The sequence below is a fragment of the Zootoca vivipara genome, chromosome 6, assembly GCF_965207765.1.
Source record: "Zootoca vivipara chromosome 6, rZooViv2.hap1.1, whole genome shotgun sequence".
Classification (NCBI taxonomy): Eukaryota; Metazoa; Chordata; class Lepidosauria; order Squamata; family Lacertidae; genus Zootoca; species Zootoca vivipara.
The window spans coordinates 13487046-13630324 of NC_142589.1; the positions used below are offsets into that span (position 1 = coordinate 13487046).

Genomic DNA, 143279 nt, shown 5'->3' on the forward strand with positions numbered 1-143279 from the left:
TATGCACCTCTTTTCATGTTGCCTGTAACTCACTTTGCAAGTCACTATGACCTGCTGATTGTCAGGGTTTCGTGCACAGTGCTGTGTTGTTGTTGTTGTTGTTGTTGTTGTTGTTTAAAAAGGGTGGCATTGTGAAATCAGTTGAGTGATAGGGAATCTACCACCATTTCTTTCATTACTGGAACCAGGGTGCAGAATAGTAAAACTCTGCAGAATAACTAATGCATACCACCTCAGTTCAATTTTGCAAAAAAAGGAATACAGATTGCAGAATTTTGATTGTCTGGATGCAGAATTAATTTACTTGTTCTGAGGCATAACCTTCCCAACGGATGTCTGAGTTCATCTCCAACACCCACCTAGATCAATCCCAGCCTAAATGGCAAGCCAAATAACAACAGCACAACACCTCCTATTTTATAAATAGGGTATTGCTAGTGCCTCTGAGCATGTGCAAAGGACATTTCCCCATATTACCAACTCTCTTCTAATAGTTCCTGTATGGTGCGGGAGCAACAGGAATGAGAAATGATCCTTCAACAGCATCTCAGTATGTCTCTTTGGGAGAATAACCCAAGGTCTGTTATTTTACAAATGAAGACCTTGTGTCTCTGGTCATGTGCAAAAAACATTTCCCATATCACCAAGGTACCTGTGATCTGCTCTTGTGCATTGGGGGGACAAAAGTAAGAGATGACCTTTCAAGGGCATCCTAGTGTGTCTTACTTGGAGAGCAATTCAATCCCTCTCATTCTACAAAGGTGCCACTGGTACCTCTGAGCATGTGCAAAGAACATTTCATGTCTCGCCAAGCCTTCGTTCATTGGGGGGTGGGGATAAGAGACAAGGGTGATTTTTCAAGGGCATCTGGTATGTCTCATTTTACAAATCAGGTGCTCTTCACCTGCTGAGGGCCACCCCCACTCTAACAAGGATCCTGGCCAGATGGCCTTGCCTTAAGCGAACAAAGGACAGCTTCTTGGAGGGCCTTCCTTTCCTGTCTGCTCCAGCGACATTGACCATAGCCTTGCTCGCTAGGCAATTAAACAGGGGGAATCATTTGCCGGCAAGCTATAAATAGGCCACCAGGCCGGTGTTACTGAGTCTGTGTGTGTTACTCACAGCTGGTGTGTCAGCCAAAGTTCTCCAGTCAGGAAACGAAAGTCCCTCCCGGCTCTTGTCTCTTCCACGGCTCTCTTCCCCTTCCCACCTCCTTCCTCAGCAACCCTTTTCCTCTGTACCTTGAGTCCAGAAATGCAAACATCTGCCTGGTGATGGCCTAGGCCGGACCCCTTCTTCTCTTGCAGTGGGCTGGCAGGTTTCCATCGGAAGCACAGGAGACTAGCTGGTGCTTGTGACTGAAGGGACAACCCTGAGAAGAAGGGGAGACAGAACATCATGAAGAATCCTGCGGGATTAAGCCAAAGGTCTGTCTAATCAAGCATCCTGTTTCCCACAGTGGTCAGTCAGGTGTCCCACAGGCAGGGCATGAAGGCAACAGTCCTCCCTTACTGCTACATAGGAAACGGCATTGGTCCATCTAGCTCAATATTGTCTACACTGACTGGCAGCAGCTCCCTGGGTAATCAGACAGGGGCCACAGACAGCCCAACCTGGAGATGCCGGAAATGGAACCTGGGACCTTCTACATGTAAAGCAGGGGGAGGAGGGAGCGACATTGCTTAGTGATGCTCATTGTTGTGCCACACCAAAACCACTGGCTTGAATGAAATTTAGGGTGACATGCTAGCATATCGGTCAAAAAGCCAAAGTTCCATAATTCCACAGTGAAAGGAACAGAAGAGCTAGCATTTGTTAATCCAGTGATCCAATCAACATGATCAGCGCAAACTGTGGCAAATCCTGGCCAATTCATTGGATCACAGTCAAGGTTCAATTTTGCTGAGGTTCAATGAATGCTGGTTCACTGGCCAAGATTTGCCATGGTATGCACTGATGTTAATTGAACCAACAGCATTATAATCAGGAAAACTGATGCTATATTTCCTATATTTCCCTCAGTTGCCTCTGCCTGTCATTGGGCTCTCTGCCCTACCGTTCCCAACAAGCACCAACCACTACTACATGAGGGGAGTTGTAGTCCAAAACATCTGGAGGGCAACAGGTTATGGGACAGAGGCTGAGATAGATCTCTGGTAATCTGACCCAGGATCACGTGCTTGTAATGTCATCAGTCAGTCTAAAGGATGACATTGTCAGAGACAGATTGGCAGTTGTGTTGACCTTGGTAGCCAGCCATCTTCCTCATCACTTTGTGGGCAGGCGGCTTCCAGCCCCATCTGCCTGCACCATTCTGCTGAAACCACATGCACACACATGCAAAAAAGGCCAGGAGAAACACACACACACACAACCACCCCAAAGAAAACCAAGGGCAGATGTTCCTTCTTCCCTTTCAGAGCCTGCCACATAGCTGCTGCAGCTTGTGGTTGGGGTGGGTTAGTCAGTCTGTCTGTCTCGGAGTCAACGTGCGAGACGCTGAGGTTGCATTTACTGGAAATGATGGCCAATTTGTGGCTGTTTGACTCGGCTGATACTTAAGTGTTTTGCAGGAAGGATTCACAACTCAATGGCAGAGAATATCCTTTGTGTACACTGTACAGGAAGTGTCCTAGGTTTGATCCCCAGCATTTCCAGGGTCTGGGTTTTTTAAAGGATTTCGGGGTGCCTCCTGGTTGACATCCATCTGTCTCGGGAGACAATGGAGGAGTAGGCCTTGAGGGGGTGAAGTCAAACCGTTGGAGAGTTACAGCCCTGCTGTGGCTGTAGACACTGATACAGGGGAGAAACATTTTGTTGCAGGTAGGGGCGCAGATGATGGTGTCTGGTTGTGCTGATGCAGGTGTAGGCCTACTTTGTTGTTGTCGTTGTTTAGTCGTTTAGTCGTGTCCGACTCTTCGTGACCCCATGGACCAGAACACGCCAGGCACTCCTGTCTTCCACTGCCTCCCGCAGCTAGGTCAAACTCACGTTCGTAGCTTCGAGAACACTGTCCAACCATCTTGTCCTCTGTCATCTCCTTCTCTTTGTGCCCTCAATCTTTTCCAACATCAGGGTCTTTTCCAGGAAGTCTTCTCTTCTCCTGAGGTGGCCAAAGTATTGGAGCCTCAGCTTCACGATCTGTCCTTCCAGTGAGCACTCAGGGCTGATTTCCTTAAGAATTGATAGGTTTGATCTTCTTGCGGTCCATGGGACTCTCAAGAGTCTCCTCCAGCACCATAATTCAAAAGCATCAATTCTTCGGCGATCAGCCTTCTTTATTGTCCGGCTCTCACTTCCATACATCACTACTGGGAAAACCATAGCTTTAACTTTTGTTGGCAAGGTGATGTCTCTGCTTTTTAAGATGCTGTCTAGGTTTGTCATTGCTTTTCTCCCAAGAAGCAGGCGTCTTTTAATTTCATGACTGCTGTCACCATCTGCAGTGATCAAGGAGCCCAAGAAAGTAAAATCTCTCACTGCCTCCATTTCTTCCCCTTCTATTTGCCAGGAGGTGACGGGACCAGTGGCCATGATCTTAGTTTTTTTTTATGTTGAGCTTCAGACCATATTTTGCGCTCTTCTCTTTCACCCTCATTAAAAGGTTCTTTAATTTAAGGCCCACTATGGCGTTTATTATTTCTGTGATCCTTCCTCCTCTGATCACTGTTATGGTTACACGACCTGTCTGTCTGTCTCCAAGCACTGTGGTCATCAAGGGATTCCCACACAGCGGGGGTTAATGTTGTCAACTTTCATGTCACATTTGCAGAAAATCTTTGTATTGCAGAGTTGGTCTGCCAATGGGCCCGGTGCTTGAAGCCAGCTCCCCATAGAGCAGGGTGCATCCATACTGCAACTATTTTGTGGGAGGGTTTAAAGCACATACTGGAAATTAAAGTTGCCCTAGGGTGCTTAAGAGCATAAGAACATAACAATGACTCACCTAGTCCAGCATCCTGTTCTCACAGTGGACAATCAAATGCCTCAGTGGGAACTCCTCATGTAGAAACCAAACACAATAGCACTCTCCCCTCCCATGTTTTCTGCACCTGGTATTCAGAAGCATTACTGCCACCAGTTGTGGAGGCAGAACACACACACATGCCCTACAGTCATGACCACACACTATTTTCTTTTCTTGTTGCCACAATTGCTCCAGTACTATCTGCACTGACTGGCAGCAGCTCTTCAGAGATTCAGACAGTGGACACTCCCAGTAGTGCCTGGAGATGCTGGGCATTGAAGCTGAGACCTTCAGCAGGCAAAGAAGATGCCCTTGCAATGAGATACAGCCCTTCCCTTCAGATAGACAAATGTAGGGAACTGCCCTAGACCAAGCCAGGCTCTTGGCCCATCTAGTTCAGTATTGTCTACACTGACTGGCAGCAGCTCGTCAGACTTTCAGAGATAGCGAGTGTTTCCCAGCTCTGCCTGGAGATGCCACAGATTGATCCTGCAACCTTCCAACCAGAGACTGAACTGAAACACAGCCATCCTTAGAAATGTGTGCTTCTCTGAATTCTGTAGTGCAGTTCTGCAGCCAAGTAATGTGCACAAAAATGTACATACTATGGTATAAAAATGCACATTATCCATGAAAGCAATCTAATAAATCGAACAATTGCAAACTGATATGGAAATGTGGGGAACGGAACTTAAGCATGAAAAAGTGGACCAATTTGCTCGTCCCTACATTCCACCAAATATAATTTTTGTTATAGGACAGCTTAGATTAGAATCATTGGATAGATATATAGTACCCTGCCCAAGGTCTTACAGCAAGCCAGTGGCAGAGTTCAAAGGAAGGGGAAGGAAAGCACTCAGACACTTCAGACTCCAGAAAATTCCTTCTTTCTCTGAAGCGCTCTCTCCTTGTCCTACAAACCAGGCCGTGAGATCAGCCACCGGGGAAAGCGCCAGACCAGTAGGCTGCAATGAGTACAGTGTGATCGCTATCAGTGCCTGTAGCAATTAACAAGTCCCTTCGCCCTTGTCGGGAAGCAGCAAATCCAGAGACGCCTGAGGGAAGTGCCAGGAATGGACACCAGCCCCTCAGCACCAGCACCGAGCCTGCTCCCCACCCCGCTTCATGCCAGGATTGTACAAGCTCTTTGCAAAGGTGTCATAAATCTGGCAAACGACTCTGGCTGGCTAGGGCAGCTCCCATTCCCATGCACGGAGAGCCCTGCTTCAACAACACAGGTCAGGGCCTTGTCCTGTGCCAAGAAACCAGAGCACATGGGGGTTGCATAGCAACTCCTAGGCACATTGGGCCTAGCGGCTTCTACTGGTGGCAATTTTAGAGGGATGGAAGGAAGGGAGGCAAAGTGGAACATTATAGGAGATGGGGAATGTTTTTTTTCCTATTGAGAAATTGTGTGTGTGTGTGTGTTAGTGTGGGGCAGGCATGTCAAACCTGCGGCCCTCCAGATGTTTTGGCCTACAACTCCCATGATCCCTAGCTAGCAGGACCAGTGGTTGGGGAAGATGGGAATTGTAGTCCAAAACATCTGGAGGGCCGCAGGTTTGACATGCCTGGCTGTGGGGAAATAGAAGGGAAGTGAGGAAAAGCTTTCCCTCCTTAGGAACATATGCAGTTGTCTTATATCGAGTGAGTCAGTTTGTCCACCTAGGCCAGTATTGTCCACTCCAGGGACGGGGAATATCAAGTCCGAGGGCCAGATGTAGGCCTCTCTATGTGGCTTTCAATCAATACTCTCCTCAGGTCACAGCCTCTCCATTAGCCAAACCCCTCACTGCCATCCTTGGCAGCTGCCTTAAGCGTTTTTGCCAGACTCCTCCCGGATCATCATACTTCAGCCCGCTAGGACCTTCCCTTTGTCGGACTCCTCCAGCTCCCGTGTTTCTTCCAACTCCTCCTCCAAACACGCTCTCCACGATGTCTCCGCAGGACTCGTGACAGGAGCCGAGCCTGACAAAGCTTCCTCTGGTTTTCATCTACCTGCAGTGTGGTCCTGATTAACTGCGGCCAGCTTTGCCGCCTCCACAAAACCATCTGGTCAACACTGCCGGCAAAGCCACCGTCTGCCTGGGCTTGGTGAGGGTGGGCCACAAAGACATCTGTCCGTGCTTCTGACAGGAAGCCTGCATGCTCCGATGTGTCTGTGAAATGACGCCTCCGTGGTCTCTCTACGCTGGGAGGCTGTTGGAGGAGGAAGAGGCAAAGATCTGCAAAATGGAGGAAGTTGGGTAGGTTGGAGGAAGGAAAGAAGAGGCCAGGAAAGCAAAGAAGCAGAGAAGGTGGAGGCAGGAAGTAGGGGAGGCAGAAAACCTCTCTCTCTCTCTGCTAGGGACCATTGGCTGATAGGATTATATGATATGGCCACCAACTTAGATGGCTTGGACAAACTTGTGAAGGATAAGGCTATCAATTATGGCTCTGCTCTGCTTCCGTGCTTCTGAATACCAGTTGCTGGAAGCTACAGGACGAGAGAGTGCTCTTGTGCTTGGGTCCTGCTTGCAGGTCTGCCACAGGCATCTTTGAGGAAAAGGATGCTGGTCTACCGGTAGGTGGGCCATTGGCCTGATCCTGCAAGCTCTGCTTATTTTTCTTAAGTTCTTATATGGGGACCAGAAGGAGTACGGAAGCTCCTGCCCTCCAGATGTTACTGAAATACTTCTCCCATCATCAGTGACCATCCACCATGTTCGGCAGAGATTGTGGGGACTTGTAGATCACTGACATCTGGAGAGCCACATGTTTCCCACCCTTGCTTCAGAATGGCCCAGTGGAGAGTACAGACCCTCCAAGTGTCCCTAGTTTCCAGGGATTCAATTTTCCCGATTTCTGATTTGATCCTGGAATATTCCACTTTTCCCTAGGATGTCCCTATTTTCATTGGAGAAATTTTGGAGGGTATGGAGTTATCTGAAGGTGATCAGTCTGAAGGCGATCCTGTATAGGGAAGTTTTTAAAAAATGTTTAACGTTTTATTATGTTTTTATATATGTTGGAAGCTGCCCAGCAAAATGATCATTATGGAATGGGATGTCCCTATTTTCATCGGAGAAATGTTGGAGGGTATGAAAGCGGGCGGTAGGTTGGACTAGTGAGGGGCCCCTCCTGAGTCCTGGGGCCCTCGGGACTGGGCTTGCTATTAGCTGAACAACCGCTGGGAACCAGTTCTCTAAGAATAACTTTTTAATGTATATTTTCCAACCTGTGCAGCCTACTAAAACAGCACAAACTGTTTTCTTTTCATGTGGTTTCAGCTCCAATTTGTTGCCGTTAGAGGGATTTTCCATGCCTGCATTCCTTTGCTTTTAAGAAAGTGGGAATTCCCTCCACCTCTTCCTCTAACACTGCACACACAACCCTCCACTTTTTAGCTTGGATGGACTTTGGTGACCGCATGGGGGGCAGTACCAGAAACCAGGCTTCCAATGCAGAGGTCTGGCCTAACTCTTCTCTTGGTAGCTTAACCAAAAACCTCCTGGAATTCTCCTGGCTTCCCTAAACAGGTTTCATCTCAGTAAAAGAAATCACATACCTGGAGCGATTCTGGAGTCATTACGCCAGAACGAAAAAGCTGGGCCAGTTCAAACAATTTCAAGTTCTTCTAGGCACAGAAGTGGGTCTTGCTTTCTTCACAGCATCTTCTTGGTCCGTCTAGCTCAGTACTGTTGACCCTGACTTGCTACAGCTCTCCAGGATTTCAGATAGGATACATTCCTAGCCCTACTTGGAGATGCTGAGGATTGAACCTGGGACCTTCTGCATGCAAAGCAGATGCTCTATCACTGAGCTACAACCTTTCCCTTGAGATGTCTTTGGTAATATGCCCCTTGGTGATCTGTAGCACAAAATCAGCTGCTTGAGGCATTGTGCAAAATTAAAATGGAAGCTTGTCAGGTTCCAGCTGCCCAGCGCTGACATGGCCAGGGAGGCTGTGTTCTTTAATTTATTATGGCTTATTTTTATCACCAGAGAGAGGAGCATTTGTGGCTTTTTATGTTCTTTTTTTTTGCCTAAAATAATTCTGCTGGTTTTGGAAACTGCCATACCATTTATTGGGCAGTAACCTTTGCCTCTAGCAGCAAAATGTATTGGGCCAGTCCCATACTCGACGTAGCATCAGCCCGAGGCATTGTGGGAAATTAAAATGGCAGCCTGAGGTGCTCACTTGGAGTTGTCATATATGCCATATATGGATGGAGCCGGAAAGGCAAAAGTGGGTGAAAGAATGAATACAAATTTTAATCTTTGTAGACTAGTTTCGACAGATACTCAGCCACCCTTCTCAATCCTCCATCCAAGCATGTGAGAGGCATTACTGGCTTTCAATAACACGTTCCCAACCAGGCAAAAGCATTAAGGCTTAAACTGCACTATATATTTAAAGCAATATCATGCCACTTCAAAAAGTCATGGCTTTCCCCAAAGAATCATGGGAATGATGATTTGTTAGGAGACTGCAATTCCCCTCCCAGAGCTAAATAGTTCCCTGGGAGGAGAGATTGATTGTTAAATAACTCTGACAATTTTTGCTCTGTGAGGGGAATACGGATCTAACGATACTCAGCAACCTTGACAAATTGCAGTTTCCATAATATATTTTTTTTTGGGGGGGGAGGCATGAGATTCCTGCATTGCAGGGGTTTGGAGTAGATCAGTGTTTCTCAACCTTTTTTGGGCCACGGCACAGTTGTTCCGTGAAAAAAATCACGAGGCACACCACCATTAAAAAAGTTAAAAAAATTAACTCTGTGCCGCCCTATATTATAATTATGACTGTAAGAAACACTTGCCAAATATTGCTTTCCGGCGGGTCAGCGTGGCGTATTGGCGGCCACCAGGCTCGTTTGCACTGAGCTTTGGGAAAGGAGGAGGAGAAATATTGCTTTCTGGCAGGTTATTGTTGTTTATTGGCGGCCGCCAGGCACGTGACAACGCAAATCGCCCTTCTCGTCGCCGCACGTCGCGGCACACCAGCCAGCGTCTCGCGGCACACTAGTGTGCCGCGGAACAGCGGTTGAGAAACGCTGGAGTAGATGACCCCCTCCCCGGATCCCTTACAATTCTACAGTTCAATGATTCTATGGCTGTTTAAAGTTGTATGACATAGCTGCCAAGTTATCCCTTTTTTTCAGGGATTTTCCATTATGCTGAATAGGCTTCCTCGCGAGAAAAGGGAAAACTTGGCAGCTATGTTGTATGATACTGCAGAGGAGGTCTAAAAGATGGTGTAGAACAGGGACAATGAGATGTGTGGCCTGGGAGAGGGCCAGCTTGGAGGGTTGCCTCTGGCTCCCTGGACTTGAGGTCCTGCATCCCCACCCCAGAATGTCACGACATTAGAAAATTCAACTACTGTAAGAAATTAAAAATGGTGAGCTTCCTACACCCAGGAGTCAAACAGAGGTTTTGAAATGATAAAAGGTGGCGCTTGCTAAACTGAAGTAGTATCAACGTACTTTCACATGCCATTTTGGGGGTTGCACCACTGGCTATAGAACAATCTAGGGTCTGCTCAAGGGCTGGTAGGCCTCTGACAACATGGGACCTGGCCAAGCCCTGTGAGGAATAGGAATCTAATCTCTTTCACACTTGCTCGGTGGTACGTGCATGTTTTTTTAAAAAAAAGGGGGGGGAGAGGCTCCAGCGTGGTTGAAATAACTCTGCTTGCTGTCGGTAGTCCAAGAACAGCGAGGCCCGCTCATAAAACAGTCTCTCACATCAGTGTGGTTTTGGAGTCGCTAGGCAACGAGATATACAAAACACACCATCTCACAAGGGGCACTGTAAAACCTTATATCCCCCTCAGAGCTGGGTTTCATCTGAAGAAATTGTATCACCTAATTAGAATGGAGTTTGGTTCGCTAAAGCAAAAGTTTAGAAATATCTCTTCTCCCAAACTCTTCCACTAATGCTGGTTATAATTTTAAATCGCAGCAAGATTTGGTGCGGGGCTGGGAAAGGGGAAGAGATGTCCGAGGGTTTTCCTTAACATGAGGGTAGCGTCCCATTCAGACGCACCACAGGTGATTTCCACTCACCTCACACAAAAAAAACACAACAACCACGATTTGGAAGGCAAAGTCATTTCCTCACACTGCTCAAAGGATGCAGGTGTGGGTCCATTTTCCTTGGCTTCGTAACTGGCGAGAGTAGCCAGCCCCCAAGAGGGAATGTGAGGAGAAAAATCTGTTCAAAATGGTTTTGCCATTGATCTTGCTGACCCTGCCTGTTTTTCCTACAAAGGGGAAAATGGTTTTTGATTTTCACGAACCGCTTTTCATGGTTTTTTGATCCCTTTTGTCCTAACCAAGGCATATTTAAGGCAACCACTATCGCAGCTTGTCCCAGGATAGTCTAAGGTGACAGCTTGATTCCAACTCTATCATATTCTAGGGGTGGGAAACTCGATCTGGTCAGTGGGACAGATTGGAATCTCTTCTAACCCTTCAGCAGGTTGGCAGGACCTGTCAATCACTTAGCACCACAATTTTATCAGTTTGCCTGCACAATTTGAAAGCAAACCATGTGGCCAAAAGCAAAGCCCACAAACCACTAACGAGCAGCTGCCAGGTGACTGGCCGTCACTGCTTCTTGTGGAAGCGAGTTCCATAGTTTAACCATTTACTGCAGACCAAGATGAATGCAAGATGCATGCTCACTGTGGCATAACCTCACAAACAATTCAGAACTCAGTACTGACCAGATATAACCTGACCCCTGTGTACACTTTGTGCAAGCAAATCAGGATGATTTCTCAATAAATTGGTTGTTTGGTGAAGCGCTATGAAGCAGCCTGGTTGGCACAGAGGAGGCTTTGCTCCAGCAAAGGCTTCCGCATCTAAATAGGAATGGGAAGGGATTACTCACCGTTCATTCCAAACTCCGTCACCATTTGGTCTGGGTGATTATGATGGCTCGGCGCCACCTGGGCAGATTCTCTCTCTCTTTCTTCTACCATATGGGCTCCTTTCCCTGGCACACCTGCCTGCCAATGCACACTGGGCACTTGTCACTCCAGAATTCCCAGAACTTCAATGTGGCTACAGTGAAAAAAATCCTCCTTGAGGATTCACCTGGATCATCTGCCTCTAAATCTGGTCCAGAGACCACCTTCTCCATCGTTCCTTCAGATCAGGCCAACCAGATCCCTGTGAGAAATTCTTAAGGGGGAATCTGATCACAAGAGCATTCTCTCCTCCTAGTTTCCAGAAACTGGTTTCAGAAGCATTGCTGCGTCCAGCTGTGGAAGCAGAGCATAACCCTCATGTAGCCCTCAGCCTTCTCCTCCATAGAGTTGCCTAACCCTCTTTTAAATCCACCCAAACTAGTGGCCATCACTGCCTCCTGTGGGAATGAGTTTCATACAGAGCAGTACTTTATTTTAACTGTCCTGAATCTTCCAACTTTCAGGTTCATTGGCTGACCATGAGTTCTAGTGTAGTTAGAGGAAGAAAATGTGTTGTATCCAGCTAAGTTCTACTCAGAATAGACCCATTGAAAGGAGTGGGTTAGCAATGTCCATTAATTTCAGCAGGAAAGGTAAAGGACCCCTGACAGTTAAGTCCAGCCACAAACGACTCTGGGGTTGCAGCGCTCGTCTCGCTTTACTGGCCGAGGGAGCCGACGTTTGTCCGCACACAGTTTTCCTGGGTCATGTGGCCAGCATGACTGACTAAGCCGCTTCTGGCGAAACCAGAGCAGCGCATGGAAATGCTGTTTACCTTCCCACCGGAGCAGTACCTATTTATCTACTTGCACTTTTTGGCGTGCTTTCAAACTGCTAGTTTGGCAGGAGCTGGGATCAAACAATGGGAGCTCACCCCGTCGCGGGGATTCAAACTGCGAACCTTCTGATTGGCAAGCCCAAGGCTCAGTGGTTTACACCACAGCAACACCCGCATCCCCTTCAGTAGACCTAAGATTGGATAAATCCCTTAGGGGCAAATTCTTAGAATCTGAAACACACAATGAAGCAAAATTGAAAGGGGGGGGTGGAATCTTCTAAACAGGACTAGGAGACAGACAAGGAAGTCTCTTCCTGGATGACAGAACAAGGAAGGTTAAAGGTCAGACAGGGAGTATAACAGCACTATCCCAGACTATTGTTCGGAGCTGGACAGCAGTCCATTTCCTCCTGCCAGGTGTAACCTGGATAATTCATAAAATTCATTACAATAACACACACACAGCTCAGCCTCCTTTCCTCAGCTGACACATGCCAAAGCAATTCTCCTCCCTGTCTCCAGCAAGGGAGGGAAATTATTGCATTGGCTGGAGCTGAGCTGTCTTCCTGCCCAGACTTGACCTCAGCCGGGACAAGACAACTCAGAGAGACCCATCCAAGCCCTTAGAGTAGCCTCCACCGATCTAGGGTGCCCTCCAGATGTTTTGGACTACAACTCCCAGCAGCTTCAGCCAGCTGCCAGTGAAATCAATAGAGGTAGACTACGTATTTCGTGGCTACTAAGATCTATAATGGCTGCCAATCTCCTACTGGGCCAGGCTCAAGGGTACTAACATATAAAGACCCGTGCAACATGGGAGCAGGAGGCCCAGTAGATCACTGCATTCTGCCGGAAGCCTGTCTCACAGTAAATTGGAAGCAGGGCTTTCACTGTCTCTGCCCCTGCTCTGTGGAACAGCATCCCTACTGAGATATGACAGAAGCCCAATTATCTGTACTTTCCAGGAACATTTTTTTTTTGACAAACTGGCTAGTGTTTTCTTTAAAAGTTTTTGGTGTTTTTAAACCCATCTTTAGTTGTTTTTATTGTATGCTTGTAAATTGCCTTGAGACTTATATGAAAAGACTTATCTGATGAAGTGTGCATGCACACGAAAGCTCATACCAAAATTAAAACTTAGTTGTTCTTTAAGGTGCTACTGAATGAATTTTTTTATTTTATATGAAAAGCAGTTCATGTATTATTAACATTAATAATAGGTCGCCTCCAATTAAGTCCTACTGGCAGCAGGTCTCCAGGGTTTCAGACAGGGCCCTTGCCAAGCTCTAGCTAAAGGTGCTGGGGATTGAACCTGGGGCCTTCTGCTTATGATTGAGCTTCAGGTCTCCTTCTTCTGCCACCTACCCCTTTGCACTCCATCACAACCAAAGTGCATTTCAAATTTCAGGACTGTTTCAAAGGCTAATGCCTTTGGTCTGATCCAGCCGATTTGTCTTATGTTTTTAACCATAATGCCTATGTTCTTCCACTTTTGCTTCTGAACACTAGTTGCTAGAAACTGCAGTCGGGGAGAGTACTGCTTGCAGGCTTCCCATAGGCATCCAGTTGACCACTCGTGAGAACAGGATGCTAAACTAGGTGGGATTTTTGTCTGATCCAGCAGGGCTCTTATGAGCCCAGGCTTGCGCTCACACAATCCATTTAAAGTACTTGGCTTCCCTCAAAGAATAATGGGAACTGTAGTTTGTTAAGGGTGCTGGAAACTGTATTCCTATGAAGGGTAAACTACAGTTCCCAGGATACTTCTGAGGGGAGCCATGTGCTTTAAATGTATGTCTTGGCAGCCTTTGATTCTATATGAATGGGCTATAAGCTACTTTATATCCAGTTGTCAATCACACAGTTGAGCACTAACCATTTCTAGCAAACCACACTCTCTTGTGAGTAAGGACCCTTAACTTTGGAAATGCCTTGTGTTCTGTTTTTAAAAGTCAACCTTTGGAACATCTCCCAAATCAGCACACACACACACACAAAACTTTTACGATGTGCGTGTCTTCTTAGAAAGCCCTGGTCAGATTTCTCCCGGGGGAGATCACTAGAGTTCGGTGCGGCTACAAGACAGGGCCGCGGTCCTAGGATCAGGGCCAACTGACTTCCTTAAAAAAGAGGGAAAAAACACAACACCCTGTTCTCAGGACATCAGATGTCAGAGTTCAGCGCTAACAAGCAACCGGAGGCTCATTGGAAACAAAGGCGGAGAGGCTGGTGAGAACATAAAGGCAGACAAGGTTTCGTTATATAAATATCACATGGCAGTCCTCTCAGAAATGGCGTCCAATCCATTTTCTCGAGGTTTCAAAGAGAACTGCAGGTGGTTTTCACATTACAAAAGAAAAAAGTCATGGCCTTCTCCAATTTGGTTTCCCAAACTTCCAAGAGTTGAAGGACGCTTTCGCCCAAATTAGAAAATGCCTGTACATGAAGGCTTGTGTCCAACTAAGGCCAGATTCACACACATACATTTAATGCACAATGCTTCCCCTAAATAATTTTGGGAGCTGTAGTTTGCTCAGGGCAGGGCCGGACCAGAATATTTTGCCGTTTCCGGCGAAACATGGTCCCCTCCTTTTCCACAGCCCCCATCACCTCTCTCCTCTGCATCTGCCCGCTGCCACAGACACAGCCTCTGGACCTGCGTGCCACTGCTGGACACACATGGAGGTGGAGGTGGCAATGTCTGGCGGCCATGGAGGAGGCAGGAGGCAGCGGGTGGCCACTGAGGAAGCCGGATCTGCCACCTGAGGCGACTGCCTCTCCTTGCCTCATGGGTGGGCCAACTGCAATTCATGGTGCTAAGAGTGATTAGGAGGCCTCGGGTGTCACTGTGGGTTAAACCACAGAGCCTAGGGCTTGCCGATCAGAAGGTTGGCGGTTCGAATCCCCACGACGGGGTGAGCTCCCGTTGCTCGGTCCCAGCTCCTGCCAACCTAGGAGTTCGAAAGCACGTCAAAGTGCAAGTAGATAAATAGGTACTGCTACAGTGGGAGGGTAAACGGCGTTTCCGTGCGCTGCTCTGGTTTGCCAGAAGTGGCTTTGTCATGCTGTACGCCGGCTCCCTCGGCCAATAACGCCAGATGAGCACTGCAACCTCGGAGTCGGTCATGACTGGACCTAATGGTCAGGGGTCCCTTTACCCCCCCCCCAAGAGAGCTAGCATTCCCAGAGAGGTTTCAGTCCCTTTCCCCAGGGCACTCAGGGAATTGTAACTCTGTAAGGGGAATAGGAGCCTCCTAACAATTTTTAGCACCCTTAACAAACTACAGCTCCCATGACTGTTCAAAGTGGCACCCTGGAGCTTTGAATGTACGGTGCGAATGTGTCTTCCGGCTTGGTTTTTGTCATAATGACACACACCACGCTGCTATCGGACTACTTTGCAGAAGAGGACCCCCAACACAAGTCAGGGACATATTCCTCCAAACTATCCCTGAACTTGCTGATCTTTAGCAAGCTGTTCCGCTCAAAAGATTACAACGTGACTTGCGACATTACTGGGAAAGAGCAGGCGAGGGAAACAGGAACAGTCTGAGCCAAGGCACCAGGAATTCCAAAGCTTGAGGAGAGGGTTGTGTTTTTTTGTTTTTGTTTTTTTAAAAAAATGTGTGCATGGTTTTTTCTTTCCTTTTTACTAAACAGTAAGCAAGCTGTAAAACACACAAGTCAGACAAAACAGTTGGCTGCGGCTTCAAATAGTTCTCTGTCTGAAGGGCGTCCCAGGCAGCGAGAGGCTTGTAAATCAAAATGGGAGCATGGACAGGTCCAAAACTCAATCGCCGTAGATAGGGCAATTTCTTCTTCCCCATCTCCCTACACAGTGGAAGAAGGGCAGGATAAGAACATAATAAAATAGATAATAAGATAATTTTAGATAATAGATAATAAATCAATCTCCACTCTAAGTAGATCGTCAATCCTCTTTGCACTATTTCTGTGAATCAGCTCTTCCAAATACAGATCTACTCATCTCACTGTTCATCATAACAGCATTCAGCAAATACTCCACTAAAAAGTATTCCTAGACTGTCTTTCCTATTTCTACAATTCAGAAATTGCTTCTGTGTAATTTTGTCCTGCCCCTGAATAACCAGCTTTGTAGGGAGAAGACCAGCCTAGCACCCAACTTCCTGAGGTGCTAGGTTTCCAACGATTGGGGAGTTTCAAATACATGATCAGGGCCGTCTCTAGGCCCGGGTCCGGTGGCGCGGGGCACCAGGGCGCCAGGCCACCAGGGGCGCCGCTGCGCCCGCTGAGAGGCCCAGCGGAGGCCGCCCCAGGCGTGCCAGATGCAGCCCTAGGCGCGCCTCTCAGCTGTTCAGGCCGCTCTCCGGAGGTGCGTGGGCCTGGGGCCGCCTCTGCCGCGTGCACGGGCATCGCAACAGGGGGCGGCCAGGCTGGATGGTGCAGGGTGCTGGCCCTTCAGGCGGCAGCCGCGCTGTGCGCGGTGCCCGCTCATCGCGCCGGGAAGCGGGGCAGGGGGGCGCTGGAGGGATCTGCCGCGCCAGGGCGCCAGGCATGCTTAAGACGGCCCCGTACATGATGCTCTACTGGCACTTCAAAATGATACCATTCTGAAATATCTGTAGCACGTGGCAATTCTGAACATAGTGGTACCTTGGTTCTCAAACTTAATCTGTTCCTGAAGTCCGTTTGTCTCTCGAAACCATTCGAAAACCAAGGCACGGCTTCCGATTGGCTGCAGGAGCTTCCTGCCCTCAATCGGAAGCCACGGAAGCCGCATCGGACGTTTGACTTCTGAAAAAACATTCACAAATTGGAACACTCACTGCCAGTTTTGCAGCATTCGGGAGCCGATTTGTTCAGGAGCCAAGCTGTTTGAGTACCAAGGTACCACAGTATGTACTTTGACTTTAGAGGTAAATTACATAGGACCAGGGCTAAGGTTGATAAGGGCTTGAAGGATCATAAACCCTACTAGCTGGCTTTGTTTAAATGAGGGCTGTGTGTGTCATAGAAGGTGTTAGTGCAGGGATGGGAAACACTTGTGGCTGGAAGGCCAAATCTTTATCTCCCTCACCATACCCCTCAGGTCAACTTTGACAGGTGGTCGGTGTCAACCACCTGTCAACATAGCTGCCAAGTTTTCCCTTTTCTCGTGAGGAAGCCTATTTAGCATAAGGGAAAATCCCTTTAAAAAAGGGATAACTTGGCAGCTATGCCTGTCAATCATCTGACATAATGGCAATGTCAGGTGACTGGTAGGCAGGCGACCCAGAATAGATCCGATGATGATGTCAGCTAATTAATGGGTGTGGTTGAGAGAGAAAATGGTTTAATGGGCCATATTGGGCCTGCAGACCAGAGATCCCCCAACCCTGCTATATCTCACTGAATAAAATGTGAAAACCTCACAGAAGTGCGAGCTTGCGATGCAAAAAGAAAAGGGTAAAAGGCCACATTGAAGCCCCCTCTCCACCTGTTCCTTAACCTGACCTTCCCTCCCTATTTTATCATCTTTTTTTCATTCTGATGGTGTAATAATTTGTTTGCCCTTGATAAGCAGGCAATCTGCTGCAGGGCAACACATCCACACTTGGGGCCAATACAAACAAACAGTTATCGGAATGGGAAGATTGGCTAGGCTGAACTAATATTGGCTTTCTGATCTCCAGCACAACAATCGGCAATGAAGAAGCCTTAAAGAATTCTAATGCAGCTGATCGGATACCTCTTCATAACCAGAGAGTTACCCATAATCTTCCAAGTTACATAACTGAATGGTTAAGTCGCCTACGCAACTAGGGTTTCCGGTTTGGGCCCTGAAATCTCAGGGTTTGGGGATGCTCCTCACCTAGTAACCCTAGCGAAAGGATCGAAGAGGGATTTGCCCACCCATCCCTGCAGCCAGGCCCCTTGAACTTAAGTGCATCAACCGACAGAAAGGAAGGAGAAAGCTGCCAATGGTAAATTCCATGCACATGACTACGGGGAAAGTATTGAACATCACATAAATGGGGGGGGGGAGAGAGAGAGAGAGAGAGAGAGAGAGAGGAAAAGGCAGGGGGAGACTCGGCCCATCAGGAGACCCATAATTCATGCCTGCCTTGTCATGTTTCAGGCTCATGAGGCGTTGCAAGTATATTCGTGTACATATGCACACACACACACACACACACACACACACACACACACCCCTGCTGGCAGATCCATCCGGCCTAGCTAATACGCAACAGCCCTTTTGCAAGAGCATCAGGCCAGGCTACGCAGTCCCCATGACGGGTCTGCAGGGTTGCCGTGGCGACGTACATAAACACCAAACTGCAAGGCGGTCATTTATTTCAGCTGCTGGCTACAGCTGGCTGTTTGGGTGTCTGGAAGCCAGCATGGACAAAATATTCTCCTTTCTCTCTTCTACTTTCCCCCCACCCCAAAATAATAGTAATATATTTTATTTTATTTTTTTTAAAAACTTTTCTCCTGAGGCGGTTTATGGCCTAGCAAAACCCGCATTCCAGCAGCAGCCGTGAAGGAGAATGGAATGGATGCAGGAGCTGATTATTTTTTTGCCCACATATGGTCCGAGATGGTGGGTTTCTTTTTTGAAATAAATTATTTATCCCCTTCCAAGGTACCTGCTCCAACAGGAACCGAGTCTGATTGATACCACCTGCAAAGCTTAAATATTCAAGCTTTGCAACACTTTTTTTGTGGTTTCCTAGAGCTAAAAAAAGAAAAGGAAAAAATACCAATACAGACAAGCCACAAGGTAACACTGGAATATGTAGGGAATTTTTAATACAATCAATTGCCAAATCAGGGCACTTTGGGGTGGCTTTTAAAGAATAAAAACAAAGTCCCCACTGTTTGCTGGTACCATTTCGAGGCTCACCTTTTTGCTATAATTATTGCATGCATTTTATCATTCAACTAAGTTTTAGAGCAGACCTATTCAAATGAATCCTTTTTATTTTATTTATACACTACTTTTTCCTCCAAGAAGGTGGGACCCATGTTCCTCTCCTCCCTGTTTTATCCTCACAATCCTAAGAGGTAGTTTAGGCTGAGAGATAGTAGAGTGGCCCAAGGTCACCCAGTAAAGTTCATGGGTGAGGAGGGTTTTGAACCCTGGTCTCCCTACTCATTTCCCATCACCCTCTGTTACAACACACTGGCTCTCATGTTAATTTTACGAGTCTGCTCTGAGGAGGATTAGCATTGGATACAACCCTTTTTACACAGTTTCCAAACTTCCGAGTTCTCAGGCCGTTTCAGTGGTGGTTCCCTGGTTGTGGAATGCCCTCCCTAGGAAGGTATGCCTACACCTCCATCATTATCCTTACAGGAGGAATTCGGAAACATTCCTGTTTCCCCAGGCATTTGGTGGCTATAGAACTGATGTCGGCAACCTTGAGTTCATTGGATGGAAGAATGGCCTGTATCTGCTTTTTGGCTTTTCAAAATTTTAATGGTTTTTAGAACGTTCTTACTTGATTTTGAGTATTTTTTGCTTTGCTTTTGTTTAAATTGTGTATCTGTTGGCCACTCTAGGTTCTTTGGGGAGGAAAGGTGGAATGCAAAATTCATTCATTCAATCCATTCAATTCAGTCAGTCCGGAGGCCACAATACGCATTTTTCCTTCCCCACTGCAGGATCGCAGAACGCACAGAAAACTCCCCTTAATTGTGGGGCCCGTTTGAAATGACAACTGCTATTGTCTCAATATTTAATAAACTTTTATTTTTAAATTCGGTTATTGATTATCTACAGTCAATGGGGGACGGAGCGGGTGGGACTAGTGAGAGATTTAAAAACCGTACAAGCCAAATACACCAAGAGGTTTAAAGAGGAGATGGGAAGGGTGGTAGAAGACTATAGAGAAACAAAAACAGGAGAAAAGGGGGGGGGGACACCAAAGAGGTGATAAGGGTGTCAGTGGAAAAGACACAAGTAGGATTGGTTTAAAATTCATCGGCTCTGTACACATTAAAATCCTCTGTGCAATTTGAAAAAGTGTCCCACTTATAACAGTTGACTTTAAAAAGGGAGGCACGTCAAGGTCTCCTCCCAAATCCAAACTTGGCACCAGTTCTGTGCTTCTTAAAAACTACGCTATTTTCATTTTTAAAAAACCCTACAGCAGCATTTCTTTAAAAAACAAACAAACAAAAAACCCTCAAACAGTCCTTTTCTATACAAAGGGGGGGAGAACCCCCCCCAAAAAATATATATATTAACATTTTCTAACAAATAAGCTCATTTGTACCTATACAGAACACACCCGACACAAGTATGGTGAGGGTGGGAAAGTGAGAGGCAGATTTGTTTTCCTCCCCCATAATGGAAAAAAAAAGTGCAAATAAACCCCTCTGTGATGGCAGTTCAGAAGCTTTTGGGGGAAGGCCTTCAGGTTGCTCGGATAAAGGAGAACATTTGCTCTTCTAGATGAAAACCTTGTGTGCCTTGCATATGGAGGATGTACTCTGAGTCTTCAAGGACAGTGACACTTCCTGACCTGCACCAAATTGGGGCATGTTTTCTCCCAACAAGATTCAGCTCTCTTTCTGTGCTAAGGTCAATCCATAGCTGATATTCTAGGGCCACATTCAAAACACTCATTTGACCACTAGGACACGACTTTCAACAGTCATGGCTTCCCCTGTCCCCCACCAGAATTTTGGAAACTGTAGTTTATCGAGGGTGCCGCAAGTTGTTAGAAGACCCCTATTTCTCTCCCAGAATGAATTAACCATCATTCCTTCTTCACAAGGAACTCTGGGAATGAGGTGGGTGGGTCTTCTAACAACTCTCAGCCCCCTGAACAAACCACAGCTCCCAGAATTCTTTGATGGGAGAGCTATGACTATTAAACATGGTAGCATCGTGCTTTAAATGTGCGGTAAGAATGTAGCCTGACAAGATAGCTGTGTTCAGGGACAGGGTGAGGCAAAGATGGAGAATTCTCTTTTGATGAAAAAATAATCTGATAGGAGCAGACACTACAAAGAAAACTATAGTCATTGGCTTGGCCAAATCTTTCTCCATATCCCACCAACAGGACTGGAACGACAATGGTTGTGACCAACATAATGTGATGGCAAAGGAGGCTGGCTTAAGAAAGCAGGAGATAAACCCAGGCATCACCCAGATTTTAAATCAGGGGTGGCTAAACTGCGGTCCTTCAGATGCTGCTGGGTGACAACTCCATGCCTATTTCTAAACCCATGTCACAGGTCAACTAAACTAAAACCAAGACTTGGCTAAAGAGGGGGAGCTGATGGGAGTATTGCCAAGGAACTTAAGGCAAAGCCAGTCTAGGAGAGCAAATTCTTGAGGCTTCATCACTCACAACCACATCCTAGCCCAAGGTGGGCTCTCTAGCTGTTTCACAAGCAGGTATAGGGAACCAGTGGCCCTGCAGATGCTGGTCGACCCCCCAACGCCCATCAGCCTCAGCCACTGAGGCCAGTGATCAGGCATAATGGGAGATGTAGCATAACAACATCCAGATGACCCACAAGGTCTCCAACCCTGAGCTCCTGGAGCTTCATCCCATGGTAACCCCCCATATCTCCAACTCCCAAGCTACAGGTTCAAGTGAATTCCCAGAAAAAGAAAAGAAAGGCAAGCAATTTGAGTGGTCTGAAGGCAGAGGCCAACACAGAATCAAAATTAAAGAGGAGCAGGATTCGCATACAGGGCATAAGACATTTCTTTGACACCCACAACGGCTGCCTATTCCAGTATCGTTTAAAAACACACGTCCACACGGAGCAATATTTTTGGTGTCATCATCTTCTCCTTGAAGTGTTGCTGGGCAGGTTTTTTTATATATATATAAAAATTAAATCCTCAGGTCCGTGGCAAACCATCTTGTACCGCCATCTGAGCACCTGGTACCTTTAATTGCATCATGTCGGCTTCTTGCAACAGAGATCTATGGAGGGCAGAACATGGCTTTTTAAGTAGGTTGGGCTCTTCAAAAGGCATGTATTGTAGGTTTCTCTCCCCGACCCCCTACTTTGGCATAGGGAGAGGGAGTGGATCCAAGCTGGGATCGACTGAAGCAGATCAGGAGAGTGAAAGTTTGATGTATGTCTATATATATATATAATATCCAAGAATACTGTAGTCCAATCAATCCATCTCTCTCTTTTGCTTCTTGCGAGAGTGTCTGTCCATCCCGCCCCAAAATGAGAGGGTCATTGATAGAGAAGGTAGCTCTTCAGGGATTCTGGCAGTGGCAGTGCGTGGATCTCATTCAAGCGGTCCTTGCCCAGAGCGAGGCGGACGGAGCGCCGGCAAAGGTCCATCAGAGGCAGAGGTTCGGCTGCAGGAGAGGGAAAAATGAGGGCCAAAGAGCATTAACAGCAGTGCTAAGAATTAAGAATTAAGTACAAAGCACCCCTTTGCAGCATGCAGAAAGAGGATGTTTATCAGTATAGAATCCAGGGTTGCCTGCGCACCATCCATTTAAAGCAAATGCCTTCCTCAATAAGAATCCTGGGAACTGTAGTTTACCCTTCACAGAGGTACAGTTCCCAGCACTCTTCAACTACAATTATTGTCATAAGCAGCAGTACTGAGCTAGTTGGTCCAGCCGTCAGACTACAAACGCAGCTCCGTTAGAGCCTCGGTACAGGACTACATATCTTGTTTAACACAGACACACTGCGAGCGCCTGTCTCTTACAACATTCCACGACAATAATGTTCTCCAAATGTTAATAAAATGAAGAGGATTTCTTCAAGCTGTCTGAAATCTGGCACGGAGCACCCCACACACTGAATGCCAGAAGTTGTCCAAACTTCAGACAAATCCGTTTTGTTTTTGTTTTTTTAAAGAACCCAGCCAAGATACAGCAGTTTAAGAAAACCACGTCCACCCTTCTGCACCCAACACCGTACACAATGCGCTCCTGTGGATGTGGAGCGCATGCATAGCCCCCAGGTTTTGCCACATCTGCGTTCTGCTAGCCTGGCTCAATCTCTCTTGAATGAAAAGATACTTCCTGCCAGATCTTGTTCTAACTATCAGCCCTGGCCTTCATAAACACTGATACCCCAAGCTCAATCTTCAAAATCACTTGCACATTCAGTTCAGCATGAAGCAAAGCCTCTTGTGTCATTTGTCCAGTGTTGCAGAATCTTCTCACAGAGATGGAACAGGTGCCTACAGCAACTTTTACACCAGAGGTAGCCAATGTGGTACACTTCCAGGTGTGATTGGACTCCAACTCCCATCAGTCTCGGCCAGCATGGTCAATGGTCAGGGATAATGGGAGACCATCAATATCCAGAGGGACACCAGACAGCTAATGAAAAGACTTTTTAAAAAACACTTAGCTGGCTAATTAATTTTGGTTGTGTGTGTGTGTGTCTATACTGCTTTGATTTTTCTAAAGAAATTGCAGTACACAGTATAAGTATTTTTTATAAATAAGAAGATAAATAAAACTACTCAGGATCTCACAGGAGACTGCTTTCAACTGAGCCACTGGGTCCATCTAGCCAAGCTGTGTCTACACTGACTGGCAGAGGCTTTTCAGGGTTTTCAGACAGGGTTCTTTGCCAGTTCTACCTGGAGATAGTGGGGACTGAACCACCTGGATGCAATGCAGGTGCTCTACTACTGAGCTATGGCCATTTCCTTGCAACATAGGAAACTGCCTTATTCTGAATCAGATAGTTGATCCATCTAGCTCAGTACTGCCTACACTGACTGGCAGCGGCTCTCCAGGGTTTTCAGAGAAGAGGCATTCCCAGCCGGCACTACCTGGTAACTACCTGGACTTCTGCATGCAAGGCAAACACCACCACGGAGCTACTGCCCTTCTCAAGACAGGCCCTGGAAAAACATCCCACAACTTTGCAACACTTCTTCCCAGCTGGGAGCACCGGCTGATCTTAATCCAGGTAGCATCTTTCTCTCCTGGCAAGGATCTGAGGAAATTTGCATCTTGTTGACTTAAGATTTCCTGAAAAGGAGCCCCACCCTGCTCGCTGACCGACTCTGCAGGCAGGACACCTGCATAGACCCCCCTGCACAGAGCCGACGTCACAGATACGGGCAACAAAAACTCCCTTTTCATTTGGGCAGAGCCTCAGCGCAGTGACTTACTGCCAGCTGCAATTTCCTCCCCAGACACATTTTCCACTGAGGTAGTTGAAGACGTGCGCCTTGATCACAAGGAAGACCGCCGGCTGGCTTGGAAAACTGGGGGCGGGGGCAGCAGGCAGAGGAAGAGAGAAATATAACTTCAAACTTCTGGAACACGAAGTCATTGGTGAAGTCCAAGTGCATTCTGCATCCACCAGGGAAGTTGGAAAGCTCAGCTCGGTGTTCCTTGTCCAGACTAGTGAGATCAGTACTGTTTACACCAGGGTTTCCCAAACTCGGCCCTCCAGCTGTTTTTGGACTACAAGTCCCATCACCCCTGACTACTGCTAGCTAAGGACGATGGGAGTTGTAGTCCAATAACAGTTGGAGGGCCAAGTGGCTCCCTAGGACAGGCGTAGGCAAACTTGGCCCTCCAGGTATTTTTTGAGACTACAATTCCCATCATCCCTGTCCACTGGTCCTGTCGGCTAGGGATGATGGGAGTTGTAGTCCCAAAACATCTAGAGGGCCAAGTTTGCCTATGCCTGCCCTAGGATTTCAGACAGGGAGTCTCTCCCAGCCCTACCTGGAGATGCCATTGCAGACTGGACCTTCTGCATGCAAAACAGATGCTCTACCATCCAGCCAGTCAGAGGGCCCTCTGAATGGGTCCTGAGTGCCTCTTCCTTTTTAGGACAACCAGGTTGGCAAAGGTTGCTCTAGGTTTTAAAAAGAAACAGCCCCCAGCTCCACTAGAGCTTCCTAATTTCTGCTTGCAGATTGATGCAAGCGTAACTCAAAACACACTTGTGTACTGACTGCATGGCCATCTCTATTGCACAACTATTGGCATGCAACAAACCGCCCCACGGAGCCTCTCAGTTTGGCACAGAGCAAAAACAGGTAATGCCTTGGGCTCAGGTGTTGCATACAACCAAATGTTAAAAGGGCCTGTGGCAGCCATGACCTGCCAAACCGGTAGCTTGAATGTTATTTTGCCAAGAAGCCCCCATTCTAGGCTGCGGCAGGAGAATCCTTCAGTCTAAAGGCTATGGCGATGTAACCTGCAGGCAAATGAATAGATCCAGCTAGGTCCAGCCACACACGTTCTCCGCCCCCCCCCCAGCAGCTGCCTTTTCTAGATCGAGAAGGCCAGTGTTGCAATTCTAGTCAACTGCAGAACAGGCCATCCTGATAACCATAACTTCATGGAAGAAAACAACAACACAATTTACTAGCCCTGAAGGTTGCAGAGAGCTGCTGGCGCAATATTGAGAGCCAGGTGAACAAACTTAGTAAGTAGAATTTCCAGGGGCAGGAATTCAGCACCAAGTTTAGGTCTGGAGCGGCTCCTCATAGTCAGAAAGAGACTCTGCACAAACACTCAGACTTACGCAAACTGGGTTAAAAAGAGGTTTCAAAACCCAGGTTCTCTTAGTGCAGAATATGGACTACTTTCTCTTCCAATACTTACATTTTATTTCTTTTTAAAAACCCTGGCTGGCTAGGGAAAGAAAGGCCTAAGTGGCATTATCTTTTTTTTTATAAAGCCATCCAAGTTGGTGGCTGTTATTGCATCCTGTGGGAGTGAGTTCCACAGTTTAACTATGCACCACGTGAAAAAGGATCCAGTTTCGTTTCTTAAGAGAGGGCAATAAGATCTGGGCTTGAGAAGGCAGGGGAAGCTTTGGCGTGTGCTCCATCTGGCTGCTAAGTCTACACTTTGCATCTGAAAGCCAGCTGTGTCGGCAAACCCATTTCTGGGGTGGGGGGGATTTTGGAGAAGACACCAAAACCAGGAATGTGCAATGTGCAACATATGAGACACGGGCTCTTGAGCCTGAGAGTGCCTTGCTGGTTGCCAAAATTGAATGTAAGAAGAGTCTGCTAGGTCAGGCCAACAGCCTGTCTAGTCCAGCATCCTATTCTCACAGCGGCCAATCAGATGGAAAGCGGCAAGTGAGACTCCATCACAAGAGCAAGCCCCCTCCTGTAGTTTTCAGCGACTGGTAGCCCCAGCGATCATAGTTTCTTCCAACCTGCGGCCCTCCAGATGCTTTGGATTCTAGTTGTCAATGTTCTGAGTGCCACCTCCTGGACCAGGTACAAGGCATGCCCACTCATGCACAGATGCGACAGGCTGCCTCTTCTGGGGGAATGGGCAGCCTTGCCTGCTTCACTTCTGCGTCGGGGGTTACTGAATGAGTCAGGCACTGGTCAATCAGAGTGCCAAGCAGAAGCATCCACACTTGAACCCAGAAGTTGCTGATCCACACAAAGTGAGGCCAGAACAGGTAATCACGCAGGGAGGCAGTGGGCCACCTCGCCTGCTGCTGGGTACTTTGGGATCACAGAAACATCCCCCACTTGGAACATTATGGGTAGTTCCCTAGCCCATATGAACCTGTACTGTACTTCAGTTCTACCTGCCCTTCTTAACTGTCATTTTCACAAAGAGACACTAAAGCAATGAACTGTGTGGGTTTCACGTAGCAAAAGGAAGTGAGCTAGTCTTTTAACCACTTTTCAACGGGGCCTGCTTAGGTTTTCCTGGGATGCCTCTGCCTGTCATGTCTCCTCTGAACAACAGGTGCAAAGGAGGATGCTGGGATAGCCCAGTATAACTTCACTTAAAAGGGGATCCCCACTGGGATGGTGGGGCGGCTGGGTGGGGAGGAGGAAGCGAGGAACACCGCCCCTCCTGTGCTTCCTGCAATCTGTGCCCACTTCCGTTTTGAGAAGCAGGCTCCCCTGCCAAGTATACACACATTTGCAAATTGCATGGGGCTAATAAAACACAGGATGTGCCACTAAAGTGTTTGCAGCTGGGAGAAACCAGAGACAGACAACAGAAGGTGTCACACGCCACAGGGAGAAGACAGGCTAAAAAGGACTAGAGGCCAGATATTTTTCACTGAGTCATTTTCAAAAGCTGTGACTCAGCACAAAACCCCTCTTATCCTTAAGAGGAATTTACTGTATGTAGATAAGCAGACAAATGGCTGGCCTGTTGCATACATGCATTGAAGCATACATGCATTCACAGAAATATATGGAGGACCCAGGGAGGATAGCTCAGTGGAAAACCTCCAGACCTGGAGTCCCCTAAGTTCTTGATTTTAATTCTGAGTCAAAATGGGAGGTTTGTTTACCCTCAACAGATTAATTTCAAAAGTGCTGAAGAGAAGGAGGAAGGGAATTACCTGCCCTCTGAAAAGCCACACACAATCGCCTGGCTTAGAGGTAGACCAGCCCAGAGTAATGCGTCATTCTGAGATGCAACAGGCACCCTCCCGCTCCAAAGGCAGCATAAATGCCTACAACGGAGTAACTCGACAACAAAATTACTCAGCAGGTGGAAAGACCGAAAAGGGGCAACCCTAGAACAGTGACTCAGAGAGAGGAGCCAATTCAGACTCCCAAGTCCAGGTAGGAAAAAATGAAGAAGAGAGGATACGTACGGTCAAGCCCATTCAAGTAGCGCATCCTAATTTCACAGTGGCCCCACACGGCGCTCACGACCGGGTACAGTTTTTTCCCTTTGAGTCCCCGGAAAGCAACCCCCATGTACTGTCCGTCCACGATGAAACTCAAGGTCCCATCGTCCATGTCCAGCACCACCAAAAACGAGTCTGGCACGATGAAAGTCTCGTCGGCCTCCAAGAAGGCTGGGTATGTCTTGCTGGGCTGGTTCTTCCCGTCGTGGTACAGCCGGTTCCGCCCGAGGTCCCACCCCCACGACTCGTGGTTGTTCCCGATGAGCGTCGTGTACCCCACCGAGTGCAGGGGGGCATCCGCCGTGGCCACGCCAACCACCGCGTGCGTGCCGCGCTGCCTCATCGCCCAGGTGATCTGCCAGACGTGGAGACCCCGCGTGTAGCCCACCTTGCCCCGGATTGCATCTGTGCTCTGGGCCACCGGATGCCGGTGAAATATGAGCTTGTCGTCCTCCTTCACAAAGACGTTGAGCGATCGGTCGTCGTTGTTCCACGAGTGCAGCAGCTGAATCTCATAGGAGACGGCGGGCATGTCTAGGAGGAGGTCCAAGCGGGTCGGCTTGCAGTAATCCAGCCCCTGGAGCTCGTGTTTCAGGGGCCTGTAAGCCGGGTCCCTCATATCCACAGTCTTTATCCCGCCGGTGACTTTCTGCCCCATCTCTACCGTCTATTAATAGGCACCCAAAGCAGGCTCATCAATCGCGCTGGCTGTGCATGGGTGTCATTCAAGCACTCACAGGTTGCTACGAGAGATCCCGTCAGAATCGCCTAATGGATGGAAAGGAGAAAAACAAGAAGCGGGGAAGAAGAGTTAAACATTAAAACTTCACACATGGGAGGCCGTGTGGTGGGAGGCACAGAACCCATTTGCCTTGCCGGAGCAGATAAAGGATGAACAGTAGACGAAAAACAAGCACGGGACAGGCAGCCACTCAGCCATCCTATGAGAAGGCCTGGTAGGTTCTAGGCTGGCAACTTGAATCACGTTTCCTAAACACAGAAGGCTGGCGAGGTTCCACATTCTGAAAATAAGACTCCGATTGTCATACTGCCTTGTTGCCAAAGGGAAGCCTGGGAGTAGAGTTCCGTGTTGCCTAGCAACCTTAGGGTAGCTTGACCACCACTCTTCCCCCTGCCCCAGACTCCCAAGATTTATTATTTACTTATTTATTACATGGGCCAGGGTGGTGCAGCGGTTAGAGCTCATTTGATGTACCGCAATCCTGGGCTAGTCTCTTAGCCGAGCCTGCCCTCAGAGAGTTGCGAGGATAAAATGGAAGAGGACAAACTATGTGCACCACTTTGAGCTCCTTGGAGGAAAGGGTTGATATAAAGGAAATATTATTATTAATAACAACAGGGTCTGGAGCCATAAAAAGCTTTATTATTTCAAAACCAACGCTTTTAAAGTCCCTAATTACCCCCCCCCCCCAATTTCATCACCAAAACATGGAAAACAAACTCATCGGAGTGTTCATAGTTCCACATTCCATCCATGCTTGGCAAAAATAATCCCAAAATGTTAGTGGAAATCCAAGGGAGTGGAGGGGGGAGGAAGAGTTTGTGTGGGGGAAAAACAGGGTAAGATAATCAAAACACACACACACCCTGTTTTGCTTCTCCAGAATGATCCACGTTAGATCAAGACAGATCAGAAAGGAGCCGCTCTATAAGAGTCGGGAAACTCTTAAGTGAAGAAGTTCTGATCCCCTTAAGGAAAATGCAGTGGACAGGCACCAAGTTATGATGACCATCTTGTAGCAGTGGCTTTGGAGAGTCACCCTCACTCACACCCATCCTCAGAGAAGTACCACAAAATCTACATTCCAGTTTGCTTTATAACAAGGGATCTTCTGTAATATGGCAGAGACGCCAGGTCCACTGTGGGGTTCTTTTGGGGGGGGGGGGGAAAGAGGCAGAAGAGATGGCGAAAACATTTGAAAAAATAGTAATAATAAGGGTGGGAACTCGCTTTCTAAGAAAAAAAATGTTTTAAACATTTCCTGGAATGAGGCAATCTCCCAGAAAGGCTGCCAGGTGCAGTCATAACCGTTAGTCATGATCAGGATTTTTGCTTGGCATGGGGGGGGGGGGGGAAATGGTAGGGAGAGTGAATCAGACCTTGTGTCAAGCACAGACAGAGTATATATATAAATTTTGCACACAAACACTTTATAGGCACCCTGGCTTGAAAAAGGTATATACACCAACAGCAACATAAAGAAGAGGCAAAGCTGATCATTTGATTATTTTTGAGCCTGAGGGCCCCGTAACTTTTTTGGCAACCTTCCGAGGGCCACGTCCCATTGGTGGGCGGGGCCAGAGGCAAAAGTGGGTGGAGCAAGAATGTGGATTCTACCATTGCACAATAATCTAGTTTAAACACACACAGACACAGGGCAGTCTCGAGCAGGTCGCGCGCCCTGGCGCTGAGATCGCTCCGGCACCCCCGCCCTCGCAGGGCGCAGCATGGTTTCTGCCGTGGCGCCCTGCCTACCGGCCCGGTGCGCCAAGCCACCGGGGGTCTACCTAGAGCCGGCCCTGCACACACGCACCCAAAACCTTCTCCCTATACTGTACAGACAAGCAAGAGGCATGATCAGAGCTCAAGCAAAAACAAACTCAAGGGCAAGATTTAAATCAGTGCCAGAAAGGTGATGTGGCCCTGGGAGAGTCCCAAGGGCCAGAAACAACTCCAGCTGGAGGGCCGGATTTGGCCCCTGGGCCTGAAACAACTCACCCTGGCGCTGCAAATAAAACAGGAAAAAGACAGCATTACCTATTCCATTTTGCACAAGCCAAAAGCTGGCTTAACAGGCTTCCAGAAGGCGGCCTCAGTTCATCATCATCACCCTCTTTTGTCCTCTCCAGAGCTTCGGGAACCAGAAAGCAACATCTGAAGAATGAGATCACGCCAAGACAGGAAGGTGGCCTGCAGCTAATTGGACACCTCCGATGCCTCTCTCTCTCTTGGACAGAGGCGTAACCGCAGAGCAGCTGGGCTGGCAGCAGCTCAGACAGAGCTCTCTAATTAAAGGGGAAACTGAGCACACACCACCCCCTGCCAAAAGGAGCCAGGCCTGGGCACAGTTCAGCCAAAAGGGGAAGCAATGCAGACATGCGCTCCAAGGAGGCGCTCTTGCGCACTTGTGGGGATGACGAGTCTTACGCAGACAACCAGGTGTGTGTTTTAGCAACACACCAGGTCACAAATCGTTCCTCCTCTAGGGATCGTTCGATACTGCTTTTATTTCGGCTGTCAGCCGCTTGTCGTACAAGAAGGTGTCTAAGAGACTAGCAACATATTTTAAAAGGTGCGCATAATTTAGAAGGGTTGCAACTCAGTGGTAGGGCATCTGCCTTGTGCGCAGAGGTCCCAGGTTTGATCCCCAGCATCTCTAGGTAGTGCTGGGCGAGACCCCTGTCTGAAACACAGGAGAGCTGCTGCCAGCCAGCGTTGACAATACTGAGCTAGGTGGACCAGCGGTCTGATAAGGCAGCTTCCCATGACACAACACAACCACACCTGCCCACCCTGCATCACAGCATTATAAAGGTTGGGCAGCACACAATGTACCTGGCTGTGAAAAGATGTTCACCCAGGTTCACCCAGTTGAACCTTAATAGGAAGCGAGTTTCACACATGGGGGACACCACCAAGAAGACATCTCTCCTGCAAGTAGCCATTACTCATTCTTGATCCAGAAGAGTCTGGCAAGAGGAAGGGGAGACGCATGATCTCTCCCCTCCCCGCCACTGCCAACCCAGTAACGGAAGCAGCTCCACCGAGCTGGTTTTGGTGGTTAAGCCTGGCTGAGATGCTTCCTTTGAAAGCAAAACAAAACAAAAAACACACCCCCACAACAACAAAACCCTCCAACACACCCTGACTAAATCCCCGGTGACAGAGAAGCTCACACAGTCAGCCACAGAAATCAGCAAACTGATCGCTACAAGGTGTGCTGCAACTGAGGAACAATTTAAATCTTTCTTAAAAAAAACAAGAAGTACAATCAGACTGAGAAGGCTGCCCATTGCACCTCTGCACGAATTGCTGTTCCTGGAAATTGCACATATTTTCAATCAGCATTCGCTGATGGTGCAACAGCAAATTCCATCCCCATAACTCCGCACTGGATCAGTTGCAACCAATACCGTACATAAAGTTACCTGTGGAGAGGTGGCTGCCTGTTGCCCCTCAGTATGAGTCACTGCTCTTGCCTCTTACAGAGGCACGGTTTTACTTTTTGTCGCATGGGGCACCCACAATTTTGGTCAAAGCCCTTCAGCGACTATGAAGGGTAATGGTGCTGCAGTATATCCTGTTATACTCTTGGGGATCAGGAACACCCCACAAGAATGAAACAAGGATCCAGGGTAAAGGAGCCAGGCAATTTTTATTGGGTTCCCATCAGGGGTCGCCAGCCCATTGCCCGTGGAGGCTTCAAGGGGTGCCCCAGGAAAAGTGGGGCCTTAGTTTGACTTTTAGCCTTTCCCCCAGAGTTCCTTTGTTGAAATGAGAGCTTTCAGGGACAGTTCCGGGAATCTTATGAAGCGGATTAAGCAACGCTTGTCCAAACAGCAGACAAAAACTCAAAACTTCAAAAAGGAAAGTCCCCTGTTATGAGAGCCCCTTCCAAATACAAACATTAACAGCCAAGACATTTTTTTTGGAAGGGGGGGCAGGGAGAGGAGTGATTGTGAGATTTGTTTGGCAAGGGGCAGAAGTCCTCATGGATCACTTCAAAGATTTCCAAACCTCATCTCTCAGTTGGTTAGAGCTCGGTGCTGATAACACAAAAGTTACAAGTTTGATCCTCCTATGGGACAGTTGCATATCCCTGCATTGCAGGGGGTTGGACTAGATGATCCTCAGGGACCCGCGGCACCTGAAGAATTTCAAAAACTGCCCACCAGGCGATGCTGGCGGGGATTGACCCTGGGACCTCCTGCATGCAAAGCACATGCTCTACCACTAAGCTACAGCCCTTCTCTTATGATATAGAAGCATAGGAAGCTGCCTTAATACCAAGTCAGACCACCTAGCTCAGTATTGTCTGCACTGACTGGCAGGTGTACAATACCTTTAAAAAAAAAAAAGGTGCAACGACCAGAAGGGGACACAGCTACCCCGGGAGAGGCCTCACAACAGGTTCGCATAACAGTGTCATGATAGGAGCAGTGTTATTTTCAATCCTGAACATGGAATTTGCTATGAGGATTCTAGGAGAAGCCAAGAAGCAAGGCTCAAGCGGTGGCTCCATTAGGGGGAATGGGTCGCCAATTGCAATTAAAAGGGCACCCCTTCAGGAATAGCTGCTTGAAAAATCCCAAATCATCCAGCATTCTAGTCCCTGACAAGGACAAGCCTTGACAGCTGCTTAAATTTGATTTCAAATCATCCAGCATTCTAGTCCCTGGTGAGGGAACATCTCGTACCTTGCATCAAAATCAGCTTTGCAAAATCACAATTGTTTCTTTGCCGGCCCTCAGTGGGGGGCGGGCGGGAATGCACATAAGCACAACTTTGGGAATGTTTTACATCACACAAAATGACACCCCCATCCCCAAAGCTGGTAGGAAAAAAGTCATCTGCCCCCCCCCCCCACATTCTGCAAAGCAGACTTGGGTTGGGGAACCACTCACCATGGAAGTCAGAACAAACTGTGATGCCGCAGTAATCAGAAATAGTGCCTATACAGCTATGCTTCACAGATTAACTGCAAAACATGCCAAAATCTAGAGCTTTCAGCCCCTTTAGCAAAGCAGTAACAAATCCACAAGAACCACCATCTTCCTGTTTAAGGCAGCAAATGCCCGATTAAGTAAGAAGCTGGCGACTTCTGGCCCTCTGGAGCCGGGCAGCGAGAACGAAAGGGAAACAGCGAGCCGACCTTTTTGAAAACACTATAAAAGCTGTGTGGAAAAACCCTTCTACGCTCTAGCAACACAGGAAACAGAAGCAGGCAACACATCTTCCAAGCCCTGTAGACAAAGGCCAAGGTGAAAGATGGCTCTTTTGACATGGGTCCACGCGGAGAGAAAACAGAGCTGTTGTTCCCACCCACACCCATCCTCGGCAAGGCTGATGGCAGAGGTAGTAGTCCACTGACCTAGCCAGTAAACAGGGAAGGCAAGATTCTGGCTGTCTTCCTCTGCTAAGAACTTTTTTTTAAAAGGAGGTCGGGAAAGATCGCCCTGGGGATGTTACATAACTTGTGTTCTTTGACCAGCGTTTTCCCCTAAGCTTCTGGCAGTGGCGAAGCCCTGCTCTCTCCGAATTGGAAGTGGAGAGGCCAGCTCACACGATACCCAGGAAATGGTGTGCGCTGCAAAGAAAGTGTGAAGCACTCACAGCCAGGGTTTAAGGCACTATTGCGTGCTTTCTTCCCATTTGCTGCAGAACAGGGACTCACAAAGAGCTGCAATGGGCAGCCTCCTCCTTTATGAATTTACTATTTGCAGTCCATGGGTTGCATTCAGAGTAGGCACATTGAAATTGATGGACTACTCTAAGTAGGGTGAGCACTGGATTCAACCCTACAGACCAGAACTGCTGAACAGAAGTTTGCAGAGAGTGTGTGTGCAAGACGAAGGAAGTGTGAAGCACCAAGCCAGGATCTGGGCATTTATTCTAATTTGCAGCAAATTTGGCCCAAAGAACAGGGACTCACGCAGTGGTACAATGGGCGGCCTCCCCTTGTATTATTTGCCAAGGCTTCTGCTCTCTGAATAAGCTCAATTTACCCAGTAGCTGTAGCTACTGTGGCACATGCCAGGGTTATGCCAACACATTATGTAAAGTGGGCGAGCATAGGTGGGGCTGAACTCTGCCCGGTTTGTGGCCAATTTGCTACTGCCAGTGGCTAATTTAGGACTCCTTAATTACACACATCCATCACAGGCAATCCCTTAAAATTATGCATATCTGGGTAATCAGACGCACGTGTATATTAGGGAGTTTGTGGGTGGAGGACATGTTCTCCTGGGAGGCAGCATCAACAGGCAAATAAAGAGTCAGGAAGCAATGGGAGGAAGAGAACTGCACGCCTTGTTTGGACTATTTGCTTCTTTACAGATTAAGAACTGGGCAGAAAGAAAGCGTTTCTTGAGCATCTTTAGGCAAGACACGATCCAGGTGTGCTGATCCCTTAGGACCATACCAAAGTCACAATTTTATCCCCACCCTATAGTAGTTCTACTTTCTTGGGGTTTTTTTTTTAAGAAGTAAGTTACTAGTCCTCATGGAGGTAAGCTTGAAAGTGCTGCTGAAACTCAGCGCCCAGAACGGTTGCTAAAGAGAAGGCTGGCCAAGGTTCCTGTGCCTTGTGTAGCTCATTCTGAGAACATAAGGAGGGCCTTAAGAGATCAGGCCAAAGGCTCACCTAGCCATCAAAGTGTAGAAAGAGGCTTGATCTGGCTAATGGCCTATCCTGTTCTCACAGTGCCCAACCGGATGCCTCAAATGGGAGAACCCAGGTGAAACTGTGATTCCCATTGGCGGCCTTATCCTTCAACAGCCTATGACTACAAGCATATACCAGAATTGTGCAAATTCACCCTCCAGCCTCGAGAAAAAAATGTGTTATGCAACTGGAATGTGCAAGATTAATACATACAGTATATAGGCTGCAGTTTGTGTGTGTGTGTTAGTGGAGAATTTCAAGTTGTGTTCCCAGTCCCCATTACTGATCCTTTAACCCAGTGTTTCCCAAACTTGGGTCTCCAGCTGTTTTTGGACTACAACTCCCACCATTCCTAGCTAACAGGAAAGGGATGGTGGGAATTGTCCAAAAACAGCTGGATACTCAAGTTTGGGAAAGAAAGGAACTCCGGTTAAAGCAGTGATTTCCCAAACGTGGGTCTCCAGCTATTTTTGTGCCCCCAACTGTGGGTTGGGGCAGAAGTGGATTTAGAGCAGAGCGGGCGGAGCTGTGGGTTAAACCAATGAGCCTAGGACTTGCTGATCAGAAGGTCGGCGGTTCGAATCCCCGCAACGGGGTGAGCTCCATAGCTGCCAAGTTTTCCCTTTTCTCGCGAGGAAGCCTATTCAGCATAATGGAAAATCCCTGAAAAAAAGGGATAACTTGGCAGCTATGGTGAGCTCCCGTTGCTCGGTCCCAGCTCCTGCCAACCTAGCAGTTCGAAAGCACGTCAAAATGCAAGTAGATAAATAGGTACTGCTACAGCGGGAAGGAAAACGGCGTTTCCGTGCGCTGCTCTGCTTTACCAGAAGCGGATTTGTCATGCTGGCCACATGACCCAGAAGCTGTACGTCGGCTCCCTCGGCCAATAACGCGAGATGAGCGCCGCAACCCCAGAGTCATGACTGGACCTAATGGTCGGGGTCCCTTTACCTTTAATTGGTTCCCCCGCACTGGCGCCAAGCCGTGGGGGGCACTGCAGGGCATCGCCACTATGGTGTAGTGCATGTGCAGAATGGAAAGTGAGAAGCAGGGGGCACTGAATTTTGGCCTCGCACATGGCACTGCTGAAATATGAACGCCCAAAGCCCACCCCCGGTGGGTTAGGGCTGTAGCTGGGTGGTAGGACACCTGCCTTGCATGCAGAAGGTCCCAGGTTCCACCACCTCCTGCACCTCCAGGCAAGTCTAGGAATGCCCCCCCCTGTACAAAACTCCAGAGAGCTGCTGCCAGCCAGTGTGGACAGCGCTGAGCCAGACAGGCCAATGACCCGACTCTTCCTGAGATGGGTGAGATCCAACCTGCATCCTTTTGCATGGGAGGCAAGCCCTCGGCTATCGGCTCTCGTGGGGAGAAACCCTAAACCACCCACGGTCAGTACAGTATTGTTCTCACCCTGTCCTTTCCAGGAAGCTGATAAGACTGTCCACCGAAAGTGGCCACTGCAGGCCTTGGTTTCCCCATTGGCATCACTCCCCTTGCTTGTGTAAGAGGCAGCAGCAGCAGCAGGCAAGCAACAATCACCGGCATCGCCAAACAGGCTTGTGGGCAATGCATCACATTCACAGCCACGGGTTTAAGCACAGAGGGAACTTAATTGTACGCTATGAGATGCAGAGCTGGCCAAGTGCATTTGGGGAATGTCATTTGTATCTGCTTTCTCACACCAGACTGGAGACGCAGCCAAACAAACAACCAGTTTGCAGAACCAACTTGGCCACACAACTTTGGCACTTTGGTTGGAGTTTGCCCAGAAAATGTTTCGGCGCTAGAGTATCGCAGGCTGCTAGGACACTGTGGTTACATGCGTAGGAATGATAAACCAGGCTTTCTGGCTTCTTGTTAAAATCTCGTGACACCTTCAAACCAAATAATACATTCAGGGGAAAGGGAAGTGGGGTGGCTCTGGGGAACTGCATCAGCCCTGCATGCAGGAAATCCCAGGTTGCGATCCGGACAGCATCTCCAGGAAGGGCTGGAAGAGACCTCAGCCTGAAAGCCTGGACAGCTGCTGCCAGCCAGTCAGTTGCCAACACTGAGCTAGATGGACCAAGGGCCTGACTCAGTATAAGGCTGCTTCCAACGTTATTTATGGCGCGTGTTTTCATGGGCTTCATTGGATGCATTCACTTGCTTAACATGCAAAAGGTCTCGAGTTCAAATCCCGGCATCTTTCCTGTCTGAAACCTCAAGAGCTGCTGCTAGCTGGTGTAGACCAGGGGTGTCCAACAGGTTGACCGCGATAGACAGGTCGACTTGTTAGAAGTTGATTGCGGAATGATTTATTGGTGTGATGGTTTATTGTTTATCAATTTATGTCGACTTGCCTCCCTAAAAATAGCTCAACAACTTTGATCTGAAACATGCCCCCCCCATGGGTAGATCACAGACTCTTGGGAGTTTGACAGCCCTGGTGTACACAATACTGACCTAGAGGGTCCGTTTCAGACAGAAAAGGACAGGGTTGATTCAGGGGAGTTCTGAGCTAGGCAAAAAAAAGTTCAGACAGGCCTTAGACTTTCTTCCTTGAACAGGACAGTGACCAAGTTCAATTTCTGATTTTATCTTGCCAAACTCTTTTCATCATCATCATTATTATTACTATTATTATTATTTAAGCATAAGGGGGAGATAGCAAGGAGAAACTAATACAAGTTTTGGGTTGGTTTGGGGCCAGAATTTGTGCCCCAAAGTGTTGGCATGGAATTTCAGAACCTGGATGGAAGGCACACATATGAACAACCTAACCCCCCAAACTGCAAAGTTTTCTAGCTTAAAGCCAAAAACGTGACCTTTGTTAAAATTTTAAAAAAGGAGGGACAGACAGTGTGGTGCAGCGGTTAGAGTGCTGGACAAGACGCCTGGGAGACCGAGGTTTGAATTCCCACTCAGCTATGAAGCTCAGGGAGAGACTTTGGACCACTCACTGTCTCTCAGCCCAACCTACCTCACAAGGTTGTTGTGGGAATGAAATGAATGAAATTAGAAGTGGGGAAAACCAGGTACTCTACCTTAGGTTCCTTGGAGGAAAAGGTGGGATTATATAAATGCAAATAAATACATAAAGAATCAATATTTCAGGGTTCTGGGAAAAGGCTGGGAAACTCCCCACAGCTGCTGGGGGAAAAGCAAAACAAAACCAAGCCATCCTAAAAGTGCCATCTAAACCCACAAAGTCTTTTGTTGTTGTTTTTATACAATAAGGAAGTGGCATTGTTAAGTAAGGTTGCAGCCCTGCCCTGACCAGTCCGGTCACATTTTTTTAAAAAAATTTTGTGCAACACCTGGATGAGGAAAGGGGGGGAGGAGCAAATGTGAAACGGGCGGGGGGGGGGGGGGAGAGGGAATGCTTCTGTCACCTGCAGGGCACCAGTCTAGAAAGGCAGGAAGCTAGAGAATAAACAAACACCCATTTGTAAAGAGCTTTTGTTAACACATGATTTAAAACGCTAGCGGGATAATGCATTGTTTAAAAAAGGAGGGCTGTGCACACGCCCCGCACTTGCCCCAAAGGAATTCTGGGAACTGTAGTTTAAGAATGCTGGGAAGTGCATAAAACTACAGCTCCCAAGACTCTTCGGGAAGAAGCCATGTGATTCAAGTGCTTGAAGTGTACACAGCATAGGGGCCTGGATCCATGCCTCTGGATCTGGCTTGTGGGCACATGTACAAACCTCTGGTATTTGCCCAGTTGGAAGGTAACCTACCACAAAAACATTATCTGTTGCTCTGCCCACTTTTGCCTCTTGCTCCACCCACCTCCGACACGCAGACCCCAGGACGCTGCCCATGAAGCGATGTCCTTTCAGCCTCACCTTGAGAAAAAGGTGGGATAAAAATGCAGAAAGCAGACAAAACGAAGCTGCAGTTATCACAGTGCTTTAACAGTCAACCCTCCTCTGCAAGGAGCTATGTAGTGCTGTGATGGGACCACTTTCAGTACCCAATGATAATGAAGGAAGCCATGGATGCTTAAAGCAGCATGATCCTGTTTTTAAATGTACAGGACAGGTGGGGTCTCAAAACCTTCCAACCTGGAGACACCATCCTCTGCTGAGAGAAGCTTCTTTGTTTAAAAGTGGGGGGAGGGGGAGCTTTTCTTCTTTTTATCTTTTTTGCCAATCTAAGCAACGCCAGGTCATTAAGCGAGTGGGGGGCGGGGGATCCCTCCTTGAAGTTGTTCAGGAAACTGACAGGCAGATTAATCACAACCAGGATAAGAGTGAGAAGAGGACTCAGAAATGGAGAAGTCATCCAGGAACAACAGGCCAAAGGGGATTCTTCCTTATCATGAGCTGGGAATGTGCAGGGGGGGGGGAATTCCTCCCCACTTCCCACAACCTGGCTGGTGATGCAGCGTCCAGCAATGCGAGCACCCACTGATTTGGACAGACATGCCCAGGTTTTAGACACCCATCAGCAACGCTTCCTATTGTTAAAGAGTCTGGAATGCACATCCCTGGGGAACTTGAAGCGCCACAGAATGCACATCCCCACATGACAACTACGTATGTTCTGCTACAGACTGTCTTCTCGGGCATTTGCGCAAGCCACCTGTGAGCTGCTGGCCGCCGTGGGGAAAAAAATCTGGGTGGGGTTTTTTGTGTGTGGCACAATTCACAGAAAGGTCCCGCTGCAGCCTGGTGTTTCTGAAGGAGCCTCCGCAAGTTCGCATGCACCTGGAATTCACATTCCAGAAACCTCAGCTTTCGCCTAATTAAAAAAAAAAAGAGGAAAAGCCACCAAGTTCCTAGTTCCCTACAATTGCAAAATGAAAGTGAGGGGTCGGCGTGTGGCAACATGGCACCCAGTCTGAGCTGCTGATTAAGAACTTCTGGGGTTAAAGGGTGGGGCTTGAACCCGCTGACCTCCCCAGACGAGGAGGATGTAGAAAAGATGTTCTGCACGAGTGAATCATTAACGTGCTTGATAAAGACTGTGGAATTGTGCTTTTCTTAAAAACAAACAAACAAAAAACAGTATGGATAAACACATCATATATATTATATTATTGACACCATCCACTCTTGTTGTTGTTGTTTAGTCATTTAGTCGTGTCCGACTCTTTGCAAGGTGACAAAGGTCCGTATAGGTCTGCTTTTTAAGATGCTGTCTAGGTTTGTCATTGCTTTTCTCCCAAGAAGCAGGCGCCTTTTAATTTTGTGACTGCTGTCACCATCTGTAGTGATCATGGAGCCCAAGAAAGCAAAATCTCTCACTGCCTCCATTTCTTCCCCTTCCCCTTATTTGCCAGGAGGTGATAGGACCAGTGGCCATGACCTCTTAAGCGACACCAAAGAACCATCAATTGCAGGCTACTGCAGTCAACCACTTAGGAGGTCTTAGTTAAGCTTAGTCCTGACATCACACCAAACCATGGCTAAGAAAGGCTGCAGCTAAGTGGTCAAGCATCTGCTTTGCATGCGGAAATTCCCATGCTTGATCCCCGCCATCTCCATGTAAAGCTGGGGAAAGCATTTCTCTGAAACGCTGAAAAGTTGCTGCCATTCAATACAGACACTTCTGATTTAGATGGGCCAATGGTCTGGGCTCAGTATAAGGTTGCTTCCTGTTTTCCAGAGCTTTGGCGTGGCTTGGTGCAATATCCACATCAACAAACCATTGCTCACATTCCACATCAACAAACCATTGCTCACATTCCACATGGACAAACCATTCCTTTCAAACAGTAATAAAAAAACCCCAGGGAATCAAAGAAATTTGGAACCACAATTTGTGCACGTGTGATGCCAACAGGGCGCAATCAATCTCCTACAAATAATGCATGAAAGCCTCTAACCTAGTTGGGGGTGTGGCAAACAAGTTTGCCAATTTAAAATTAAGGCAAGGAGGCCATTAACACTCTACAAGGAGGGAAGGCCAAAGACAGAAGGCTACCAAAACAGCAGAGGAAGAAGCTGCCCCCAGAGGACTCAAGGCAGGAAGTCTGGGCAGAAGGTCACACTCCAAAAAGGTTGCTTCATCAGCTTTCAATGTTACGCAACTCAATTACAGAAAATTAAGATGCTAGGTAGGCAGAGATAACAAAATTAGCCGTGTTGGCTCATTACAGAGAGAAAGAGAAAAATCCAGACCCATTAAATAATACAGTGGTACCTCAACTTACAAAGGCGATCCGTTCCGCGGCACTCTTCGGAAGTAAAAAAGTCCATTTTGCGCATGCGCAGACTGCGCGCGCGGCAAAAATACTTCTGGGTTAGCGGACTTCGGAAGTCGAGGCATTTGTAAGTCGAGGTACCACTGTACCTCTATTAGGAGGAGCTAAAAAGAATCCTAAAAGAAAAAAGCTTCAGAGCTCATCTGGAGTCTTTGTCAAGCTGAAAGTTAAGCAAAATGTGGGGACCCAAGTATATAAATGCTGCTTCAGACATCAATGTTGCAATAGAAGATATTTGGGATAAGTAATTTGTTCTGACACATATATTCCTTTGTTCTATCGTCCATTTCCTACAAGTACCTGTCTGCTAGTTATTCTGTTTAGTTTACGTAGCTGATAGTTGAAATAATATAATCCTAGTAAGAAATGACTAACTGATTACAGTATCTTTGTTTGCCGAGTTCCAAGTTTATCTTACTATTGTCTATGTGGAGCCCATTCTTCTTACAGGAAACACAAATTAAATTTTGCTAGTAACACAAGATCACCGTTTAAGAGATCAGAAAGGGTTCCAGGATGCATTTTTGGATAAGGGTCAAGAAAGTTAACTGAAGGAGTATATGATATCAAATGAAACCAACTGCACTGATGCCACAATCTACAATGATAAACCACTGAAAAAGTTCAGATTGACAGACACTATTATGGAGCCACACCTCCATATCTTCAGAATTCGCACTGCATCATGGGCCTAAGGATAGAATAATGCCATGCCTCTGAGATAGAAATCAGTGTAGAAGACAAACCACATGGTCTTTGCCAGGGGGCAAGACCAAGGCTAAGGCATTCTGAGTGGGAGCCCCTGTCCCGAAACTAAGGGGCTTGGCGTAACCGCAGTCCCACACAACACAAACTTGCCTGATCTTGTTTTTAAGCCGTCGCTGTGAGTGACCTTTTGCATTCTAGAGGGATGGCCTGTAAGCGGACACTGTTTACACAGCAGTGTGCTGTCCCCAGCCAAAGGAATAAAGCGCTCTGCTCAACACCTGTGCCTGTAGAACCCAAGAATAGAAATTCTGATGGCTACAGCGATCAGGTTTATTTATTTTTTATGAGCATGGCGCACTGGAAAGGGGAAAAAAAATAAGGCGGATTCTCACATGCATTGGCAGCCCAGAGCAATCACAACTGCAAGAAAAGATTCTTGCACAACGGTGAGACAAATCTGTGCTGGCAAGGTGGCGAAATCCAGCTTATTTCAGAAAGCAACAACATCCTTATTCTTGCTGACTAAAGGAGGAATGACCGCTGGGAGGAGTGCAGAGACAAGAAACGTCATGGTGCATCTGCAGCAGCACGCTTTCATCTGTCCTGGCTGCAACAAAACATGTCTCTCCTGTCTCAATCTCTACATCCACAGCAGGCTGCAACCTTCCAACAGATTCACCCCCAAAGGAGCACTCCTCCGTTGTCTCCCGAGACAGACAGATGCTAATAACCTCAGGGCAAGGCATCAAAATCGTACCCAGCAGGAATTCAGTTTAGCATCCCTGCACACTTTCACATGCTTCCATAGGTCTTTGTTTTAATCACTAAAGGCTGGAATCTTGCATACTTCAAAAAGAAAAAAAGAAAGGAAGGAACTCAAAAGGTAATGTTCTCAGGAAGCTCACTCCATGTGCAACCACAGGAAAGCGCTCAGCTTTCAAGAGCTCTTAGCACCTCACATCCATCACCTTAGAAGTTCACTTTGCTAAGCAGTAAATGGGCTCCTTGCCCCAGCAGCAGAAAAGCACTTGCTTTGCATAGCAAAGGTTGAAGGTTCAGTCCTCTTATCTCTAGTTAATATAACAGGTGCCAGGAAAGACTGTTTACCCGAGACTTTGGAGAGTCACTGCCTGTCAGACCAGACAGCACTGGGTTAGATGGCCCAAGGGTCAGATTCATGCAAGTTAATGTTCTGCTTCAGGGATACCTTAAACTATAAACAAGCCTCTGTTCCACAAACAGTGGGATCATTTATTTTTAAGGGGGAGACTTAAAATGGAAGTATGGTGAGCCTGCCAACCAATCAAGTGGCCTGGTTTGGATGCCACACTAAACAATGGTTTGTTAGACTACAGCTTAGTGTCATGCATGAACCCTGCCCAATAGCTTAGCTGTGGCTTGCTTACTGCTAACAAACCACAATATCAAACCATGGCTTGTTGTCAGTTGAGTCTTGATTTGCCTAATGGTGGCTGAGTTGTTACATGTGAACCCAGTACCATCCCTTAACAATGGTTCCCCCATCCTGTCACAGACTTACGCCAAGCTACGAAGGTACGAGGAGCTGGAAAATGACCCAAACCTTGGAGAAACATGGTTTGTTAAAATAAACCACAGCTTGAACAAACCATGGTTTAGCATCAGGCATTAACCAGAAGAAAAGCTGCTTGATGTAATTTGTTGCAAACTCTAGCAGAAGGATCTGCAGAACGGTCCACGCAGCACACAAAAACTGGCATTCATAGAGCTGAGGCACAATTGGCAATGGCTTCTTGGTGGTGGTGCCAGAACTGTCCAACACTACTTGGGGCTGCTGATTCACCTAGCTTGCTCTCTTAGTCTTTCAACACCATATTTATTAAGAACATAAGAAGGTGCCTTATATGGATTCAGATTGTCGGTCCACCTAACTCAGTATCATCTACACTGACTGGCAGCAGCTCTCCAGGGTTTCACACAGATGTTCCAAGTTTTACCTGGAGATGCCAGGGATTGAACCTGGGACCTTCTGCCTGCAAAGCAGATGCTCTACCAGCTGAGCTATGGCCCCTCCTGAATTCACATTAGCTTCTGATTAATACCCCTGACGCATCTGCAGATGTTTGCAATAGAACTCCATCACAACCACCTGTTGATGTTCCTTTTAAAAATATCTTGCTGCTTATTGTTATAAAGGACATAACATTTCATTGTTTTGTCTACCGTGGACTATTTTCTATTCTGTGAATGCCTCCCACCAAAAATCTTTGTAGAAAAGCAAAACCAAGGGGAGAGGACACTCGGCTAAACAATTTTTTTGAAAATGACCTAGCCTACGTAGTTCCCAAACTTTTCTGCACCCACAAAGCATTTGAAAATTGCAGGTGGTCTCAAGTGGACGACTTAACGATTTTGCCGCCTGCTGTAACAATTGTAACACTCTGTGCTAGGAACTGTATGATTTTTTTATTGCTCCTTTTATTTCCCATATATTGCAATCTTATCACATTACAATATGCATCCCACAAATCAAATTGTGATGCAATATAATTCAGTGTTTAAGAAATTTAATACAAATATTTGATGCAGACATGCCACAAACCCCCTGAATGAAGCTTGTGGGCCATTGGTGGTCTCGGAACCAGAGTTTTGGTAACCCCCAGCTTAGTCCAATAGTTATCCCAAGCCTGTTACGTCTCTAAGTAGATTCAAAAGCAAGTAAGAGATGACATGATAGAAGAGGTGGCAGTGCAGAGAAAGTGGATAGGGAGCAAGATTTTCTCTATCATAACATAAGAAATTGTGGACATCCAGTGAAGTTGAATAACGGAGGAATCATGGGAGACAAAAAAAATGACATTGTTAAACTATGGAACTCCCTCCCACAGGAGGCAGTGATGGCCACTAACCAGGGTGGCTTAGAAGACAGAAATTTGTTTGGAACATGTCAGCCACAGCCTCCAAACACGCACCAAACATTCCCCCTGCTTTTGCTTTTCCATGGAAGTGCAACGCTTACTTTAAACCCCCTCCAGTTGCCCATCTGCACTCTATCCTTAAAGCAATGCCATGTGACTTTAAGCAGCAATGGCTTCCCCCAAAGGATTCTGAGAGCTGGTGTTTGTTTTGCTTTCCCCTCATAGATTTTATTAAAGTGCCGTGGTTGCATTATTGGACTGGGACCCAGGAGACCAGGATTCAAATCCCCCAACTGGCCATGAAACTCCCTGAGTGTGACCTTGGGCCAATCCCTGCCTCGCAGGGTTGTTGTGTGGGGATTAAATGAGGAGGGGGAGAACCACGTACGCCACCTTGAGCTCCTTGGAGAAATAGATGGGTTATAAATAAACATGTCAGGACAGACACGCTCACACTATCAAGGTTTAGTAAAGATCAACACAGAAAACGGAGAGACGTGCCTCTCCCTCTTAAGACTGTAACCCAATAGGATGATCCAATGAAGCTGAACTGTGGGAAATCCATGACAGGCTTTTGTTTAGCACAGCGCATAGTTACAGAATTCACTCCCTTGACATGTAGTGATGGCTTTAAAGGAGGATTACAGAGATCCGTGGAGAACTCTACAGACCACAACGGCTATGTTTGATCAACCTGTACTCTGTGCCTCTGAACCCCCTTGCTGGGAATCACAGGTGGGGAGAATTCTGATGTGCGCAGGTCCTGCTTCCCACTGGGGCATGTGGCTGGCGACTGTGAGGACAGGGTCCTTGGCTACATGGACCCCCTTTGGCCTGACGCCTATGCCCCCCCCCCAATCTGCTGATCTGAGCAGTTCATCTGACAGGTTTAAGAGCGATACTTGCACTGAGCATTGCACATGGTGCGCTGGAGGGGGGGGTGCAATGCATCCAGAGCCATGCATTGTATAGAGGAAGAGGGGGAACCAGGCACAGAAGCAGTTAGAGGCCCTGCAAGTCACACGAGGAAACTGGGATCATCTGGGTTCGGGACAGGAAGGGGAGAAAGAGAGAAAGAACGAACTGAGTATCACATCTTGCTTCCTAGTAATAAATTAGCACACTTGTCTTGTTCCTCGGATAAGACATGCTGTTCTCCAATTCTAAGACAAAGGCCTTTTCAGGTTTTATTTAAATGCATCTACTGCCAGACCTGAAGTTACAGGAAGACAAAGTTCTCCCTGGATTCCCTCGCCCCCAATGGAGCTAGCAAGATGGACCAAGAGTTGGAGTAAGTCAAGCTTTTCCTAGGTTTCTCCTGCAGATTTCTTAGATCTGTCACTGGGACCCCTCTGTGACTCAGCACACATACTAAATAAATACTGCTCTCCCTTCGAGGCGGGATTTTTGTTTCTGTTTTACTCTGAAAGCTGAAGCGACATCACCTGCATTCCGGAGCTGCACACCCTGACCTCTGGCTGGGAAGTGTTTCTCTGCAACATGCTAATTGCCCCGGCCTGCCGATAAAACGAAGCATGTTGTTGCTCAACCCTGAAGCTAATCGTTGGGGACAATTACAGGGTGCCCTCCGCTGCAAAATTCTCACGAGAAGAATGGCGTCTGGCACTTTCATCGGGACAGCCCTGGAAGATGGGCGAGACAACCGGCTGTACTCAGTGCTAGCCCTACTCACTAGCAGACCCCTCAAAATGAATGGCCAGGAACCACCTCTAGCCCCATTCATTTCAATGGGTCTACCTGGAGCAGGACTTAAAAGTTAGAGACAACCTAATAGCAGAACGGCAAATATATATATATATATATATATATATATATATATATATATATATATATATAATATTTAATTAGAAGCCAGATTTTCACAAGAAGTCTCATGTGCTTGACTCCTCTCTGTTAAGGCTACAAGGTCGTAAATTACCATACTTTTTCCATGTAGAAGACTGGGTATTTTTATTTTAAAACTATGTTCAAAATTGTGGGCCATCTTCTACACGGATACAATCTCCCCCCCCCATTTTCTCAATTTGGAGTCCCCCAAAACAGGGGGCATCTTATACATGGGGGCGTGTTATACACAGAAAAGTATGGTATTTATTTATTTATTATTAATAGAATTTATATACCGCCCTATACTTGGGAGTCTCAGGGCGGTTCGCAGAATAATGTTTGGAAGGCAGAGAGAAAGAGGTAGTGAGTGATTTGGGCATCTGGCTTTAAGGAACATAGGAAAGTGCCTTCTGTCAAGAGTTTGGGTGTAACCTTCGACGCCTCCCCTTCCATGGAGGCGCAGGTTGCAGCCACAGCTAAGGCGGCATTTTCCCATCTCCGCCGTATCAAGCAGTTGGTCCCTTACCTTTCTCGCCCTGATCTGGCCACAGTGATCCATGCGACGATCACCTCCAGGCTTGATTATTGTAACTTGCTCTACGCGGGGCTGCCCTTGAAGCTGACCCAGAAACTCCAGCGGGTGCAGAATGCTGCGGCGAGGCTCCTTACAGGGTCCCTGCCACGGGACCACATTCATCCAGTGCTTTACCAGCTGCACTGGCTCCCGGTGGAGTACAGGATCAGATTTAAGGTGCTGGTTTTGACCTTTAAAGCCCTATGCGGCTTAGGACCCTCATACCTACGGGACCGCCTCTCCTGGTATGCCCCACGGAGGACCTTAAGGTCCACATATAACATCATTTTGGAGATCCCGAGCCATAAGGTGGTTAGATTGGCCTCAACTAGGGCCAGGGCCTTTTCAGTACTGGCCCCGACTTGGTGGAACGCTCTCTCACAGGAGACCAGGGCCCTGCGGGATTTGACATCTTTCCACGGGGCCTGCAAGACGGAGCTGTTCCGCCTGGCCTTTGGGCTGGACTCAGTCTAACCCCTATGTTTTCCTCTCTATGGTTTTGATTTGGGCTATTTTAAAATGAGGCTGTATTTTTAAATTTTTAAACTTAAATTGTATCTTAACCTGCATTTTGATTTAATTGGTTTTTTTTCTTTTATGTCTTATTGTAATTTTACTGTGTCAGCCGCCCTGAGCCCGATTTTGATTGGGGAGGGCGGGGTATAAAAATCTATTTATTTATTTTATTTATTTATTATTATTATTACCACCAAGTCGGGCAATTTGTCCATCTAGCTCAATATTGTCTACACTGGCTGGCAGCAGCTCACTAGGGTTTCAGGCAGGCCTCTTTCCCAGCCCTACCTGGAAACACTGGAGTTTGATCCTGGGACCTTCTGCATGCAAAGCAGATGCTCTGTCACCTTATCCACCCCTAATGGGCTCTCCCTTCTGAAACATCTGGAGGGCACCAGGTTGGCAAAGCATTGGGTACTTTCATTGGGCACACACCTCAAGGGCAGAAGCTATGGTTTTCCATACTATGGTTTGTTTTTCTTTTTTACAAAACAAATGTATTTTCTATATCTATATGAGAAAGACAATATATCTTCTCTCTAAATATGTAATTTTTGGGGGGGGGGGAATAGGGCTGCGATGTCTTAAACCACTTCAGCTACTAGGTGAATAGAAAAAAAACACTTTCAAGAAGCTCCCCTAAAATCAGGCAGATCCCACCCCCCATACAAGTTATTCCAGGTATTTCAGGTTGCAAGCACCGTCCTAGGAAAGGCATCCCTGCCTTCACATCTATCAAGGAATGCCTTTCCTCAACAATATACAGTATTTAGGATATGTACTGTACATTCACCATCTAAATTAGGAGCGGGGAACTTTGGATCTCCTAATGTTGGACTCCAATTCCCATCAGACCCAGTCAGCATGCTCAATGGTCAGGAATGGTGTGAGGTTTAGTTCAGCAGCACCCAGAGGGTCCACAGGTTCTGGTCTAAAGGCTCCTTGGAGCTGGGAGCACCATCCAGAAAAAGGAGGCTCACTGTTGTGTCTCTGAACAAGTGCCTGCTCTGGCGTTTAATTTAATCAAACATGGCCAGGGAACCTGCTGCCTTCCAGATGGTGGTGGACTAACAACTCCCATCTGCCCCAGTCAGCGTGGCCAATAGTCCGGGGCAATGGGAGTTGTAGTCCAGCAGCACTTGTAAGTCACATTGGCTATCTGTGATCAAAACACTTTCTTTAAAAAAAATGCTTTTAGCTTCTATCTTTTTTGTAAAAACAACAACAAAAAAACAACCCGCAGATGCAGTCAAATTCAATCAACTAAAAGCTAACCTGATTAATAGAAATGGACATACAGGATATGGATCCCACCCCCGACACACTTCGGAGAAAGAAGCAAAGTCGGGGGCCGGTCATAAAGGGCCCAAGAGCAGGCAAATCACTCACTGCAACCTCTGTCTCACAGAACTGCTGGGAGAAGTCAGGACCTCTGACCATCTAACTTAGCACTGCCTGCACTGACTGGCAGCAGCTTTCCAGGATTTCCAACAGGGAGTCTCTCCCAGGCCTGCCTGGAGAGACCAGGGATTGAAAATGGGGTCTTCTGCATGAAAATCATGTGCTCTCCCACCAAGCCACACAGCTACCCTATGAGCTCAATTTGGGACACAGGTAAAGGATGCAGAAGAACAGGCCCCAGGCTGATGGGAGCTGTGGTCTAAACAAAAACATCTGGTGCTCCTGGGTAACAGCAAATGCTTTTGCCAAAGCAATCATGCAGGCTCCAACTTTTCAAATACTGGTTCTTCTCCTCCCTTCACTCCACTCCTGCCCCAAACAAGCAAACCCCATGGAGATATTTCTGAGCCCTTTTCTATAGGGATTCAGCAACATGGCAGCTGGATCCCCAGCTCAGCCCAGTGGCTTGGTGGGTGGCCTGTGGCAAGTCATTCTCCAGATGTACAGAGAATGGAAAAGCATCCGAAGTTTGGAAGCTTCCCAGGGTCTGGGAAACATGACGATGGCACCGAATGCTTTTTCAGAAGTGTTTTCTCAAGGCGGCCAGTTCCAGATAGGATGCAGAAACCAGACACCGGTGTGAACGGTGGCTCCCCAGAGGCCTACCTCGCAGGGTTGATGGGAAGATCGAGCCGGCAGAAAGGGGGAAAAGTGTACACATGTGCATCTGAGAGTCAAATTAAGTTTGCTTCTGTAAGAGCAACTGTTTACGAGACCTTGAGAATGTTTGAAATATCTGTGAAAGTGCTGCCACTTCCAGTTGTGCTAGAAGATCTAATAAAAACTACACACCCAGAGTGAGATCCAGCTGTCAGCTGTGACCTTTTCTATTATAATTTCAATGTAAATCAAAACTCCCATTGCAAAGAACTGTGGCTCAGCGGGATAACAATTGCTCTGCATGCCGAAGGTTCGATTCTCAGCCTCTCCAAGTGGGGCTGGGGAAAACAGAAGTCCCAGAGGAACAGCTGCCAGCCAGAGTAGACAATACTGAGCAAAGATCTGACTTAAAAGAAGGCAGCTGCTCCCAAGTTCCTAGAAGTGCTGGATTGTGGCTTTCAGGTATTGGTTATACAAGCAGGCATGAGTAGGAAGAAATATATGTTTTTCTTGGCTTTTAACACACACAAACACACACCAAATCGCCAATTTGCTCAACTTTTTGGAACATGCATAATAAGGCCATCCCAGGATTTGTTAGCTCCAAAATTGGTATCCCACAGCTACACTTATTTCTGCAAGACTAATCTATTCATACCACGATCCTGTACTTACTTAGTAAAAAAGACACACAGACAGAATGCCTACAGGACTTTTAAGAGTCAAGGAAGTGTCCTCAGGACGGCTGCCTCAACATTATGCCATTTCAAAAGCAAAGAAATAACCAAAAGGGCATTTATATTTCGCTAAACAGCTTTCAACCCTTTACAACGATATCAGGGCGAGTCAAACATTCAGCGAATCCATTGATCCGGAGAGGATGAAAACTCTTCTGCATTCACACGCAGCTAAAGGGTCAGCGGCTCCGAATCAAGAGACTCCCAAGTTTACTGTAACAGGGAGGGGTAGGGAAAAACACACAACTCCCTTGGATATATATCCCACCACTTTCCGGTCTTACCTCCCAACAAATCCGGGGCACACCATTCCGAGGTAGATTTTTTTAAAAGTCCTCTCGAAGCCTGCTGACGGATCAGAGGTTTTGTTGGCGGGGGTTGCAAAATAAGGCTTAGTGTCAAATCTGCTGTTGCAGGACAGTTGGGTTCTTTTTCCTCCTACTACCCTGAACAAAGCGGCCAAAGAGTCTTGCGAGCAATATTGCAAATCTCTCTCTCTCTGTGCGCGCATGCACACGAGCTCGGAGCCTGTACCTCGGGGTGGGTTGCAAACCCCGTGAACGACGAAGAAGGCAGCGAAGCCCCGGGTCTCTCGGATCGCCTTCACTCCCAGCGCTCCCCGCCTTGAATCCGACGCTAGGCCAGAGTCTCCGCTACTAAGAAGCCGAGCAGCGTCGCGTCACATGGGCTCCAAATAACCTCCCAGCTTCCCGGCCCAGCTCCTCCTCTTAAAGGAGACCAGAGGGCAGGGCGAAGGAGGGGAGGGGCCGGGCGATTGCAAAGGACTGGATCCCAGGGATGCAATGTACTGTACGCACGTTTCCTTCCGCGGGAGTAAAACCCCTATAGGAATCACACGGGTTCATCGCGTCAGTTGAGAATTGCAGCATATGTTGGAACAATCCAAGTTACGGCATATGAAAGGCAGTGCGGTGCACTGGTTAGAATCCCGGGTTCAAATCATAGCTGTCAAGTTTTCCCTTTTCTCGTGAGGAAGCCTATTCAGCATAAGGGAATTTCCCTTTAAAAAAGGGAGAACTTGACAGCTATGGTTCAAATCCGGCCCCCTCGGCCATGAAGCTCACTGGGTAAGACTTTAGGCCGGCTGCTGCCTCTCAGCCTGACCTACCTCACAGGGTTGTTGGGTGGGGATGAAAGGAAGTGGGGACCCATATAGGCCAATTTGAGCTCCTTGGGAGGAAAAGGCGGGATAGAAATGTGATAAATGAGTAAAATAACTAAAGGACACTGAAAGCACTGAAAGCACATGGCTTCCTTAAAAAAATCCCACTGGGAACGGTAGTTTGTTAAGGGTGCTGGGAATTGTAACTCCGAGGAAAACTACAGTTCCCAGGACTAGGAGCTGGGAGGCCTGGGTTCAAAATCCCCCACTCGGCCATGAAGCTCACTGGGTGTGACCTTGGACCAGCCACTGCCTCTCTGCAGGGTTGTTGTGGATATTAAATGGGGGAGAACCATGCCATCCTTCTTGAGCTCCTTGGGAGAAAAGGGTGGGATAAAAATAAACAGAATAAAGGACTCCAGGGGTATATTGGGACTACAACTCCCACCGTCCCTGACTGTCTATTGGGCATGCAAGCCGCTGGTGTACCGTTAGGCGTTCGGGGGCCCGAGCAATATCGGGTGGGCGCCACGCTGTCGATCCCTGGCGTAGGCGATTGTTGCTGTTGTTTTCATGCTATGCAAATAGTTCCAATTGTTTTTTCAGAGATGCAATTGTCGTCGAGGTGTTTTTGTGGCGGAAACAACTGGTCTGAGATGTTCCGTGGGAAACGATTCGCAGAGGAAATTGATAGTAATTAACTGTTTTCTGGGTGCTATTCTTGCGTGGCGAGCTAATTGCTTTGATGAGATGCTCCGTGGGAAACGATTTTTTAAATGAGATCGATAATAATAATCGCCGTAGTCACCGTCGAAGTCATCCGAAATGGCACACCCTTACGTGGGAATACTGTAAAGGTTTTAGGAATGCAGGCGCTCAAAGTAGGTTCACACGGCGCACAGAACTACCGGTAAGCCGGTTTACTCGGGAGTAAGGCCCGCCATCGTGTTTTCGTGGAACTTGCCTCCAAGTTACCAATGCAGATCGGGTTACAGCCTTAAGATCGGATCCAACTAACTTCTACTCAAGAGTAGCCCCGTTGAAATTCATGGCATCGGCTTATTTATTTACTGCATTTATAGCCCACCTTTTCCTCCAAGGAGCTCAAGGTGGTGTATATGGTGTGTGTCCCCCGTTTTATCCCCACAACAACCCTGTGAGGTAGGCTAGGTTGCGAGGCAGCAGCTGGTCCTAGTTCAACGCTCTAACCACTACACCACGCTGCCTCAGGACCATTAATTTCAATGAGTCTACTGAGTATACCAGCTACTTAGTACAATTGCAAATCATGCTTATCTGGGAGTAAACGCCACTGAATTCTATGATGGGCTGTTGAAGATCGAACCCATAAGCTGCAATGCAGTTCAGTGCATGCTTTTCTTGGGGGGAAATTCTTTATAATCAATACAACATTTACGTACAGGTCAGCTATATATAGACAAGGAGGCTGAGATCCAATGATGCACGCCTCCCTGGGAGTAAATCCTATGGAAGTCAATGGCCACTTGATGCTTAGCCATGTTTACTCGGAGGTAAAAGTCTCTCTCCATTCAAATGAGGCTTACTTCCAAGTAAACACCTTAGCTCAGCATTAGCTTTGAACGCAGAAAGTCCCAGGTTCAACATCTCTGTGGGCCAGGAGAAAAAACTGTGGTGGTTCAGGTGCATTCTGCATGTGCTCAGAGGTACGGTAGTCTTTTTGCATTTGCTGGTGCTGAGCTCTGGTACCGAAAAGCAGATCAGAAAGGGGGGTGAGGTAAGGGCACTCTTTTAGTTCTCCTTGGAGAAGACAGAGACAACATAAACCACCTCACAGGGTTGTTGTGAGGATAAAAAGTAGGAAAGGGGGAAGACACAAGTGTTTCACCTTGGGCTCCTTGGAAGAGGAGGAACATAAATGTAATAAATAACTGCACACCTCTGAAAGCTAAGCAAAGCCTCCATATATAGAAGCCGTATATCTCAGAGAACCAGATGCTAGAGCAGTGATGGCGAACCTATGACACACGTGTCAAATGTGACACACAGAGCCCTCACTGCTGGCACGCGCCCCATCAGTCCGTTTGCGCTGTTGTTCCCCCCCCCATTTGTTCTCCTGCTCCTCCTACAGCTTGTCTCCGCTGTAGCTTGTCTCCGCTGTTAAAATCCAGTTGTTGTTGCTGCTGCTGGTAGCCAGAGATTGGTTTTTTAACCCTTTCTGTGCTGTTTTTTTCTGGCGCTTTGGCAGACTATGATTGGGTGTAACAGCGTTCGTTTTTTAACCCGTTCTGTGCTGGGGTTTTTTTGCGCTTTGGCAGACTATGTCGGTGCTGCGTGTTAGTTCCAGTGAATATATTATTCATCATTTATTTCTGTTCTCTTCCCCCCCCCAAAAAGCGCAGTAGCTTTGGGACACCCCCCCCCAAAAGCAAAGCAAGTTTTGCACCGCCCCCCCAAAAACCTCAAACTTTGGCCAGCAGCTCCCCCCAAAAAGCTCAACAACTCTGCGCACTTTGTGATAAATAAGGGGTTTTTGGTTTGGTTTGGTTAAATAATTAGTTTTTGGTTTCTTAAATACAGTTATATATTACAATTATACATTTTTGTTATTTAAACTATAAATATTGCGAAATTATGGTGTTTTTTTTCTCTCGAAGTGACACACCATCCGAGTTATGCTCGGTTTTTTGGCGAATTTTGACACACCAAGCTCAAAAGGTTGCCCATCACTGTGCTAGAGGAACAGTAGGTTTAATACTAGATTTTCAAGTGAGTGCCCATAAGCTGTCAGACAGGGAGACTCAACTCCAGAACATAGAAAAGGAATCAGAGAGTGCCTCTAATTTCATGCAGAGTAAATTTCAGTCATGAATGAGAAACCAGAGGCAGGCCTCTTGCATCCTGAGATTTAGGCTACAATCCATATCACACTGAAAGAGGGTGTCAAGCTCAATAACATTTATTATTGAATAAGCACACCTAGGATTGATTGCTCTTTACAGGGCAGAGCTTCCTGATCACAGAAAGCATAATTTCCAGAGTTTGTCTTGATTTCCAGCACCTTCCTCTGGTAATCGAACCTCTGTTTTTCCATAGATAGTTACATGGTGGCAAACCATTCCCTTGCTACTAAGACTGGAGGTTAATAGTGTGTTGACTGATGTTTCCATCAATAGGAGCTAATGGGTAGGAGATTGTCTCCTGATAACTGGGGATCTCTCTGTTTTGGAATGAGATGCCCATCAGAGCTTGGGGAAAGTGGCAACCCTGTCAGAGAGGAGGGTGCAGGGATATGTGACAATCAGCAATTGAAGTTTGGGAGAGAGCCAAAGACTCTGTGTGCAGGCTTTGGTGACTTGCAAAGTTGTATGTAAAGCAAATTTCACTACAACAACAAAAGCTTTTAAAGTCTCAGCCAAAAGAAAGCAAACCTACATAGCACTGAATTACTTGACATGCAGGAAAGCAAGGAACAGGTGACAGTATTCAGCTCATACCATCCACCCAGCTGTCTGTGCATGTTGATTTGCACAGGCCTATGCAGGTATTGTAAGTGGGACCCAGGTGGTGCTGTGGTTAAACCACTGAGCCTAGGGCTTGCTGATCAGAAAGTCGGCGGTTCGAATCCCTGTGACGGGGTGAGCTCCTGTTGCTTGGTCCCAGCTCCTGACAACCTAGCAGTTCGAAAGCACGTCAAAATGCAAGTAGATAAATAGGAACCGCGGGAAGGTAAACGGCGTTTCCATGTGCTGCTCTGGTTTGCCAGAAGCGGCTTTGTCATGCTGGCCACATGACCTGGAAGCTATACGCCGGCTCCCTCGGCCAATAATGTGAGATGAGCGCGCAACCCCAGAGTCGGTCACGACTGGACCTAATGGTCAGGGGTCCCTTTATGCAGGTATTGAGTTAAAATGTCTTTTTTAGGACTCTAGTCCTCTGCAATCTTGTTTATTCTTAATTCTTTTAAAAGCATGTTTTTTTCTGCTCTTCTGCTAGGGAAGAAAAACGGCTCTCAGCGTGGTTTACAAATATCAGTAATGGCAGCCCGTGAAAAAGGCAAATTCCATGCTAGGGATCATTAGGAAAGGAATAGAAAATAAAAATGACATTTCACAAATCTGTGGTGCAACCGCATTTGGAATACTGTTCACAGTTCTGATCGCCTCAACTCAAAATGGATATTGTAGAGTTGGAAAAGGTTCAGAAATGGGCAAGCAGAATGATTGTGGGTGGGGGTGACCCTCAATGCAGACAACACTGATCCAGCAGGACCAATGGTCTCTCTTGAAGACCTTAGTTTTTTCAAGAGTGGCGCCACCTGGAGATCACAACAGGTAGCGCAGTGCCTCTTGCATCCTTCCCGCTGGGTCACGCCGGCCTGTTGACATCGCTTTACATCACAGTTGGGAGAACTCCCTTCTTCACATCAGCCTTGGACATTCTTTTCCCTTGGTTCCTGTGGTCAGAAGAGTGGATTGCAGGGAGAACATTTAGCTTTTATCTTTGGATGAAGCAGCTGGGGGGCTTCCCAGGCCGTTCTGTTCAAGGAGACAAGAGATTGCTCTGGTTGCACCATGGAAAGGGGATGCATTTGCTGTTCTGCAGTCCGCTAGGGGCATGACATCAGAGAGCATTGCTGTGTTACTGTGACCCTGTGGGTCCTTAGCACTCGGGCACAGATAAGAATAGCAGCTTGCGTGTGGAGGGGAGGAGGCCAGAGTCACTGGGCTGAGGGGGAAACAAAAGCTCATTCGGCCCAGCCCTTTCCTAGAATGCTATCTCAGAACAGCTGGGATCCCTCTGACCTCCCCAATTGCTAGAATAGAGCTCCATCTGCACTATACATTTAAACAGCCATTGGTTCCCCCCCCCGAATTCTGGGATGCTGTTAAAGGTGCTGAGAGTTGACCCCTTTCCCCACCCTCACAAATACAACTCTCAACGTGGTTTAACTATCAAGGAACTCTGGGAGGGGAATATAACTTTCCTAATAACTCCCAGAATCCTTAGCAAACCAGTTCCCACGATTCTTTGAGGGAAGCTGTGACTTTGTAAGGCCTGAAAACCAGCTGACAGGTCACATGACTTAAGCTTTAAGTAGTCATGGCCTCCCCCAAAGAATCCTGGGAAGGTTGGTTGGCCATCTGTCACCTGTGATCTCTGCACTGCAGGATTGGATGACCTTTGGGCATCGCCGCATGAGGAAAAACAGGAAGGTGCCACACACCCCTTCCCAAGCCTTGCTTACTGGGGTTGCATGGTGGCAGCTTCCGGTGAGATCTCTCAGAGCTGCCACAAGATCTTGGTGGAAGCTGCCGCCTAAAAATCTGTGAGTCTATGTGGGGGAATAGAGCTCTCTTAACAACCCTCAGTACCCTGCACCCCTTTTTAAATAGTTTTTATCAATGCACACATAAAATGCATATATTTGCACAATCAGAAAATAAAATAAAATATTCAGTAAAAACACGGGTGATGGAAAAAGCACCCTTAACAAAACACAACTCCCAGAAGCCGTGACTGGGGGAAAGCCAGCAAAGTGAATGCGTTGAGTGAGCTTTTTGTTAGTGGCTTGGGCTACTTAGGCTATTTCAACACCAGCATGGTTCCCTTAAGAGAGGGGCCTTTATCCAGGTTACTAATAGAATCATAGAATTTTAGAATTGGAAGATACCCCCAAGGGTCATCTGCTCCAACCCCCTGCAGCTCCTACTGTCAGAAAGTTCTTCCCAATGTTTAGCCAGAATCTCTATTTTTTTGTCATTTGAATCCATAGGTTTATGCTAAAAACATTTTTGTTTAGGCGAGCTTCTCCAGACACGTAGAATGTTGACGGGTGTTCTAATTGATTTTTATTATTTTCTGAATGTTTTAAATAGGCTAAAGTTTGCATTAAAATGCACATATTTAGTGAAAATAACCCCCAATGAAGCATTAATTTTGGGCAAATCACTTTGCAAAAAAATGTACAGTTGTACCTTGGAACGCCTTGGTACTCGGACATTTTGGCTCCCGAATGCCGCAAACCCAGAAGTGAGTGTTCTGAACGTTCTTTGGAACCCAAATGCCCAAAGGATCTTCTGATTGGCTGCAGGAGCTTCCTGCAGCCAATCAGAAGCTGTACTTTGGTTTCTGAATGTTTTGGAAGTCGAATGGACTTCTGGAATGGATGCCTTTCGACTTCCAAGGTATGACTGTATTTTAGGTGAAATTGCACACGAAAATGATATTTTGAGGAGAAATTCACACGAAAATGTTGACAGATTTTCTTGAGGACTTAAAAAAAAATGCAAATTGCTGTAGAAATGTGAACAGAATTGATTGGAAAAATTGTAAGTTGAGAGAACCAAAACAGACAGATACATCCCTGGATAAGATGTACCCCACCCTATGATCAGTGGAACTGATGAAAGGCAGGATATTAACCAAGGAAACAGGCAGACAAACAAGCAAAGGGATATATTAATGATTCTTTTCCTTTTGAGGCAAAAATATCAAAATATAATGACATTTAAAACATTTTCTCTACTTATTGCAAGGGTGAGACTTTATTTCTTATTTTTTTTATAAAATTAAAAAAGTTTTATTTCCAGTGTTCACTTACAAAAACAACTTTTTAAATGACATAGTAAAAATTAATCCATCTAAGCAATTGTGGAGGGCATTCCTACCCCGTAAGTGTTTAAAAACAGCAGTAGTAGTCAAAGCCGCAGCTGGCTTGCTGCAGGAAATCTGAAGAGCCTCTGTTCAAATCCCCACAGAGCTTGATAGTATTTATAGAAGACACATCTCTTATACTAAAGCAGTAATTCCCAAACTTTGACGTGGAAAAACTGAATTAATCAAAGAGTAATCCCAGGGCAGGTGGCTTCAGAGGAGGTTTCCTGCTGCATTTCTGTATGATATACTGCTGGGGGGGGGGGAGAAAAGGCCAGCCTCCTCTGTAGGTAGGTACACCTGCCACAAGGGGGGGCTGCCTGCCACATCTCTGTATGAGCAGCTGCTCTGAGTCTGCCTCTTTTTCAACCAGACTCCTGAAGAAAGGAACAGAACATGGGCTCCACTAAGAGTGGACAGTGGTTGCTTTTACATACTCTAAAAGCAGCCAATGATGGGAGATGTACTCCCAACAACAATGGGAGAGGGCACAGGTTCCTCCCCACCCCCTGCTCTAGGCAAGAAATTCAGGTCGCATCCACACCACAGTTCTGAAGCACAATTCCAAGTGGTGCAGCAATAAAACTGCAGCATATTTGCAAAGCTGGTATGGTTTCAGATTGGATGGGGGACCGCACATTGAGATTCCTGCCTTGCAAGGGATTGGACTACATGACTCTTGGAATCCCTTCCAACTCTATGATTCCATGGCTTCTCAAAAATCCTGGGTACTGCCATTTGTTAAAGGTGCTGGGAATTGTAGTTCTGATATGTAACCTAGCATTCCCAGGATTCTCTATTTAGAGGGACCATGTGCTGTGTAAATCACAGAGTTGCAGAGTTAGAGGGGACTCTGAGGGTCATCTAGTACAACCCCCTGCAATATACTGTGTTTTCCCAAAAATAAGACATACCCATAAAATAAGCCATAGCAGGATTTCTAAGCATTTATGCAATATAAGCCATACTCCAAAAATAAGACATGGATGCGGCACCTCCTAGCAACAGCTTGTTGCCCTCTGCCATGCCGCGCCGCGCCCAGAGCCCTTCCCGCTGGAATAAGATACCCCCCGAAAATAAGCCATAGTGTGTCTTCTTGAGGAAAATAAATATAAGACAGTGTCTTATTTTCATGGAAACACGGTAGGAATGTATGGTGTGGCTGCGCCACATTTTATGGGAAAATAAGTAGGAACACAAAACAGACTTTGAAAGCCCCTATTTTTTTAAGCCTAGTTTAAAAGAAACTCTTAACAAGAAAAAGTGGAAACTCATGTAACAGCACCACCTTGTGGCAGAATCTAGTCCGTCTTTCCTCTTTTTGCCATTCCCCTTCGATGCTAGGAACTGGCTTTGACATCCACCGCCCTGCAAAGATGAGAAAATCCCCTAGGCTAACACCTCAATGCAGTGTTGAGCTACGTAGGCTCGCCTAAGGACACTGAAATTACCAGGCGTAGGGAAGCTTTCCTCCTCCCTGGATCAGGCTGCAAGCCAGCTTTCACAGGAGGAAACAAGATTTTTATGCAGGAGAACTTGCTCAGCGCAAGGTGAGATCTCAGGTTGTGCAAAAGAAGTTCATGAATTTGCATATCAGCTCCCTTTGCATGAATTATTCAAAAGAGGAGTTGTGGGTATGTGTGTATACCAGCGCAGTGTGTGTGTATTCACACACGCGCGCATACACTATCTTTTATATATTTATAACTATATATGGAGAGAGGCACCGTGGAGCCATTTACCAGTAGCCAAAACCTACAAATTTCCTAAGGCCTATTTAAACAAAGACTTCAACTGTGGATGTTAGGGAATTTGTCAGAGGCAGATCATTTGTAAGAGGAGAGGGGAAAGTGAGGCACACAGCAGTGAAGAGACCTGAGCATGGCAGAAGAAAGAGCCAGGAGGACCTTTCGGCTCTTAAAGCCACCACTCATAAGCTCACAGGTCCAAATCATTAACCGACAGAACTCGCCGCAAGATGTGGGAACAGGCTCCAGCACAGACAGCTTAAAAAACCCCAGACAAAACAGGATTAGACAAATCCCACAGGGTAGAATAGGTCGATCAAGGGCTATGAGCCATGATGTCTAAATGGATCCTCTGCACATGGTGGCAGTGTAGCACATTAGGGACATACCTGAAGGGCCTGTCACATCCTGCTTTTAAGTTTGCGGGCCAATGGTGAAATAAGGCCAGCTGTTGTCAGAAGCAGCAGGTTATCAGACAGGCCTTGGTCTGCAGATCTTTCTTTAAAAAAATAAAAATACACTCTTCATTAACAGACAGTGGAACTCCCTGCCACCAGACAGAATAATTTTCCTGAAGACAGAAGCAGCTGCAACAGCTGCCCAATATCCTGAATGCCAAGACAGGCAAAGGGCGAGGGGGAGCAGGTGAAGGCAGCAGTACCAGGGCATCATCCAAGCAGTGCCTCATAGTCCACGTACCATGCTATCTGGCCAGAGCTGGGGCTGACTCCGGAGACGGGCCATTTCTTGGGTTCGTGCCCCACCCTGCTGACTACCGTCACAATGTCATGCTTGCCCTTCCCCATCACCAGCACCGACACCCGCTTGGCCTTGTTGATGAGCGGCAAGGTGAGGGTCATGCGCTGATGCGGCTTGACGGGGCTCTCGGTAAACACCACGCCCTGGCTCCCCTCCAGGCCCACGGGCGAATGCGGGAAGAGCGAGGCCGTGTGCCCGTCGGCACCCACCCCCAGCAGCACCAGGTCGAAGCTGGAGTTGGTCACCAGGGCGGCAATCTCATTGGCGTAGAGCTCGGGGCCCTTGTCCTCTTCCACGCAGAGCCTCCGGTTGAGGTGCACTGGCATGGGGTGGATGTTGAAGTAGGGGACTCGGACATGGCGGAGCAGCTGGTCATGCAGGGTGCCGAAATTGGACTCCAGGTCGGTGAGAGGGACACAGCGCTCATCCACCAGCCACAGGTGGGTCTGCCTCCATGGGAAGCCATAGTGACGCGTAGCCAACTGCCGGAACAAAGCCAGGGGGCTTGACCCTCCCGAGAGCGCCATGTGGAACTCCCCGGACCTCTGGACGGCACTTGCCGCCGCCGCTTCCATGTCCGACGCCAGCCGGTCGATCAGGTCCTCCGACCAAGCGGTGATCAGCTGGCTTTGCCGAAATCTGGACTGGATGGTCTTGTACTTGTCCGGGGTTTGTTCGTCCCTCGTGTCCATCAGTTCAATGGTCTCTTTCGCCACAAAGGACACTTCCCTGCCCACCATCTCAAAATCCAGGAGATGCTCATTCTCCCGCCCCCCTGGGTACAAACGCGGGGCTTGGCTAGACAACCCATCCAGCAGTGGCGTCCAAAATGCCCAGGATGCCAGCAAGTTCTCTACAGTGATGAAGGACTCTTTCTTGCCAGAGTAGATCCTGGAGATCAGGACTGAGTAGGCATCCCTCTCCACTACGGGGACGTAAACGTAGTAATCAGACAGGGGCTGACCGAAGATGCGCAGCTGGGGGCGGTCGCGGACTTCCTTCCAGCTGCTGTCCGGCATGGTGGGCTTGAAGAGGTTGCGGCTGACCAGGACGGCTGGTGAGTTCAACTCTCCTTGCCCGATGTGGAAGATGATCTGCCTGGGCTTGCACTGGCTGCTCTCGGGGTCCCACATGGTTTCGTTCTGGGCACAGTAGGCCCGGTTCTTGAAGAGGAGGCGTACATAGCTGATCCGTTCATCCAGGACTTTTCCGGAGGCGAGGATGAAAGGGACCCCTTCCCAGCGGAGGCTGTCCAGGTGAACCAGCACACCTGAAACAAAAGATGCAGAAGTGTTGTTATTATTGTTACGTCACAACTGTCTTGGCTGTGAGTCTAGAAGACCTGCTCCCTGACTCAGTGGGCTTTTTCCAACTGGCCTGACTGACTCCAGCTACAAAAACTGAGGCTGCTGAACAGACTCTGGGACTGGCATATAGTTTAGGGCAGGCATCCCCAAACTTCGGCCCTCCAGATGTTTTAGACTACAATTCCCATCTTCCCCGACCACTGGTCCTGTTAGCTAGGGATCATGGGAGTTGTAGTTCAAAACATCTGTAGGGCCGCAGTTTGGGGATGCCTGGTTTAGGGGTTTTTGTTAGGGGGTGGGGTTATTGCTGTTAATTGATATTAATTTTTGGTATCTTTTATTTTAGATACAGAAATTACTGGGGGAATGGAGAAGGGCTTGTGCACCTTTAACAGGGAATTCCACCAAGTGCCGCTTAACAGGCAAGCAGCTATTAAAAGTGCCAGAGCCCTGTCCTCTTTCGCACCCGGGGAAGGTGTTTTCCAACTTTTGCACTTGGCCACCCTTACCCCCACTGGACTTACCTGCGAAGGTTGGAGTCCTGCTGAAGTAGTCCTGCCCCTTCTGAAGCTCCTCCCTCACATGGCTGTTGTATGCCACGTACTGGCCAATGACGGCGCTGGTTATCTCTGGGCTCTGCAGCGACGTGAAAGCCTGCAGCTTGCTCTGGATGATGTCTTCGGAGCTGCTGATATTTGCTGGGAGCTCCATGGCGAGGAACATTAAGATCTCGGTGAGGTGGTTCTGGTGGATGTCGCGGATGACCCCATATTTTTCGTAGAAGCCAGTGCGATCTGAGCACCGGGGGTGGGAACAACAACAACAACAACACATAAATGATGCCCAATTGGCGAGAGAAGCTTGGCAACCCACTGGTTTATTTATGGGAAGGGCTGTAGCTCAGTGGCAGAACTTCTGCTTTGCATGCAGAAGGTTCCAGGTTCAATCCCTGGTATCTCCAGGTAGTTCAACCCCCTGCAATGCAGGAATCTCAACTCAATGGGCCCTCCTTGGATGCAATGATGCCTCAGATTATACTACTCTGCCTAGACCAGTGTTTCCCAACCTTGTGCCTCCAGATGTTTTGGGACTACAACTCCCATCATCCCTAGCTAGCAAGACCAGTGGTCAGGAATGATGGGAATTGTAGTCCGAAAACATCTGGAGGCACAAGGTTGGGAAACACTGGTCCAGACCAAGCTTCCTCAACCCCGGCCCTCCAGATGTTTTTAGCCTACAACTCCCATGATCCCTAGCTAGCAGGACCAGTGGTCAGGGATGATGGGAATTGTAGTTTCCAAACATCTGGAGGGTCGATGTTGAGGAAGCCTAGTGTAGACAATACTGAGCTAGATGGATCTATGACTTCAAATCTTTACCCCAGTGGGTATCTGTTTCGGATTTGTACTGATTTTATTACGTGTTGCTGTTTTAAACTGTTTCTGTATTTATAATTGCTTTGCTAATTGTTTTTAGAATTACAATTGTGGTTAACTCTTTTCATACAAGCGACTGATGTACACATGCTGTTATATTTTAAATTGCATTGAGATGCCACAGTGGAAGCGATTCATAAATGAGATTCATAATAATAACAGCAACAGTTTGTAGACCTACAATAATTAATGGACCCATTAATCATGCCCATTAATGTCAATGGGCCTACTCAGAGTAGGACTAACATTGGAGACAATCCAGTGAGTGATATTCAACTAAGTTTTGGTTAGAGGAGACTCACTCAAATCAACAAGCATGACTAAGTTAGGCCCACTAATTTTAGTGTGTCTTCTCTGAGTAAAACCTATTTAAATACCTTCCAATATTTCTATGCTGCCCAAGAAGAAAAGATTTTTGAGCAGCTAAGATTTTTTTAAAAAAAATGAATTAAATGTAAAAGCATGGCCATCACGACTATATTATTCTTATTCTTATTATTCTTACCCAGTGAGTTTCATGGTTGTGTGGGGATTCGAACCCTGGTCTTCCAGGTGTTAGTCCAACATTCAACCCACTGTTCACAAACCCCATGAATTTATCCAATCCCTTTTTAGAAAAACTAAGTAATAAATATGTTACTATAACAGTGGCTGTGGACATGCCATATATTCAAAGCACACACCCCTCAAAATAATCCTGGGAACTATATATTGTTAAGGGTGTTGGGAATTGTAGCTCACCGAGGGCTTAACTACAGTTCCCAGGATTCTCTTTGGAGGAGGGGGGGGGGCTTCTTGAAATATATGTTGTTTATGCAGCCAAAATTTCCCTACTCCAGCTGAGAACCTAAGCTTCTGCTGTGCATGTTTGCAAAACACAGGCAAGAGCCCTGTTCACACCTGGGCTGCTACTGAGCTCCTCGGGAGGAGGAGCCAAGCAGAAATGAAATGGAACAAGAATAAATTGAAATAAAATCAAAATGTCAGACTGGCTGGAAGGAGCGAGAGGTCCTGCTCAGCCTCATACTGCAGTGCCCTTGAGAGGTTACAGGAAAGGGTTAGCTGCCGGCCTTCCTTTCAGCAGCCCTGGCTGCCTCATATAGGCTGCACACACGCACCATCCCTTGTTTAAAGCATCCTCCTCCAAAGAATTCTGGAACTGTAGTTTACCAATTACAGAGCTACAATTCCCAGCATTTTTAAACTACGGCTCCCGGGACTCAGTGTGTGTTTGTGCTTCAAATGTAGGAAGTAGGAGCCATTCAACTTTATGCAGAGTAGACCCATTGATGTTAACAGACATACCGTAGCTGTTCATTTCAATGAGTCTACGCTGATTAAAACTGAGTGGGCAACCAAAGGGTGGGAGTGGGTTAATAGAATGTAAATGTAGATAGAGATGGATGATATGGAATGGCCTTATACTGGTATGTCATATGGACTTCGCTGTAAGCTTTTGGAAAATCTGGATTGGGGGAAGGGGGGGAGCAATGTTATAAGGGTTTTAAATAATAGCTGATTTAAGAGTTAATATTAGAAGGATGATTCGTTGTTAATAAAAATTATAGGCAGAAGGGAAAATGTTTATAGAATGAATAAAGGGAATTAGAAATATTTGATTTGAAATATTAGATAAAGGTGATTGCAATAGTATATGGAAGAAGGGTTGAAAATAAGAACAAAGGATTGAGAGAATAATATGTAAGATTAGCAAAATTACAATGAATACTGTTTAAACAATATCGTAACAGGGACCCAAGGTGGGGGAGGTTGAGGGAGTCCAAAGGGTGATGATCAAGATTTAAGTTAGAGATTTTGTCTTTGATATTTTTTGTTTTTTGCATTTTTGTTTTTGTATTTTGTATTTTTGTACTGTGTATTTTTGTGTTTTGTATTTCTGTATGTGTGTGTTGGAAAATCTTCAATAAATACATTTTTTTTAAAAAAAATAAAACTGAGTGGGCAACCAGCCATGGTGTGTACACAACAACACCTGGAGATCAATGACTGAGGGTGTGATGCATATGTTGGGGGGGGGAGAGAAGTGGGAGGAAAGAAAGGCAATTTATCTCTAGGAGAACCCCCTCCCTCATTTCCCCTTGGTGCTCAGATGCAGGCAATCTCTCTGCAGATGACAGTGCGACTCTCTACCCTCTTAAAAACTTTGGAACCGAGAACACCCCATCTCCTTCCAACCGGAGGCACATTCATTAACGTAATCAATGCCGCACGCACATTTTGGCACAGGACCTGGGCAATGCAGGCATCACTTCAGCATTTGGGGTGGGGACGGGGACTGGTGGCAGTGGGCTGTCAGCAAATGAAAGATCACCCGTTGGAAGTCTTGCAAGGGGGAGAGAAATAAGGAGACAGCCTGATGGCATTGGGTTAAAGCCAATGCTAGACCTACTCAAGAGTAGACCCACTAAATAACTGCCACGGCTTGCTCAGGTCTGTTCATTCTGACAGGTCTCCTCTGAGTAGGTCTCAGCTGGCGACTATCCCCTTTTTTTCTCAACCAGGATGGATGGAGCAAACGGGAGTTTGCCAAACCACAATAACTTTAAAAAAGAAAAAAAGAAAGAAAAATCACTCAAGTATTTTTTAATAAGGCAATGGCTAACTGGCACGGCACTGCCGCTGCAGGGAGTGAAGCGTGGCCAAGCGGCTGTCCCCAGGACGGAGGCAGGCGGCAGGTGCAACCGGCGCTGCGGAAGTAATGCAGCAGCCACTGCAGCGAAATCGAGCACAGCTGTGTCCTTGAGTTCATGGGGACGTGAGGCCTGGCTTGTCCTGACGGAGCTGAGAACTGGGGTCGCAAGGAACAGGACCACAGCCAGCTTCCAGGATGGGGGAAGCCTTGCAGCCTTCCCCACTCCTCAATAATACTAGAATGGAAGGTGGGGAGGGGGCTTCATTCAATGAGGATTGATTTGCAGCCCAGTGAAAACTGCATTATACTGACTCAGGCGACTTGTACATTGGGCATGAACACAATTATTATTATTTATTATCAGCACCACCAATGTATTAATTTCCCCCTAAACCCCCACCGTCTCAAGGCAATCCACATGTGAGAGACAATTTTCCATAGTGGTTAGAGCGCTGCACTAGGACCTGGACACGAGGGTTCAAATCCTGCAATGAAACTCACTGGGTAACCTTGGGCCCCTCACACTCTCTCAGACTAGCCTACCTCACAGGGTTGTTGTGGGGATGAAACCACTGTCTTGAGGTGATATGCATATCAGGCAATTCAAAACTGCAAATACATCAGATATGACCTTTCAATAGGAAGACAAGAAACTGCCTTGGGCCATTGGTCATCTAGCTCAGTACTGTCTGCACTGACTGGCAGCAGCTGTCCAAGGTTTCAGGTGGGGGTGTTCCCAGACCAACCTGGAGATCGCATTGGGGGTGGAACCAGGGGCCTTCTGCATGCAAAGCAGATGCCCTGTCACAGAGCTGTTGTCCTTCCCCTAAATTAGAAAGTTAAGATTCCAGACCTCATGGCTATTGAAGGGGCTGATTCAAAGAGGGGCAGAGGAAGTTGCCTTAATACCAAGTCAGTCCATGATTTGTGGATGGTCCAGTATAAATCACCACTAATGTGCTATTATCGTGTCCAAAAACGGTTCTGGAAGGGCCCTAATTTTACAGGCTCAACAAAGAGACTTGGTTTTCTGATATAATGCCAGCCAGCATGGCCAGTGGTTACAGATGATGGGAGTTGTAGTCCAGCATCATCTGGAAGACAACAAGATCGCCAGCCCTGCGTCAGAAGACACATTCCAGATCTGTGAAGGGTCCCCTTTCCCAGGGCCATATCTGCATCAGATATTTAAAGCGCCAAAGCATCCTGGCAACTGTAGGGTTTTGTTTTTTTAAGGGTGTTGGTAACTGTAGCTCTGTGAGGGGTCAACAACTAGAATCTTGAACAAATTGCAGTTCACAGGATTCTTTGGGAGAAGCCATTAAAACATAGCTGCCAAGTTATCCCTTTTTTAAAGGGATTTCCCCTTATGCTGAATAGGCTTCCTCGCGAGAAAAGGGAAAACTTGGCAGCTATGATTAAAAGTGGTATAAAAGTGCTTCCACACAACACATTTAAAGTACGTACATGGCTTCTGCCAAAGGATTCTGGGAACTTTAGTTTGTTGAAGGTGTTGGGAACTGTAGCTTTGTCATGGGCAAACTATAGTTCCCAGGATTCAGAGAGAGGGGCCTGTTTTATTCAAATGTGTGAAAGTAACCTCTGGCTCTCGAGCTACCCCTCCAGCGGACTTCAAATCAAGACTCACGTACTCTTCACATCCACTGTCTCCTTCAGGACAATTTCCACCCTTTCAATGTGATGCCGGTTCCAGATCGGATCCAAATGGTATCGGTTCTGGTCTCGGAACGGTAAGATGTGAGCCACAGCCTTTGGAGAGGAAATAATTGAGATGAAAAGGTGGGAAGGGCAGGGGAAGACAGAAGAGATTTTTTTAAAAAAAACAACATCAAAAGCAGAGGGATTAATGTTTAATTGCTTCTGGGGACTTGGCACAAAAGATAAATAAATTACTGTGACAACTACAGAGGCGACGGGAAATTCCACACCACGGGAAATTCCACACCGAGAGCCAGTGTCAGACTAGGACCTGGAAGACCAGGGTTCAAATCCTCACACTTGGCCACGAAGCTCACTGGGTTGTGACCTTGGGCCAGTCATTGCCTCTCAGCCTACCTCACAGGGTTGGTGTAAGGCCTAAATGAGGAGCAGGGGGAGAGCCACGTATGTCACCTTGAGCTCCTTGGAGGAAAAGGTGAGATATAAACGCAAAGAATAAAATGAACAGGTAATAATAGTTTAAATTTTGTGCTGCATGAAGAAAGTCCTTTCTTTTGTTTGTCTTGAATATCCCAAAATTCACCTTCACTGGGTGGCCCCGAATTCTAGGACAATGAGAGAGAGAGGAGGAGGAGGAGGAAAACCTCTTTCTCCATTTTCTCTGCACCGGGCATCGTTTTATGCATCTTACGTTCTTATAAACCACTACTGTGTCCTTAACAATTTTTCAAAGCAAAAAATACCCAAACATATTTCCTCATACATGTGTGTGTGTTGCCCCTTAATATCTGATTCAGCATTGTGCGGGTGGGGTCCTGATATTCAGTCAACCAACAACAAAAAAGCAAGTTAACATTTTTTTAAAATTTACTGTTGCCCTCCCATAGCCAAACATTGGTTGAACTGAAATATTTGGTTGGGGGGTGGGTGCGGTGGAGAGGTACTGACCCCCCCCCCCAAAGCACCCAAAATTAATTCAAAGTTGTATTTAGATTTTATTTTTATTTTGGTGGGAAAGAGGAATGCTGTTAGAGATTTTAAGTCACAGCCCTTCCAATAGTATATAACTTTACCTAACATATAATTCGGATTTTGAGGGGGAGAGGAAATCAAGGTGCTGGAATTTAGTAGAGGAGGGACGAGAGAAAATTGGCAAACGGACAAAATTCTGAAGGTTTCATCTGAAAAAGCCTTTACCTGCAATAAATAAATAAAAATGTACACACACCACACACTTTTGAATTCCCTGTGGGCTCAAAAGTGGCTGAATCAGACAGATGCTGCGAAGATCTAACCCCCTGCCTCCCCAGGGGGGTTGGAGTCGGCGCTGAGGTAAATATTCAAAGGCCAATATTCACATTACTAATGCAAGATGGCTCAGGTTGGAGGGTTTCTTTTTAAGCAGGGGGAGAGCTCTTTCCTGCAAACCAAAAGCACAGCACATGGCCTCAGGGGCTTTCAAAATGGACACCTCAAGGCCCTTCTCAGACATCCAGGGTGCATTTCTTCCTCGAGTGATGGAGACCTTGGCTCCATAGATGCTATTGGAAACAGTCCTGGCTTCCCTCAGGGAATCCTAGGAATTGTAGTATTTAAGGTGCTGAGAGGAGGACCCCCCCACACACACCATTCCCCTCACAGAACTAAAATTCCCAGTTTACTAGGAAGAGGGGCTGATTGTTAAACCATTCTGGGAAGTGTAGTTACGTGAGGTGGGGAAAGCCACAGTTCCCAGGATTCTTTGTGGGGAAGCCATGACAGTTTAAAGTGGCATAATAGTGCTTTAAATGTATGGTGTGGTCGAGGCCTCGAAAAAAGGCAGTCAACCCGTGTTGGGACTATACCCATAGCTGCCAAGTTATCCCTTTTTTAAAGGGATTTTCCATTATGCTGAATAGGCTTCCTCGCGAGAAAAGGGAAAACTTGGCAGCTATGACTATACCAGTTCAGACTGCAGCTGGAGGGCTACATGAAAAAAATGCTCCCATAGAGTGATGTAGGCAAGGGGGGGTGGAAGTCTCCCCCCATGTAGAAAGCTAGCATGTCAGGAGCTTGGCTCTCCTTGACGTGGTAGATATCTGTGTGGAAAGAATACTGTATTTCACCACGTGCTGGTCACCACCATGTAACAGCTGCACACCCCCATTTTGGGAAAGGAAAAATCAGCACAAAAAGATGTGGCCACTATGCAGCAATATGCTGTATGTTTGCCTGGAAAGTCCCCACCTGCAGTCTAGTCCAGACACAGATGGACTACTTCTGTGAGGATTATTCATTCAGACATACATTCAATTTATGGGAATGCTTGCGGCCTGAAACCCCTGGGAGCCGCTGCCAGGCGGGCCTATGGTTTGGCTGGCTGGCTAGGAGAACAAAACAAAAGGCCTGTGTGGTATTATCTGTTTGTGTGGAACATGTTCGACACCTTAAGGATCTTTGTATGAAACTTGGGCTGCATACACACGAGACATTTAAATTGCATTCCATCCCCTCAAAGAATTATGGGAACTGTAGTTTACCTCTCACAGAACTACAATTCCCAGAACCCTTAACAGACAGTTCCCAAGATTCTTTGTGAGTGGGGTGTGTGTGTGTGTGTGCTTTTTATATATATTGTATGAACGCAGACTCAGAATAAGGCAGCTCCCTATGTCCTTGCAGGAAAAAATATATACTGTAAATAAAATTTATAATTGGGAATGAAATTAGAAAAATGCTGATAAAGGTAAAGGTAAAGGTACCCCTGACTGTTAGGTCCAGTCTCGGACGACTCTGGGGTTGCGGTGCTCATCTCGCTCTATAGGCAGAGGGAGCCAGCATTTGTCTGCAGACAGCTTCCGGGTCATGTGGCCGTTTACCTTCCTGCCGGAGTGGTACCTATTTATCTACTTGCACTTTGATATGCTTTCGAACTGCTAGGTGGCAAGGAGCTGGGACCAAACAACGGGAGCTCACCCCGTCGCAGATTCAAACCGTGCTGACCTTCTAATCAGCAAGCCCTAGGCTCAGTGGTTTAGACCGCAGCGCCACCTGCGTTCCAGAAAAATGCTGATACCATGTCTCAAATTTTAGGGTTTAACTGCATTAATACTAGCCTGCGTGATGATAACAAATCCCTGATTACCACTATCCAGAATCTGCTTCCTGATCCAAGGAATAAAAAACCCTCATCCTTCACTGGTGCCACAATGACATATCCCCCCCCACCACCACCACCCATTTTGTTACTGCCTTGGAGCTAAAGACTTTGCCCCCTTGTAAAACAAACAAGCAAATGTAAAAGAGAATTGTGCGTGCTCCACATTCCTTATCAAATTAAAAGCCTCGTTTGGAAAATCTGGTGCTTGGCTGACTCTCTGTTAGCGAGAGTGTGGAGGGCGGTCGGCGAGGTTGATGACTCAGCGAAATTGAGGTTTTCGACCTTGGTTGGGAAATCAGGTGGATACAGCTTTGCTGGTGTGGCCAGTTTACAGCAGTGGTGGGAGCTAATAAAATAACGGGCCATTGTTACTTTTGGTGGGGAAATGCCTTCATCTACAGCAGGAAACTTTTTCAGGCGACCTCCCCCTTGGTGAGTTAAAATAAAAACTAATCTCCAGTGCCCTCTACCCTACTCTATAAAAAACAATATTCAGCATAGCAGTTTGCACAACCCTCTAAGGAAGATAACGGTGCAATAAAATTCAAAACAGCAACGATTAATTGCGCATTTGCTCAAAACCCAGGTAAAACTACTCCGTTTAATTAATTCAACAAAACGAATGGCACCAGCTTTTCAAAGTTTGAGAGTCATTTACACCTCCAGTGCCTCACTGCTTCCCATTTGCTTCTTAGCGCCCCCCCCCCCCACGTAATTCCACCACACATATTGGGAGCACTGCTCTACAGTTTTATTTCATCACTAACGCATAACAACATCCTGTTCTCACAGTGGCCAGCCAGGTGCCCCTAGGTGAAGCCCTCAAGCAGGACCTGAGCACCAGAGCACTTTCCCCACCTGTGATTCCCAGCAACCGGCGTTCAGAAGCATTGCCACCCCTGGCAGTGGAGGGAGAACATGGCTATGGATAGCCCTATCCTTCAGGAATTTGTTTCATCCAAGTTGGTGGCCACCACTACATCTTACAACATTGAGCCCTGTGGGATCAGACCAATGACCCATCCAGCTCAGCATCCTATTCCAACCAGATGCTCCCGCAAGCAGGAGTTGAGTGTGACAGCACTGGTCATTTCCAACAGCTGATATTCAGAGGCACAAGAAGTCCAGCATCCTGTTCTCTAGGTGAGCAAACAGTTGCCCTATCTAGAAGTAGACACACTCCCCATTTGTATTCCTAGCAACTGGCATTCAGGGGCACCCTGCATCCGACAGTGGATGTCAGGGTTAGTAGCCACAGGTGCATGGAACTGAAGCCCACCTTAGTCCAGGGGATGGGGAATTTGTGGCTCTCCAGGTGTTGGACTCCAACTCCCATCAGCCCTGACCAGTAAGGCCAAAGGTCAGGGACGATGGGAGTACAATGACATATGGAGGGCACCACACTGACTACCCCTGCTTTATTGTTTTATTTACAAATCCAATACTTTTGAGGAATTTCACCGCTTTGCGTTACTGCACATGTTGATTCAGTCTTGCCTTTTTCCAGGGGGGGTGTTGGCAGCCTCTGCTTACCTGCCCAAACCACCCTGGGCATGTTTTCCAGAAGACGAAGTTAAGAAAATCTGTTTTAGAACATCTAATTTGCAAGTAGAAGGTCTAAGATTCAATCCCTGGCATCTCCAGGTTAGGCTGAGAATCCTGGAAAGCTGCTCCCAGTCAGAGTGGCCAATACTGAGCTAGATGGTCTAATTTGGGTTAAGGCAGCTTCTTATGTTGCTATGCCTTACGGGAAGCGCTGTAGCTCAGTGGTAGGGCATCTGCCTTGCACACAGAAGGTCCCAGGTTCTATTCCAAGTGCTTCCAGGTAGGGCTGGAAGAGAACCCTGTCCAAAACTCTGCTGCCAGTCTGTGTAGGCAATACTGATCTAGATGGACCAATGGCTTGACTCAGGAAGCAGCTTCCCATGTTTACCAAGTTATATCCCCTCCGGCTTTCACAAGGAGACTCACCTGTTTGCCAAGGTAATGGTCCACCCTGTATATCTCCTCTTCCCGGAAGAAAGTCCTTAGCTCATCAGCCAACTCCTGGGCTGACCTGAGATCATGGCCAAAAGGCTTCTCCAGCACCACCCGTAGCCACCGCCCTGGTGGCGGCCTGCAACTGCTGTTGATGTGCCGGGCAATCTCCGCATAGGCAAACGGCGGCACGGAGAAGTAAAATATCCTGCCTGCTTCTTCCATGCCTTCCTGACTGAGCGTGGTCGTAATTTGCCGGTTTAGGGTGGCGTAGTCTTCTGCTGTTTTGAGCTGGTGATAATCTGTCAGCCTGATGAACTGGTCCTTCAACACAGCACACCTGTTTGGGGGTACGTCTGATGGACAGGCCAGCCTCTTCAGCCGTTCAAAGACCAGCCTCTGCCCTCGCTCAGGCTCTGTCTGAGCGGCCCCATGGAATGTGAAGGTATGCCCATGGCTCACCTCGTCCAGGTACAGCTGGAAGAGTCCTTGCCACAAGTACTTATTGGCAAGGTCTCCTGTGGCACCCAAGAGGACCACCGAGATGTGGCCACGGGACTCTCTTGTCTCAGAAGGGAGGACTCCCCAGAGGAAGATGAGGGTGAAGATGGCTCTGAAAAGCATCATGCGAAACACAGAGAGCTGGAAGGAAAGTTTTAAAAGCTATAATCATTTCCTTTCATTTACCTAACAGAAATTTGCATGCCACTTGTTCATATAAACCTCTAAGCGGTTTACATAAAATAAAAGTTATCCGTAAAAGTCAGAAGTTAAAACAAGTTTGCCTAATGTCACCCCTGAAATACATACATAAATACATACATACATACATACATACATACATACATACATACATACATACATACAGTCAGTTAAAAAATAACTGTCCTTGTCCATTCATAGAATCAGAAGGGACCCTGAGGATCTTCTAGTCCAACCCCCTGCAATGCAGGGATATGCAGCTGTACCTTTTGGGGATCAAACCTGCAATCTTGGCATTATCAGCATCACGCTCAAACCAACTGGGCTATCAATATAACATTAAACTTTAAGGATTGTAGTAGCCAACTCAGTCCTATTCAGAGTAGACTCACTGACATTAATGGACATATGTGATTATTTCCTTGCATTGATATTCCACGGGGGCATACATGGTTCTCCCCCTCCTCATTTAACCCCCCAAACAACCCTGCAAGGTATTTTAGGTTGAGAAGCAGTGATGGGCTCAAGGTCACCCAGCAAGCTCGATGGCCGATTGGGGGATTTGAACTCTGGTCTCCAAGGTTCTAGTTCCAATACTCTAACCACTACAGCACATGGCTCTGGTTTGAGGAATTTTTTCAATGCATTTACTCTGGGTAGAATTAGCTTTACAAACAACCCTAATAATGTATCATCCTCCTGATATGTTTTTTTAATGCACATTCTCCATTCAGCTCTCAATAATCCCTCAACATCTATTATGGCTTTGTAAGCCGCGATTTTAAGATTTTAAAAACAAATACATCTGAAAATAAAACTAGTTATTACAAAAACACCCTTACAACACCAATTCAACCTCATTACAAGCAATCAGACCCCCCTAATCAGGGCACACTGAAATATCCTACAACTTAGGGAAGTGGGGTGAGCTCCTATACCCTTTTTGGCAGCAGTATATAACAACCCAGGTAAGGTATGGGATGTGGATGGCACTGTGGTCTAAACCGCTAAGCTGATCGGAAGGTTGGTGGTTTGAATCCGTGCAATGAGTTGAGCTCCCATTGCTCTGTTCCAGCTTCTGCCAACCTAGCAGTTTGAAAGCACACCAGTAGATAAATAGGTACTCCTGTGACGGGAAGGTAAATGGCGTTTCTGTGTGCTCTGGTTTTCGTCACGGTGTTCTGCTGCGCCAGAAGCGGTTTAGTCATGCTGGCCACATGACCCGGAAAGCAGTCTGTGGACAAACACTGGCTCCCTTGGCCTGAAAGCAAGATGAGCGCTGTACCCCATAGTCACCTTTGACTGGACTTAACCATCCAGGGGTCCTTTACCTTTTACCTATAACAATCCAGGGCCTGCCCGATGTTATGCACTACGATTCCCACCAGCCCAATAGCAGGGGCTGATGGGAGTTGTAGTCCAAAACTTCTGGAGAGCACCAGTTTGGTGAATGCTGGTTTAGGACCAGAATGCAAATTTATTGCCCTTTGCTGATCCTGCCATGCAGACTTACCTAGGCTGTGGAATAAGTCACCTGCAGAGGAACCAGCTTCTTTCTAGTTCTGCTGCCTTTTTGTCTTCTAAACTTGTGAGAAAGAATCTGCAAAACCAGTCTGGCTGCTGTGTTCAGCTGTAGGGTAAACAAAAGACTACAGAGATAAGCAACTCCCAAGTTTTCCTGGTAAAACTAGAACTCTCCTATTCCCAGCAGGGGCGGGGGGAATAGTAATGCGTACCTTCCTCTTTCCTTACACCACCCTGTTTTATGTTCACCGTGGCTAACATCTGTCCCTCTCTGGGTGGATGGGACTGATTGGTTTTATTTGATTAATTAATTACACTGAAATTCATTTGAACAAAAACAATACCCCCACAGTTTAAAATACCATGTTCTTGTTTAGTTGTTTAGTCGTGTCCGACTCTTCGTGACCCCATGGACCAGAGCACACCAGGCACTCCTGTCTTCCACTGCCTCCCACAGTTTGGTCAGACTCATGTTTGTAGCTTCGAGAACACTGTCCAACCATCTCGTCCTCTGTCATCCCCTTCTCTTTGTGCCCTCAAACCCAGCCTTGTAAATAGCTCTGTACAAGGTTCTAGTCCACAGTACACCTAAGCTAGTCCCTTGAGGCTTGAAAGAGTCAACTCTCAAAAAGCTTCCTTGACTGGTTGCCCAAAGCCAATTATTACTTGCCAGAGAGGAGAGTAGTGATTTGAACCACACTTGATCTTGTGGTGTCAAATGTAATATCTACAAATGTGCAAAGTATGTCCTGATAAGTGTGTGTGTGTGTGTGCCTGCGCACACACAGGTGTGCGCAAGCATTTTTCTTTTGCTGACGAGACCACAAAAACAGAGATGGATCCATTCATCTCTTTGGAGCAGAATCAGCAGCCTGAAACGCTTCTAACACATTCCTCCTCCCACCAGAAAACTCCCCAGTTACACAACACCCATCCAATTGCACAAAATTCACCTAGCTGTTCCAACAATATTTATCTGTTCCCAGTTGTCATGCAAATAAACCCAGACTATTTGAGGGGAGGGGAAGCTGATAGTTTGCTTAACTGCTTCCACGTCAGATTGATCAAACAAGGAAGTGTGTGAGTAGCACTGGACTACTGATTTTCAACCATCATGTGAGCAAAAGCAACTGGAACAGCCTTGTGGGTGTATTACTTGGAATATTATTCCTTGGAATAAAATCCCAGGGATAGGGAATCTTAGGGCCTAATGTGGCTTCCCAAACTGATCTATATCACCTTTGAGGTTCTCCCCAGGCCATGCACCACCCCCCTAGTCCCAGGCCACACTAGATAGATAAACTTTATTTCGGCCATAGGCCCATAATGTACTGCAACCAAAAATAAAACAGTATAAAACCGACATACATAAAAACAATCAGACGAATTAAAAACATAAAAGAATCAGAACAATCAGGCAAAATTAGTCCCTCATACAAGGAACTTATGTACAACATTTTTAAAACGTTTCAAGTAGTTTTGTGGGGCTTTTAGCTATGGTTAAAACGTTAGTGCATCCCAGGCCACACTCTTAACTAGCCCTGCACATTCTAGCTTTTGCCTGTTCTTGAACTGTGACTCTTGCTGGCCTCACGGAGAGGGGTGTTTGTGTGTTTGCATGGCTGGGATGTACCATTCTGCACAAAGGTGGTGCCCATCGGAGGCCTTGAGCCCAGCAAGGCTTTCCCTGGCACTCAGGTAAGACCTCAACCCACTGAAACAACTATAGGATGTTTGGAGTCTCCTCCATGTTCACAGCAGTTTATCATAACTGCCCAAGAAGATTCTGATTGCTGGATAGGACAAAGGTTCATCTAGTCCACCATCCTGTTCTCTCAGTGATCAACCAGATGCCCCAAGTGCGAATCCTGAAAGCAGGACCTCAGTATCACAGCAACTCTCCCAACTTGTGATTCCCAGAATCTGGTACTTGGGAGGCATGACTGTGGAAGTAGGAGAAAGTCACCATAGTTAGTAGTCACTGATAGTCTTAACCCCCATGAATTGGTCTGATTGTTTTTTTAAGCCAGCCAAGAAAAATATGCTGACTAAGAGCATAAGAAGAGCCCTCCTGGATCAGACTAGAGGCTCGTCTTGTCCACCATCCTGCTCTCCCAGGCCCCAATGGGAAGCCTGCAAGCAGGACCTGAGCACAACAACACTCTCCCCACTTGCAATTCGCAGCAACTGTGGTTTAACAACCAACCCCTCTTCCTAGGGAACTCTGGGAACTGTAGCTCAGCAAGGGGAAGAGGAGTCTCTAACCCACCCTTTGCAAACTAGTTCTCAGGATTCTTTGGGAGAAGCCAGTGACTGTTTAAAATGGTATGATACTGCTTTGAATGTATGATGTGGCCTTTGATAGTAATCAGAATAGGACTAAGGAACATTTTCCAAACCAAGGGTCTCATTCTCTCATGGGGCAGCTTCTGACGGCCCCACCTGGGTTGTGGATGCAAACTTGGACAGAACGATGGAGGTGACTCTCAGTTTCTCCTTCTTGCAAACTATAGTTCATTTCTTCTCATTTCCTTATGAGTTTGCATTTTTTTATAAAAAAGATGAGAAATTGGCATTATTATTTTTTTGTTAATTTCCCTTAAGGAACACAAGTTTATATGCAATTTCCCCTAATTTTATGCATTTTTGTATGCTACTTTCACTAATATATTTGTTTATATGTACACTCTCCCCTAGTGGATACATTATGGACACATTCATTGGCTGCAGAGGACTGTTTCAGTTCACTGTAACTGCACATTAGGTAGGTTGCCATTGAAATGCATCCTGAGTCAAATTTCCCCCCATGTTCTTAATTGGCAGTTGTGCAAAAAGTGAGTGGCTTGTACACGCCACACAAAAGGAAAGGCCTCTCCAAACCCTACTTGCAGATGCTGGAGATTGAACATGGAACCTTCTGCATGCAAAGCAAATGTTCTACTATCCAGCATACCAACTTTCTATTCTTTTTAATCTAGGCCAGAGGTGAGAACCTGTGGCCCTCTGTATGCTGTTGGGACTCCATCTCCCATCAGCCCCAGCCAGCGTGGGCAACAGTCAAGGATTATGGGAGTTGTAGGACAGTTTTTTTTAAAAAAAGCAAGAGAGGTAAAGCCACATGTTCCTCAACCCTGATTCAGGTGACACCAACACCACAGGTTTAAATCAGCCATGTGCCACTTTTAACACTCATTACTCCCCTCCCCTCAAAGAACCCTGGGAACTGCAGTTTGTTAAAGGTGCTGACTTCCCAGAACTGCAATTGCCAGCACCCTTAAGGAACTACAGTTCCCAGGACTCTCCGTGACCCTGTAGAATGACCCGGGCAATTCCAGCTCTGTCTTGATTAAATGGCTAGGAGTTTTATTAGAAGCAAACACAAACACAGGCCGAAGCGAGAAAGCTTCCTGATTTGATCACGGTGCACCCCCCTTTTTTTTTGCCATGCTCCACTGCAAGATCAGCTGGTCTGGCGCCGCGGAAGGCCAGATCTGGAGGCGGCTGCCTTGCTTGCCTTTGCAAAGAAACAGTTAAAAATAAACTAAAATCTAGTCTCCTGGGTCTTCCTCCAGCAGGTACAGAACGAACCTTTTTCTCTGAATGGCGCAACGCAACACTTTCAATTTGCAATGGTGCAACCAGGAACCAGTTAGCGGGCGATGGGGGTGGAAGAGGAGTGGACAGATCTGGACCCCCCCCCCCCCACTTCCCATTTTGCTCTAGGTCCAATGCTGATCCAGGGCACTCACCTCCCTCCTACTGACGGCGTGGAGCACCCAAAAGCGAATTTTGGAGCAAACGTGAAGCGCGCTGTTGATCTGGTTTCCTTGGAAGGGCAAGAAGGCTCCTCCTCTTCCAAAAGACAAGCAGGGTGGGTTTTTTTTTATAAAAACGAAAATATTTATGGTTCGCGTTGCACAAGCGCAGGCAGTTGTGATGCGGGAGGGAGAGCTTTAGATGCCTACTCGGAAGTCAGTCCCATTAAGTTCAGTGGGGTTTACTCCCACGTAAATAGGCTCAGGCATGCAGCCAAAACTGTAGCTGGTAACCAAGTGGGGAGGAAGGCGCTTGGGGGGGGCGCGGAACTCTGCTGCCAAGTAACAGACTGCAACACTCCTCAATACTGTGCACGCATTTGCCCCTAAGAGAAAGTAACAACGGGCCTTACTTCTGAGTAGACATCTGTTGGACTGCGTTGGTAAGGCTTTTTCTAAAGCGCGGGGGGGGATTCTTTTTTTTTAGGATCATTTTTTGTTGCAAGGCAGTGTTGACCAATGGTTAGGTGCAATTTTTAATCTTGTTGTTTTTAGACTGCACTTGTGATGTTGTGACCTTCAACACTGCAATCCCATACACACGTGCAGTACTTTACTTGAGAGTAAGGACTATATCTAATGTTGGTGGGTCCATTGGAATGAATAGACACGGTCCATTCATTCCAATAGGCCCTGCTGTTTCGAAAACATTGAAGCTTCAGAATGCAGAAAACAATATTGCCGTTATTTTTTTAAAAAATATGGCTTGCTTCCTCCAAAGTGTCTTGAAGCGATTTCACAACACAATCTGCAAAAACAATGCAAAAGCACACCTGCAAAACAGGGCATTAATAATAATAATAATAATAATAATAATAATAATTCATTACCTTCAACTAGCAGATACCAGGACAGATTATGACAATTTAAAATTCAGAATTAATACAACAGACTACAGTCACAGCAATCAAGGTGGCCCTGAAAACACATGGCTCTGTGGTCAAACACCAGGATAAAAAGCTGTGTTTTATAACAACAATTAAAACAAGTACTGTATGGTATTTGTTTAAGGTATTTATATACTGCTTAACTATTAACATTTCAAAACGGTGGGTGCTGAAAATTACAGAAAGTAAAATCAGCCCTACAAAACAATTACATATACTGTAGAACTAGACCTACTCAGAATAGGCCCCATTGAAGTTAACAAACATGCCTAACTTAGGCTCATTCATTCTTTTATTTCATTTTCTTTTGGGGGGTGGTGTTGGTAGTAAAGGTTTTTCTTTTCTTTTTTAAAAAATCATACAAACAGAGAGAACAGTTTTAACAACAGAAGAAAATTAAAAGGCAAAAACCAAAACCAAAAAACAGGCATGCAGAATAAGCACAGTTGCATGTGGGTTAAAAGAACAAAATCCAAGTAAAGAACATTAATGTTCACTGATTATCAAAGGCTTATTATTATTATTATTATTATTATTCCATTTTTAAAATTTGTATACCACCCTTCATCCGAAGATCACAGGGCAGTTCGCAGCGCCATTCATTTCAATGGGTCTACTCTGAGTAAAATAATGGCTGGCTGCAACCCTGGCTGTGACGAAGTATCCACTCTCCATATTGATCTGTGCAGGGTTTAAATGCCTTGCAGCTTTCACAGCTTAATGAGATGGGCTCCTTTCCATCCCAACCTTCCTTCTCTCTCTCCCTTTGGAAAAGACAAGGACGTTGCACCTGCAATGTCTACCCTGGCTAGTGGAGTAGAGGAGCCAGCCGGCCTGGAACACTCTGCAGCCGGCCGCCAGTTGCTGCAGTGGAGCTGCAATGCTCACACGCACAGCATGTCCGGAGGACACATATCCAATGAGTTAGGAACTGCTGCAGTTACAGAAAGCTTGGGGAACTGCAGAGGTAGGTAGGAAGGAGGGGGTGTGGGCAGAGCTCCCCTGGCGCTCTCCGCTTCCTGATCCTAAGTGAGGGGGGTTTAAATGCTGCTATAATCTCCCCTGCCCCATCTGGTTTCATTCTGCCTACCCTCACCCCAGCAAGAAGGCCCTAGATATACAAATCATTGCTACCAGCGGGACTGCAAATGAAACTTAATGCATGCCGCCAAATAATTAAGCTGAAAGTCGTCACACTCCATGCACGGATCCGTTTTGGGTTGCGGCAGAGCTTGGAGAGGTTGGTTTGTAAGGTGAATTTTCTTCCACCTCCTAAATATTAATAAATAATAATAAAACTGCTTAGAATAATTATAATTAAATAATTGTTGTCGGACATGGCTAAACAACAACAACAAATTAAATAATGCATTGTAACTACAACCCTCCTCCCACAACCCCCTGCATTTGTGGCAGGCCTTAAAATTAGTCATAGGAATCAGAATCAAGCACGACTGGATCAGGCCAATGGCCCATCTAGTCCACCAGCATCCCGTTCCTACAGTGGCCAGCCAGATGCCTGTGGGAAACTCGCAAGCCGGGTTTGAGCACGAGAATACCCTCCTGTCCTGTGGCTTCCAGCAGCTGGTATGCAGAATCATTGCTTCCTTCAACCATCAAGGCAGGTCATAGCTATCATGTCTAGTAGTAGCCATAGGTGGGGAATGACCTGGCTTGCTCCCATCTTTTTAAAGGCCTGGTCCACAAACAGCAGGTGAAGAGTGTGGGTTTCGCTGACTCTCCCTTACCCCAAACTCTTTTTTAAAAAACAAAATAATTGGAAGTTTCTTAACCAATAGAAACTCATTTGAATGGGTAAAAGTGCTAGCTAGCCAAAGAGGAGGAAAGGAAAGAAATGTCCATGGGGCATAGGGAGCTGCTTAATACTGAGTGAGACCATTGGTCGAATTAGCTCAGCATTGTCCCGGCACAGACTGCCAGCAGCTCTCCTGGATTTCAGGTTGAGGGCAATTCCCAGCCACACCTGGAGGTGCTGTAGATTGGATTTGGGGCAGTGGGGCTTTCTGCATGCTAGGCAGCTGCTCTGCCCCATAGCTGTTGGGCACTCCTACCGTATCTCTGTTTTATGGCCCCGTTTCATCATTTGAATGTTGCATTTTTGTATAATACCATTTTGAGATTTTTCAAATATTAAGTGGCTTAGAAATGCTTTTAAGTACTGTAGATCAATGTGTGTATGAACTACTGCTGACACTTAGTTTTATTCTCCTCTGTTGACTTTTGGGGCAGTGCTTTTAAATACACACTATGCATTTGGGATGTTGCCGTGGGCAAAGCCCTGTGAAGGCAGGAAAGATGGGTCATAAATGTTCCAAATTATTATTTGCTTCTCTGCACGCACAAAAGATGTCTTTCAGGTGTAAAGGGTGGCTGGGTACTAATCCTAACTTGCAGTCAAACTGTGATTAATTTGGAGGTGTAGGTAATGTTGATCCTACTCCAAGGAGACGGCACTAAAATTGGTAGGCTGAAGTTACCCATGTCCATTAATTTCCATGGACCCATTCTGAGCAGGACTAACTTAGTAGAACCGCTGCATTAACTGACATGGGCAACTCAGCTCTATGAGTTCCAGTGGGCCTGCTCTGAGTAGGACTTAGTTGGAGACAATTGTTTGTGTTTTAGATGGGGGCCACCAATGTACAGGACTGGGGTTGGTCTAGATGACCACTGAGGTCCCTTCCAACTCTAAAATGACAGGATTCTATGTTTTGCAGAGTAACACAAGCAGACACGAGTGTGTGTGAACACACATAACGTTCCCATGCCCCAAGAACCTTTCTGTGACAACTATCCATCAAAAAGAAGATGTTCAGAATAGCTTTGATGCATTCGTTGACTAGCAACACTCTCTGGCTTCCACGTTTGCAGAAAACTGATGGAGGCAGAATGCTGCCTCTGACGTGGGAGTGGTTTTTGCTTTTCCATAGGAAGATGCAATCCTGCAAAGTAAGTGATTTGATATATTTAATGTCCTCCCCATTGTCCCCCCCCCACTTTCTTGTCTCCTGTCCCTGCTTAAACAGCTTCTCTGAGCTTCCCTGGATGCTATCCGTGCAAGGACTCCTTCCCAGGTCCTGCCTCCTGAGCAGAAGCTTGTAACTTTTTTAACAAGCATCATTCCAGCTAGAGGAAGGCAGAGCTGCAGATCACAGGTCCAGGAGAAGGCAGGTAATGTGTGTGTGTGTGTGTGTGTGTGTGTGTGTGTGTGTGTGTGTGTGAAGTAAGAGTGTTTGATAGCATGACTCTGATGCATCTCAATTTATTTGAATTTACTTTTATTTAAAAATTATATTTCTGTAATATGCCCATGGTCTCCAGCTCAGGGATCAAAACAGTTCCGTTCATTTGCAGAAATCACTCAGTTTCGGGGACCATGGAGATTCCCAGCTGTTCCTTCAACTTTTGATTTGGAGCCGGTTGGAATTATCCTAGGGGATCCATAGAAAGAACAGCTGAATTATATTCCCGTTTCCCTAAAACCACCCTCCAGGTTTCAATATTATTTCTGATTTAAGTTGCTGTGGGTGTGGAGTGGGGATTGCATGTGTCTGCGTGAGGTTTGGGGGGGGGGTTAGATGCTTTGAATTTTTTTAATTTTTTTTTTTTAAATTGCATGTGAAAGAAACCCAAGTCTTCCCTGGGAAGTTGCTTGCGGCCATATCCATTGCATTTTCCCTCCCCCTCCCCCTTCTTTATTCTGATGCAGTCTCGCTGCAGTGGGAACTCTGGGGGGAGGAAGGAAAAACTGCAGAGCTTTTCTCTCTGCCCCTTCCCTTCCCTGCTGCAGAAAGAGTATGCATCAGAGGGCATCCTCTTGCAGCAGAAAGCATTTAGCGTGAGCAGCAGCAGGAGGAGGAGGGATGGACTTCCAAGAATAATCCCTGCCTTGAATTTCATTGCTTCGCCCTTCCTCCTACATTAGCGTTTCTCTGCTGAAATGCTTGGGAGCAGCCTATAACATTGCAGGTTGTGGCTTAGTGCAAAAAGGCCCCAACACTCTCCTTCAAATTATCTGCAGTTGGGTGGTTGAGGGCATCTCTCTCTCTCTCTCTCTCTCTCTCTCTCTCTCTCTCTCTCTCACACACACACACACACACACACACACACACACACACACACACGCCTGCTGTTCAACTCTCTAAACTTGGGAATGGATCCATTATAGAATGGGGCACAGCTCTGCTCAGCTGTCTGGTCTCAGATTTTAACCAGGGTTATCTTTCAGGGTTAGCTTAGCAGGAAAAGCCACAGTGTTTTGGACTTTATTATGAGCCAGGTAGGAGAACCAAGGGGAAAGTAATTGTGGTTTATAAAATTATGGATAGTGTGGCATAACTTGGGAATGTATTTATTATTATTATTATTATTATTAGTAGTAGTAGTAGTAGTAGTAGTAGTAGTAATTGCAATTTTATCTCACCTTTTCCTCCAAGGAGCTTAAAGTGGCGTCCATTGTTTTCGCCTCCTCATTTAATTCCCACAACAACCCTGCGAGGTAGGCAAGGCTGAGAGGCAGTGACTGGCCCAAGGTCACCCAGTGAGCTTCATGTCCGTGGGGATTCGAACAGGTGTCTCCCAGGTACTTGTCTAACACTCTAATCACTACACCATGCTGGCTCTCATTGTAATGACTCTCATTACAGATTCCTGAGTTTAATTCTGCTAAGCTTTTTCCATCACATAAATTAGCCAGGATTATCCCCCAGGGTTATTTTAACTGGAAAGGCTGCTGTGTTTTTGTTTTTGTTTAGTTGGGGGGCAGATAACTTGGGGGGGGTAGATTAAGGTTTATAAAACCCTGTGTTTGGATTTCCTGGGACCATCTGATTGGCGACAGTCAGGAGTCTCATAAAATCCTAGAATTGTGGAGTTGGAAGGGACCATGAGGGTCATCTAGTCCAACCCCCTGCAATGTAGGAAACTTTTGCCCAACATGGGGCTTGAACCCATGACCCTGACGTTAAGAGTCTCATGCTCTGTCAAGTAGGGAGCAGCAGGCTGGATGAGATGGACCCATGGCTTGATGCAGCTGGACACTTTCTTATGTTTAGCCACAACAGGTTCTGGGTGGCAGGTCCTTGCTGAGAAATTCAAAGTTTTGTGCCTGCTCTAACACCTCTTCCTCTTTCCTTGTGCCCCTTCTGCATAGATTAATACATGTTTTGGAAGCTAATTTATTTTAGTTTTTGTTAATTCAGTTATATTTGAGGGAGGGGAGACAGTCTCCAGTGACCCTTGAAGGTCCAGCCACTTTCCATTTTCCAATTTCCACTTTCCACTGACCCAATTGCAGCGATGGATTTGGGGTGGTGCGGGTGCTTCCCCTCCACAGGGTGCTGAGCTGAGGGGGTAAATAATAATAATAACAATACCTATATTTATATTGATGCCTTGCTCTGGATGCCATATTACCAAAGCCCACCCCCGCCTGATTGCTTTCAGAACAAGGAACCTGTAATTAAGAAGGCAGCAGATTCAGGCACCAGAGGAAATTGTTGTCAAAGTGGACCTGGAGTGATTTCTCCCGAAACACAGAGAGTACTAAAGAAGGATTGTGTGTTGGTAGCAGAGCAGAAGGTCCTAGATTCAACCCCCAGCATCTCCAGGTAGGGCTGGGATAAATACCTCTGCCTAAAACTCCAGAGAACAGCTGCCGGTCAGTTTAGACAATAATGGCATAGACGGAGAAATGGTCTGAGTTGGTATAAGACAGGTTTCCTGTATCTTGTGGCACTGGCATAGGCGATGTAAACTTTCCCTTCCAAATTCTTGCAGGTGTGTTTTTACCCCTTGATCAAAGCAGAGGCTGCAGCCCTGCTTGCTGCGCTCACCAACCTCCACCATGCCATTCTCCCTACATTCACCCACTCCCTTGCCGTGTTGTAGGACCTGCCCTCTCTTTTGCTCCCTGGTCCCACCCAGTCCAGGATTGTGATCCTGCACTACAAATCCTCCAGTGGGGCCTGTTTTCTGACTTCATGCAGATCCTTCCGTTGGGGGCTGTGCGATGAAAGCCTTACGTTTTTAATGGACATAGGAGCACGGTAGGTGGGTGTGTATTTTGGCCATTTTGCATTAGGAAAGTAGGGAGCTGCTTTACACTAGGTCAGACTGCTCAACCATCGAGCCCAGTCATGTCTGCTCTGACTGGCAGCAGTTCTCTAGAGTCCCAGGGTATGTTTGCATTTGCGGTTTAAACACAGCAAGGTCATTTTGTACAGTGTTCTTCACATCACAGAGGGGATGGGGATGTCTTAACCCGACGGGCATGAACTTTTTGGTTCCCCACCCCAGGCCACCTTTCTCTGGGAACTCCTACACCTGAAGCTATGATATGAGCAGGCGTACTTATTTGGGCATGCGCAACAGCTGTTGGGATATATTCACATTACCACTTACTCCACATCCAGCTTTCTAGTCAAATTGTAATTTTTTAAAAACTGCATTTATATCCCACCTTTTTCTCCAGATGAGCTCAAGATGAAGTACATGGCTCTCCCTTTCCTCATTTAATTCCCACAACAACCCTGTGAGGCAGGTTAGGCTGAGTGACTGGCCCAAGGTCACCCAGTGAGATTCATGGCTGAGTGGGGATTCGGACCCTGGTCTCCCGGGTTCTAATCCAACACTCTAACCATTACACCACACTAGCTCTGGTTTTTTTAAAAAAAATTAAAAAATGCATCAGTATTTTGTAAAGAAACGGCAGATCGCCTTACCACATATGCACTACCTCAACTGTTTCTATTGGCAGAATTGACACTGTTGCAGGTGCCACGAAATACCCATTCCACATTTGTAAGAAATCAATATTTCAGCATGGCAGCCCCTGCACTTTGGAACTCCTTGCCTAGTGATATCAGGCAGGCAGCTTTATTGTACTCTTTTTCGGCACCTGCTTAAAACGTTTTTGTTTAGACAACTCAGGGGTGGACTTTGACCTTTCAGATTTCAGCAGTGCCCTGTGCAGGGACAAAATGTAGTGCCCCTGTGTCTCCCAGCTTCTGTTCTGCTGAATTCACTCCGTCATAGTTGCAATGTCCTGCAGTGCTCCTATGCTCAGCGTCTAGTGCGGCGGAACCAGTCGTGCTGCCCTAAATCTGCCTCTGGACAAGCCTACCCAGGTGCTTGGAAAGTTGATGTGAATTTTAATCTCTTTTTTTAGTTGTTATTTTAACATTTCTAAAGTCTTAAATTATTGTTGTTGATTTTTCTTAGTGATGATTTTATTGTTTTAACTTTTCCTGAAAACCGAGGCTTTTTTTTTTACAGTCTAGCGGTGTATAATTTTTATTAAATAAACAAGCAAACAAAGAAATAAACAAGCAAACAAAGAAACAAACAAACAGGATTGATATGGATCAATACAAATTGAGTCAATGGGTCCTTTGGATGGTGCTGGACGCTCCTTCACTGGAGGTTTTTAAGCAGAGGTTGGATGGCCATCTGTCATGGATGCTTGAGTTGAGATTCTTGCATTGTGGGGGGTTGGATTGGATGACCCTCAGGGTCCCTTGTGGTCTATGATTCTGTGATATGGATTGCCTTGATTACATGCAGCTTCCAAAAGTAGCAGCAGTGGGAGCGCACTGGATGCAGAGCAAGCAGAAATATGAACATCCACTCAAAGAATCTTCCCCATTACCTGTGCTGTAACCTTTTTAATTAGAGATGCTGAAGGATTGATCCTGGGGCCTTCTGTATGCAGAGCAGGTGTTTGCCCACTGAGCTACAGCCCGTTCCCTGTTCCTTTGGCTTTCTAGGAATACAAATGCATGGAGGATGGATGTACAGGGATGTTCCTCAGCAACTGTGACTTTCAGTCCAGTGCAATAGAAACCACTGAGCTATAGCCATTTGCTTAAGATATAGGAACAGAGGAAGCTGCCTTATGCAGAGTCAGAATTTCAGGTGGGGAGTTTTCCCCATGAGGTTCCCGTCTCCCTACATCCCCCTCCCAGAGCTGGTTTAGCAGTCAGTCCCTCCTTCCCAGAAAACTCTGGGAATTGCAGCTCTGTCAAGGGAATAGGGTTTCCCCTAACAACTCTCAGCACCCTTAATGAACTACAGCTCCCAGGATTCCTTGGGGGAAGCCATGACTGCTTAAAGCAGTACCCCAGTGCTTTCAATGGACATGGCCTCAGACCCGTTCAGAGCAGCCCCCTTGAAATGGATGGACCTCTGCCGGCCATGCCGACCTCCTGAGCAATCCACTGCTCCCTTAATCCTGGAGAGAGCAGAACTCCCTTCATTTTTTTGCTGCAGTTCCGCTGCATCCCCTGCAATAAACTTCTCGGTTTGCGAATCAGTCCCCCCCCCCCCTTAGAGAGGGATTGCCTGTCACGCTGCCATTGCCTTGCTTGGCCACTTCATTTATTTCTGAGTTTATCGATTCTCTCCCCTTCATAACTCAACGTGTGGCACTTTCCCCTGGCTCCGCTACCCAGCACTGCAGCAAACGTGCATTTTTGTAAATCATTCACTCTCCCCCTCCCAGCCCATCTCTGCAAGGCGTGGGCACCTGGTCGGCAAAGGAGGGCAGTAGGCGCAACAAAGAGGGAGCCTTCTTGACTAATTGTGTGCTGTTTGGCTCGAGAAGGACCACAGCTCAGCGTTAGAGCATCTTCCTTGCATGTAGAAGCCCCAGGTTCAATCCACAGTGTCTCCAGGCAAGGTTAGGAAAGACTGTATCCGTGGAGAGCTGCTGCCAGTAGGGCTGGGTGATATAGTGTCCAAAACCAGTTTGATGTTCACATTGTGATAGTTGTTTCATAATATTTGAGCTGGCAATATATCGCGAATCACGGTGTGTGTAATGGCTAGGCGATATCTGGTTTTCAGCATCGCGATAACTCACCAGCTAAACACTGCAATGTTATCGCCAGCTAAATCTCACAATATCACCAGCTAAACATTGCAATCTACCACAATGTCTGAAATAAGGATGGAACTATACAGAGGCGAACAGGACAATGTCCTGGCAACTGCTACTATTTAGGGATCTAAAACGGATAAATGATAATATTATTGTTGTTGTTGTTGTTGTTGTTGTTGTTGTTGTTGTTTAATTGTTTAGTCGTGTCCGACTCTTTGTGACCCCATGGACCAGAACACACCAGGCACTCCTGTCTTCCACTGCCTCCCGCAGTTTGGTCAGACTCATGTTCATAGCTTCGAGAACACACTGTCCAACCATCTCATCCCCTGTCGTCCCCTTCTCCTTGTGCCCTCAATCTTTCCCAACATCAGGGTCTTTTCCAGGGAGTCTTCTCTTCTCATGAGGTGGCCAAAGTATTGGAGCCTCAGCTTCAGGATCTGTCCTTCCAGTGAGCACTCATGGAAGAAACTCCATGGACAAATGACAATATTATCAATCATCAAACACTCAGTTTCATCACCAGGCAAGGCAAAATGCATCCCAACAGGACTTTTGGTTTTGGGCTTGGCTACCAAATGGTGGTATTCAGGACAATCCAAAGTACGTCGATGAGTCATACTGAATACAAATCTGAGACTGCCAGCAGACCTGCTAGGAGGTAGAAGCAGCAGTGGCAGAAACAGCTTGCCATGACTGCCGTATTGGCAGTAGTGGCAACAACCTACAAGACCTTGTGGTGGCCTGCGAGTCCTTGTGACGGTGATGGGAGGGGGCAGCAGTAGCAGCAGCAGCAGCCTGCAAGGCCTTGCAGCAGTGGAACAAACAGTGGCAGGCTGCAAGGCCTTGCGGTGGTGATAGAGTGATGGGAGTAGCAGTAGCAGCAGCGGCCTGCAAGGACTCATGGCAGTGATGGGAGGCAGCGGCAGTAACTGTGGCAGCCTGTGAGTACTTGCAGCAGTGACGGAGATGGTGGCAGTAGTGATGGCGACAGAAAGTGGTGACAGGCAGTGGTGGCGGCCTGCAAGGCATTGTGGCGGTGGCAGCCTGTGAGGCCTCCCAGAGGTGACACAGAGTGACAGCAGCAATGGCACTCTGCAAGCCTTTGCGGTGGCGACGGGATGTGGTGGCATAATGGCAGACTATGAAGCCTCGTGGTGGTGATAGAGAGTGACAGCAGTAGTGGCAGTGGCTTGCGAGGGACTTGCGGCAGCAGGGCTGGCCCTACAGCAAGGCTGGGTGGTGCAGGGCGCCAGGGCGCCGGGCCACCAGGGGGGCGCCGCGCTGCGCCCGCCAGACAGCCGCGCCGGGATGGGAAACGGGGCAGGGGGGGGCGCCGCCAGAGGGATCTTTGCACCACAGTGCCAGATATGCTTAAGACGGCCCTGTGCGGCAGTGCTGGGAGATGGTGGCATTAGCGACAGCAGCCTGCGAGGCCTTTTGGTGACAACAGGAAATGGCAGCAATAGCAGTGGTAGCCTGCAAGGCCTCATGGCAACACAAGCAATGGGGTTTGCGAGGCCTCGCTATGGTGGCAAGAAGTGGCAGCAGCCAGCAGGTCCTCCTGGCGGTAGTGGGAAGTGGTGACAGAAGCTGTGGCAGCCTGCCTCAGCAAAGCCTTCAGGCCACCTCTGCTTCTGCCACCGTCTCCTGCTGCCACTGCAAGACCTTGCAGGCCACTAGTACTGCTGCCACCACGATAAGGCCTCGCAGTCTGCTGCTGCTTTTGCCGCCTAGCAGGCCTGCTGACAGTCTGGCAGTCCAGATTATTTGTATTCACTATGACTCATCGCTGTACTTTGGATTGGCTTGAATACCACCATTTGGTAGCCAAGCTCCAAACCAAAAATCTCATTTGGATGCATTTTGCCTTGCCTGCTGCTGAAAGTGACCATGAGGTGATTGATAATATCATTTATCAGTTTTAGACCCTTAAGTAGTAGCAGTTGCCAGGACATTGTCCTGTTCGCCTCTGTGTAGTTCCTTCCTTATTTCAGACACGTGATATATCAATGTATTGTGATGTTTAGCTGGTGATATATTTTGATATTGGAAACCAGTTATCACCCAGCCCTAATGTAGAGCTGGAAGCGAACTGGACGGTGATCTAGTCCAACCCCCTGTAATGTTGTTGTGGTTATTGTTGTTGTTGTTGTTCAGAGGTTGGCAACCTCTAGCCTGTGGGCTTAACCAGGCACCTGTCGAACCTGGGCTGCAGGTAGAAGGGGGTATACTAGGGCTCTGGATCCAGTTTCCCACCTCTGTTGTGCAACTTCATTATTATTATTTTAAAAAATAAGTTGCCCCAAGCATTGCTCTTGCAATTGGAGGAAGTGTTTTCAAACTATATCAGAAAAGAAAGGGACAAAAAGTGGAGTACTGAGCAATCTCAAAGCAGTTTACAAAAAGAAAAGAAAAATAACATTGTCAGTAATAAAAGTGTTAAAAGAACTGTTTAAAACATTTTAAAAATAAGATTCAGATGGCACAAAAAGGAATACAGTACAGTGAAGGTGACTGTCTACCTGGTGTCAATAGGCAGGGAGTGCTGTGGGTGCTGCCACACTAAAAGACCAATTTCTTAAAAATGCAGAATGGGTATTATGGTAAGGTGATCTTGCAGGTAAACTGGTCCATGCCAAGTCTGTTGCAGCAAACAACTACTGTAATTTAAAGAAATTCAGAGGCATAAGCATTTTCATGAGTAAGCTGTCTTTTTACGAAACAGAATACGTCGGGCTGAGGTGGAGAGAAAATCAAATTATTTAAGTGCTGGTGTTGCAGTCCAGGTGTTTAAACACCTGGAAATCAAAGCCCCCCCCCCGCTGCTGTCAACACCCCAGATAACAGCAACCCGAAACCTCTTGCTGTTGGAGGTTGCTGATTACCACTGCTCCAAAGCTTTGTCCCGTTTGTGCTGCAGCCATTGGTGCGGTGCTTTAAAGTGCTTTTAAATCCTGTTTCTTTTCCCCAGTTTCTTCCAGCTGACTGCATCTCCGCAGAATCCAGAGTAACTATACGAGTGGGGTGTTTGGGAGATGATGTATACCGGGGGGAGATGCTGACTATTTAAGATTTGAGGAGTGGGGGCCACCATGTGAATTTTTTTGGAGGTAGGGATATCCCACAGTCTGTGCATAGATGGTGTTGATTTTCACAGCGATTTCATTTTCTTTTACCAAAATATTTTGGTAAAAAAAATTTTATTTCATTTTAAAATGCAGAGAGAATGGTTACAATGAAAGATAAAAAATAAAAGATGAGAAGCAAAACTGAAATAGGCACGTAGAATAAGTACAGTTGCACGTGGGTTAAAATTGCAAATTCCAAGTATAGAATATTAGCATCGTCTGATTATCAAGTATAGTTGCAGACTTTGGTTGTTTCATTTCTAGAAGGACGTCTGTGCTAATTGTTTGGAAGGGGGGAAACCCTGGCAAAGAGTCTTGTGGCACCTTAAAAAGATGAACAATTAAAAAACAAAAAAGAGTAGCTAAACAAAGGCTGACTATTTAGCTGGCCCTGTTTGCGGCGTCTCACCAGCCAGCCCACCTCTGGGAAGAGCTTAATTGTCTTTAGCTCTATTCCCAGGTGCCCTGGCAAATTCTGCCTCCACCCACCCGCTTTGCAAAACTGCATGAGGCTGAGTGATGGAGCAATAGCATTCCAGTGGCCTTCTGCAGCCAACGGCTGCACAGTTGTGAGAGCTGATGATTTGGCATGTTGTATGGAGTGGGGAAAGCAAGCAGGATGTGCTGCAATAACTGCATAGGATTTCCATGTGCCCTTGTCCCCTCTCTTGTCATGCAAGACAATCGGCTTGATTCAGTCGGTAGCAGGTTCAGGTGGCACTTCCTCGCACTTATGGAACTCCCTGCTACAAGATTGCGGCAGCTTGTTTGAGCAACTTGAAGGTGTAAAGAGGCTGGAATAAATTTATGAAGGACTAACAACTTGTACCCAGTGTTGTTTGGGAATTCTAAGAAACAACCCCCCCCCCCCCATGTTTCAGTGGTTAAAATCAAGGCAATTTCGAAAGGTTCAGGGTTCCATCCAATGATAGTCCTGCTCAGAACAGGCATCTTGAAATTAATAGAAATAAATAATCAAGGTCCATTCTTCTCTGAGTAGAACTTGATTGGATACAACCCCCAGCATCTTGATTCAAAATAGCATCCAATTGTATCTAAACAGACAAAAACCTGTTCCTTGCTCCCGCAGAAACACAGGGACAGAAGCAGAGCCTGCTGGGTGAGGCCAGTGACCCATCTAGTCCAGCATCCTGTTCTCACAGTGGCCATCCCTATGCCCCAAATGGGAAGCCCACGAGCAGGACCCAAAGACAAAATCACTCTCCCCTCCTATGGTTTTCAGGAATTGGTATTCAGAAGCATTGCTGCCTCTGATTATGGAGTCAGAGCATAGCTATTGTGGCTAGTAGCCATTATCCTCCATGAATCTGTGTAATCTTCTAAAACAATCCAAGTTGGTAGCCATCATTGCCTCCTGTGGCAGTGAGTTCCATAGTTCAATTCTCCTCTGTGTGAAGAAGTCCTTTATCTGTCCTGAATCTTCCAGAGTTCAACTTCCCTGGATGTCTTAAAGGTCTAGTGTTCTGAGAGAGAGGTAGAAAAACTTTTGTCTATCCACTTTCTCCATGCCATGCTTAATTTTATAAACTTCCATCATGTCACCTTTTCTCTAAACTGAAAAGTCCCAAATGCTGCAGCCTTTTCTTCTTAGGGTAGTTACTCCATCCCTTCGATTGTTTGTTGTCTCAGGATCCGTCATGCAAACTGTGGTGTCCAAATGCAAAGCGAGCAAACAGCTTTCCCAAAAATGTAGTAGCTGTGATTTACAAAAGCTAAGTAGACCCTCCAGTTACAGAGGCAGTGTATCTCAGAATTCCAGGGCTCTTGGCTTCCTGCCCTGCTCTTATAGGTAAATTGGAAGGTGGAGTAGATGGGGCTTTAGTGTTATCTAGTAAGGCAGGAGTGTGGAGACTTTTTCAACCCAAGGGTTGCGTGCTAGTGGTGGGTGGCGTCAGAGGCAAACATTGGCCAATCAACGGGTGTAAACTTTATTACTTTTGTACCATAGGGACGCGGGTGGCGCTGTGAGTTAAACCACTGAGCCTAGGACTTGCCGATCAAAAGGTTGGCGGTTCGAATCCCCACGATGGGGTGAGCTCCTGTTGCTCAGTCCCAACTCCTGCCAACCTAGCAGTTCAAAAGCACATCAAAGTGCAAGTAGCGGGAAGGTAAACAGCGTTTCCGTGTGCTGCTCTGGTTCGCTTGAACTTTTGAGGAATTCCTGATCTCCTAACCATAATTAGGAGAGTGGGCTGCATTAGAGTCAGGTTTGCAAACCCTAGTTCAAACTAACCATGTTGAGGGGAGGGTGAGTAAATAAATATCTGGCCTGTCAGGCCAAAAAGGTTTCCCCGCCTTGGTTGTACACAGCAAAGTGATTGTTATCCCTCACCATTGGCTTTGATGGCTAGGACTGGTGTATCCTCACAACAACCCTGTGAGGTACGTTAGGTTGAGAGGCCTTGACTGGCCTGAGCTTTGTAGCCAAGTGGGGATTTGAACCCTGGTCTGGTTCTGGCACTCTACCTACTGCACCAGTAATGTGGAGGAGAGAAGGTTCTGGAATGCCCTTAATGGGGAGACAACCTCTTTCTCCTTCTCCCTGCCTCACCCAGTGATGATCCCCGACTTACCAGCCTCTGATGTGGGCTTTGGACATGAGAGTCTCCTGTTGGCGTCTAAACGCAGGTTGGGTTTGCCAAGGAGGGTGCTCAAGCGGCCTCCCCTGAGACTGTTCTGATGTGCCAAGTCTGCGCCGTAACATTTGGGAGTACAGCCTGCTGGAAGAAAAGGTGTGTGTTGATAAACTGATGGGTGTTGGAGGATAGAAAACACGGTGAGATCATTCAAGGCTTGAAAGCAGCAGTGGGTTGGTAGGGTGCAAGGCAGGGAGGCTAACAGTAGGTAGCACCAGAGGCAATGTCAGGCTGAGCCAATTGATTCTAGTTTTGCCTCCATGATGAGTTCAGGGGCAACACTGACACTTAGGAGGAGGAGGAAGTGGACAGCCAGAGCCTGGGCCACCCCCTAGACTGCTTGTAAATAAGAAGGCAGACATAGATTAGTAGGGGCAGTGTCTCCATTCACCCAGGTGGACCAGCCTCTGCAGCCCGAATGACTATACGCTAAAATTGGTCCAGAGCAGTGAGAGGAGGCTTCTTCTTGGATATTCTACCAGCACTGACTATGTGTGTGTGTGGACATTGTGATTCAAAGTGTGAGCTGGAACTCTGTCTCCTGAGCCAAAACCTCAGCTCCATCACAAGGAGGCCACTGGGCAGCTCTAGGCAAGTCCACAAGCCTCAGCTTTCTCTGTTTCACAAGGGGCAAGCAAAAGAAAGTGCATCGTTAAACTGTGGAACTCCCTTGTGCAGGAGGCAGCAATGGCCACCAACTTGCACCATCTCTCATGGTCCTTTACTACAGACAATGTACACATCATACAATTAAAGCACATGAGCTTCCTCCAATGAATTCTGGGGGTTGTAGTTAACCCCCGCCCACAGTTCAACAATGCCCAACACACTTAAACTACAGTTCCCATAATTCCTTGGGTGGTTGTGTGCATACTGTGTAAATGCATGTTGTGGGTGCACAGCCAATGTCATCCCCCAGCCTCAGTTGCCCTGCTTTGTAAAATGGGCATAAAGAGAGAGCTGCTTCACAGGCTATTTGTAAAGGGGAGAAAATACTGCAGTTGCCAATCCCTGTTATGTTGACAGCACCTTTCATCAGCATTCCTGAAACATAACTATTTTGAGTGGGTGCTTTTTATTATTATTTTTTAAAGGAGCAAAATCCAATATGTGTCAACTGCAACTGTTTTTCATGCCTAGGGGCCTGCTTCAACTCCATGAGAAAGGTAAAGGGGTAGCTGTATTAAAGGTCGGCTGATGGCGTATGACTATCCGAAAGACTCCCGTGGTGTTTGTACAGTTTTACAATTACTGGCAAGCTAATCTCCCCTTGCTTCTCCCTTTTTTCTATTTCGAGGGCTTGGCTGGGAGCCCAGTGTGATCAGAGTTTTTGCGGAAATCAAGGGCCGGAATAAAATGATGCAACCGTGGAGGTTTCCATGGGCAGCGAGCTGGCTTTGGTTTGCAAAACACACATCCTCGTGCAGCACAGGATGTGGGAGACCAGAAAGTTCACCGAGCAAATAATTTGTTCTTAACCCCACTGGTTTACGGACTTGAGTTCCGGGGGACTCCTGTGGTTCCTCCGAATAGGGCTGGCGGCAGGGGTCAGAATGATTGGGCATCCGCCAGTGCCCACAGCCTTTGAAGGGGCGGCCTTGGCTGAACCTCAGAACATCCTGGCTCTGCCAATGCTTAACCTTGCTATCACTGCCTGTTTTACCTGGCCTTTTGTTGGAGTCACCGTTGTAGCACAATGGTTAAAACACTGATCTATGAACTGGGAAGTTCCAGGTTTGAGTGTTGCCTGCCTCTGCCTAGCCAAGCCATTCTCTGCACCACCATTGGCTCTCACTACTTGCCCCCCAACCCAATCTGTAGTATGGAGAAGAACAATATTGAATTTCCTGATGGGCTAATTTCTCTTTATTGTTGACCCGCCAAATACTTTGCGTACGCAAAGGCAAATTTTTGCAAAGTCAGGAACCGCTGTCCTGAGAGGCAGAGGTTTGCATACTGGCCCCTGAGAAGGACACACAAGGACTTTGTAAGTTCCCAGTAAGATCTTGCAACTTTCCCAGAGCTGGGTGCACAAGTAAGGAAAAAATAAATAAATGGAGAGCAGGGAACGATGGACTTCCCCCGCTCTCCATTTACTTACTTACTTATTCATTCCTCCCTCCCACATGCCATCGTGTACATAAACTGAGTGTAAGTTCTGGGCCCACTGTATTTGCAAAAAAATTCTCTACCGCCCAGCTAATTAAAAAATGATTGCAGCAGAGTATAGCATGAAATCATGAATTATTATAATTATATCCCGCCTTTTCCCTACACTGGGACTCAAGGCAGCTTATACAAATTAAAACAACTGAAGTAAACTACAAAAAGCTAAAAACAGATAAAAGACAATAAGTTAAAAAGTAATTGAACTCAAACAATTAAATCAATATAAAAAACAATTCTATTAAAATACAGATAGTAAAAACAGAACAACACTATTTATTTTTTAAAAAAGTCAGTTCCCAAAAGCCTGCAGGAATATAACCTGCCAGTGGAAGGACAGCAAGGAAGAGGTCAATTTATCTTCTCTAGGAAGGGAGTTCCAAAGTTGTCTGGGAGCAGCCACTGAGAAGGCCCTATCTTCACTAAGCATGGTCGAGAGTGATATCAGAGCCTGGGCAGGTTCTTCTTGGAGAATATGGTCCTTCAGATAGCTTGGGCTTAAGCTTTGCAGAGTCTGAAATTTGCCTCTGCCTAGTCAAGCCATTCTCCCTCTCTCTACTCCCTTCTCCCCCAATCTGCAATATGGATAATAACAATCTTGCACTCATTGATGGGCTCATTTATTTAGTGCATTTATTTATTAATGCGTTGGGGGGGGGGGACTGTATACTGCCAAAGTTAAGAAAAAGGACATCATGGCAGTGAACAGTGTGAAATAAAGAATAGAAGAATAAAATTGCTTTCATAAAACAAGTAAGAAAATCCATCAGCAGATCAGTTTTATACATCTGCATAGCTGGATTGCTCCTCAGGGGGGAAAGCCTGGGTGGTTAGGTGAGCTCTAAGCTGATGCATAAATGCCAGTGTTGTAGGTACGTCTCTGATGCTTTCCCTCCACTGTTGGAGGCAGTATGCCTTTGAATACCAGTTGCTGGGAATCACAGGTAAGAAGAATTTCTGTTGCAATCATATCCAGCTTTCAAACTTTAAGGATGCTGGGCTTAGATAGGTGACTGGCCTGATCCAGCAGGGCTCTTGATAAAGGTAATGGGACCCCTAACCATTAGGTCCAGTCGTGACCGACTCTGGGGTTGCGGCACTCATTTTGCGTTATTGGCCGAGGGAGCCAGCGTACAGCTTCCAGGTCATGTGGCCAGCATGACAAAGCTGCTTCTGGCGAACCAGAGCAGCACACGGAAACGCCATTTCCCTTCCCGCTGTAGTGGTACCTATTTATCTACTTGCACTTTGACGTGCTTTCGATCTGCTAGGTTGGCAGGAGCTGGGACCGAGCAACGGGAGCTCACCCCGTCGTGGGGATTCGAACCGCCGACCTTCTGATCAGCAAGCCCTAAGCTCTGTGGTTTAACCCACAGCGCCACCTGCATCCCAGGGCGCTTGATACCAGATATTTAAACTATGGAATTCATGGCCGCAAGATGTGATGACCACCAATTTAGATGGCTTCAAAAGAAAATAGGCAACTTCATGGAGGGCAATGCCTGCTAGCTGCAACGCTTGCATTCTACCTCCATTTGCCATAGGGAGCAATGCTTCTGAATACCAGTTGCTGGAAGCTGCAGGAGGGGAGAGGGCTCTTGTGCTCGGGTCCTGCTAGTGGGCTCCCTATTGAGGCATCTGGGTGGCCACTATGAGAACAGGATTCTGGGTTACGTGGGGCTTTGGCCTGATAAAATGGGGGAGAAGCTTGTAAGGATGGCATCATGGTGGAGACTTCCATTCCGCTCACATTTGAATGCATACCTTTCCTGAGCCAATTTCTGAAACTGAGGTTGCAATGAAGTTCTCTGGCCAAAATAAAATAAGTGTGGATCCAGAGGAAAACGTACACAAAGTGTGTAGGGGGGAAGTAGCATACAATACGCATTGCATTAGGGGTACTTGCTTGCAAAAGAACATGTATATTTGTGTGCAGATTGTGTGCAGAAATTGCGTGCAGGCTTAAAATTTTTTTTCAAAGGGTTGCAGAAATGAAGCAAACTGGATTTTAGATTGGAAAAGGGGGGGACTGAGAGAAAATGACAGATTTGTTCATCTTTAGTAAGTCAGAAGAGCCCTGAAGCAGGATCAGTCCAGTGGCCCATCTATATAATCCTGTGCTCTCAGTGGCCACCCAGATGCCCCAAAGAGAAGCCTGCAAGCAATGGTATCAGGTTTTCGGATGCGTGCCTAGACCTGCAATTCTACTCATTGAAGGTGTCTTGGCAAGGACTCTGTAATGCAAGGTTTACACTGCTTTCAGACTTCACAGTGGCTTGGGGTCCATGCTTCACCAGGTATGGTGTGTGACTTTAAGCCACTCCCTTAACAGATGGGATGTGTATGGTTATCTCAACCAAACTCTGTGCTTTTTCAAGGGTGTGCTTAGGACATTGTCCAGGAGGGGGAGCTGTCTGCTCACCAGGTATGGAAAGCACCTTAGGCCCCCTTGAAATTCATGGTCACAACAAATTTAGATCCATTTATTTCAAGGGGGTACAACTTAGTTGGATAAAACTCTGGTTTTTATGTGTACCGAAACACTAAGCAAACCAAAACACAGTTATGCACTTCTCACTGCAATTCTCCGACTGTGCAAAAATGCATATATTAGAGGAAAGTGTGCCTTAAAATGCATATAATCATGCAGATTAATACAGAAATATGCATTATGGTAGGGGAATTCTGGACTTCTTCATGCAATGCATATGGAACTCACTGCCACAGGAGACAGTGATGGACACCAACTTGGATGACTTTAAAAGGGGACTGGACAAATTCATAGAGGCGGTGGCTAGCAATGGCTACTAACTACGATGACTGTGCTCTGCCTTCAACATGACTGTCGTAGACAGTCATGCTTCTGAATACCAGTTACTGGAAACCACAGTGGGTGGGAGTGCTTGGGTTTTGCTTGCTCACAGGCTTCCCATTGGGGTATCAGGTTGGCCCTGTGAGAACCGGATGCTGGACTAGATGGGCCATTGGTCTGATCCAGCCAGCTCTTTTTATGTTCTTATCCTCAGATGTATTCTGTCCTCTCTATTTAATGCAGATTTACCCTTTCTGGAGAATATTCTGTAAGTTTCTTGTTTGTTTTTTGGTTTGTTTTTTTTAAAACTGCTACCGAAGACCAGTTTACAATATCAAGCCCCCACCTCAGCTAGAAGTTAGACCTGGCCTCCTTTAGTTACTTCCGGGCTGGATATCTGCACTGACCTCTATGTGGGGTTGCTGCAGCCTTTGAAAACAGCCTGCAAAAAAAGCACCAACTCATTCAAAACCAGGCAGCCAGACTTTTATCAGGTGCTGAAGAACTGGAGCACATAATTGCTCCAGCCTCGTTCCAGCTGCATTGGTTATCCATCGGTTATCCAATTGTAGGTTCAATTTAAAGTGCTGGCCATTGATTGATTGATTGATTGTTCGTACCTTCTTTCCCCACCCTCCGCCACCCAAGGAGCTGAAGGTGCTTCTCCCCTTCCTCATTTGATGCCCACAAGTACATCCATTGGCTTGCATTTAATGTAGTTCTAATTAACTTGTTTTAAAAGGCAATTAGACAAATTCATGGAGGAGAAGGCTGTCAACTCAAGTGGGAGAGCTCAATTGGTGGAGCATGAGACTCTTAATCTCAGGGTTGTGTTTGAGAGCCCCACTTTGGGCAAAAGATTCCTGCATTCCTCCTGGTCCCTTCCAACTCTAGAATTCTGTGATTCTGTGATGTGCTACCAGTCACAATGGCTATGTTGCACTTCTGCTGTTAGAGGCATTATCCTTCTGACTAGAGCCAGTGTGGTGTAGTGGTTAGAGTGTTGGACTAGGGCCTGGAAGACCAGGGTTCAAATCCCCATTCAGCCATGAAGCTCACTGGGTGCGAACATGGGCCAATCACTGCCTCTCAGCCTAACCGACCTCACAGAGTTGTTGTGGAGATTAAATGAGGACGAGGGAGAGCCATGTACACCACCTGGGGGAGGGAAAGGTGGAAGAAAAATGCAAAAAATAACCAGTAAATTAATAAATGCCAGTAGCTGGGAATTTCAAGTGGGCAGAGTGCAGAGTGGGAAGTTCAAGTGGGCAGAATGTTATTGGGCTCCTTTCCAGCTTACAGGCTTCCTACAGGCATCTGGGTGGCCACTCTGAGAATAGGATGCTGGTTGGAGTGTGGAGCTGATAATGCCAAGGTTGCAGGTTCGATCCTCGTATATGCCAGCTGCAGGGCCGGCTCTAGGGGAAGGCTGGGTGGTGCGGGGCGCCAGGGCGCTGGGTCGTCAGGGGGGTGCCGCACTGCAGAGCTGCACAGCGCTCACCCACGGGGGAAACGGGGCGGGGCGGGGGCGCCAGAGCGATCTCTGCACCACGGCGCCCGGGCGCCCGACATGCTTAAGATGGCCCTGGCCAGCTGCATAGTTCTGCATTGCAGGGGGTTGGACTAGATAATCCTCAGATTCCCTTCCAACTCTACAATTCTGTGACAAGGTGAGCAGTTGGCCTGATCCAGTAGGGCTCTTCTACTGTTTGTACAAGGATTTACACTTAAGCAACGGAACACGCCCCCTCTTCCCATACCACACAACCAGTATGTGTGTTCTGGGGGGTTCTCCCATCTCTCTAGAGCAGATTTGGGGAGGATTGCGGGGTGGATTGGCGGGCAGGTAGAGTTCTGTTGCACAGGACAGACAAAAGAAATGACTTCTTCATTCAGTGCATACCGGTAGTTAAGCTATGGAACTCACTTCCACAGGAGGCAGTGATGGCCACCAACCTAAATGACTTTAAAAGAGGACTAAACAAATGAATGGAGGAGATGGCTGTCAAGGGCTACTAGTCAAAATGGCTATGCTCTGCCTACATCGTTGGAGGAGGCACTGCTTCTGAATACCGGTTGCTTGAAACCACAGGAGGGGAGAATGAGCCAAGGCTCAAATCCTGCTTGCGTACTTCCCTTTGGGGCATCTGGTCAGCCACTGTGAGAACAGGATGTTGGACTAGATGGGCCATTGGCCGGATCCAGCAGGACTCTTCTTACGCTCTTAAGCAGGTCATGACCATTAACCTCAGTGGGTCTGCCCTGAGTAGGACTAGCAGTGGATACAACCGAGTAACAACAATCAGGTTCTCCCAGAGGAAATCTGGACCTGAGTGCATATTGTTTTGGTTTGCAAGGGGTTAGGTGGGGTGGGCTTAGCAGCCGAGTGAAAAATAAGGCTCAGTCATGGACAGCTCATCTCGTCGCGGCTTCCCCTTCCTAACCACAACCACCTTCCTTCCTCGCTCTCCCGTGGCCTGAGTAGCCTCTGAGTAACCAGTGAGCACACTCTTGAACGTTGATCAAGGCCGTATGGTTGAGGTGACTCACAGAAGGATGGGAAACGGGGCTTCGGAAACCCTTTGTTACACGGACCTCTTCCGCCCGAAGTGGGGCTGTCAACATCCATCTACAGATGGCAAGTCCCAGATGCCTCTCTTCACCCCCCCTCCCCTTCCCCTTCTTTCGGCGGCGTTGCCACAACGCTGCTCAAAATGGCAGCATGTCAGAGCGTGATGTGGCTCTTAATTACTTGATAGAAATGACAAAGAATATGAAAGGGTGTCATTGCATATCCACACCTTCTTTGCAAGCAAAACATCCCCCTTTCAACCCCTGGCATCTCCAGGTAGGGCTGGAAGACACATTCCCTCCCCCCAAAATCCTCCCTGACTGAACCCACACAGAGCTGCAGCCAGTCAGTGTAGAGAGCACCCAGCTTGACAGAGCAGCTGTTTGACTCAGTATAAAGTACAGTGGTAACTCGGTTTACGAACCATCGAAACCCGGAAGTAAGTAACCCGAGGTTTCCGAGGCCCATGAAGGCCTCCACGGAGGCATCGGAGCGTCCGCGACTGGGACGCAGCCACGGAAGCGCTCCGATGGCTTCACGGATGTCTCTTTTGTAAGGATTCCTGCTATGTGACTAGCATATGCATCCCATAAAATTAAGGCCCTGGACCACCTAATAATAATAATAATAATAATAATAATAAATTTATTATTTATACCCCGCCCATCTGGCTGGGTTTCCCCAGCCACTCTGGGCAGCTTCCAACAGAAAAATGAAATAAAATAATCTATTAAACATTAAAAAATATTAGTCATGTCTAAGTCCCATCAAAAGAATAAGTGCGTAGCTTGAGTTGCTTTAGTGGCACATGAATCCCACCTAACATTAGTTGGATTGCAGCTTTAACAATCTACTTCATATTTATTGTTTTGATTCATATGCAGATTTTACTCAGTTTACTGAGCAAATCTATGCACGTGTCGGTTCATATGCAAGACCCACTGAGTTCAATAGGAGAAGGGATGACGGGCAATTGAATTAGGTTTGAACCCCACCTAATTTAGCCTTTCCACCGCAATACACGAACTGAAACCCAGCCGCCCTTTGAAATTTGCCCTTCTCCAAACTTCGCAATGCATTGTAGCCAAGCAATGTGTACAAAATTGCAGATACTGGAGTATAAGTGTGCATAAGGGATATAGTATGCATATGTGAAAAATAGCATGCAGAAATTAAGGAAATCTGCTGGGGGGGGAGAGTATATTAGGCAAAATTGCATATAGGAGATGTATTAGGAGGAAATTTATGGCAGAATGCTGATGAATTTTCATGTGGACTTTTTTAAAAAAATGTATGTGGAAATATGGCAAATAATTTAAGAGTGGAAAAATAAGAAACTGAAATGGACAGATTTCATAGAGTCATAGAGTTGTAGAGTTGTAAAGGGACCCCGAGGGTCATCTAGTCCAACCCCCTATATGTAAGCACATATAGGATTGCAACTGCAATGAGCCAATTGAAACCCATGCAATGAACCAAATGCTGTTTGTTCAATGGTATGATTGGCCTTGTTCCCACCCCATTGCAATGCAATCTTTCCCGGGAGAATTCTGCAGTCAGGAACACTTTTTCTAACGGTTATTATTATTATTATTACTACTACTACTACTTTAAAAGTTGCCCTATGGAGACTCTGTCCTTAATGTCTAGCCTAAGCTATTCCTTCCCTTTTGCCTCTGAGGCTCTTGGCTGTTTATCGTCCTGCCTCCTTCTGAGGCTGTGGATAAATCCCTTCCTTCATTTAGCCTTTTACCTCTGTGTTATTTATAGAACTTCTGATCATCTCTGTCTGCTTTCTCGCTCGCTCCCACAGCCTTTGCGTTGCCATAATGCATCTCAGTGTCCCTGTCTGTGTTTCCCAGGTCTTATGACTGCAGTTACCTGGAGCTTGTCTCTATGTGTGTCTGTCTTAAAAGTCTTTCTAGGCCTTTTCAGCTTCTTGTTCTGTGCATTTGGCCATTGATCTGTGTCGGCTGTATGCAGAACCTCAGGCACGCAGGCTGAATGTGGCCCTCAGGACCTCTCCACCAGGCCCCTGGCACTTCTAGTCATGGCACACTGCTCACTGGCTCACCTTAGAACTACTTTGTGACTTGCGCTAAATCAACAGGACTTCACTTAGTCATGACTGGTTTTCATTTCAACGAAAGATAAGCACAACTACTGTAGCTTAGTTAGACTCATAGAATACAGTGGAACCTTGGGTTGCGAACGTGATCCGTGCGGGAGGCACGTTCACAACCCGCAGTGCTGCATCTGTGCACGCACGTGATGTGATTTGGCGCTTCTGCACATGCGCAGAGTGTGATTTAGTGCTTCTGCGCATGCACGAGTGCCGAAACCTGGAAGTAACCCATTCCAGTACTTCCGGGTTCGGTGCGTCCGTAACCTGAAAACGCGCAACCCGCAGCGATCGCAACCCGAGGTATGACTGTAATAGAATTATAGAGTTGAAAGGGACCCTGAGGATCCTCTAGTCCAACCCCCTGCAAAGCAGGACTATGCAGCTGTCACATACAGGTATCAAACCTGCAGCCTCAGCATTATCAGCACCATGCTCTAACCAACTGAGCTATCCAGGTTAAGAATATGCCATGAGTATTGACTGACAATTGCACGATCTATTTAGGGCTGCAGTGCTCGAGGATAAGGCTATCAGTGGCTACTAGTTATGATGGCTGTACTAGCTAGGGATGATGGCAATTGTAGTCCAAAAGAAGCTGGAGACCCAGGTTTGGGAAAATCCTAGGTTTAATTAACCCATTAAATAACTTTTTTTTTAAAAAAAATGATGCCCTTGATTAAACATATAGCAGGTTGGTTGTTGCTCTGCAAACTTGTGGATAGTGGAGACCATCTTAGAAGTGGCATTTCCATTGTCCCCCCAACAAAGACAGAATGCCTTTTTCAACACATCTTAGAAGAGGCTTTTCCCTACTCTCTTACACCCAGATGGTAATGCCTTGTCAAAGCTGATGCCTATTGCAATGTGGGTAACCACCCCTGAGTAGAAAGACATGGTGTCTTTGTGCTCTTCAGAATGATTGTTTTGTTCATCAGCTGAGATATGCAGTTGCGTTCAATTAATTAACCAAGTTAAAGCCCACCCACTTAAGATTTCTTCAATTGGGTTGCAGCCCCGATTCCAATATTGCGTTGGTTTTGGGAACACCTTCTGTTTTAATTAATTTAAAATGTGGTTCTTACATGTAAATCATGATCTGCCTCTTTAGAATGCAGATGACATCAGTGTTGTTTTAAATTGCTTCAGTGTGTTTTCAGAAAATGCACTTTTAGTTCCAGGCTCACTCCTCAAATCATTATAAAATCCTGTATAAACTTCAAGTTTCTAGTCCTTAGTGTTTATTCAAAGCTCTTCCCTTCTCTGCACTTAATGCTTCCTGACCCCTCTTTCTGAGGGTGTGCCCTCTAAGAGTAATAGTCCTGTTTCTGGGTAAGCTTTCTGTTTATATGGGAAGAGATGCATGCAGTATTGCAATGTAGCGCAGATGCATTTTGCTTGTGACACCCTCGCCCCCATCAGAGATTACTCAGATTGCTTATCGGAGCCATTTGTGTGGGTTTCATTAATCCCTCTGTTATCTTATTTTTGTGGAATCTGTCTGTCTACGGAGACAAAGGAGGAGTTCGCCTTCAGGGGTGAAGTCAAAGTGCTGGAAGTTTGCAGCGCTTGCTATGGCTGTGTTGTTGTTTAGTCGTTTAGTCGTGTCCGACTCTTCGTGACCCCATGGACCATAGCACGCCAGGCACTCCTGTCTTGCACTGCCTCTCGCAGTTTGGTCAAAACTCATGTTTGTAGCTTTTTTATATGCCTGTTGTCTTTGTCCATGGAGTTTTCTTGGCAGTATACTGGAGTGGCTTGCCAGTTCCTTCTCCAGGTGGATCACGTTTAGTCAAAACTCTCCACTATGACCTGTCCATCTTGGGTGGCCCTGCATGGCATAGCTCATAGCTTCTCTGAGTTATTCAAGCCCCTTCGCCACGACAAGGCATTGATCCATGAAGGGGATCAGCTATGGCTGTAGTAGAGACTAATAATAATAATAATAATAATTTATTTATACCCCGCCCATCTGTCTGGGTTTCCCCAGCCACTCTGGGCGGCTTCCAACAGAAATATTAAAATACATTAAAATATATTAAAAGACTGATAGTGGAGAGACTTTCTGTTTCAGCTGGGGCAGCTGAAGGTGTCCGGTTGAATGCAGCAGGTGTAGGAACATAGGAAGCTGGCTTATACCGACTCAATCTAGCTCAATATAGTTAACACTGACCGGCAGAGGCTCCCCAGGGTTTCAGGCAGTGTTTTCTCCCAGCCTTACTTGGAGGTGCCATGGGGGGGGGGTCGAAGCTGGGACCACGCGCATGCAAAGCAGTTTGCTATGGCCAGTCACTTCTGCTCTTACTGATTTCAGTAACCAGAATGAAATGGGTTTAGTCTTAAAGTCTATTATTATTATTTTGATTTGTTGGCCACCCTTCATCATAAGGCCCCAGGGCAGGTAACAGCAACTTAAAGTTCAATATTAAAACAGTTTAAAACAAGTTACAGTTCTAGGCATAGGGTGTGTACTGAAAATGCTATCTCAGGTGTCAAGGGCCTGAGATGGTGTCTTTAGCATGTGATGGAAATGATCCAATGAAGGTGCTGGATGCACTCCTGTGGGGAGGGAATTTCACAGCTTCTGGTTTGCCAATGACAGTGCCCACTCACCACCCCCACCCCAACTTCTGGGGTGGTATAACTACCACGAGAGCCCCTTCTGCCAATAGTAAAACCTAAGAGGGTCTGTAAGGAATGAGGCGGTCTTTCAGATATTGGGGACCCAAGTCGTTTAGGGCTTTAAACACTAACATGAGAACCTTCAATCAAGCTGGCATCATAGAATCATAGAGTTTGAAGAGACCACAAGGGCCATCCAGTCCAACCCCCTGCCAAACAGGAAACACCATCAAAGCTTTCCTGACATATGGCCGTCAAGCCTCCAATTAAAGACCTCCAAAGAAGGAGACTCCACCACACTTCTTGGCAGCAAATCCCACTGCCAAACAGCTCTTACTGTCAGGAAGTTCTTCCTAATGTTTAGGTGGAATCTTCTTTCTTGTAGTTTGAATCCATTGCTCCGTGTCCGTTTCTCTGGAGCAGCAGAAAACAACCTTTCTCCCTCCTCTATATGACATCCTTTTATATATTTGAACATGGCTATCATATCACCCCTTAACCTTCTCTTCTCCAGGCTAAACATACCCAGCTCCCTAAGCTGTTCCTCATAAGGCATCGTTTCCAGGCCTTTGACCATTTTGGTTGCCCTCCTCTGGACACTTTCCAGCTTTTCAGTATCCTTCTTGAACTATGGTGCCCAGAACTGGACACAGTACTCCAAGTGAGGTCTGACCAGAGCAGAATACAGTGGTACTATTACTTCCCTTGATCTAGATGCTATACTCCTATTGATGCAGCCAAGAATTGCATTGGCTTTTTTGGCTGCTGCATCACACTGTTGACTCATGTCAAGTTTGTGGTCTACCAAGACTCCTAGATCCTTTTCACATGTACTGCTCTCATGTGAAAAGGATCTAGGAGTCCTGATAGACCACAAACTTGACATCCACTGCATCTGTTTTAAAACTGGGGTTCTATTAGTTTTAAACTGAACCCCGGGCAGTAATCTGTTTGCTGCTTTTGGGGATTAGGATTGCTTAGCTCTGGAAATAGGTGATCTGGAAAGAAATGTTCCAGGCAAACCACTCTACTGCTAAACAGCACGGGTTGTCTCCAACGTTAGAGTCGACCCGTTGAAATGAATGCACAGGGCGAAACTTAGGTCTTTGAATTTCAGTGGGTCTATTATGAGCAAAATCTATGCAACTAGGAATGGAAGAAGAATTAGATTTTGTTGGCATTTGAAGGGGAAATCCCCCAGTTTGCACGTCTCGAACCGAAACAGCTATCTGTTGAAATTCGTCCTTCTCTGAATTTTGTGATGATCCCATTCTCCAACCTAGCAGTATGTACAAAAATGCATCTGTGGGTGGTTGTTGGGCATATAAATGCCTACATTACTGAAAATGACACAGACTTCCTTTGAAGTTCACACTTCTCTGAATTTTGCAATGTGGTTCTTGAGGCAAATAATGTGTACAAAAATGCATTATATTAGGGTAAGTGGCTTGCATAAATGTGTATATTATCAAAACCGCATACAAAGAAATGCATCAGCCCTAAAATGCTGATGAATTTTTATGCAGATTTTTTTATTTTAAAAACCCCCAGTAATTCACAGTTTGCTGTGGAAATGTGGGGACCTGAATTTAAGATTGGAAGAATGAGATGCTTAGAGGACCAAAATAGATTCTATTCCCTAGATCTAGCCCCAACACCTCTTTTTCCTCCTCCTCCTTGAAGAAACAGATAAGAGGCTGGGAAGAATTTCAGTCCATTGGCCCAAACTTAGTTGTATTAAGCATGGGCATTATTGTCATGAGGTGGCTGAGACCCTGGGGTCACTGGCTCTTTCCTTCCTTTTCAAAACTTAATTTTATATATTAAGGGGTGGAAAACACCTCTGCATATAGTTTATTATATGCACAGTGCAAACTGCAGTAGTGGCGAAACCCTGATCACCCACATGTTAACCCCCCACCAGGCATCTACACAAAGAAATTAGCATATGAAATGTCTTGGGCCCTGAGTCTTAGCAAAACTTCCACCGTTTGTTTGTGTGTGTGTGTTTAAAGTCCTAAAGGCTCTTTTGGAAGAAAGGGTAAGATTTTAATGATAATAAATAATAATGGTGACAATAATGGTGATGATGAAATTGTCTGGCTGGTTTAGCATCATTTTTTGCAATCACTTTTGCTGTTGATTCAATGCATTAAAACATTCCTAAATAGTAGTGTGTAACTTATTGACAAATACGCGATCTCAAACAGACGGTTTTGCATTCACACACCATTAAGACGAATGACTTTGCACCTCTAATTGTTTCAAAAGGAATTTGTTCAATTGATAGTTATTTGCACACACCTGCCTGTTACTAAATACATCCCTCAATAAAGAGGATGGGTCTCATAAATCCTGTGTTCTACTTATTCCAGTGGGTGGCGGATCTCAGGGCCAGGGTCCAGGTGTGTCTCTCTGGGCTCCTCTGTCTGGCCCTCCAAAGCCCCCCCCCCAGGCAACAGTCCTAACCAACCTTGCCTTGCATCTTCCTTGAGTGCTTTTGCCTCACTGGAAATGTGTCCTTGAATTCTGCCGTTTGCTTCCTTGGGTGGAGGAAAGAGAGGAGTGTGTGAGTGTGCGCAGAAAGTAGCCTGTGGTACAAAGGTAAAATTTATTTCCATTGCTCCACCCACTTTTGGCTCCACCCCCACTGGCATGTGGCCCCTGGGAGGTTGCCCAGAAAGGAACGTGCCCCCCCCCCCCCGGCTGAAAAAGGTTTCCCCATCTCCGACTTATTCCAAGGTAGAAAAAACAAGCTCTGCTTTTCAAGGAACCTGCTGCCTTTCGCACTGACTTCTCCCTCAGACCTGAGGCCAGGCGGATACTGGCTCTGAACGGGGTGATTCTCGGTGGCCAAACTGATGCCCCAAAAGGGAAGCCCACAAGCAAGACCTGAGTGTGAGAGTAACTCTCCCCACTTGTGATTTTCAGCAACTGACAGCTTAATGCAATGCATTCTCAAACATGGTTTGGCTACTCTTCAGAAGAATTTACAGAACATTTCTGAATATAAGAGAACACCTTCTTTTACTGAATATAAGAGAACATATTCTTCTGCTCCGGAGAGTCAATTGGCAAACGACCTGAATCAGTTTTATAGCAAAGTCAAGCATTATCAACTAGAGCAAGTCACTCGGCGCCAGAGGCACCAACAACCACCTCAACCTGTTCTGAAGTCACTACAGGGACAGAAGGCAAAAGCTCCAGGTGCAGTCGGAGTGGCTCCTCTTTGCTTGAAATAGTATTTAACAGATATTTTGTATAAAGTACGTTTGCATTGTAAAATTAGCCAAAGCAAATTCCAAGTATGTAAGTACTTGGTGAATAAATTACTATTCTATAAGCTTGCCCTCCCATATGTTCTCTCTTCACAACAACCCTTGGAGGTATACCACAGCTGGCCCAAGGTCACTGGATGCTCTTCGTGGCCGAGTGAGGATTTGAACCCAGGCCTTCCCTGTCTCAGTCTGACACTTTAACCATTACATCACAACTCACTTACATTCAGGCTGCTCTCCGTGGTGGTCTTTTTTTCACAAGGACCAAAGTCTAACAGAATCAGTGCTGGTGGCCCAGTCCTCTTTTTGTAAGACTGGGTGAAAATACCTTTGCATTTTTAGGCCCCAATTTTCCTTTGCTTGCTCTCTCTGAATTGGGACCCTTAAAAAACACCAGGACACACATTTAACTAGTGAGTGCAGTCTGCAGGTAGCCAGGTATTCTGGAATCCAAGTTCCCACCTCTCAACGGGACTCTGTTGTAGAAGCTTCCCTTTTTTAACCTTGGTGATACTTCTCAGGCTGTGGACACACCATTCATTTAAAGCACATTTTCCCTGACTTCCCAAAGAATCCCAGGAATAGACATTTACCCCTCACAGATCTACAGTTCCCAGCACCCTTAACAAATGACAGTTCCCAGGGTTCTTTGAGAGGAGGAAGAGATGTGCTTTAAATGTATTTTAAATGTATGGTGTGTCTGCAGCCTAAGTCTCTGTCAAAATCTGTTAAAAGGGGGGGGGCTAACTTTGCAGGGCCGTTGTGCAAAGGGACTAACAGAAGCCTTAAGCAACCACAGTAGTTCTTTACAGGACAGAGTTGCACAAAGCAGGTTTCATGCGCAGCTTGATGCCGCTAAAAGGTGTGCAGTCAGCTGGGAATGTCTCCTCTGCATGCCCTGCTTGGGGTATGCTGTGTGTGTGTGTGTGTGTGTGCGTGTGTGTCTGTTTGCACTGGAGCACTGCAGTGTTCTTTCCTTTGCACGTCCTCCTCCGTCCCGGCGCGAGGCCATGCCATGCGCAGGTGATGCGCGTGCAACCGAGACAGCCGTTCAAACTGTGGTCCCAGGGAGCATCCCCGCACACTTAACAAATACCTCTCCTCTGCTAGAATGAGAGAGGGAAGAAGAAGAACAGGGAAAGGAGGGGGGGTTGTCCAGATGACCTTGCTGATGCTCTCATGCGCCCTTGAGCCTGCGACCGCCAATCGCACTCCTTTTAATTAATTAATTTCCCCCACCTCACCTCCCCCACCGCCTTTATTCCCATGCCTGCCTTTGGGGCTTCTCGGAGAGGGTGCCTTCCCCTTTAAGAGTCTCCTGAACATGCTGATATGCAGAACTCCTGCAGCTCTGTGTTGCGGCACTGTGGGGGGAAGTCTGCTGAGCTGAGCAGTTTGCTCTGCCAGAGATCCCGAACAATGTCATTGTGTGCGAGAGGGAGAAGAAGACACTGCAGTCAACTTTCAAGCCAGCTAAGCTGGCTAGCCGACTTCTCTCCATCCATCCATCTATCCACCCAAGGCTTGCCTCTCCTTTGGACGCTTGGACAGCAAGGTAAGTGACCTTTCTCTCCCTTTTAAATTCTACCTTTCTCCAGGTGTTAAGAAATAAAAATGAGGTAGCAAAGGTGATCTGTATGACCCTCTCTTTCTCTAAAAGAGGAGGAAATGCAAATCCTTGTGTCTGGTTTGACTTCGGGTTCCATCCTCAGTCTCTGAAAGCTGGGGAAATCTCATCTTGCGCCTCTGCATGGAACTATTTCGGACCCACTTTGAAAAGCCGAAATCCTTTGGGATTTCAAAGTCAGTCCTTACAGCTCAGCGCCTGGATTTCTGCAAGTGCTTTGGCTTAAGTGGCTTGTGGATTGAACTAATTATATTTTACTTCTCTTCCCCATCCCCACAATATTTCTATCCTGCCCCATTTGAGTTTTGAATTTAAATTTCATTAGGCAGACTAATGAATATATATTTACAGATTCAGAGAGAGAGAGAGAGAGTGTGTGTGTGTGTGTGTTTAGTGAGCTTGGGATGGACTGGAATTAGCTGAAGGCTGCAAAGCTCTATTGCATGCTTACCTGGGAGTAACTTGCATTAAAGTGTGTGGGACTTATTCCTGGGTAAAATTTATGATCTAGAAGAGAGTTGATATTGTCATCCTCACTACTTCTGGAAAATGTTCACTGGAATGTATCCGACTAAGTCCTACTCAGAGTAGCCCAATTGAAACTTAATATCATAAGTTCATCATGCATCCAGTCATTTCACTGAGCTTGCTCTTGAGTAGAATTAATGTGGTAGATGACCCACTAGGTGTAAATGGAATTTCCATTTTCTAAATTATTTTTGAATTATGGTTTAGAAGGGGATCTCTTGTTGTTTCAAAGTGCTACCTAGGTTCTGCATTTAAATTTTGTAGATGTTACACACACACACACACACACACACACACACACACACACACACTCCCCTCTGGCAAGCGATGTCGGCTCATCTTCTGGAGTGTTTGATTACTGCAGGGAAAAATTAGTGTCAGGATAAGTTACGATGACACTCAGGACTCCATTAGCTTTTGAGATTTATGGCTGGTTAAAAGCTCATTGGGTGACACTGCTTTTCGTTTTGTTTTCAAGACTTCCAGGAAAATAATTTTCGGTCCTCTCTCCACAGAGCCAGTTGGGAGGCTCGTTCTTGCAGCTCTCAAAAAATACCTCAGACAGGACCAGTCTCTTTATTGCTGCACTCCATGTTTTAGTCTTGAACTCTCTGTTGCCGTGCACATAGCCACGAGGGTACAAATTCATGGTTGCCCACAATAGAGGCCTTTTTAGGACACAGTCTACAGCTGGAGGTCCCTATGACCAAGAGGGCTAGAAACTTGAATAGGCTTTCATTTCTCTTTCTTTCTTTCTTTCTTTCTTTCTTTCTTTCTTTCTTTCTTTCTTTCTTTCTTTCTTTCTTTCTTTCTTTCTCTCTTGGGAGCCTCATGGCTTTCCATGCAGAGGAAAAAATTATGAGAGAGTTGAGAGAATTGGCAGGCGCTCAGGTTTTGAGAGTTTGGCTCCGCGGGAGAGATCTGCTATGGTACCACACTACCATACTCTCCGTGGGAGAGATCTGCTACCATACTACCAGGAAGCAAACCCCACTGAACTCAATGGCCCCTTATTTCTGGATTCAATACTTCAATACTTTTCCGTGCAGAAACCTAGTTAATATTGATGGCTTATCAGCCCACGTAATGTACATGCACCAACTGCACTTTTGCCGCAGTTCTAAAAAGTATTGAGTTGTCTCCAGCGTTGGCCCTACTCAGAGTAGACCCATTGAAATGACTCCACACTAGTAACTTGGGTCCATTAATTTTAAGACTTAGACCCGCCAGATGGGTGGGGTATAAATAATAAATTATTATTATTATTATAGGACTTAGTTGGATACCATCATCAGATAGGGACGGCGGGGGATCCCAATTACTTAAGCAGACCTTGGTCAGTGACTGTGTGTGTGTGTGTGTGTGTGTGTGTGTGTGTGTGTGTGTGAAATCTGGAATAATGGGCTTTCATTAACAATGCTTCTGAATCTGAGCATCACCCAGAGACTGAAACTGGAGGAAATAGGTAGCAGAAAGAAGGCAGCAGGTATATCTTGAATCTTTTATTCGTGTGCATTGCAGTGGGTTCCCCCCCCCTTCTTCTTTAGGTTTAGCAAGAATGATGGGCACCAGCTTGAAAGTGTGATTTTTGTATTGCCGTTTGGAGCAAGTTTTAGGGCGAGGAGAAGAGGCAGGAAGGTTGTGTGCTGGGGAGATGGTAGTGTTTGTGGTAAAGTTGGGGGGGATATCAGTAACAGAAGCAGATGGACTAGCTAGCTTACATGGGTTGAACGTGGCTGCCTAGGCTCGTGGTTTGTGATGTCATCGCTGCAGTATTCTGTCCTCGCCTGCCAATTTGGCTTTTCCGAATCACTCAAGTGTCTATGCCATGGGTGACTGCAAAAAAACTCACCTTCCGTGGCTGTGAGGAAGGCCTCTTCTACTCATCGTCAAACACTCTTCAAGCCATGTATGGTGGGGCAGACAGAATGGACGATGAGCATGGCTGGATCAGGCCAAAGTTTTTCCAACTGTGGAGCAGTCTCTAAGAAGTAGGCTATGAAGAGAACGTATTTCTTCTTCAGAGGTACACTGTCATGGAAGATGGAGGTTCTATCTAAAAGCCATGGAGCTGTTCCCCACAAAAGCATCGTGCAGCAGAGAATTCCACAGACTGTGTACAAAAAAATATTGTCTTCTGTGAATTGTCAACCAATCAGCTTAACTGGATGAGCCCCCAGTAGTATTACGGTATTACGCCCACCCAGCCCCAAAAAAGTATATTGTTTAGGTGCAATCTCAGCGCACCTCTCTATTCATGCGCTTCAGCCCCAGTCAAAAGTGTGCATTTGCCCAGGATAAGTGCAATCATCCCATTTTCTGAACCTTGTGCCTCCCACAGATGAGTGCAACACTATTCGAGGGCCTGTGTAACTCCAAACTTGCATAGTTAGGTGGCTAACAACTACCGGTATTTGACTGTATTCATTCTCGAGAAGCTGCACTGCACGAACGTATTTTTTTAAGAATGATCAAATGCTTCCAAAGAAAGTGCTTCTCCTTTGGGAATCGACAGTGCTTGAAATGCATGTCTTATTCCAAGTTAACTGTCAATATGCGTTAGGATTTTTGCTTTTTATATACTACCCTTAAAACTGCGACTAGTCTTTGAAAGTCATCGTCAATGTCTTGCATCCATTTCAGTTATATACTCTCTAAGCTCACTGAAATCAATGCACTTACTCATCAAAGCCATATCCATTAATGGCAATGAGTCTACTTTTGAGTAGGGCCAGCACTGGATGCAACACGTTATGGTTAGACTATATTGTGCTTTCAAAGCATCTTCCACACGTTCGGCCCAATCCAGCAACAGGCATCCATGCACACAGTTGGTCTACTATGTGTGCCGCCAATGCAGACGTCAATGTGCATTGAAAGCTCATTCCCACATGCACCAAAATACTTGGCCAAGGCCTGATGAACCAATTGAAGAGTTTTCTGATGGGCATTGCCATGTACGGTACTTATTCCTCCCTGCCTCCAGAGCCACCGGTAGCCGGGTGCTACTAATTTGCCCAGGGCTAGATCTGCCCTCAGACCATTTTATCAGCAATCCTTACAGCAACCCTGCAAGGTAGTATTTTTCGCGAATCTTCCACCTTCAAAAGGTGTGTGTATTTCAGAAGCTCACTGAGAATGAGAGAAGGTTGCAGTCTTGAAAAGTTTCTAGATTCAGGTAGGTAGCCGTGTTGGTCTGACGTAGTCAAAATAAATAAAAATAATAATAAATTGTCCAGTGGCACCTTAAAGACCAACTAAGTTTGTTCTGGGTATAAGCTTTCATGTGCATGCACACTTCTTCAGATACACTGAAACAGAAGTCACCAGACCCTTATATATAGTGGGAGGGTGGGGGTTTTCTCAGGATGGTAGTAGGAGACGGGTGATTGACTTAATGGGTATGGCAAACCTGTTGATGACTGCAATTAGTCCTACAGGAAAAAGCAAGGGGTAGTATGCAGATGACCAAAAATAGTTTTAGCATATGTAATGAGATAAGAATCCAATATCTATTCAGACCAGGTCTCTCCATAGTTTTCAGTGTAGTAGCAAGTTGTAATTCAGCAACTTCTCTGAAAAGTTTCTGCATGAGTTTATGACCGGGTTGGGCTTTAAGCGTTTATTATATATTTTTATTCATTGCATTTGGTCTTCCCTGTCCTCATCTAATCCCCACAACAACCCTGTGAGGTAGGCTGGGCTGAGAGGCAGTGATTGGCCCAAGTGAGCTTCATGGCAAATAGGGAGATTTGAGCCCCGGTCTCCCAGGTCCTCGTCTAACACTCTAACCCAGGCATCCCCAAACTGTGGCCCTCCAGATGTTTTGGCCTACAGCTCCCATGATCCCTAGCTAACAGGACCAGTGGTTGGGGAAGATGGGAATTGTAGTCCAAAACATCTGGAGGGCCAAAATCTGGGGGTGCCTGCTCTAACCCATAGCTGTCAAGTTCTCCCTTTTTTAAAAGGGAAATTCCCTTATGCTGAATAGGCTTCCTCGTGAGAAAAGGGAAAACTTGACAGCTATGCTCTAACCTGGCGATAAAGACTTGTATCTTCTGCCTCCTTTCCCCTCTGATGAAGAATGCTGTGTGAACTCAAAGCTTGCATGCTCCCACACTGCTAGTAGAAAGATAAGCTGAGTGAAAGATTCACTGCTATGACGGCTGCTTGCTTCCTGGCGAACTGAATGGGGAGGGAAGTCTTAGCAAATGATTCTGCCTGGGCTTGCCTGGACTTGTTCAGCCGCTTCACACTTCAAGACATCCAGTTGCAGATCCCAACCTCAGAAGCTCCATCCTGGTGCACCAACGTTTTGAAAACTCTCCAGAGTTTCCCTTTCATTCCAAGTATGCTAACTTTCCAAGTCTGTGCAGGTAGGATATATATATTTTGCAAAATTCATGATCTGCAATGCACGTGTGTGTGTGTGTGTGTGTGTGTGTGTGTGTGTGTGTGTGTACTAACTCAGTACAGGAATACAGTGCAATAAGTACAATGCATTCATCAAATATTGTTTGGCTTCTGGAATGGGGAGTGGGGTAGGGAGCAGTTAGAGAAAAGGCTAGGAAGCTCTCTGCACATATACATAGGATATTATGAATTACCTGGTGCAAGAGGTCACCCAGGCTGCAAAAATACCAGGGCGCAGCGGAGCTGACTACACTACAGGAGCGGCTGTCGTGGGGGGGGGGGAAGCAGTGCCGTGAAGCCCTCCTCCCAACAGTGTGGCACTATTTAACATGTGACACCCTTGTTGAAACATCTGCAGTGGCTGCCCATCTGCTACCAAGCCAGTTTCAAGGTCTCTGCATTGATTGACAAAGCAGCTTAGGTCCAGGGTACTGCAAGGGTCTCTTGAGAGCCCTTATATCCCAGCTCCATCATTGAGATCATCTGCAGGGGGGTTGTTGGTGAAGTTCATTTAGCGGTGGCAGAGAACTGAGCCTTTGATGTCATCTTCCCAGCCCTGTGGAATGCTCTGCCTTCTGTCCCAGCTCTGAAAACTTTTCTGTTCCTTCAGGCTTATGCAGGGAAGGAAGAATGCATCTTTCCACAACAGTTAGCTTATTTCAACTTTTAAAATATGGGTGTTTTTTTTATTGCTATAAACCGTATTTTGTTTTTGTTTATGAATGGCAGAATATATTCTTGCCATTTGCTCTAATTTTATTTTGTTTACAAATATCATTCAATGTTACTGTTTTAAATGGAGAATCCTGGGAACTGTAGTTTGTTCAGGGTGCTGGGAACTGTAGCTCTCATGAGGTCAGCACTCTTTACACAACGGCGGTTCCCAGCATTCTCCATGACTGTTAAAGTGGTATAATAGGCCACATCCACACCGTACATTTAGTGAGCTAAGTTTTTCTCAAAGTTAACGAGTTGAAATTAAGGGACAGAAGTTAGTTATGTCCATCAACTTCAGTGGGACTACTCTGAACAGGACTGGTATTGGCTACAACCCTACATGTGCTGCCTCTGAGCTGCAGTCCCCACCTCCCCCCAATTTAGCTGGCCCTGAGGATTTCTTGGAATGCATAAAAAAGCCAAAACACTGGTTTTCACACAGTATCATTAAAGGAAGGAGGGGCAGAAGTCTTGAAATAATCTTTGGCAAGTGGGTAATTATGTGCCCTTTACTGATGGTCTTATATTTATAGATGGGTTTTGTATAGATTGGGATGGCCGAGCCTGTCAATATCAGTTTCTCATTTTTCCAAATGTAAGTTAAAGGATGCATTTTGCATCAGCTATTCCACCCCCTTAAATCCTCATGAAAATTTGCCACTGTTCCCTTTAGATACATATTCTGTGTGTGCAATTTTGCCTAAAAGATGCATTCCTCTGAATGATTCCCCCAATACATGCATTTGTTGTTGTTGGAGAACCACACTACAAAAGTCAACATTATGTGAATGGGGAAGGGTGGCTTCATTGCAATTCACACATTGTTTTGGGAACAAATTAGGTCATTTTGCATTAAAATTGTGAACTGCACTGAATTGTTCCTGTGTCCCTATATATAGAAGGGAGATTTGATAAATAAAACCTGACTATTATTATATATTAAGCCACACAGAATGAGATCAACGTTTGTCCTGAATTCAAAGGAGCCACGTAAAGTGAAACGTGTGTGTGTGTGTGTGTGTCTGGACAATGTATTCCTAAAGTCGCATTGAGCTCAGTAAGACTTGCTCCTAGGTAACTGTCTATGGGATTGCAACCCAAAGCCCCATCTGCACTATGCATTTAAAGCAGTATTATACCACTTTTTAAACCCCCAAAGAATCCTGGGAGTTGTGGTTTGTTATGAGTGCTGAGAATTGTTAGGAGGACCCAATTCCTCTAACAGACCTACAATTCCCAGAGCTTTGATTGGCTGAAAAAAACACCCCCTGATTAATTAGGTGGCAGACACATTTTTTAAAAAATGCATATGTGATATTTAATACAGGTACGTACAAACACTGCAGATGACAAGCATCATTTTAGAAGAGGTGTTCCCTTCTGTGTGGAAGAGAATTGGCGACAGGAAGATGAGAATGCCTCTTTTGACATGGTCCTGGCGACAACACTTTGCTGCAGCGTTCTGAAATAACCTTGGAAGTGGTCAAGTCATCCGAATTCTGCTGCTGCTGAGATGTGGCAAAATCACCTGCTTTCTCTGGGTGACTAGAAGGAGAGCCAGAGCAGGCACTCGCACGGAGAGGCAACAGGAAGCCCCTCTAGTTGGGTGGCCTCACACAGAAGCCTGAAATGTTGTTAGTTCATGTCTCACAACATACTCATGCCGACTTGCCCTAGCACAAGGTTTAAGAATGACTAAGCTAGTTAGGTAGCCTTTTCCTTTTTGAGAGAGTTGCATAATTATTGTGGCTTTTATAGGCCCTTGTCAAACTGGGTCGTTCAGCCTGCTGTTTGTTCCCGGGGCCTGTGACTCAGAACTGAAGCTGTGTGTGTTTTAAGGGTGTGTGAGTTGCCCTTTGCTTGATCCCATCTCTTAGCCTCTGTCCTCCTTCCCCACACCCTGCCCTTCGCTGTGAATACAAGTCAACCCACCTGGTTAAGCCAGTGCAAGGATTACAGCTCCTAAAAAAACAGGGGCAGGGCCTGAGTGACAGATGGGTGGCTATTACAGCCAAGAAGTTTTGATCTCTTTCAAATACCTTTCTTTCCTTCCCCCTTGTCTTTTGTTGAGGGAGTGTATATTTGCCCACTGGTTAGTTTTGGGTTAATATTTTTGCTTTGTTTCAACAAAAGGCTCACAAAAAGTGAGCAGAGGTAGGATGGCCATCTGTCATGGATGCTTTAGTTGAGATTCCTGCATTGCAGGGGGTTGGACTAGAGGACCCGTGGGGTCCCTTCCAACTCTTCCATTCTGTGATTCTGTCATTCTAAGGTGATTTACAGAATTAAAGGGTTGTGTCTGAATAGGTTCTGCTCAGGGTAGACCCAATTTTCCCCAAATTTGCACCAAAGCCAGAATGGGGACTCGCGCAGAGATGCAGTGGGCAGCCTCCCCTAGAGTGATTTATTATTTGCCATCTGTGGGTTGTTTCCAACTGAGCCCCATTCAGAGTAGACCCATTGAAATTAATGGACCTAAGTTGGTCATGGTCATTAACCTCACATTGTGTACTCCAGGCATAGGGAAACTCGGCCTTCCAGATGTTTTGGGACTACAACTCCCATCATCCCTAGCTAACAGGACCAGTGGTCAGGGATGGTGGGAGTTGTAGTCCCCAAACATCTGGAGGGCTGAGTTTGCTTATGCCTGGTCTCCTCTGAGTAGATCTAGCACTGGAGACAACCCAATGATCATGAATAAATTGGGCCTGTCATTTGTCAGTGGGTCTTCTCTGAGAAAAATTTAGTTGGATACAACCCCCTAAGATAGGCACGTTCAATAACTTCAGTAGGTCTACTCTGAATTGGACCAGCTTTGGATACAACCAACTAATGAACTCAAGTTAGTAATGTACATTGACTTCAGTGGCCCTACACAGAGTTGGACTGGCATTAGTCACACACCTTTATTTGTAAAAACATAACACAGCAGGTGCTGTAACCTTCCAACAGTTTGATTTCACCCCCAAAGGTTCACTCCTCCATTGTCTCCTGCGACAGACGGGTGCCAACCAATAAGGATAATCTTAAAATAATAATTTTAGGGAACCAGTGTAGTGTAATGGTCACAGTATAGGTCTATGAGCTGGGAGACCAGCAGGTTCTGGTTACCATTCAACCACGAAGCTCAGTGGGTGATGTTGGACCAGCCACTGCCTCTCAGCCTAACCTACCTCACAGAGCTGTTGTGAGGATAAAATGGAGTGGGGTAGAACTCTATACACCACCTTGAGCTCCTTGGGGGAAAGGTAGGATGTAAACATTTAAAATCAAACCAGAAACTAAAATGACATAAGGTCATAAGGACTAGCAACTTGGGTTTGTTTTTGTTTTTCAAAATTGAGATTCCCCAGGAAGTGAAACTCAACACTTGGTTGCACTTATCCTGCTCTTGCTCTTAGCCCTGGACTGGGTGTCTCAGTTCTTTGAATGTCCCAAGATAGGCAGGTCCAAAAGAGAGAGAGAGAAATTGTAAGAATGGACTGGAAGGGCAACCACGGAGGGCAAAGGGGTGAAGCGTCACTCTGTTTTGCTTCAAAACTTTCTGCATTCAGCTTTATGGATGACTCATGCAGGAACTCTTTCTCTTTCTCTCTGTTTCCTTTTTTCCCTCTGGTTTTGCTTTTCAGAAAGCCGAAGTCTGGCCAAGACGTCTCACGTTTCCTCCTTGGACTCTCCCTCGTCCATCCAGCTGCAGGGATGGCAGTGGGCAGGTGAGGTCAGTGGGTCAATGAAACTTTGGAGTTCCCTGTCCTCCCACAAGGAAGTGTGGCTTTTTGGAACAATGTGAGTTTGTCTCTGTGTATTTCAACACTAGGTTAAAGTACTGACTGCAGGGGTGGGGGTGGGGGCGGGGCGGGGGCTCCACCCTTGGACAGGGAGGAGACTGGCTCCTTCTGCTGCCCAGCTGATATCCTCAGCAGTCGTCCTGTTGACAACCGAACAGGATGCTAGTCCTGAAGGTTTTCGTGGAACAGGTAAATTGACTACTTTTCTGTTTCTTTCAACCTTCTTTCAACCTCCTAATGCCACGTCAGCTTTAATTCTATGGTGGGGGAAAAACTGTGTCCCAATCCAAGTCTATTCCAACACTGGAAGCTGCCTTCTAACTTGGCTTTACCTACACTGACCGGCAGCAGCTCTCCAGGAGCCTCTTCCATCCCTACATGGAATGCCAGGGATTGAACCCAAGACTTTCTGCTGCTCTGCCTTCACTTAAGACGCAGGAGCATAGGAAGCTGTCTTATACTGAGCCAGACGCATTGGTCCATCAAGCTCAGTATTGCCTACACTGACTGGAAGCAGTTCTCCAGGGCTTCAGGCAGGAGTCTCTCCCAGCCCTACCGGGAGAAACCAGGAATTGAACCTGGGACTTCCTGCATGCAAAGCAGATGCTCAGCCACTGAGCTATGGCATTTCCTGTAAACGTAAAATAAGATTCTGGTCCTCATGATTCGAAATTAAAGACTGATTTAAATAAGAACAAAGGAAGCTGCCTTGTGCCAAGTCAAGACCATTGGTCCAGATATTGTCTGCACTGACTGGCAACAGCTTCCCTGAGGTTTCAGGCAGGGCCTATATTCTCAGCCTTAGTGGGAGATGCTGGGGGTTGAACCTGGGAACTTCTGCATGCAAGGCAGATGCTCTGTAAAAATATTCTAGTCCTCCTGTTTCTATATAGAGAGCTGAGTTTCCATTATGGGATGGCATGATGGTTTTGCCCTAGGGTGAGGTGGGATCAGATGTTGGCAGGGGCATTTTTTCCCTTCCCTGTGCGCAGCAGCCTGGCCCCCAAACCCTGCCCCCTTGCGCATTCCTTTTCAAAGCTCCAGATTGGCGTTCTCCTGCCAGCCTTCTGCACCAGCCGAGTTCCCCCTTTTCCTGCTGGCGTGGCTGCTCGCCTGCGTCAAGACGAATCCTGTGAGTCTCCGATGATTCATGGGTGCACCCTCTGTAACCCCACAGTGCTTTCTTCCAGAGTGTTCTGTTTGGGGAGAAACAGGGTGGAGCTGGGAAATGCAACCCTACGGCAGTCTGAATGATTGAGGGCAGGAGCATGAACGTGGCTCGGTGGCATCATGGAATCATAGAACTGCAGAGTTAGGAGGGACCCCAAATGGTAATCTAGTCCAACCTCCTGCAATAGAGGGCACTTCCTAGAGCAGCCTTTGCCAGCCTCGTGACCTCCAGACATTTTGGACTACAGCTCCCATGAGCCTCTGCTAGCACAGCCGACGGGAGCTGGAGGGCACCAGGTTGGCGAAGGGCTGCTCTGCAATCATGCCTAAGTGCAGAGGTCTCCCATTGTCTTGTAGATCTGTGCTTTCCCATGCAAAATGCAAGCTTCTAGGCCTTAATATCACAATGGCTGTCCTTTACAGCGGCAGAGCATCCGCATTTTGTGCAAAAGGCCCCAGGTAAGGTTGGCAGCAGGCCCAGGTAGGAGTGGAAATGACCCCTGCCTGAAAATCCTGGAGGGCTGCTGCCAGTCAGAGTAGGCAATGCTTACTAGGTGAACCAATTGTCTGACTCGGAAGAAGGCAGCTTCCTGTGCTCCTTTGTGCCCTCCAGATGTTTTGGACCACAACTCCCAGCTGAAGAGCACCAGATTGGTAAAGTCTTACATCTTTCTTTGCTTTGCTTTGAAGGTCAAAATATTGGCTAGGGGCAGAGGGAGAAATCTAGGTACAGTAAGCATTTTAACATGAGCCCTACCTAATTTGCACATCTTGAAAACATTTTTAAACTGAAATGCAGCTGTCCTTCGAAACTCATGCCTTCCCAAATTTTGGGATGCGGTTTTCTGAACAAACCGTACTAAAATGCATATATTGGTGCATGGAAACATGCAGAGTAGTGAAAATAATATACAAAAATGCATGATAATAGAGGAAATTGCTTGCAGAAATTTGGAGAAACGTGCTTTAAAATGGGGGTGGATTTTTAGCCGTTTCTATTTATTTAATACTGTATTTTATTTTGTTTAGACTCAATGAAGTAAACAAACTTTTTCATATACTTACACTATTACAGCAGGTTGAAAGCAGCATAAAGTTCAACAATATCATTAAACTTATTCCAAAAATCCCACCCATTTTTCCAAAAACCTACTAGGTTGATTTATGTGTGTTCTTTTCTAATAGGTTAACTTGACTTAATCATTGTTGCTATAGATCTGACTTTTCCAAACCATTTGCATACAGGGGGAGATATACTTTAGTCTTACATTTTGTTAACCGATGTGGAAGTGTGACAAACTGAATGCAAGATTGGAAAAATGAGAAACTGAGATGAATGGAAATTGACAGACTGGTCCACACCTAAGCTTGACCCAGAATCCTTTTTGGTGGTGCAAGGGATTCTGGGATGTACATAGCTCAGGTGGGGCCAGCCATGACCCACTGAAGATCAATGGACTCATGGGTCAGCTTTGAGAATGACTAATGTGGAATACCATCCAAACTAAAGAACTGACAACCGACTTCCCTTTTAATAGGATTCTATTGATTGGTTTCTGTAAAATATTTATAACTTGCCCTTCATCAATGCAGATGCAGAACACAGAATAGCCAGCCAAATAATAAAAATCGCAATAATCTGTATTATAAAACAGACCACGAAACTGAAAGCAAAACAGGAGAGAAAAAAAATATCACAACAGTTTATTGAGAGAGCGTACCTGAGCTTAACTTTTTATTTATTTATTTAGGTGACTTAGAGCCCGCCCTTCAGTCAAATCAATCTAAGATTGGAAAGCAACATAAGAATATTTACAATACATAATAACATAAAACAATCTGGGGGGGGAATCAAACCAAAGTAGGAGGCGTTTGGCTACCTTAAGAGAGGAAGTAGTGGGCAGATTAGGGGATTCCCTCCTGGAAAGGGCCATGCGGGTTGGGGCTGATGGGAGTTGGAGTCCCACAAGATCTTGAGGGCCACAGGTTCCCCATCCCTAATAGTAGAGCCGGCCTGGCTGGAGGGAGAAGGAATATCCTAAGGACAGCAGAAGAGCCCTGCTGGATTGGGTGAAAAGGACCACCTAGCCTAGCATCCTGTACTCACAGTGGCCAACCAGATGCCCCAGTGAAGCCCACAAGCAGGACCTGAGTGCGGCAGGAACTCTCCCTACTTGTGTGCTTTAAACGTGTGGTGTGTATGCAGCCTGTATCAAGCTGTATTAAGCCTGTAACATAGCTAAGCCAAAAGGATGCCCTTGGCCGAGGCCCTGCCAAAATCTAGGTGCTTGGTTGTGGGATCAAGCTTCTAGTCCTCTTTGAGCAAACCTTTTTTCCCCTCTTCTTCTTTTCTTCCCAGGGCTTTTAACCTCAAGAAAGAAGGTGAGGTGGAGAGGCTGGTGTCCTTCCCTGTGTCTGCCTTACCGGCCAGCTCTCTGTGAGTGCTTCTCTGGCAGTGTCTTAGCTGGTTGTTGTGTGCAATGATGGAGGAAGCAATCAGCAAGAATACTGCTGCAGAAGTGCTACACACTTTCATGCCTGCTGAGCGTTTCCTCCTGCAGAGCCAAAGCGAAAGGACTCCTATTCCTGGAAACGGCATGGGCCTCTGTTCATTCCACACATACTCTGGACAGCTTCTGGGAAACCAGGAGGACTTCAGAAGCTACAGAAAGCACCCAGGTTCAGGGAGAGGAGGGTAGGGGGTTGTTAGGCGCACCCCAGACCCTGAGTGAGGTTTTAGGACCCAAACATGAGACCTAGGGGCTTCCCCCCTGGCAGTCATGGGAGGTGGGGGTTAATTGGGAGAGGGAAACAGAGGAGGGCAGACCCCACCCCGAGTTTCTGTGCTGTAATTCAAGGCCAACTCCTCCCAAGCTGAAGCTTGCACTCTTCTTAATAATTTTGTTAGTACAATTTTGTCGTTTTAATTTTACAATTAAAGGCACTCTCGCCTACCTGGAGATTCAAGCCCTCCGACTGCAAGCTGCACATGCCTCCTCCGCGCTGGAAGGAGTGCCGGAAATAGTGTTTACACACAGAACACATGCACTCCAGCCCACTGCAGCGTCTGCAGGACCATGAACTGGCCCAAGCCACAATAACTTTGCCGGCCCCTATCCTAAATCATGGCTCCACCCCCACACCTCTCCACAGGCCACACCTGATCTGCACCTGATCTCCTTTGCCTGGATGTTATAAACCTCTACTGCACAGATGGGCCATATGGCTCCTGTACAAAGGTAAGTCTCATGTGTTGCCATACATACGCACAGCTTGACTTAGACCACACCCACTCCTGAAATGTGGCCCCTTGAAGCTTACCCATGAAAGAATGTGGCCCACTGAAAAAGGCCCCCTACTCCTGCACTAAAAGTTGGGCTTTAGAAGTTGCTTATGTATGATCCCAAAGTGATTTTTTTAAAAAATAAAATACAATAAAATCAAAGTACATGCTTCTCTTCTTGCTTTTGCTACCTTGGAAGCTTAAGTTGAAAGACCTAGGGACGTGTGGGTGAGAAATATGATCCCACCCACATTTAAAAGGCGAACCCACCTAATTTGCTGTTCCCAAAATAACCTGCGACCTGAGAAACAGCCCTCCTTCAAAATTCACACATTTTGTGTCTACAAAAACTCAGGGTGCATAAAAAGGCATATGTTTGAGAAATGTACAAAGATGCATTATTATTTCATTAAGATTCCAGGGCAGGTTATAACATTAAAACAATATTTTCTGGTTGCAGATATTGGGGGAAATGTGCACCCTGGGCAAATTTGCATCTTAAGAATGTGTATCTTGGGAGAAATTTGCTTTGAAGAGTTTTCATGAGGACTTTAAAAAACACACACACACCACAAACTAATATAGAAATGTGGAGAATTGAAGACTGAGGAAATGAGACGCCTAGAGGAACCAAAACAGACAGATCTGCCAGTCTCTAGACACACAGGTGACACTTGTATGTCACCCTCGTGTGCTCTTTCTCAAAGTCATTTCACTCCTCCACCTCTCAACACTTGGGCTCCAAGCCTGAGAGATCTTGACTAGCCAGGATTAAAAAGCAAGAATGCTTCACAGATCTCCACGACAAGAGAGTCCTTCTACATTCCACCAAGAGTAAATCCATCGGACTGAAAGTAATACTGGCACCAGCCTAAAGGTGAGACTCTGGTTTTATTTTCTTTTTTTAGGGGCTCGGTCTAAACCTGCAAACACTGTTTCCACCTGCCCACTCTACAATCCCAGTGCTGTGTTTCCAACAGAGGACAGTTGGGTGTTGATGCTGAACTCATGAGCTAAATACACGAATGTACTCATTTTAACCCATTGTTTTCCCTCACCCCATGTCTGGTTTTCGGTGGTATACTGGTCCTGTGCATAGAAGTTCACTTCTACCTACCTACCTACCTATATCTATTTAGACGACTTCTCTTCCATTTGATTGCCTGAAGACGTTCTCAAAGCAGTTTACCAAAATTTGCTGTATCATTCAAAAACATCATTCAAAATTATATATCCCCTTTCAACGCATATAGGTCTTGAAGCAGCTTAAAACAATTGCACCAAACAACATTTTATAGCCTAAATTAAAACATCAAAGAATAAAACACTGCAACAGCATTCACAGTGCAAAGAAGCCTGAAATAAGACAGTGTTAACCTGGCAGCTGAAACTCAGCAAAGTTTGTGTTTGCCCGAGTTCTAGTGGCAGCGAGTTCCACAGAGATGGGCCCCCTACATTGAAGGCATGTCTCCTCATTGACCTGAGGTATGCTTCTCAACTAGTGGACCACTAGTAGTGCTCCCTCAGATGATCGCAGTGATCAACCCTGGGATGTCTGAGGCAATGCATACATTAAGGCAGTGGTGGGGCTGGTCCGAAAGGACAAATGGGGCAGTGCCCCACCAAGGCAGCCCACAGAGACCTGCCTTCTTACAACCAGCCCAGGGGGTGGCAATGCCTGCTGCCTCCCTCAGTTGCAGGGAGAAGGATGGACACAATGTTAGAATCGGCTCTGCCACTCATGGGCTCTGGCACCACCTACTGTTGGGCTCCCTGCCTTCCATCCCACCAGACCCAATAAGCCCCAGCTCATATGGTCTAAGGCAGAGGTTTTTAACCTTTTCGAGTCCACGGCTCCCTTGACCAGCTACGTTCTTTCTGTGGCACCCCTGTGGGGCTCAGGAGCCCAGTTATGTCACCCCTTGCCTGCAGAGCTGGCAGCCTCTCACCCTTTTTCAGACACCCTCCCTTGTGGAGGGTTCCCTCAGCCTCCTCTCCTCTCCCCTTGGGAGTCCTCTGAGCAGCTGCTGCCGCCATCCCTGGTCTCTGAGCAAAGCCCCCGCCCCGCCCCAAAGAGAAGTGCCTCCCAGAGGCATGATTCACCTGCGGAGCTTATAGCCAGCTGTGCAAGCCTTGGGGAGGCAGGAATGTGAGAGGGCATCAGAGGAGGGAGGTAACAAAAGAGGGTTGGAAGCCAGTGTTGCCCATGGCACCCCTGACCACCATTCAAGGCACCCCAGGGTGCCATGGCACACTGGTTGAAAACCACTGGTAGATTATTCATGTCTACCCTTGTTCTTGATCTTCCCCAGTGCTGCTCTTTTGTCTTCGTGCTGTTTTGAAAGGAAAAAAACCCTAAAAGTATTTAAATTGCATTCCTCTTGTACAAACCTTTTGAAAATAGAAAATATGTATTTTCAGTTCATTCATCGGTAAAATATGCATTGCGCGCACACATTTTTTAAACGTGAGGTGCATATTTTTGTAATGCACCAAAACTGACTTGCAAAAATCCAGAGGGGTGAGTAATCTGCATGGGAGTTGCATTTTGATCTACAGGCAATCTAGACACTGATCCCCCCCCCCTGCAAAAAAAAATATTTCCTGCAAAAAGTGGACTGAAGAAATTCTTCCCCATTCATAATTTGTAGCAACCTGTTTTGTAAAAACCCAGCAGGTAAGCTGTCTCAAGGTGTAAAATTAAGCATGTATCTGCAGATCAAGCTGTTGTTAAAGGCATAGTAACAGAGGCTGGCTGAAAAGTTGGCAACCGTACTCCCAAAGATAACTCTCTTAAAAAAAACAAAAAAAACTTGTACTGCTTGATATCTGACTTACCTAAGTGTTCTTGCTGACTGGAAAGAAATGTCTCTTGCAGCCAGTGGGACTGATCAGATTAAATGTCAGGGACAGGATAGCAGGCAAGGCAAACATTTCTCATTGTGGAAGGGTATCAGAGGACGCACCAGTCAGGAAGCTAGATGAAAACTTTGTTATCTCTTAGACAATGGTAGAAACTCCCGATTCCACCCAATTATGACTAAATTCAGCGCCACCAAGCAACTAGATCAGCAGTGGGGAATGCCAGACTCAAAATACAGCTCTCCAGGACCACAGGACTCACTTCCCCTAGGCTACACCCCCTTCCTTGGCCACACCTCCTGTTTGCTCTTTTTTGCACCTTCCTGGACTGCTTTCGTGACCCCATGGACCAGACTGCTTTTACCTGTCAGTTAATGTGTAACTGGTCTCTGATCCAGCTTCATTAACTACAAACCCCAAAATCTGAAACCTGAGCCAAAGTTTTGCAGCCGTTTTGTAGGATTTGGTAGCACAAACCCCACATTTTGTATGTCCCCCCCCCAAATTGAGTAACTGATACTCAAATTGGGGTCCTAGGTATCCCCCCCAAAACCCCAAAATTTGGACGTTCATAGTTAATGAAACTCTCCCACTGTGCCTCTTCCTGGTCTGAGGAGAGGACAGAGAGAGGTGTGTAAATGTGTGTGGAGACAGGCTATCTTGCAAAGGTAAACAAAATAAAATTAACAAAGGTAAAATTAACATTCGTTGGTATTTTTGCCTCTGGCCAAAAAGTCTGCCCCCTCCCTTCATCATTGCCTTGTGGCCCGCAGAAGGTCACACAGAATAGAATGCGGCCCTAGGGAGGGAAAAAGTTCCCCACCATGGGACTACACCATAAAAAAAACTATCTGCACATCTCACTCCCCCTTTTGTTTGAAGAACCTAAAACAAATCAATACTGATTAAATTTTAGTTGGGTAATCTGTCACTTATCTCGAAATGAGGGGTGGGGAACAACCAGCCTGCAATCTGGATGCACCCCCACCCACATGGCCTCACCATCTTGCCGATAACATCTTACCTCCTCCACGCCGTGCTCCTCCCCCATGAAAAGAATTCATCTGCTAAAAGGCTTCTTTCAATCCTAATTGTGACACAGGAGGTGGCAGTTTTTCAGGGGAGAGAGTCGCAGCTGGGGAGGGAAGGGTTAACTTATTGCAGTGTCTAGGGAAATTATTAGGATTCCACTGTAAGTATCTGTCCTGGTTGGGATCTCAATTACCCCAGGAACTCACTTAATTGCCTTAAATAGGCTACTCCCTATCTGCTCCCCACCACTCCAAACTACAATCTGGAGAGAAGTTAAGAACACAAAAAAAGCCCTGCTGGCTCAGGCCAATGGCCCATCTTGTCCAGAATTCTGTTCTCACACTGGAGAATCAAATGCCTGTAAGAAGCAGGCAGGCAGGAATCTTAGCACAACAGTAACACTGGCCTTCCTTACAGGTTTGTTGTAAGGTTCAGCATAATATACTGTAATGACGATTGCTCTGGCATATGTTTGCATCCTGGGACAATGCTGACATCTAGAGGTCGAAGTCGAGAATGCATGCTCTGAAATACAGTCGAGACAATGCTCGACTTCTATTCAGAAGCGAGTCAGTACCATTGATTTCCACTGAGCCATGTTGTTGTTCAGTCGTGTCCGACTCTTCGTGACCCCATGGACCAGAGCACGCCAGGCACTCCTGTCTTCTGAGGCTTACTTCTGCGGAAGCAGGTATAATAGGACTGCAGCCTCCGATAGAGACCGTATATTAAAATAACGTAATAATAATTAATACAGCGAATAATAAAAAGACTGTGAAATTAAGTAAATAATGACTGTATATTAATACAAATAAATTAAGAAAACATATAATATAGTTCACATGGTTAAGATAGGACGGTCCTGGTGCTGCTGTCTTAGAGGAGGGCGCTCTGTGCATGCTCAGAAACTCAGCTTCTGGGGGGAAAGGGGCTTGGCCACTTCAAGAGGAAGGCATCTGCCGGCACAGCCTCCTTCATCCAGTCCGCCGTCTACGGCGCTCCGAAGCAAGGCAGGGAAGCGAAAGGAGGAGCCAGCCAGCAGCCCCCAGCCTGGGTGGGAGGGGACGCGGCGTCGAGGCCTCCGCCCGGGGCTTGAAGAGCAGCAGGGCGAGACGGAGCCGAGAGCCGGAGCCGTCGCTTGCTCTGCTTTCTGCCTCTGGGCGCCTCAGCCGGAGTCCGCAGCCGGCTCCTCCCCCCGCGCTTTGTTTCCCTTTCCTTTGAACTCCCGAGGCGCACCCGAGCTCTCCCCCGCGTCCTTCTCCTTTCACTTTCCCAGGTCCCTCTCGCTCGCTCTCGCTCTCTTTCCGCCACCCCTGCAAAGACACCCCTCCCCTCCTCTCTCTTCCCTTAACTTTCTCCCTCCGTAACTTGCGCCCCTTCCTTCCTCGCCTCCCACTGCGCGTTCTTCCTTTCTCTTAACTCCTTTCCTCTCCTGCCCTGATTTGCCCTGCTGAGATACCCACACACACACCGCCCCACTCCGACCCCTTGCCTCTGCGGCCAGGCCAGCCTCTCCTTCCGCCATGCCCCACGGCGCTCTGCGGACGGAGTTGTACCCCTTCGAGAGGGTGGTGGTACTGGTTTCGTGCGCCCTCTCCTTCCTAGGGTCTAGCCTTTTGGTGGGCACCCACGCCCTGTGGCCCGAGCTGCGGACGCGGCCCCGGCAGCTCCTGCTTTACCTCTCCTTGGCGGACCTCCTCTCGGCCGCCTCCTACTTCTACGGGGCCCTGAAGGACTTCGGCTCGTCCACGTGGGACTGCGTGGCCCAGGGCGCCGTGTCCACCTTCTCCAACACCAGCTCCTTCTTCTGGACGATGGCCATTGCGTTGTACCTCTACATCAGCATCGTTCAGGGATCGCCTACGGGGACCAGCCTCCTCTGCTTCTTCCACGTGGTGAGGTTCGTGGTCTTCTTCCCCGTCTCTTCATCTTCCCTGTCCTCGGGGACTCCCCTTACGGGTCACTGCAAAAAACAATCAAGGAAAACAAGGGCCCTGGAAGTTTTAAATTGAGGAAACTTTCTGATGCGAATTAAGGAAGCTTGTTTTAGGGGACCTTCACCCGGGGTGAAGCAAATAAATTTGGGAGCCAAATGCATGATCAAATCTGGCATAGTTTATCTTCCGTGTATTTAGTAAACTACTGCCCTTGCCTAATAATTGTAACTGCGACTGGCAAACCAATTCATTGATACGAACACATTTTTTTGCAGAAAAATACAGCACAGGACTTTCATTGCTGCCCAGTCTTGGTGTCCAAAGATGAAATATGCAAGCTTCTCTGGGCAGAGACTCGCCTCTTTTATGTAGATCATGGGGTGTCCCTCCACAGTGTGGTGTAGTAATTAGAGTGACAGACTTGGACTTTGGGAGAATCATAGAATTGTAGAGTTGGAAGGGACCCCTAGGATCATTCTTGTCCAACCCCCCTTCAATGCAGGAATTTGCAGGTTGCCTGTAAGGGGATCGAACCTGCAAACTTAACATTGTCAGCACCATGCTCTAACCAACAAGGTTCAAATCCCTGCTCAGCCATGAAGCTTACTGGGACAGTCCTTCACGCTCAGGCTGTTTGGCTTCAGCTGGTAGACCTCAAGGTTCTTGCTAAAATAAGAAAAAAGCAGATCCCACAACCACAAGCCTGTAGTCTGCTCCCCTCTAGCACCGAGGCCTCTCCATCTCCCTTCACATACACTAAGCTGGACCAATGGTTCATCCAGCTCAGTGTTGTTTACACTGATCGGCAACAGCTCTCCAGGGTTGTGGGCAGAGATTCTAGGATCCATCCCTTCCCCCTACTCTCTTATCTCGCCTACTGATGGAACTCAGATTGTCAATTCCTTGAAAAACCGGGTGGGGTGAGAATGTGATCAATAGGTGAGCTAGCAAGAGAGCTTGGGAGGGATCAGCAAAAAGAAACAGCAGCTTTAATTCACTTGCTGGGGCTTCCCCTGCCTCCCTCTGTGAGCTGATTTGCCAAGTCAAAGAAAAGCCTTTATTATGCCATGTGAGATAGGCAGTGGTCACATGCCAGCCTCCAAGCTGCGAGGAGTGACCACAGTGACCCTTTGACGCTCAGGCCTGCCAGCTGCTCAGCATTTGTTTAATAGGTTTTTTTTCTTTTTACCCATCCCCCCACGCTGGTATCTTTTCAATTAATTAAACTCCCAACTTTGTCAAGCTGGTACCCTCCAGATGTTTTGGATTATGACAACCCTGATGAGAGTTGCAGTCCTAAACATCTGGAGGGCAGCAGATTGGTGAAGGCTACTTACATCCATTTCAGCAGCTGCCCACTCGCCATAGGCGACAAGGAATTCCACAGAGGCGAGTGAGCAGGTCGCTTCCTCTCCACCCAGCACAGAAACTCAGCAGATTGGAAGAGACAGAGAGCGCCTCCCTGCTCTCTGAGCCCCCAGCAAGCTAGTAAAATATTTTGCGGGCTAATAATTTTTGTGGGCTTATTTACAAGGCTGCTTTTGTATAGCACCAGCTTGGGGCGGTGGGGGGGGGGACTTCTTAAGGCAGCTTACAATGCAAAACCTTAAAATGAAATAATAAGCAATTAATCGAATAAACAGTGCTGCACTAAAACTGCAGCACAGGATATTATCCTAGGAGAGATGCACAAACCATTGTTGCAGTCTCATGCCCATTTACTTGGAGAGAGATTCGTAGCTCTGGTAGAGTACCTGCTTTGCATGCAAAAGGTTCCAGGTTCAATCCCTGGCATCTCCAAGTAGGAGTCAAAAAGGGGACCTTTTTTTGGCCCAAGGGTTGCCCTCCCTTATGGGTGATCTTCTGGGGGGCCCATGCCAGTGGTAGGTGGGGGTCAGAGGCAAAAGTGGGCGGAGTAGCGGCTGCAGCTCCTCCTGTTGCGCAATACAGGTTTCTCCGCATATCCCTCTCTCTACTCATCCTAGCAAGCAAGATGGGTTTTCATTATTCTTAGGCTGGATGGATCAAAGGTGGAAGCTTTGCGTGCTCAATCGTTCTCCGGACCTCAGGAGGAAAACCTGTTATGCGCTTGTCCCGGCAAGAAATTGAACTCTGCCCATCCTAGTGCTGACATGCCGTTTGGCATGTTTGACTCCTCTCTCTCTCTCTCTCTCTCTCCTCTTGAGAACTTGGCCATCATGAGAACAGAGCTTGGGTGTGGCTTGAAATTACCTTTGCTTGTCTCCCAGGATAACCTATCTCCTAGGTAGGCGAGGCCTGTCGATTCGAGTACAGAAGCTTCTCTTTCCCGTCCAAACCAGACGATTTCACCTGACCTATATCCAGAGGTAGCAGAACATTGGCAGCAAGTTTTTGCAAAGTTAGATAGCATTTTGGGTGGCTCAGATTTTGTCTTTGGGACCGTAGAGTGCAACATACCAAGTTCCACACTCAATTTTGCCCTCTGCGCATGCTTTTTGCGCTCTACAGCGAGATCCATCAGTAGGAACCTATAACACTGGCTTTTGGCCCAGCCAGACTCCATACATACCAATCATTTTAAGCACGATTCCCTACCCAAAGAATTCTGGGTATATGATAGCCTGTGTGGTGTGGTGTGGTGGTTAGAGTGTCAGATTAGAGCCCGGGAGATGAGGGTTCGAATCCCTACTCTCTGCCATGAATTAAACTCAGGAATCTGTAATGAGAGCCATTACAATGAGAGCCAGCATGGTGTAGTGGTTAGAGTGTCAGACAAGTACCTGGGAGACACGGGTTCGAATCCCCACGGACATGAAGCTCACTGGGTGACCTTGGGCCTCTCATTGCCCCCTCAGCCTCACCTTGAGCGCCTTGGAGGAAAACGGGGGCTATAAAGTCTGGTGTGCCTCTGGGAGGTGCGTTGCTGCTGTTGTGGCCGCTGGGTGCTGAGCAGAACAGTGACTCATGCAGAAACACGGCAGGTAGACTCATTGGAGTTAAGGTTTCCTTAATATGGAACATTTGGGAAGGAGGCTAAAGGTGAAATCAGGGTTCTTGGCATGATGAGCTCCTTGGAGGGGGGGAAAAGGGGGGGTTGCCTTTGTTTGTCTGTTGGAAACACTCAAAGCGTTTGGGTGCTTGTATTGGAGCGCCTTCCCCATCGGTGGTGTTTATCAAGTGCGTAAGAGGCTTTTTTTTTTTTTTGAAACTCTTTAGGACTGGCAGTGAGATTTGGAATGAAATACTAGACCGTCGGGCTGGTCACCTGCAAGGGGACATCAACAAGCGGTCAGCCTCTTAGCTCATGACTAGGGCATATTTATAGCTCGCTGGGGGAGGAGGGTGCCTTTCAGAAAGCCAGCTGATTCTTAGGCAGCCAGGCACAACTTTATACTCATTATTTAATTGCATATTCATGACCCACACTTTCATAACATATGCCAAAGGTGGCTTATGTGACTGAAATGCTTTTATCTGTGTTTTAATTTGTGTAAGCGGCTTTGAGTCCCCAGTCTGGGGCAGAAAGGCGGGATATAATAATTTTCTTTGTTTCATTGAGTTTATACACTACTTGATTGTAAAAACAAAACAAAAAATAGAATCATCACCAAGAAAAATTAAGACCAATAAGGCTTTTGAAAAGTTAACTGGCACCTGCTTTCTAAACATATAGGCAAGCTTTTCTAAACAAAAATGTGTTTAGCAGGTGCTGAAAACAGTACGTTGATGGCATCTGCCTGATATCAATAATATGATAAAATCAATCAATATCTGTAAAATGTAAATTTAAAAACATGGATAAGACTGCAATAGGTCAAAGAGAAAAATTCATATTGTAAACACCTGTCTAGAAAGTAGAGTTTGACAAAGTCATCCCAAGAGAAGGCAGGGGTGGTTGCTGTCAAACCTCAAGCAGCAGGGAGTTCCACAGGGTAGGGCTTGCCACATGAAAGCCTTTGTCCCTGGCGAATGCCAACCTAATCTCACAGGTGTGAGAGGAACTACCAGAAATGCCCCATCAGAAGATACACCAGTGATCAAGGTGGAGTATAAGGGATCAGGTGGTTACTTTGAAGGCAAGGCATTTAAGGCTTTCTGAATTAACTCAACAGCCTTGATCTTAGAGCGGTAGCAAATCGGGAGTGTTTTGAGCATCCTGGGAAGACTTGAGTGGAAAGTGATAGTATTATCCACCTGGCCTGTTTGTTTGGGAATTGGCCAGCTCGCAGTCACTTGATTTGGCTGCAGGTAGCATGCATTACAGATGTAAACCAGTCTTGCAATCTGTTTAACAGTTTTGATGCCAGACCAGGGCATGGTGGGAATTGCAGGTTGATGAGGGATTACGAACATAGGAAGCTGAAATCCCAGAGAGCTGTTGCCAGTCAGTATCAACAATACTGAGCTACCGTAACTTAGTGGCTGGGGCTACCCAGTTAGATGGGCAGAATTATTATGGCTATGGTCATTCTAGTATATGGCAGATTCTATGTCTTAAGAAAAAGGCTGCAGCTTAGTGTTAGAGCACCTGCTTTGCATGCAGAAGGTCCCAGGTTCCACTGCCGGCATCTCTAATGAAACCCTGGAGTTTTGGACCAATGGTACAACTTAGTATAAGGCAGCTTCCTCCGTCTTAAGGGAAGGGCTTTAGCTCAGTGGTAGAGCACCTGCCTTGCATGTAGAAGGTTCTGGGTTCAATTCCCGGCAGGGCTGGGAGATACAGTACCCCTGTTTGAAACCCTGAAGTGCTGCTGCTAGTCAGTGTAGACACTACTGAGCTAGATGGAACCTAAATGTGCAGCGTTAGCCAACAGATTTAGAATAGACCACACACACACACACACACACACACACACACACACACACACACACTTCTTTCCCATGCTTTGGGATAAAATGCCTTCTCATCAGTTGGTCAGTCACATCTCGGGTCAACTGGCTGAAGTCCGGCTTGCTGAAGTCAATGTTTGTGTCTCACTAAAGTTGCAGTGTAACGCCTTTGCACAATTGAGCAAACAGGCTTGTCCTCTCATAAACTCTGTCCTAGTTCTGGAATGGTAGGGCAGTATATCCGGATGATAAGGAAAGGGGAGGCAGGAAATTAAGAGGCAACTTCCTTAACCCTTGAGAGTGAATTCTGGAGTTGAAGGCGTCGCAGATTGAGATGCAATTGTGTCTGCTTAGAGCACCACCTGGAATGAGTATCTCCACGGCCCAGACTGGTTCCTTGAGATCTTCTGCAGGCAGATCAGGTTGTGGCTTGTCATCTCTAAAGATTTGGAAGGTGGTGCTCCATGACTGTGGCATCTGGTGCTCCATGAGAGTGGTAGGGCAGAGGACAAGGGTGTGTGTTGGACTTCCTTTTCTTGCAATGAGGAGAAATTGATATGAACCTTCCTAATTCAGCCTCAGTGGATTGCTGTGCAAACCGACACGTGGCTATCCTTCAAAATCTAGTCACTATCCATGAATTTTTTTGACACAGTTCCTGAACTGGAACCAAAAAAATGGCCGCGCCCTGGTGGCTAATTATTCCCCCTCTCTGCCTGCAGCTGGGGAGTGCCGCTTGTCATCACCGTGCTGGCCGTGATTCTGAAGAAGATCGGTTACGACGCCTCCGATGTCTCTGTGGGCTGGTGCTGGATCAACATCGAGGCGGAGGATCGGATCCTGTGGATGCTCCTCGCAGGGAAGCTGTGGGAGATCCTGGCCTACGTGACTCTCCCGGTCTTCTACATCCTCATAAAGAAACACATCAACCGAGCGGTAGGTATTCCTTTTTTTCCAGGTAGGGGAAGACTAATTGTCTAGGGGTGAGCATCAATTTCCTCTAGGATTTGAGTGGACATTTGGGGCCTAAGGGCTATGCTTTCTTGTCGTCATCATTGCCGCATCCAGCAGGGATGTTGACACACCATTGGAGGCCGCAGGGGCACCGTGTGGGGAGTCAGGGATGGGTCAAGGCTCGGAGCTGATTGCAGGAGGAGCTTTGCGCCTGAGACTTTGGACTAGGATTCCCAGAGGAACATCTCAGACCAACAGGGCCTATAGATCCAGAACCTGGACCCCTCATATTCTCCTGAGAAATCGGGTGCCTCCCGACATTAATTTCATTTCATTTATTAGGCTTAGAGGGGAGCAGAACTGAAGCACATGACTTCACTGCTAGATGCAGCCTTTTACGCTGCACGATGTCATCGCAGTCCCTAAGTCTCCAAACCTACAAAAATAGTTTTGCAGTTGGAATGCCCATGTTGTTATGCTCAATTTGCAATAAGTGTTTATCCCCCTTGGTAGGTGTGTTTTGTTTTGTTTGTTTGTTTGTTTCTGGCTTTTCCTGGTAGTGGAGCATAATTTTCTGGCAACAGAAATAATTCCAGATTCTTTTGCCATTCCATCCTCCTCTGCAGGGGGCCCCGACAGCTGCCCTAGTCGCGTCTGGCTAAAACCAAGTTTGTGTGTTGGAACAGGTGTTGGCAGAGGGGCGCTCTTTTAACCAGATCTGCCCCAGGCTGCCGCATTCCACGCCAGACGTTCCAAGCCAGCGTCTTTCCCTTTGCTTATCTGTATTTGAGCACGAATGACTATCTTAGATATCCCTGAGCCACCTTCAAAACTGCTTAGGGGGTTCCCCGCTAAGTCCTGCTCAGATCTGACCCATTGACATTAAGGGACCTGGGGTGTGTGTGTGTGTGTAGTGGTTAGAGTGTTTGGCTAGGACCTGAGAGAGTATGGTTTGAATCCCCATTCAGCCATGAAACTCACTGGGTGACCCTGCCTCTCAGCCTAACCTACCTTGCTGGGTTGTGAGAATGAAATGAGGAGGAGAGAACCATATATTCTGCTTGAACTCCTTGGAGGAAAGGAGGTATATAATAGAAGGAAGGAAGGAAGGAAGGAAGGAAGGAAGGAAGGAAGGAAGTAAGTTTGGTGGGTCTGTTCTGAGTAGGATTTAGTTAGATACAAACCCACTGAGGTCAAAAAGTAAGCAGGTCTCTGGCTGGTGCTATGCATATGTGCAAAGTGTCCCTCATTCAGAGTTTTACCTCTGCCACTAACTCCAGTCAATCAATCAATCAATCAATCAATCAATCAATCAATTAATTATAGCAACCCTTAAGCAGACCACAGTTTCTCATCCCACAACGCCCATCTGCAAAGAAGCCTAACTGATTCTGACCAACCTCACAAGGCTGTTGTAACAATTACTGAGATAATGTTCAAAGCAATTCATATGGCCCATGGGGCAGGGAATATTTCCAGACTGAGGGCCACATTCCATTCTGGGCAACCTTCCAGGGGCCATGTGCCATGGCTAGTGTCTAGGGTTGTTATATTTTGGCAAAATCACAAAAAAAAGAAGTTGTTGAGCTATTTTAAAGGGAAATCGCCAAATACGATATTGCCGACATGGGTTGCCATACATCCAGATTTTACTGGACATTCTGCCTATTTCTGCCCAGGCACTGCTTCCGACTGCAACATTCTGGCTACGTCTGGGAAATTCCAGACATATGGGAACCTTACTGGTGTCAAAGGTGGGTGGAGAAATGAACACGGATTTTACCTTTTGCACATTGGGCTACTTTCTACACACTCTTCTTGCACGCCCCTCTCTCTATCCAAGCGAGCAAGAGGCATGATCAGAGTTCAACAGCACATCCCTGAATCGGGGTTGGCGTGATGTGTGGCGAGGGCCTGGCAGGGAGACTCGGGGGGCCGCAGTCAGCCTCTGGATTTTGAGGTTCCCCACCCTTGAGACAGATGCTAAATTGACCCTGCCCCCACCCACGCTTTCCCCTCGCTCCTCACGGTGGTCTTCCCTTTCCCAAAGCATGCTGCGCTGTCAGAGTACCGCCCTATCCTGTCGAGGACCCCAGCTTTGCTACCGAGGACTTCCATAGCGGATAAGAAGCTGATCCTGATCCCAGTGATATTCATCTTCCTCCGAATCTGGAGCACCATCCGGTTCGTCTTGACGCTTTGCGGCTCCCCTGCAGTCCAGAACCCGATGCTGGTGGTCCTTCACGTAAGTATCTTAGCTGTAAGGCAGGTGGGAGGTCCTGGAATCTGGTCACTTCATCCTAGAGGTTCCCAAAAGGTCTATGAGGCAGACTTTCATTTATTTATTTTTATTGTGACATTAATATTTATTTTTATTGTTACAGGTAGGTAGCCGTGTTGATCTGAGCCAAAGCAAAATAGAAAAATTCCTTCAGTAGCACCTTAAAGACCAACTAAGTTTTTATTTTGGTATGAGCTTTCGTGTGCATGCACACTTAAGCTCATACCAAAATAAAAACTTAGTTGGCCTTTAAGGTGCTACTGAAGGAATTTTTCTATTTTTATTGTGACATTCAAACTTTTCTTCCAAGGACCTCAAGGCAATGTTTGCAGTTCTTCCCCTGCAGTACCTAATTTTATCTCCACAACAATCCTGCGAGGTGGGTCAGGCTGAGAGGTTATTTAGTAGCCAAAGGGCACTCGATTAGCTTCAGGGCTGAGTCGTCGTCATCATCATCATCATCATCATCATCATCTTTATATCCCACCCTTTTGGCTGGGTTTCCCCAGCCACTCTGGGCAGCTCCCAACAGAATCTTAAAAATGTGATATAACATCAAACATTCAAAACTTCCCTAAACAGGGCTGCCTTCAGATGTCTTCTAAAAGTCAGATACTTGTTTATTTCCTTGACATCTGATGGGAGGGCATTCCACAGGGTGGGCGCCACTACAGAGAAGGCCCTCTGCCTGGTTCCCTGTAACCTCACATCTCGCAATGAGGGAACTGCCAGAAGGCTGAATGATGGGGGTGGAGACGCTCCTTCAGGTATACCGGGCTGAGGCCATTTAGGGTTTTAAAGGTCAGCACCAACACTTTGAATTGTGCTTGGAAATGTCCTGGGAGCCAATGTAGGACTTTCAGAACCTGTGTTATATGGTCACAGTGGCCACAGTGTGAAGATTTGAACTCTGGTCTCTTGGACCTCTATCTTTTTCTCCCCTGCAGCACACGCCTTTCAGTATTTTGGAAAGCATTGTGTAATGGATTATTATTATTATTACTTATTTGTAGCCCACCCATCTGATGGGTTGCCCCAGCCACTCTGGGTGACTTCCAGCATATATAAAACACAGTACAACATTAAACCTTAAAAAGCTTCCCTATACAGGGCTGCCTTCAGATGTTTCCTAAATGTTATAGAATTACTCATCTCCTTAACATCTGATGGATAAATAAATGCACAGCTTGATATTCATTTGCATTAGCCACTGGTCTCTGCATCTTGAGTCCAAAATGCAAACGTGTGTAAACTACTAAGGCAGGAACAGAAAAATTAAAATTAAAAAAATGCTAATGCAATTTTAGGCTGTGTCAACAGAAATAGCTATTGATTAATGTGGTGGTCTTGCAAACCAGTGTACAAATTTGGGGAAGAGATAATAAAGGAAATTCCTGATATAATAGGTGCACCACTGCCTTTAAGCCCCAGACTCTGCCTTCTATCAATTTTTGATGGGTCAAATGCAGACTTCATATGTAAACTACTTTTTCTATTAATAGCTGCTCATTTGACCAAATCACAGGACTGGGAGTTGTTGTTGAGGTTTGTTTGTTTATTTGTTTGAAGATATATGTCCATAAAGTAATGCTTATTCTCACTTCTGAGACACTGACTTATGAAACTTACTTGGGGTGCAGCTAAATCTGTGGATCTTGCCCCCATTGGTTACTTTTATGGTTCGTGAATCATAGAGATGGCAAGTTCTGATGGAATATGCCTTTATTTGGTGTTCACATTATTTGTTTTGTAGTCTTCTTGTGTTGGGTTGTATCTTGTGTAGTTGACTTCTGATGGCATAGCAGAATTGGCCGCATAGAGTCATAGAATTGGAAAGGACCTCAAGTTTCATCTAGTCCAACCCCCTGCAATGCAGGAATCTCAACCCAAGGTCTCCCATCCAATTTGAAACCACATCGGACCCTGCTTAGTTTTGCAATTGTGCTAGCAGTTTTATTGCTGCACCACTGGGAGGCTATAAGCCACATTCTAGATTTATAAGAATTCAAATGTTTTAGTATGGCAGCACCTGCACTTTGGAACTCCCTGCCTATTGATATCAGGCAAGCTGCCTTCGCCGTATTCTTTTTTTTTTTTTGGTGCCTGCTAAAAACATTTTGGTTTAGACAGGCCTACGCAGATTTTTAGAAGGTTCCTGTGAGTCTTAATCTGTTTTTAGTCCATTTTAAGCTTCCAAATGCCTTAAATTATTGCTTGGTGATAATTTTATCGTTTTATCTTTTCTGTGTTTGTGTAAACCATTTTGAGGATGTATTTTTACAGTCAAGCGGTGTTTACAATTTATGAAATGACGGCTGAGCTTTTCCATGAACTGCCTGCTTATATGAACCCAGCGGCTTCATATAATATCTATATAGAGCCGCTGGGAGAGATCGTCAGGGGGGTTGGGCTGGGTGTTCATCAGTATGCAGATGACACCCAGCTCTACCTCTCTTTTAAATCAGAACCAGTGTAGGCGGTGAATGTCTTGTGTGAGTGCCTGGAGGCGGCTGGAGGATGAATGGCGGCTAACAAATTGAGGTGAATCCTGACAAGACAGAAGTACTGTTTTGGGGGGACGGGGTGGGTGAGTGTGGGGGACTCCCTGGTCCTGAATGGGGTAACTGTGCCCCTGAAGGACCAGGTGCGCATCCTGGGATTCATTTTGGAATCACAGCTGTCCATGGAGGTGCAGGTTAATTCTGTATCCAGGGCGGCTGTCTACCAGCTCCATCTGGTACGCAGGCTGAGACCCTACCTGCCCCACGGACTGTCTCGCCAGAGTGGTGCATGCTCTGGTTATCTCCCACTTGGACTACTGCAATGCGCTGTATGTGGGGCTACCTTTGAAGGTGACCCGGAAACTGCAATTAATCCAGAATGCGGCAGCTAGACTGGTGACTGGGAGCGGCCGCCGGGACCACATAACACCAGTCCTGACTCCTGAGAGATCTGCATTGGCTCCCAGTACATTTCCGAGCACAATTCAAAGTGTTGGTGCTGACCTTTAAAGCCCTAAACGGCCTCGGTCCTGTATACCTGAAGGAGCGTCTCCACCCCCATCGTTCAGCCCGGACACAGAGATCCAGTGCTGAGGGCCTTCTGGCGGTTCCCTCATTGCGAGAAGTGAGGTTACAGGGAACCAGACAGAGGGCCTTCTCGGTAGTGGCGCCCGCCCTGTGGAACGCCCTCCCATCAGATGTTAAGGAAATAAGCTGCTATCCTATTTTGAAAACACATCTGAAGGCAGCCCTGTTTAGGGAAGTTTTTAATATTTAATGCTGTATTATTTTTAACACTCGATTGGGAGCCACCCAGAGTAGCTGGGAAAACTCAGCCAGATGAGTGGGGTATAAATAATAAATTATTATTATTATTATTATTTTCTCCCTCCCAAGGGCATCGGTAACACATTCCAAGGTGGTGCCAACTGCATTATGTTTGTCCTTTGCACGCGGGTCGTCCGGAACAAGCTGCTTTCCTCCTTGTGCTGCTGGAGATCCAGTAGCCCAGAGCATTCCCTGCTGAGCCCAGAGAGCCGCTCCCAGGGCCCTGATTCGGCCACCAAGGACTGGGGGGATGTGCGAGAAAGCGATCGAGCAAAAGCGGAATTCTCGAGCACCTGAGGCCTCCAAGGAACGCCCCTGTTTCAATGGAAGATGGGGCCTTGCCATGTCAGGATTTTATCTGTGAGTGTTTTCAGCTTTTGAGGGCTTCTGGCAAAGATTTGGGGTTGCACCCAACTTGAAGGGGAACCACTGAAATGAATGTACCTTAGTTAGCTGTGCTCATTTGTGGCAGTGAGTCTACTCTTGAGTCAAACCTACAACCCTCGGCCAGGTATTTCACAGCCAAAATGAGGAATTGAGGCTGCCTCCACGCTGGGAATTTACTGTGGACTAGCTGTGCTTTGTTCACTCACATTTTGTGGGGCGTCTGCACAGTTTCATGAGCAAAACGTATCCTGTTTCCCTTGTTTGGCTTCTCTCCCTCCCCCCAAACCTG

At 46.7% G+C, this 143279-nt stretch overlaps 3 protein-coding genes and 1 long non-coding RNA gene across 7 annotated transcripts in view; 2 read left to right on the forward strand and 2 right to left on the reverse strand.

Annotated features, from left to right (window-relative positions):
* Positions 1–19400: 19400 nt before the first annotated feature.
* Positions 19401–50917, reverse strand: SPSB1 (splA/ryanodine receptor domain and SOCS box containing 1). Of its 2 annotated transcripts, none has more exons than XM_035119044.3 (3): positions 50510–50917; positions 27247–28050; positions 19401–22016 (listed from the first exon to the last, which is right to left on the reverse strand). In XM_035119044.3, exons 2-3 carry the CDS (start codon positions 27938–27940, stop codon positions 21889–21891), a joined length of 822 nt encoding a protein of 273 aa, XP_034974935.1. In that variant the 5' UTR covers positions 27941–28050; positions 50510–50917; the 3' UTR covers positions 19401–21888. The 2 variants fall into 2 exon arrangements, with proteins under 2 accessions (XP_034974935.1, XP_034974936.1); XM_035119045.3 differs by having other exon boundaries at positions 50760–50904.
* Positions 50918–57610: 6693 nt separating this feature from the next.
* On the reverse strand, positions 57611–78794 carry H6PD (hexose-6-phosphate dehydrogenase/glucose 1-dehydrogenase). Of its 2 annotated transcripts, XM_035119405.3 has the most exons (6): positions 78659–78794; positions 74899–75015; positions 72678–73325; positions 67540–67657; positions 62323–62592; positions 57611–61761 (listed from the first exon to the last, which is right to left on the reverse strand). In XM_035119405.3, the coding sequence occupies exons 3-6, from the start codon at positions 73308–73310 to the stop codon at positions 60401–60403; spliced, it is 2382 nt and encodes a 793-aa protein (XP_034975296.3). In that variant the 5' UTR covers positions 73311–73325; positions 74899–75015; positions 78659–78794; the 3' UTR covers positions 57611–60400. The 2 variants fall into 2 exon arrangements, with proteins under 2 accessions (XP_034975296.3, XP_034975298.3); XM_035119407.3 differs by lacking the exon at positions 74899–75015 and having other exon boundaries at positions 78659–78752.
* Positions 78659–85241, forward strand: LOC118087087 (uncharacterized). The gene is made up of 4 exons (XR_015950443.1): positions 78659–78780; positions 82659–82803; positions 84069–84214; positions 85078–85241. It is a non-coding gene; the product is annotated as an uncharacterized LOC118087087 (long non-coding RNA).
* A 44683-nt stretch (positions 85242–129924) lies between these two features.
* Positions 129925–143279, forward strand: part of GPR157 (G protein-coupled receptor 157) — a 14680-nt gene continuing 1325 nt past the window's right edge. Inside the window, exons 1-4 of one of the 2 annotated variants that reach the window (XM_060276226.2) lie at positions 129925–131190; positions 136762–136975; positions 139044–139238; positions 142673–142963. In XM_060276226.2, the coding sequence (XP_060132209.1) occupies positions 130814–131190; positions 136762–136975; positions 139044–139238; positions 142673–142900 (1014 nt within the window). In that variant the 5' untranslated portion in view covers positions 129925–130813 and the 3' untranslated portion in view covers positions 142901–142963. The remainder of the gene's footprint in view (positions 131191–136761; positions 136976–139043; positions 139239–142672; positions 142964–143279) is intronic. The other variant, XM_088671563.1, reaches the window with a different exon arrangement.

Excerpts from the sequence above, each read along its gene's own strand:
- H6PD (XM_035119405.3), bottom strand. The coding sequence starts at position 73,310 with ATGATGCTTTTCAGAGCCATCTTCACCCTCATCTTCCTCTGGGGAGTC. Across the intron at positions 67,658-72,677 it reads ACCATTACCTTGGCAAACAG|GCTGTGGCTCACATCTTACC; the intron begins GTGAGTCTCCTT and ends TCCTCTCCAAAG. Across the intron at positions 61,762-62,322 it reads CAGGACTCCAACCTTCGCAG|GTGTGCTGGTTCACCTGGAC; the intron begins GTAAGTCCAGTG and ends CTTTTGTTTCAG.
- SPSB1 (XM_035119044.3), bottom strand. The coding sequence starts at position 27,940 with ATGGGGCAGAAAGTCACCGGCGGGATAAAGACTGTGGATATGAGGGAC. Across the intron at positions 22,017-27,246 it reads CTACTTGAATGGGCTTGACC|CCGAACCTCTGCCTCTGATG; the intron begins GTACGTATCCTC and ends CCTCTCCTGCAG.